The 144,179-nt window shown below is 36.9% G+C and overlaps 6 protein-coding genes and 1 long non-coding RNA gene across 7 annotated transcripts in view; 3 read left to right on the top strand and 4 right to left on the bottom strand.

Moving 5' to 3' along the window:
• The window catches only part of LOC140159123 (maleylacetoacetate isomerase-like), a 35,960-nt gene extending 21,118 nt beyond the window's left edge, over positions 1-14,842 (top strand). The window contains 3 exon segments of the mRNA XM_072182481.1: positions 13,991-14,069; positions 14,072-14,159; positions 14,595-14,842. Of these exon segments, the coding sequence (XP_072038582.1) occupies positions 13,991-14,069; positions 14,072-14,159; positions 14,595-14,745 (318 nt within the window). The 3' untranslated portion in view covers positions 14,746-14,842.
• On the bottom strand, positions 1,512-5,215 carry LOC140159124 (uncharacterized). The gene is made up of 2 exons (XR_011859848.1): positions 4,407-5,215; positions 1,512-3,891 (listed from the first exon to the last, which is right to left on the bottom strand). It is a non-coding gene; the product is annotated as an uncharacterized lncRNA (long non-coding RNA).
• Positions 14,843-23,252: 8,410 nt separating the features above from the next.
• Positions 23,253-24,317, bottom strand: LOC140159582 (rhodopsin, GQ-coupled-like). The gene has a single exon (XM_072183074.1). It carries the CDS (start codon positions 24,315-24,317, stop codon positions 23,253-23,255), a length of 1,065 nt encoding a protein of 354 aa, XP_072039175.1.
• A 55,123-nt stretch (positions 24,318-79,440) lies between these two features.
• On the bottom strand, positions 79,441-91,766 carry LOC140159122 (m7GpppN-mRNA hydrolase-like). Its single transcript, XM_072182479.1, has 9 exons — positions 91,517-91,766; positions 89,274-89,425; positions 86,207-86,334; positions 85,479-85,577; positions 84,416-84,568; positions 83,959-84,071; positions 83,146-83,533; positions 81,890-81,941; positions 79,441-79,864 (listed from the first exon to the last, which is right to left on the bottom strand). Exons 1-9 carry the CDS (start codon positions 91,591-91,593, stop codon positions 79,725-79,727), a joined length of 1,302 nt encoding a protein of 433 aa, XP_072038580.1. The 5' UTR covers positions 91,594-91,766; the 3' UTR covers positions 79,441-79,724.
• A 503-nt stretch (positions 91,767-92,269) lies between these two features.
• LOC140159121 (neugrin-like) lies at positions 92,270-95,796 on the top strand. The gene is made up of 2 exons (XM_072182478.1): positions 92,270-92,712; positions 94,176-95,796. The coding sequence occupies exons 1-2, from the start codon at positions 92,420-92,422 to the stop codon at positions 94,972-94,974; spliced, it is 1,092 nt and encodes a 363-aa protein (XP_072038579.1). The 5' UTR covers positions 92,270-92,419; the 3' UTR covers positions 94,975-95,796.
• Positions 95,797-104,766: 8,970 nt separating this feature from the next.
• On the bottom strand, positions 104,767-124,138 carry LOC140159120 (GPI ethanolamine phosphate transferase 3-like). Its single transcript, XM_072182477.1, is given in 7 exon segments — positions 104,767-106,181; positions 107,130-107,312; positions 108,042-108,238; positions 108,988-109,650; positions 109,653-110,835; positions 113,194-113,345; positions 123,251-124,138. Coding segments are annotated over 7 exon segments (3,390 nt in total). The 5' UTR covers positions 124,068-124,138; the 3' UTR covers positions 104,767-105,986.
• Positions 124,139-124,358: 220 nt separating this feature from the next.
• LOC140159118 (geranylgeranyl transferase type-1 subunit beta-like) lies at positions 124,359-140,286 on the top strand. Its single transcript, XM_072182476.1, has 9 exons — positions 124,359-124,490; positions 131,581-131,711; positions 132,197-132,276; positions 135,570-135,721; positions 136,443-136,575; positions 137,489-137,534; positions 137,920-138,104; positions 138,998-139,106; positions 139,759-140,286. The coding sequence occupies exons 1-9, from the start codon at positions 124,363-124,365 to the stop codon at positions 139,911-139,913; spliced, it is 1,119 nt and encodes a 372-aa protein (XP_072038577.1). The 5' UTR covers positions 124,359-124,362; the 3' UTR covers positions 139,914-140,286.
• Positions 140,287-144,179: the final 3,893 nt, after the last annotated feature.

Below are 144,179 nucleotides of genomic sequence, written 5' to 3'. Positions count from 1 at the left end.
TTTACTTACTTACCATGCTTAGGGATGTCCAGTCTTTGGACTAGTTCCAGCTACGGATGGCTTTACAGGGGAAGCAAAGGGGGCAAGGCAACTTTTAAGGGGCCAAATCTTACAAAAATGGACTAAAAGTACCAAAAAGACCTGAAATACAAAATCAGAGCGGTCAGTATCCCACGGCGGGGGTTGGGTATGAGTTTTCACAGCGACGCAGCTGTCACCTCCTCCTCCCCACACCATGGCTACGGCAATGTTACTATCAGACACATTTGCCCTGATCTATGAACCATGATACCAATTGAAAAGGGAATATTTTATCAGTACAATGGAAATGCAATTCTCTCTTGAAAATAAACGAACTCTCTTTTATTCTCAAACTTTTCAACTGCAAAACTCTCTTTATTTATCTGGAGAATATACCATTATTATTTATTACAATCGCAAATTTCCAATTTGCGAGTGTTCTGTTTTTGGTCAGTTCTTCTTTCTTTCTTCTGTCAAACTTTTAATGAGCCATCGTAGCCATATGCTTTAAGCCAATGTGACCATATTTGGTCACAAGGACCATTGGGTGGGGGCACAAATGTTACATGACCAACTCGGGGTCAAAGGTCATCCAAAGGTCATTATAACCAAAATGTGATTTTCACTAAAAATGCTTCTTCTTCCACAAATTACATAACACATTGTTGTCACTTGCATACCTGCATCGCCTTTAGCCAGTGTCTAAAAGTTGTACAAAGAATTGGGGTCAAAGGTCATTAAGGGGGTAAAATCTTGCAATTGCATTATCTCAACATCCGTAAGGGGTATGGGGCTCAAACTCAGTGACAACAAATCTCATGACCAGGGAACATTTTACAGGGTCAGGTCAAAGGTCATGCAGAGGTAAAATTTAAGAAATGCATTTTCTGTACATCTGTAATGGGTACGGGACTCAAACTCTGTGACAACAAACTTAATGACCAGGGGAATATTTTGGAACACTTTGCAGGGGTCAGGTCAAAGGTTATCTTGGGTCAAATCTTACAATTTCCTTCTCTGGACACCTGTAAGGGATATGGGGCTCAAACTCAGTGACACCAAAGCTCATGACCAGGGGACCATTTTGTAGGGGTCAGGTCAAATTTTAGAAATGCATTTTTGGACATCTGTAAGGGGTGAGGCTCAAACTCGGTGACAACAAACTTAATGACCAGGGAGAATATGTTGGAACACTTTGCAGGGTCAGGTCAAAGGTTATCTGGGGTCAAATCTTATACCGTAATTTCATTGTCTGTAAGGGGTATGGGGGCTTAATTTCGGTGACAACAAATCTCGTGACCCGGGAAACATTAAGGTCAAAGGTCAGGTCAAACGGCCATTAAAGGGTTACATGCCTTGCGATTGTCTGCGCTCTGTGAGCGCAAATTATCTCTAGTTAATCATTTTAATAGGAAACACACTAATCAGCACATGCTACCAGCTTATCACACTTACTAAAAGTTGCATACCAATATTGTGAATACAAATAATTCAACAATCATTTTTTATTTTATTATTTTTGGCAATAACAAAGAGATAAAAAAAAATAGAACAGCAAAAAGGCCAATATACATTGTAAAAATATAAGTACAAAAGTACATTTTTAAATATACAGAAAATAAAAAATATAATGTTATAGACCTTCCAGAATAGAAGTCGTTACTTTGAGTTTCACGCCTAAAGGCGATCGTCAGACGACACGGTGGAGACCATTTGGCTGGACAGATTCTCCACCGTGTCGTCTGACGATCGCCTTAGGCGTAAAACTCAGAGTAACGACTTCTATTCTGTATTAAGGTCTAAACTTTGAATTTTTATACGCTCTCCTTCTTGGGATTGAGCACTCTATTCAAAAGGTATAGTCTAACTATGAATATAATTATTATGTTGATAATAAAAACAATACATACATAATTATCAATTATTAGACAAAATTGATTGAAATATCGCTGCCGCTGCACAGTGAAAATTAAGATTAAATGAAAGAAGCATAAAAAATTAATGAAAGAAGCATAAAAAATTAAATGCTTTAAGCAATACACAAAGAATTCTTTATTCAAACGGCAAGGTATATTATAAATATAGTTCACGCAGAAAAAAAGAAACCGAAACCCTAAATTTTTTTTATAAAAAGCGATTTTCCTGTTGCAGATCGGTATTTTTTATTGGTAACAGGTGAAATTGCAATGAAAATCAGGCCAAAAAAGAAATAGGTCTGTCTCTCAAATATTTGACAAAAAATTACATGTATGTGCTGTGCTTTTGTGTTAGTAAAAAGGCTATGAGAAACGCGGATTTGTTTTTTTATTCATTTATTTTCCTTTCTTCTTTTTTTTTTTGCGTTTTTAGCCCACATCTGACTTTTTTTTACAACTAAAACAAAATAAATCCCCAAATAGGCTCGCAGGTTTTGTAGGGCTACGCGGTAAAACTGATTTCACAATTAGGCCTATATGCGTGCGAGTTTGAGAGAGAGAGAGAGAGAGAGAGACAAACTGTTTTCCTTTTTGGATTTTTTAGTATCTATCACTTAATAAGACCCATAGGCATTAAGAGTCAATTGCCGAAATTCACCTCCAACGTGATTGCATGATATATACTGCGCTCAAAAAGTATCCGAACACTAAAACAAACGCAATATCTTAAAGGCACTAATTTGCCAAGTGAATTAATCAATTGATGGAGAATTTTGTTTCTGCGTATTTTAATACCTCATTCAGCACGATGCGACTTTATGTCCCAAGTTATACCGAATTAAATGGAAAAAGAGAGCATTTCACAAGTGACACATTTGGGCTACTGTCTCCTTCCTACCGGCAATTCTAACGGGCTCATTATAGCGGGACAGATCAACACTCACTCGCCGTGCTCATAATTAGCATGTTTTGAGAGACAATTCTATGTACGTTTTGCCACTTTTGAAATGGTCTCTTTTTTATTCATATTGGTATAACTTGAAAAAATAAAATCGGATTATGTCGAATGAGGTATCAAAATACGTAGAACATAATTCTCAATCTATTGACTACTTTATTTGGTAAATTAGGTTTAGCGTCTTTAAGCTATTTCTTTTGTTTTAAGTGTTATGATACTTTTTGTGCGCAGTATATTATGATCGCACCCTCTGTGTGGGTCTCTACAAATCTCGCCATAAATGTTGGTAGCAATTGGAATGCTCGCGCCATTGACTTGTATAGCATCGAAATTGGGATATCGTGTTGCGTGATACATAGGGAGGGTAAACTGCAAATGGTTCGTAAACTTCGGTCAATTTCACGCCTTCATCTCCTCCCTTGTGTTTGCGATATGAAAATGCGTTGGTTGTCGAGTGGCTGGTAACTCTTTGAAAGAAGACGTGCAAATACGCATGACCCCATTGGTTGTGTCCAGGGCTCCACGATTGGCCAGAAAAGATAGTAAAATGATATGGTGCAGAAGTAGTACCATAGTGATGTCGTCTTGGTGACACCGGATCCTGAACACTGGTATGTTTGTAGTACACCGTCTGGTAACTGCCCACTATCTGATAATACAGTTCATATGGATTGTTTTTTGTTGAAATGAATATATTACCGACCTGCACTGTACCAGCAATAGCTCTCGCCTATTTTAAGTTCAACTGCGCCACTTGAGGATTGACTGCCCCATTGCAATTGGTAGGTGAAAGGTTGGAAAATGGTATTCCCCCAGTATTGAACTATTCGGGAAACTCGGACACGGCCTCCAAGTATTTTCAGCCCGATACTGTGTGTTGACACAATGCAACAAGCAAAGAAAATTCCAAAAGCGACTTGCTTCAACATGACTGGGAACTTAGATTCGAGGATATCTGATCGACTCAAAATTCACTGTACCGCACAGGTTTTATACCTGAAATTATATACAAACAAACAGATACGCAAAAATTAAAATAACATCAAGTATGTAAAATAGTGGAATTCAGTGGCATTTCTGTTTTTATTTGTTTGATACTTGAGTACTTAATTTTTATTATATAGCATTTAAAGGTACATTGCGTGAACCACAGACTTATCCCCCACTTTTCTCTAAAAAAAAGTTGAGATTTATACCACCGGAATCCTCTGGCTGCGTGTGCAAAATATTTCTTGCAGATTGCTTCAAGTTTGGCAAAAGATATCGTCAAATTTGTAAGTTCTGTTAACAGAACGAAACACATTTAATGGTATATTTTTCATAAAATTTCTTAATGCTCCTTTTTTAATTTCAGATATTATTATCAACACATTATAAATATACATATCAAAATACTAAAAATTCGTTCATCATGTTACATCTACTTTAACAACCCAACACAGCCGCCAAAATTTACAAATATACAAGATACCGACTAATGCAAAAGATTTATAATTCAAATGAGAACTTACCAATAAGGCGATTAAACCGAGGAAATTGTCGGAAACTGATATAGCACAGCTATTCCCTTTTGACGATCACAGGAGCAACTGAAGATCTAGAGTGTTCCTTCGTGTGTTTAAAGAACTAACAACCCTGGATTCGTTTCTATTGATGAAAATCCCCATGAGAACTACCTGCCGATTGGCCGAAAAGAAGTTTTCATTATCAATTGGCCCAATCAGCAACATTGTTAGAATAATTTCACCACGCAAAAAAATTGGGGTGAATTATTTGCAAAGCTCCATTCTGATTGGTGATTAAAGTCAAGATATCATGTAATTGACCAATCAGAGGCAATGTTAGATCGGCAGGGGGATACAAAGGACACATTTTGGCTGACATGTTTACCCAACTGTTCATTCATTTCATAAATTCCTATTCCTTTTCATTCATTTCATAAATTCCTATTTCTTTGTTTAAAAGTGCAGGATCCAAGATTTTGTTTTTTGTTGTCATGTATCAAAGTCAAATACAATATGATATTGACGTCAAAGAAAGGCATCCATAAACCATGATAGAACCAGACATGAAAAGCACATTGTTTTCTAGGATCCTGGTTCAAATGAATTGGGTACAACTACAACTATACCCTTCCCAGAATCCTTTGCAACATGACGCATCATCTCACTACATCAACTTACATCAAATGACACCCGTATTACTTTGTACAGGTTCCCTTTGTTTTCATGTTGAGAATAGACTGGCTAAACTTGGATCGATAGTCAAGAAATAAGCATAATGTTAGCAAGATCTGGATGTGTTCTGTTCATTGAGGTACTTTTCGTCACTATTGACCCATGCTGCACTAATCAGTACAGAAAATTGAAATGGAAGATATGCGTTGTGGGAAGTGTAAGATATCTGCAACTACAATAAATATCCATAGCCTCGCCAACATTAGAGCAATTTCATATGTATTTCTTTTTAAACATCATATCAATTTGGATCCAAAACCTGATTTTGGCCTCCCTTATTTCTTCATGGCCGCTTCAGTAGTTTGACCTTATTACGGCCCAGCACCAAAGTGTCATATGTACATTAAATATTATCCACTACTGAACATGTTTGTCAGGACACAGCCGTGGCGTGACCCCTTAATGACCTATGACCCCAAAATATCTGAACACCACATAGACATTGGCTAACAATGCATGTGTGCACGTGGCATCACTCTGCTATCATTTTGAAGGTATTTCGTCTCGATCCTGAAATGATCCCTTAATGAACTTTGACCTCAAACAAAACAATACCATATATATACACTATGTAACAACAATTCATGACATGGGTTGACAAACAGAAGGCCTTAACTCACTTTTGGCCATGTTGAGATTTTGGTACCAAAATAATCTGTAATAACCACAGATTCTTAAAATCATAAGCCTTAACTCAATTCAACTTCCTATTGCATCTATAGCACAATAATACTTGGTCACATCTCAATGCAAAAATATTTTTTTACTCATTTTTCTCAAAAAGGCACTTTTTGAGTTAAGGCCTTCTGTTTGTCAACCCTCGATGTGTGAATATACCATTACTTTGCTATGATTTTCCTGGCTAGTAAAAATTGTTGACGGTATTTGATTCTAGACCGGAAGTGACCTCTCAATGACCTTTGACCCTAAATAAAAAAAAATACCTCATATACAATGGGTAACAATAATTCATGTGTTAACATACCGTCACTGTGCTATGTTTTTCTTGGTTGATACATTTTAAGGGGGAAAATTTTACAAAAATGGACTAACAGTACCAAAAAGGCCTAAAATAAAAATCAGGGCGGTCAGTATCCCACGGAGAGAGCTATTATTGGCAATAACAAAGAGAACAACAAATGGCCAATATTGAACTCTTTTTGTAATTGACTAACTCCAGGAGCCGGATATTTCAAGACTAACAAATAAAATCGTACGCGCGATGTGTTCATTAGATAATTAGCATGAAAACATATCAGAAAAAAAATATCAGAAAGAAAATGATTCACTGCAAAAACTCCGGTGTTGAATATGCAACACCGAGCTGGTGTTGAAGCTTCTGGTGTTAATTTACGGTGTTAGATTGTTAGATTAACACCACGATGGTGTCAGTACAAAATTTTAAATGTGCACTGCATGGACTTTTTTGTAGATCTAAGTGATCTTTTATTTGGGTGGAAACCAACAGAAGCAACATTAACAATTCACGCTCATTGATTAAGATGTTAACAATGATTATAGATGATAATTTCAACACCCGTACCAGTGTCACTTCTACACCAAAGAGTGTGGACCTCTCAGAACACCGCCGCAGTGTTAAATATGTCCATCAACACCCAGTGGTGTTGAATATAGGAAATTCAGACAAAATGATCAAATCAACACCCAGCGGTGTTGAATAGAAAATCAACACCGGAAAAAGGATCAAATTAACTCCAGGATACAGTGTCAAAATAACACTTCGCAGTGTCAAAACTACACTGAGCAGTGTTTCATTAACACCAAAAAGTGTGGACCTCTCAGAACACCACCCCGGTGTTAAAAGCAACACCCTCGGTGTTACTTTTAACACCGACGTTTTTGCAGTGTTGGCGCATAAAATAAATAATTTAATTTATTAATGTCATTGTGCAATACAAAATAATCGTGAAAGATGTTACTGTTGTACGTATAATCATGAACCAGGAACAGATTTAGATTGAGGTGTATTTTAATAAACAAATTAAGTTAAATAACAAACATACAAAATACAAAGAAATATTGAAAAACGGTCAAAAGGCAAAGTAACCGTTACTCCATAAAAATTGAAAAGGGGACTGAGCATTGCGTTTCACATGAGTAAAAAACATTGTGCGACCAACAAGGCAGAGAATTCTTCTTTTTTTTTCGGAACCAAGTTAAACTTTTCGGTATTTAACAGTTTATTTATTGGGCTACAGCCACTATGGAGACATGACCTTAATCTTCCACACAGGGAGTGTGAATTTCAAATGAAGTCACCCATTTAGGTAGTCCCATTTGATATTCATACTCCCTGTGTGTGAGATTAAGGTCATGTCTTCCAATAGGGGGTGTATGGATTTCAACAGGAATAGCCTATTTTAATGGTAATCTTATGTGAAAAAATTAAGTTATTACAATGTTCTTGTGATCGCATTATAATTGAAGACCGAATTAAAAAGACTAGTTTGCGTATGACGTCCTGTCAACCAGACCAAAAATGCCGTACTGCGCATGTCAGCAACCAATCACACGTCGCCTTTGCCCTGACGGCAGACACAAACTAGTCTTCAATTATAAAATGCTCATAAAAATAAAACAATTGATGCAATATGTACTTCTTTTTTATCACACAAGGTTTCATGGCAGATTAATCAAGCCAGTTGGTTTGTTTCTAAAATTGGTAACATTTTGACATGATTCGGTTTACTGATTTTTCAAAATCAATGTAATTCTAGTGGGTTTTTTCGTGTGCATTAGCATTTGACATTTGAACGTTAACAAAACCATTATGTTTCATTCTTATTAATTTTGTCATGAATGTTAAATGGCAAACTTGGAATGGGCCAAATAGCAATATATTGTCTTTGTTTTCCAACCAGTGAACAGAATCCTACGATCATTAAACACAATATAGAATAATAATAATGATAATATTGATGATGATGATGATAATAATAATAATAATAATAATAATAATAATAATAATAATAATAACACTAATAATAGCACTAATAATAACACTAATAACACTAATAATAATGATAATAATAATAATAATAATAATAATAATAATTTTAGTACTAATAATAATTTACATTACATCGAAAGGTCTCAAGCCTCAATGCGCTTTACACTCTAAAAATATAAGTACAAAAGCCAGTGCAAAATTTTGCAATAGATATGACGCTACACGCGTCATATCTATTGCAAAATTTTGAAAATCCCATAGGAATATTCTCAAAAAACGGCTTGTGTCCCCCCCTCATCAGACCCGGTGGCTCCCAATCGTGGTCGGTGCCTCCCCCCCCCCCCAAATATGATGACCCACCCTACGCCACTGACAAAAGCACGTTTTTTAAATATACAGATAATAAAAAATAGATACACAATTTAAAAGATTGGATAAAATATATTGAAATAACGCAATCGGCAAGGTATATTATAGTTGATTTCGTTGAAAATCAGGTCAAAAAAAGTAAAAGAATTCGATTTGTCTCTCAAACATTTGGCAAAAAAATATGTGCCATGCAAAATGCTATGCGAAACGCGGATTTTTATTTATTTACGCGGTAAAACTATTTTTTCAATAATTATATGCACGCGAGTTTGAGAGAGAGAGACAAACTTTCATTTTTTTTAAATATTTATTTATTTTATTCTCTCACTGAAAGACCCTAGGCATAAACATTAATTGCATGATATAGCACTCATTCGTTACTTTATTTATAAGTGAACCCTCTGGTGTGAGGTCTCTATAAATCTCGCCATAAGTGTTGGTAGCAATTGGAATGCTCGCCCCAATCACTTGTATAACATTGAAATTGGGATATCGTATTGCGTGATACATAAGGAGGGTAAACTGCAAATGGAGTGTAAGCTTCCGTCGATGCGACTGCTTCATTCCCTCCCTTGTGTTTGCGAAATGAAAATGCGTTGGTTGTCGATTGGCTGGTAACTTTTTGAAAGAAGAAGTACAAATACGCATGACCCCATGCGTTGTGTCCAGGGCTCCAGGACTTGCCAGAAAAGACAATATGAATGTAAGGTGTCCATGTAGTAGTGCCATACTGATGTCGTATCGGTGATACCGGATCGGGAGTAACGCTACCACCGTCGTACACTTTCTGGTAACTACCCACTATCTGATAATACCATTCAGTTGGATTGTTTTTCGTTGAAATGAATATATAATGCTCGCAATACGCGTCATGGCCACCTGCACCGTACCAGCAATAGCTCTCGCCGATTTTAAGTGCAACTACACCACTTTGAGATTGACTTCCCCATTGAAATTGGTAGGCGATTGGGGTGAAAATTGGCTCACCCCAGAAGGTTGGAATTATTTTGAAAACTTTGACACGTCCTCCTAGTATCTTCAGCCCGATACTGTGTGCTGAGACAATGCAACAGGCAAAGATAATACCAAAAGCGACTTGCTTCATCATGGTTGGAAGATGCAAGGATATCTGATCCACTCAATATGCACTGCACCGCTTAGGTTATACCTGAAATTACAAATAAACAGATACATACAAAATAAAATAACTTATGTTTTTCTTTATTTGGTTACTTTTGTTACATAGCATTTAACCCTAACGTCATACATGCTTTTTTGGAAATGGAAAGTAATGAAGGAAGGAATCAAGAGAGGTGAACAAAGAAGTTGTTTGTTCACAAAAAATTTTGGTTTTGTTTAGAAGAAATCGTATATTTATTTATCTTCAAACCTGATGAATCTATTCAGTGAAAGAAGTTGTTTGTTTTGGTCGGGATTCGAAATTCGAACCCGAGACCATTCGCATGCCAAGCACTAGGTCGGTGACCGGTTTTAATCTACAATATAAACATAAATAGGCATAATGGCAAAAATCTTTGACTAGGATCTGAGTATAGTAAACTTAAATGCAAAATCAAAATGCAGATAAACACCACTATCCAAGATGAACTTTAAGTGCATTAAAATGTCTTAAATCAAGGCTAGGAGTGTTTAGGTTAAGTAAATTAGATATATGCAATTATAACTTTAAAACTATCAATATTATTTGGAACTTGAAAACACCAGGAAAAAGGAAGTTTAATTATCGTCATTTTGATATCTCATTATGTTACAATTGACTATCTAGTATTGTGGATTAACAGTGTCAAGTTTCAAGGCCGGTGTGACAAGTCCCATTTTCATTGTTACGGTAAATTAGAGTGATTTTGAATAAAGGGTTTTACATAGCAAAATTGCGGTAAAGGCCCATTCAGTGATACCAGCGCAAGTGTACCAAAATTAAAATTGTTTATAAATTGTTTAAAAATGAAGTATAAGTCATTCAAATTGCCATTTGGTATTTTTGAACTTAAAAATACGAAGAAAATAACGAAGAAAATAACGAAGAAAACAGCAATATTGATGAAGTTGAATACATGTAGCTTTATAAATGCCTGATTTTGTCTTAAATACACGGCTTTCAGCTGAACCACTAGCAGGCTATACTAACACAGTATAACAATGACAAAGGTACCAAAATCTGAATTTTAATGATTTTTACGATCGTCCGGATGAGCAAATCACTGTATCGGCCTTTAAATAACCATTGATCGCTGTAAATTCAACTTTTTAATTTATGTTGTTTCTGTTTATTTATGCCTTGTCAGGACTTGAATATGAAAATAGTTCATGAAACTCGATTATTTGAGCCCATCCAACAAAGATAACATTTTGTGTTGGCTCGACCTGACACGATTATAGGGCCTAAGTAAAACAAAGTAGGCCTAAATTTTTTCTTTTGTTGACATTACACATCTTTTCAAGTTGGAAATACTTAATTGTTGCAACTCATACAAAATAAGTTAACCTGATCTCCTTTGAATTTCCACACAAAATTCAGCTTAATAACTTTTATTTTTGTATCAGCGGAAAAACATCATAATGGGAACTACACTTTGATGAAGTTTGCTACACATTTGGCTATTCCATCTTAAATCCACACTACCTCTGTGGTGGAAGATTTTGAAAATATGTTCCACAGGGGGAGTATGAATTTCAAATGGAATTAGCACATTAGGCTGCTCCGTTTGAATTCCATACACCCTCTGATCTGATAAAGATTCAACCTGAATCTTCCACAGAGGAGGGTGAGTTTCAATGGAACTGCCTAATATGTTCATTCCATTTAAAATTTACACTCCCCCTGTGGAACATATTTCCAAAATCTTCCACAGGGGTAGTGTGGATTTTAAATGGAACAGCTTATTATACCACACTCACCAAGACTACAAGATATCAAAGAAGCAAAAGATAATTCAAATGAGAACTTACCAATAAGGCGATTGAACCGAGGAAATAATCGAAGACTGATATGGCATGTATCACAACTCTTCCTTTTCGAAGATTATAGCAGCAACTGAAGATCTAGTATTCCTTCGTGTGCTTATATAACTAACAACCCGGATTCGTTTCTATTGTTCTATTAATTGATTAAAATAATAACAAAGGACACCTTTTTTGCTGACGTTATAACTCAACTTGTCATCATTTCATAAATTCCTTAGGTAGTAGTAATAATATAACTACTATAATTTATAGTATTTTCTTTGTTATACAGTGCAGGATCAAGGATTTTGGTTCCATTGTCATGCATCAAAGTCAAATTCTGTCTGATATTGACGTCAAAGATGAGCATCCGCAATACCACAAACCTTAAAATATTAGGGCCAGATTTTCTAGGATTCTTGGTCAAATGAATTGGGTACAACTTCAAGCCTTAAAGTAAATTAAAATTCAGCTCCGTGTTTGTGGTAAAACGAGTCTGAAACAAGTATCAAATCATTGATTTTCTGTACAATTGTGATATTTTTTTATCCAAAAAGTAATTTGAACATCATTTCTTTTCTTATGTTCAAAATGTTCAAAATGAACAAAATTCTCAGTTTAATTTTAGAACATGTATGATAAATCATTTCGCGAGTGTCGAATACTCAAAATCACTGTTCTGAGTAATACCAATATTGATGAACAATAAATTGAGGGAGGCATAATATAACACCAAAATCAAACAAAGAGAATAAATAAAAACACAAAAAGGTACAAAAACATGCCAAACAGACAAAAGATGCTAAAGGAAATGGCATAAAAGATCATAAATGTTCTCTATAATTATTTAGAAGGTACGATGGAATGGTACCAAAATGTTCAAACGTCGTTTATTGCATTGCATTTTGCCGAAGTTATCAATATAAAAATAAAATAAAATAATGATCAATCGTTTGAAATGTATATAGAAGTGAACTGGTGAATATGCAGTATTTATTTACAATATTACATTCATTATTTTCTTAAAGCAATTGATATAGCCATGAAAACGGGTCGATTTACACCTATTCGGCTTTATGACAAATCCAAGCTAATCCAAAAAGTCCCAACCGCTGTGCATAAAGTTGTAAAACGTCCACTGTTTTATTTGACTAGAAATGAGAGTTATCTAAAGTTATATAATAATAAAGAAAAGTAATTTGAAATGAGTATCAACAAAATCGGAGCGTACTGAAACAGTTCCCTATGATGACATTGAACCTTTTAGCCTATCAAATGAAAACTTCTTACTAGTACAACATACACCAAACTGCAGTTGAAAATTGTAGATTTGGCAACCTATACATTTTTATCCTTTGACTGGAGGCATGACAAGAACAAGTTGGTATTACTGCATATGTTTTGCCACAATTGGAGTATTTTTTGTATCCATGTAAAATCCGTACCCTTTTCCTAATTTTACGTGTTCTATTTTCCATGTAATGGTAAACCTTTAATATATTTATTCTATGATATTTATAAGTATAATAACACCAAAATGGTTTGTGTTGCAATTTATTACAGGTTTGTGTTGCAATTTATTACAGGTTAAAATGCCAATTTGACAGGAGTTAAATATCAATTGTTGGACGTTGGTAGTTAATAGAAGTTAGAACTATGGAAAATATACCATTATTATTAAAATGTTGAATTCAGTCCCGGGATTCATGCTTCAGTGGTTTCGGCAACTGTGACTAATTTCTATTCTATAAGGTCATTAAACTTTAATACTGGTGATTGCGGATCTAATAAGCGGGCTTCAGACTCCGAGTATTGTACGTACAATATTGTATGTACAATATGTACGTTATTTAATCTATTGCCATTCCATTTCCAGTAATGATTTAGTTCTAACGAATGTTTGATGACGAAAAATCGATAATATGTTACATGTAATATCTAGTAGAAATATATTATCGATTTTACGTCATCAAACATTCGTTAGAACTTAAACATTACTGGAAATAGAATGGCAATAGATTAAATAACGTAGATATGTTGCATACAATATTGTACGTACAATAAAAAGTCTGAATACTGCTTTAGGTAAACTTCAACAATAGAGCCATGTCAGCGGCGGAATCAGGATTTCATAAACTGGGCATACACATTCTTTCTTTTGGGGGGGGGGGGGGATTAAGCGTCTAAGTCAGATATTGTTTCAAGAAAGGAGTGATAATCGCCCATTTTCAAATATCAGAATATGATGTTGATGCTCGTTGTACTTTTAAAAAAAATTTAATACAGCTAGGGGTCGTAAGAAATTAAAACGAGTATCTGGATATGATCTAGAGAAGTTACTCATAACACTCCCTTCTGTCAGGGGCGTAGCAAGCAGGGGGATGTCTTAGATTATGTCTTCACGCAAGACACATTGCTGTTAATGCCGTGATATAAAAGGCTTTTAAATACTAGACATCTTCCAAAGACACATTTTTATAGTGTATCCTTTCATTCACCAATATACAACCAACCAACTAAATGGCATATATCTTATGACATTACAATTTTGCAGAAACGTAGTGTGATTCAGGCAGATGGCCAAAGGGGACATGATGTAGTAGATAAAGGTTTACGCACTCTAGAAACATTTTTGCAAAAACGGCTGGCAAATATTGTGTTGGTGATGTAGTAACTATGGCAGATATATGTTTGGTGCCACAAGTATACAATGGAATCAGCAGGTATGAAGCTGTATGACAAATACTTTGGTAAAATACTTAAGAAACCCTAATGTGATACAATATGTTCCTATATGGAGAGATTGTAAGCTATAGGTTTACGTGACTGACAAAACATTGTAAATTTACCACTTTGACGGTACTCTCTCAATGTAAAAGAGTGAACTAAAAGACTGGGTACTAAAAAGTGTTTATTCAGTCCAAAAGAGCTTGAATTTCACTCCAAAAGAGTGTATTTCACTCCAAAAGATTGTATTTCACTCCAAAAGAGTGAAATTCATTCTTTTGGGGTAAAGATTTCACACTTTTTGGCGTACATATACTCACTCTGTTACATTTAGGGAGCACTTTGTAGCACGTCATGAGCTATTGCAATAATTATACTGTCTGTATCGAATAATCTGTGTAATGATTATTGTTCTTTACTATTCTTTTAAGGTTTGGGGTGGACCTGTCTCAATTCTCTACAATACAACGTATCTACAAGGCCTTAATGGAGTTAGATGCCTTTCAGATATCACATCCGACCAAACAGCCCGATTGTCCAGAGGATTTTAACCCTTTTGCTGATCCGATAATAAAGAAATAAAACCACGCAGTGATTGATTAAAGAGTTTAACCTCTACACTACACTATTTTTCGCTAACCTAGAACGTTTTCACTAGTTCGACTAGCGTCTTCAGCAGATGGTGATGCTGTGATGATATCATTGTCTACAATCAGGATATCCTTCTCTGATGACGTCATATGATTGACAGAATGACGTCATAGGATGTTACGATGTAATGCCGCCACCCCAGATAGGGTCTATTTCGAGTCCTTTGTCACGATTCAGTCTCGGTTTCTGAGTTCTTATGTGTATAGCTTCCAGAACTCTACGGGAATACTCTTTTTGCTCCCGTTCCAGCTGCTCCCGTTCTAGAACTTTTACATTTTCCCAATCAATCTGGTGTCCTTTTGATCTAACGACGTGCTCACTGACTGCTGATTTGGAACTGCCGGCCGTGGATTTGTGTTCACTAATCCTTTTCTCTAGCTTCCTGGCAGATTCGCCAATATAACTGGCATCACAATCAACGCAGGTGATCTCATACACAATACCAGATTGTTTAATGGGTTCTGTCTTGTCTTTTGGGGCTACTCATACTGCAGTTACTGTCCGTTTTCCTATACACAATACACTGCTCACACTCTCACCATTGACGCGCGACCTTTACAAATAGTGTATGTTAGAAGTATATTGCATTTGCCTAGTTAACATCACTGTGTGAAAAATAACCGGCCAATATTTAAACTATTCTCCAAACTTCTAGCAATTATATTTCTCTAACATGACCTAAAATTACAGCTAGGTTAGATGTTCAGAAATAGTCGCACTTTCGTAGAATATGAGTGAGGGCAAAGCATAGCTAGCTCATAGCTAGCCAACTCCTCGTGTTAATTGAATGGAGATTTGACCGAAAATATTGAGCTATATTGGTAACGGACCGCTCCGTTCTGAAGGATGCCATAAAAAAACGGTACAAGCTACATTTAAACTATTCTATGAAATTCTAGAAAATATAGTTTTGTAACATGTCCTAAATTTTTTTTTTTTTTAGGTGTTTGGAAATAGTCGCACTTTTGTGTTTTAGGAAGGATATGTAAACGACAGATAACACCAAAAATATGAAGAAATTATTTCCAAACCGTGTTAAGTCAACAATCATTATGTTGCTCATTTTCAAGAATGCTGGTTAACAAAAAGCAGGCCATTGTCTCATTTCGTGAACAAAGGTCCACATACCATTATTTCCTTGCGTTTCCTTTATAATCAGTTACCCAACTGAAGCTGTATTATAGCACCTCATAGCGATACCGCACATATAAAACAGACACATGTGCACAACCAGAGAAGAGTCCGACAAGGCCCGCAGAGCTGGCATAGTATTTGTTCGCGGGCAACTCAACCCAAACCTCCACGTGGTGTCGGATGGATAACGCAAACTTGGGCTCTGGGGAACAGGCTTGGATGCGAGGAAGTCAAGCTAGCGGAGGATCATGCAAAGTAATTTGACCACGTTTTAGCCCTTCCTCGGCTGACTCAGCCTGGTGTGGCTCTGAAGAGACACCGTTTGGTCAGAGAGTTGATATTCTTGAGAGGGCACTCTATTCACGTGGTTTCTTTTCCAACGCTAAAAGATCACGAATTTTGGTGGTTTGCAAATAAAAAGTGTCCGCACTATCGATTGATTACGTAACTGTTATGAATAATTTATTAGGTTTTTCAATGCAATCGCCTCGACCCATTAATACATATTATCTGTATTATCAAAGTACTTGGAACAGCAATCCGGTGAGTTCACTGAACTACGCCCTAATACTGATGGAGTTTTAATGGCGTTAATCCTCTCCATACACAGATGAACAAATACAATAGATGAAGGTCAACACGTATGACCTCCTATGTGACATGTTATATGTGATGTACAAAAACCTGAATATCATAAAGATCAGTATTCGTTTGTGCATATGAACTGCACATTTACGTTGCTAAATATTACTCATCATATATAATGACAAATATTGGTATTATGACAATACGGTATGCACATTGTATATAAAACGACTAATAGATCCTACTATCATGGCGTCATGTCAATGTTCATCATATCCCGTATGTTTCTTAAAATTCATTCATATTTGAGACAAATTGCTGTGCCCATTTTATAGGTGCACAGGTAGATCCTTGTTTTTTAATTTTCATTTCCTTTTAATGAAAGAATTGAGGTTTTCCACTGCACGGGGGCCACAAGGGTGATACAAATTTTAATGCTATATTTTCAAAACGAATACGTGTTCCCGATTGGCTCTATAGCGATTTCACAAAAAAGGTATTTCTAGTACAATGCAGCGTCGGACTCTAGCTGAGAGCGTAGCCTAAGTCATTATAGACTCCAAAAAGGGCTCTCCATACACAAATGAACAAACACAAAGGAGGGTAGTCTCCTCCGTGACCAGCTTGATTTCGATGGAGCGAAACCAAATTGGCTGCAGAGGAGACGGGTAATTTTGCCATGCAAATGAGGTGAGTGTCATAGCCCTGGTTTGGTTTTTACCACGCAGACAGAGGAAACAATCTTATTGTACGAGCATATACAGCAGGAGATATACAACGAGCTAGGCATGAAGAGGATAGAAATAACTAAGATGCAGTGAAGCAGAAAATTACGTATTGTGACTGAATGGAGTTATACAGGTGCAACTTGACAAAGGAGTGAGTACTGGCGCAAATAACCTCAGTAGTTGAAAGCGCCATACAAATCAACCAAAAACAAAAAACAAAAACCAGAGAAGATCCGATTTAATCAGTTGAGCTGTTTCAATGAGTGTTATCTTGGTTTAATAGCTTTTAATGGGGTTTAAGTCCTGCAAATGTCGAGATGAATTCTACTGTAGACAGGGGGGCCGGCCAAGATTGGCTCAATTTTGACGTTGTCATTGGTTTTACACGTAAACACAAAAATGTCTCAAATTATTCCAAAACTGTACGTATGTTATTAAGCACTATTTTATCAGTCAAAATCCGTTGAGGTTCGCCAGTGAACCTCATTGTAAGTACTGTTTTTTTAATTTTTTTTGTATGAATAACGCACGATATGTTACGATATATACTGAAAATTTCCCCTACGTGTATCAATGAGTTTACGTGGTGTAGTGGTTACGGGTCTCGCCGCCCACGCCAAGGGTCCCGAGATCGATTCACATCCCCGGCGATGATTAAAAAATTTTCTTCTTCTTTTTTCTTTGAATTTAAAATTATTTATTTTCATGTGAAAATGTATATATTGCACTGGGAAATATATTTTGTGCATTTTTTTTCTGTGATGGGGCCACCCGGCCAATAGAGCTAAGAACGGATCTTGGCTCCGGGAAAAAATAATTGCGTCCATCGTGCAGGCAGTGTTGCCGTCATATTGTCTGTTTTGTTTACGCTTTTGGCTGTTGCCACATTGAATAATGTAGTCCACCATCGTCTGCTGTAGACATGACTGCATCATGTAAAGCACTCCTAAGCGTTTTTTTAATTTGTAGAAACTCCCGCAGTCATAAACACTCTGTGCAACTTCTCAGAAAGGCCTATCTAAGACAAGGTGACAAAACCTTTATTGTCAATCATATGACGTCATCAGTGAAGGATTTCCCGATTGTAGACAATGATATCATTACAGCATCACCATCTAGCTACTGAAGACGCTAGTCGCACTAGTGAAAACGTTCCAGGTGAGCGAAAAATAGTGAAGTGTAGAAGTTAAACTCTTTTATCATTTATCTACCACTACATATGAATATCCACTCGTACATGCAGTGATTGATATTATTTGTTGCATAAAATCGCAGGGTTAAAATAAATTTTCTATCAAATTGACAACGATGCCCCAAAATTAAAAACAAACATGAACCTTCCAAAATTAATGCACATTTGCACTTGTGATTTGGGATTCGTCGTCGCTTTCTCTCTCTCTAGTTACTAGTACTTTAAATTTATACCCTTTACCCAGCCCTTAAATAGCATGACAACTTTTTTAAAGCTGTCTCCACCCCGTAGTCCACTTGCCCATCATGCATAGTTGCATACGCCTGCTTATAAATCCATTAACCCTGATTAGTCCGATCTTTTCAGTGACCGTACGCCCTCTGTCTAACCAGTTTTGCCAGCTCCCCAGGTGATTTTTTTTTACTCGGGGACATACAATGACTGAAAGTCGTACCACTTCTGTTTATATATGCCAAGATTTGTAGTGACTGTTTATTTGCATCTTAAAGGAGGATTTCGTGATCCTAGCATCCACTTTTTATGATATTTTTCAGTAAATATCCACGAAAAAAGCTTATTTCCAAAATTTCAGTTGATTCCGATTTTGCGTTTGCGAGTTATGCATGATTATGTGTATTACACTGCTCCATAGACAATACGTTGTAATTTCGTTCTGGTGCACCAGAACAAAATTCAAATTTGCCGATATTTTTGCTAAACGAATTAATCTGCAAGAAATATTTGGTACATAAACATTATGTAGCCAGAGGTATCCAGCGGTGTAAAAATCTCAACTTTGTTTGGGAAAAGTAGGGGGATGAGGCTGTGGATCACGAAATGCCCCTTTAATATCGAGTAAAGCTGAAGACGTTCATCAGACAATGTCAGAATGAAGAAATCAAATATCGACTATTTTTTAGCATATAGTCTAATATCGAGTAAAGCTGAAGACGTTCATCAGACAATGTCAGAATGAAGAAATCAAATATCGACTATTTTTTAGCATATAGTCTAATGGAAATGCAAAACTATATATAGTTAATAAACGTTTATATTAACGATTGTGCAATGATTGAAAGCTTATTTCTACGCTCATGCCTGTTAACAGTCACGTAGATGGTAACTCTGGCGTACGAAATCGAAATATCTCAATATTTCAGTCTGATAGCTTGTGATCACTGCCTGTAAAACAAGGCCGATTAGCTGGGTATAGAGATGATGCGATGTTCCTTACGGCCGGTCGGATCTTCTTCTTCTTCTTCCTCCTTCTTCTTCTCCTTCTTCTTCTTCTCCGCCTGTGGCGTTCTTTAACGTACACACTGCATTATAATGTGAGGAAATACATGTACACGGGACCGACGGCGTAAAGTGCCCTCCGAAGAACTAAGCAAGTAGAATAAAGTGCCTTGCTCAAGGACACAAAGAGACAGCCGAGCTCAAGTGGACCCACTCAGATTCGAACCCGGGACCCTTGGATTCGCAGTCCAACGCCTTAATCGTATGAATATCCCGGCTTGCCATCGTATGACTCACACATTCATGTTCATAACTTACCTCTGTTATTCAATAAGGACCGGACAACAGCCATCATTATTCAAGCACAGCAGATGTAAGCTTGTTCTTTTTGCCATAATATAAGCTTCGTGTACGTAAAGGCGCATATTAACTCATTAAATAATTATACAACCTTTGGAATTTCTAGAGTCAGTTTGTTTTTTGTTTGTTTGTTTTCTGATCTACCAAGACTGTACCAAGAATTCGAAATATTTCTCTTGATCACTTTCTTGGTTAATACCTTAGAAAGCAAAATATCTCGGCTAAAATTAGTTTTAATAACTTCCTTGTTTTTGTTTATTCGTTATTGTGCGGACGATGCGGGAGGTTTATTTCAATCAATTAAACTGAAATAATTGCTGTTTTTACGCAAACGCTAACTTCTACGCGTACGATATTCAATCAATTCATAACCATTCTGATTTTTTCTATTGACACTAAAATCTTTGATATTTAAATATATTATTTAGCAGATTTTCGAAATATATTCAAATTGGGTTACACAATTTGAGAAAGTTACAGGTTTTCAGGTGAAAACATTAATTACGAACATCAAATGAAATTTGTAACCATATTTATACACAATGTGTCCAGGTGTATGCTACTGATGTGTAATTATATAATTATCTTAATCTAAAATGTGATGTGATCAAGCAAAAGCAGTCGGATTGATTTTGAGATACAGCCTTCCTTTCGTTAACTCTTGTTTTGGTCATTCTTTAATTGCTCTTTTGATCTGGTTGTTCAATTTCAATGGGGTCTTCTGCAAAATGGAGCTTTGCAAATGCTATTTACAATCCTTTAAGAAACTGACAATTAAATATGACCGACATCAGACTGATTTTGCTTGATCACACCACAAATGTCATGCTGTACTTGCAAATAATAATGAGAAATTAATTTGCAAATGTCAATTGTAACAGTTTGCATGCACGCACTCTCGGTGAATTGTAAGCCAAGATAATCCAAATACTGCATTCCATGATATAGATATTGGTGACACAAAACCAATTCTCGCGTTTCACAATACGATGCGCCGCCAGCGGTTGCTCTTGGCAGTCAAATTGTTGACTCCCCGAGTCGACATCGCCGTTCTAGCTACTATTGAACTATCACGCGAGTGTGATAATAAATATGTTAAAAACAGCTCCACGAAGGATTCCATGTGATCAATGGATAGAAAATGGATCTACTATAATTGTAAATTGTTGTTTTAGTGTGCATTCGCATGCAGCAATACATCATTATAATGACATTTAAACCCACAATGATGTATATTTCGTATGTTCCTGTATTTTATTCGTATTACGCGGGCTTTGGATGTCGACATTTTCCGATGATGCACTTCGTATTTTGGCGTCGACTCAGAGGCTGGAGGCGCATCGTATTGTGAAACGCGAGAATTAAGCAGCATCCATACAGAGTGAATCCATTGAAAATGGAGTACATGTATCTCAAGAAAGGGATTCAATATAATTATGTAAGACAATGATATAATTGAACCAAATGTCAGTGAATGGAATTCACCTTGTTCCCAAGCCAGATTATGAGATCTGCAAATTTGCATTCAAAGACGGACTTGTACCCTATTCCAAGAATTGATGATTGCATTTAAATGCATTGACAAAATCGGGAATGCAAAATTTACGAGTTTGATCTTTTGAAAGGGTACTGGCAGGTTCGAGTCACAGACCGTGCCAAAGAGATTTCCGCATTCTTTACACCATTTGGTCTTTACCAGTACAAGGTTATGCCTTTTGGTTTGAAAAATGCGCCAGCAACCTTTCAAAGGATGGTAAACCAAATCGGAGATGACATGGTTACGAGGCGTATGTTGATGATTTGATTGTTTACAGCCAAACATGGGAACAGCACATGGGGCAACTCCATCAGTTGTTTCAGAAACTGTATGAAGCAGTGAATTTGGTTAAAATTGAGTTTTGCCATGCCAGTCATATACCTGGGTAGGTCCAGGCCAGGTCAAAGCCATCAAAGCCAAAGTTGGGGCTCTTTAGCAATACCCCATGCCTAAATCAAAAGAGAACTCATGAGATTTCTCGGTATGGTTGGATATTTTCTGTCCAAACTTTTCGGACATAGCATCGCCTCTGACTGATTTGTTGAAAAATAATTCATATGGACAGAGTAATGTGAGAATACATTTCCCAAGATCAAGTCAATTCTGATGAGTTCATTAGTGCTATCAACACCTGATTTTCAGAAGCAGTTCCAGCTGGTGGTTGATGCTAGTGATGTAGGCTGTGGTGGCGTTCTCGTGAAAGAGGGTGAAGATCAAATTGATCACCCTATATGTTACTATTCAAAGAAGTTTATCCAGAAGTGGGGGTTACAAGAAATGGTATTAACCATACAATGAAAACCCAAAGTCCCATCCTAAATGTATAGTTGATGTTGCACCTTTTAGTTGGACGAGTTACCCCGTCTAAACGATTGATAGCAAGATGCTAGAGTGTAGAGTGGACACTGCAACCGAAAGTTGTTGAAACAACAGCCGAAGCTGCAGCGCAAAGCCAATCTGGTATTGGATACGCTATGGTTACTGGTCGACACGTCTAGTTAGTTACCATGCACGCACTGTGGGTAGTAGGTAATAAGTTGTGACAACAACAACAAAAATGTACAACCTTCCGGATTTTCAGCGGTCAAAAATCTTTTCTTTGTCTTTACCAACACTGTACCAAGAAATCAAAATATTTTACTTTCACTTTCTTGGTCTGTACCAAGAAAACGAAATATTTCTGCTGAAACTAGTTTCCTCTGTTCGCTTCTTTTTTACTGTTTTACACCAACGTTAACTTTCACGCGCCAATTGAAAAACCACTCTACCGTGACAGATTTCAATTGACCCCATTTTTATGAACATATTTTCACAATATACAAATTGGGCTACAAAATTTTAACAAGTTACAGGTTACCAGGTGAAAACATTGACTACGAACATCAAATTAAATACTATAACCATATTTATACACAATGTGTTCAATGTTACCGATAAGTAATTATTTTTATCTAAAATGTCATGCTCTACTTGAATTGCAAATGTCATTTGTTACCGTTTTTCAAGCTTGTGCAATCATTCTAGCGCTCGTATCATCGCACAAATAGTGCATTTGTGGAATGGAACAAAAGGACAGCGTGATTAATACCGACGATAGAACAGTACAAGGCTACATTGGTGTTTTTTTTAAAATAAGTACGCGTGTAAAAGAAGTTTAGCATTATCTTCAAGAATTTACGAATAAGTCTGTCACCGACAGTAATCTCTTGAAACCTTCAGAAGGTTCTGGGACATGTTTCCATCGGCATAACAGTATATACTTGAAAATCTCTTTAAATGTTGGGTGCTTGAGTCCATACAACAGAGGGTTAACGCACGAGTTGAACACAACCAGTGTGCTAACATACAAAATAGCACTCTCGAAATGTAAGCCCAAAAAGACCCATATACCGTAAGGACTAAGGAACAGTATGAATATCGCAACTACGTAAAACATGTTTTTTGCCACCGTTACTTCTCGTTTCCTCATGCTAGTAGCCAAGGCTATGGCCTGAGCACTTTCACCACCAGCAACCGTCTTCACCATCAATTTAGTGTGACGACGAATGTAGATGAAGATGGTCACATAGCAAATGCAGATGACTGGCAATGGTATGGGGTAAAATGTCAACACTTGAATGTGTCCTTGTAGTTCTTGTCTTGGATGGTATGCTTTGACCGAACAGGTGCGTAGATATGAATTTGTACCAAGAGTACCAATATCAAGAAGTGGGGGTAATACAGTTGCAAGAAACGGTATTAACCATACGATGAAAACCCAAAGTCCCATCCAAAATGTATAGTTGACGTTGTACCTTTTAGTTGGACGAGTTACGCCGTCTAAACGATTGATGGCAATGGATGCTAGAGTGTAGACACTGCAACCGAAGGTTGTTGAAACAACAGCCGAAGCTGCCGCGCAAAGCCAATCTGGGATTGGATACTCTACGGTTACTGGACTCAGTGTCACGACAACGCTCCCTAAAATTGACACCGATGTAAGGAAATCAGCTACGCTCAGGTTTACCACGAAAACGTTGTTGGTTGACCAAAGTTTTTTGGAAGCAAAAACTGAGAATATGACCAAACTGTTGCCACTGATTCCCAGGATTGAAGCAATCAGATAACAGACTCCTGTAATCACTCTTTGAAGATCATCTATGCGAGGTATTGCTGCAGTTTCTATACCGTTGAAGAGATCATTCTCCAGAGTGCTACTATTCTCCATGTCCATTGCAGTTGGCTCTTCCATTATGTCTATGTATTTTTGGCTTTAGCGTAAATCGTGTACTACAAAAACAGCAACTTCTCGTCGACACGTATCGGCAGTAACCATGCAGGCACTGCAGAGGTTTAAAGTTGTGGCAACAACGACAAAACGTTTGGAATTTTTAGCGGTCAAAAATCTTTTCTTGGTCCGATATTCTTCCAAGAAATCGAAATATTTCGCTTTCACTTTCTTGGTCGGTACTAAGAAAACGAAATATTTCTGCTGAAACTGTAGTTCCCGCTATGGTATAACTTTCTTTAGTAAGCTCAAATAATTATTCAAAGGTACTTTAAGTAGGCTAAATCAGATCTGGCAGGCTTGTTGGAACAGATGACATTTGAGCAGCTTCTTGAAATTGCCAACAGTCTGAGCAATCCTAATATCAACAAGTAGTTTGGTCCATTCCTTTAGTACCAAGCATGAGAAAGAGCTATCTGCGAATTACACACTATGGGTTCTGCGTTCCAGAATGATGTTAATGAGTAATGACCACAGGTGTCTACGAACTGGCTATTGCTGAATGCTGAAGCAAGTCAGAGATGAAACAAGGAGATAAGTTTGTGATGAGCTTTGTACACCAAAAGGACTTTGAATTATTATGATACGCTGTTGTAAGGAGAGCCAATGGAGCACTTATACGAGTTCAGATGTTATTGAATCAGTTTTTCCTACCCTTGGCAATAACCCTAAAACTTAACAATGGTGCTTTAGTGCGTTGAACAGTTTTGAGTCTGGTGATGAGAGATTTGTCATATCAGTCAAAAGGCTGTTGCAATAGTCCAATCTGCTGGTGACAAGTGTCTGCACAGCTAATTAAACCGCTTCTGTCGTAATCATTTTGCGAGCCCTATTATATATTATGTTGTGAGCCCTACTAGCTCCTACTACATGGCGTTAAACATGGATTTGTTTTTGTCCGTCTTTAGTATTGCGCACGCTCTGAATCATTAACAATCTATTAAATTTAATTAGTCAAAGAGTCACCTGTCAAATATCTCACATATATTTCCCAGATCCCAGATCACGTGAAGGCAATTCAATTATTTTTCTTTAATTTTGCTATTATCAATTCTGTTTCTTTTTCTATCAAAACATGTTCCTACAATTGCGCTGCTCAGTTTGCATCCGAGTTAGTTGCAAGATCATTTTACATGTTTTACAATCTGTGTATATCAAAGTTAAAATTAATTTGTATGTGCAGCGGCTTATCCAGCTTTCTTGGTGGGGGTGGGGGAAAAAAAATTTCTTCCCTGTTCAAAGAAAACCTCGGTTACATCATTTTGACCCGCTATTATCGGTGGGATAAATATATATACCGGGGTGTTTTTTTCGGTAGAAAGACTGTACAAAACCTTCAAGCTTCCAAAAAGGTGTTTTATGTTTTTAAGACAATGTGCTCGCGCAAAAATTTGGTATTTTACACTACTATGATTTTGGCCCATGGTCGGTGTGAATTTTGGTGTGAAACGGGCTCCACATTGCGTGAATCCAAATTTATTCTCATAAACTCATCTTGCAAGAATAAAGGGAAAATAATATAACTTACTGGTTTTTGGAATAAGGATGAATTGAGGAGAAATAAATAGGAGAATAGTTGCGAGAATCGATTATCTGTCTTGTTAATGTGCAGCCTTCTATGATTGTGGTAATTACTAACAATATTGCGAATACTAATCATTTTAATATTCCTATATTTGTCAGGGCTGGCTTGAAGCGCTGATTTCGGGATCGGTGGTTACAAAAATGGGGGGGATGCCTGGGGGTGCGTGCCAAAGAAACATGGTTAAAGGTTGTGTTAATAGCGTAGGAAAAATACAGTTCGGCGGCATTGGATCTCTGAGCGAGGCTTTAAAACGTGTTAAAAATCAATCTGAAGAAAGCTTTTATTATGACAGCGTCTGTCAACACGCCTAACACGATCTAATCTATAACATGGCATGCTATTAATTACCCTAATTGTTACACGTTCATCCCCGGTCATTTAGAATACAAATAATATAAAAAATATTACACTTATTCCAAGTTCTTAAAAATCATTAAAAAAATATCACACACGTTTACACGAATACACATCCCGTGTGTCCACCCCGTCCCCACACACCCTCCACATACGGCATCGCACACACCACCGCATGATTTGTCAAAAAGTGGGCCTTTTTCCTATGTAGATTCGCTATGATGTATTAAAAAGTAGACTTAACTCCCCCGCCCTAAAAATTCACTTCGCTAGGCTATTAAATGTCGAGCATATCTGGGCATATAACCACGTTAAGGGGGTACTACACCCTGGCCAATTTTGTGCCTATTTTTGCATTTTTCTCAAAGATTATAGCGCATTGATGAGAAGTAAGATATGTATATTATAGGGGCAAGGACTACAACCACTGCACTGAAAATTCAGCAACTCAAAGCAAGTAGTTATTGATTTATTGATCAAAAACAGTAGTTGTAGTCCTTGCCCCTATAATATACATATCTTACTTGTCACCAATGCGCTATGATTTTTTTTTTTTTTTCAAAAATAGGCACAAAATTGGACAGGGTTGTAGTACCCCCTTAACAGTTGAAATCTACTAACGCTGACAAAACTTCTGTCAGGCACAAGTGACCAGGTATTACGACCCGTAATGACTCAAGGCCAAAATCACCTTTTACCCAAATTCACACGAATGTACAACAATAATACACTGTTTGATTAAGTTAACAAAATCTAAATATGATTGATACATGAACAATAAATGAACATACAATATAATCACACAATCACAATAACTAATCAGTACTTAACCAATAGTCTTCTTCTTGTTGATTATATTATCCTGTTACAATGTTCTTGCTGGCTGATATGTATTATATCCTTGTTCGCTTATCCTGCGAAAATCACTAAGTCCATTGTACACTGGAATTTATATCCTTTGCGTATAAAATCCTAGTACAGAAACGGTGCTGCTTTCAAATCCTCGCACAGCATATGGAAATGTTTCTATACAAAAACGATTATAGCAAGGCGAATGTGGAAAATCTGTTGAAAACTACCTATCCAAACACATTTTATGACCAAAATGTAGGTTTTCAAAGTCAAAACCTCAAGTTTTCCTTACAATATTTTTCAAATATTAAATTAAATGAAAAAACACACTTATATTGTCCATATACTAGCGTCACTAGAATGAGCAATGGCCAATTCTCTTTAAATTGCAAATCTTGCGCAAAAAGTTACAATTTTCGCCTGTTTTGTCATACGGTTGTAAATTCAATGTACTATGACTTTGCTAAAGAGCGATTACAAATTGATATGATGACACTCTCTCCCAGGGGTGCAAATTGTGATTTCTTCCTCAGGAGCAAGGTTTTTAGGCTCACAAGTTCATCAATTATACCAGAGTACCAGACATAAAATACCTTCATTCTGCAGTTCTGGTAAAATAGCATTGTTTTTAGAGACGCTACATATAAAGTCTTCGAGCTTCCAAAAAAGGGGTTTTATTGGGACAATGAGCAGCGCGTAGCACGCAAAAATGTATTTTACACTAGCTTAAGGTGAATTTTGGTGCATGGGACCCAGGCTTGTTTACCCTTTTCTTTTCCTCCCCCGATCTTCTCTTTCTTTTATGTCAGAGGGAGCAATTTTATCTTTCTGATTTGTCAGAGGGAGCATTTTGCTCTTTCTTTTTGTCAGGGGGCACTCTGCCTCATGCAGAGCATTGCTCCATTGCTTCAAGCACCCTTTCAAACTTCTTCCCAAATCTAATTGTCAGAAAGCACATCTGATATTAGTTTGATAAACTTGTTGACAAAGTCATGATAGTATTGTATTTTGTCACCATTCTTCAGTCCATCATCTCGGAAATCTCTCTCAGCCAGTTGCATGTGGGGAGCAAAATCATGTGTAAAGACCTTTGTGTAGATTGAGCGAATCAGAGAGATGCTTCTGAAATACTGCTCATCAATGCCTCCTGGGTTCGTTCTGCAACTACATTTTTCTTTGTCAATAATTTCACCATTTCAACTTTCTTCTTCTGAATGTTCTTTAACAGTATCATTTGAAAGGTATATTGATATGCTTGTGAAATACCGATATCCCACCTGCATGCAGTATGCCCTTCTTCAATTTTTGCATCAACAGTTGCATCAAATTTGCATATGAAGTTCAAATATTCTTATTAATTTGGCCTTCTTCATTTGTTTCCGATTTTAATATCCTCAAATCATGGTGGTCAGTTAGTCCGACGAGTAGGACCTGTTTTTTTCTTAGTTACCAACTATACTCGAACTCTGATCACTCAAGATAGATTAACAACAAAAATACACTAACCGCCCCTACCGAATTTTTTTTTTTGGGGCGGCGCGGTCACTGGACTTTCGCGATTCGTCTTTCTTGCACCATGTCAGATAGTGATCATAGTGTGAAATGAGTATAGTCTGGTAACTTAGAAAAAATGGTCCTACTCGTCGGACTATGGTCAGTTGGTGTCACTCAGCTACTCGCTACTCTCCATTTCTGTTACCATCGTTGGTTATTGCCTTTTATATGATTCTCTCTTAATGTTAATGGGTCCATTTCCTTATATCCTATACAACTTGTTCGCTGCTTTATGGTTATTTTTATATTTCCTCTAAATTTTGTAGGTCAACCTCTCCTCACTGGCATTAGCATTGATACACTGAATTGACTTTAATGTTAATTTGACCTCTCCTCACTGGCATTAGCATTGATACACTGAATTAACTTGTAAATTTCATAGTTATCCATTTCCATATTCTAATACCATCACCTTCCTCTTTTAACACTCATATTTCTTGAACAATCTTGTCATATTTTTGACCAATCTTGTGAATTCCTCAAATTTTGCACAAACGGCTTAAGATTTCCTCTCTTCCATTTAGTTGCTTCACTGCCTCACGGCCCTCACCTGTTAACTTGTTATATTTTGCTGAAATCCCTCTAGGTTTTCTTATACCTCACTACTACTCCTCATATTCTTCTTCTTTCCTCTTTCCCTTTTCCCTCTTCCTCTCCTCTTTTCTTTTTCTTCTCCCTCCCTCTTTTTTCCTCTCTTTCTTCTTCTTCTTAAGGCATTATTTCCTCAATTTGTACTGTCACTTCCTAGGAGCGGTGCTCCCCGCTCCCGCACAATTTGCATCCCTGCTCCAACTAAGATGCTTCTTTTTTCAACCACTCTCTTTTTCCACTGGAAACAATGCTTCTTTCTGCACTGATCCACCTTATTGACAGATGTGGTTTTTTATAAACCAGACTCCAGCAAGTCGATAGAAGAATTTTAACCCTTTGTAGTTTGGGGCCTCACGTCATTTAGTGAGAAGTTGGTTTCTTGGTTGAACAGGTGAAACTGACCAATAATGCCTGAACCAGGTAAAAGAGGAATAGAAGAACACTGCACAGCTAGACGTGGACCAAAAAAAAAAGGACCAAAATTGGTCCATTACCGTTTACTTACGGTTTCATAATGGGAATATATTGGCAATATTATATTGGCCCAGTACAGTACTGAATAAATTGGACCTGTACTGGGCCAAGTTCAACCCATTTTGGCCCAGTGCTGGCAATATCTATTGGGCCAGTCGAATGCCCGTGTGCACGACCGTACCGGACCAACAGGCTGCCATTCTTGGTCCATTATAGCAGCTTTTATAGAGCCAGTATCGGGCCGATTGTATAATGTTTGCTGGGAAGTTAAATATTTAAAAATCAACATGGCCCTATCAAGTTGAATAATACCTCAAATTCTTCTTCTAATCATAGTGAACAATAAAGTCAATGGTCGCATACCTCTAAGGATAATTAGTTAACGGATAAGAATATAAAAGGTCAACAACCTTTTGAACAGTATTTAAGCTTTCAATATGCTCTGATTGAAACGAATAATGGTCTCAAATTATTCAGTAAAAAAAGTGATAGTTTAGCATATCTTAATTGTGTATATGGTAATAAAACTGCAGGCCAAAGGTCAACCAGTATAAAGCACCGTATCGGTCAAACTCGATACGGTAGTTACTAGTAGCATATATGTGCTTACTATCGAGCGCTTTTAAAACATGCAGACATGAAGTGCCCCATCCCCGGGCCCCATCCACAAAGATGTAGGCCTAAAGGGTTTTGAGCAAATCATCGATACACATAGTTATATACAACAGTAAATCTGCATGTGTGTCTCAACCCAATTAGCTCAAATAATTCGTGCACATTCACTCGAGTGCTCAAGAATGTTCTCAATTTTTATGCTGGTTTCATACTACCCTGCCGCTTGCCGCTGAGAAGGGCCAATGGAATTGTGCGTATTCGGCACTCTGCCGTGTTCTTAACCCCGGGGGGGCACTCAACTTAAATTTTGGTAGGGGGGGGCGGGGCGGAGCGCCGCCAACTTTGGGAACTAAGAACTGATTTTCGGGCAAAATAGGGGCTTGAAGAACTGAAATTAGGGCCAAATTATAGGCTGTTGAGCTAAAAATTTCTAAATTATTTCCAAATTTGAGCTTAAAGAGCTACAATTGTCAGAGTTTGAGGCTCAAAGAACTGGAGCCGATCCAAATGTGGGGCTTAAGGAACTGCCGGAGAGCCTGAAAAAGGGACCCTTGAGCGCCGCACATACCCGTACCACCTTAACATGTGAGTGCCCCCCCCCCCGGGTTCTTAAATCTGGGACAAATCACAAAATGGTATATCGTCATTCGTCCCAGATCTTAATAATGTCGACTTTCCGCACATTGGATCTTCTCACAAAAATATTTTGAACACCTGATCAAGGATGTCAACACATAGTCAATACGTCTTACAATATGTCAACCTTGTGCATTATTAACGCGCCCAAATACACCGATATCGGATAACGGGCCCAAACGACGGAGATCTTTATTGCACTTCTACGTGCAGGCAATGCAGAATGTGGGCGTACTCAATGACCGAGTTATGTAAGCTATCCACCAGTGGAGCTTCTGCGACCCCTACGCAGAACTTCCGTTAGTGGATTATCTGCGCACGGTGGACGCAAGGAATCCACAGTCGGATTTTCTGCGCACGTGCACTGAAAATCCCCTCCGTATATAGTTCCGGTGGAGTAATTCTGCGCACGGTCGCAGGGAATCCACTGACGGATTTTCGGCGCACGTGCTCAGAAACTCCCCTCCGTATATAGTTCCGGTGGAGTAATTCTGCGCACGGTCGCAGGGAATCCACGGATGGACTTTCGGCGCACGTGCGCAGAAACTCCCCTCCGTATATAGCTCCGGTGGAGTAATTCTGCGCACGGTCGCAGGGAATCCACGGACGGATTTTCGGCGCACGTTTTAATTATCTCATGAATCGTTATGATTTAATATTATTAAATGGTAGAAAGTATGAAATATTATTTATATATATAACTCCGGTGGAGTAATTCTGCGCACGGTCGCAGGGAATCCACGGACGGATTTTCGGCGCACGTTTTAATTATCTCATGAATCGTTATGATTTAATATTATTAAATGGTAGAAAGTATGAAATATTATTTATATACGGAAAGCGAGAGCGGACCCCCGACCCGACGAAGTTTCACCCGACTGCGCCAAATAATATGCCGACCCGACAAAAAAAAAGCCGACCATTTGAAGAGTGCTTTTACTTTTTGTTTCTAGCACCGACCCGCTTAAATTTGTGCCGCCTGTGCCCAAATTATGCCGACCCCGACAAAATTATTTAATAAATATGCCGACCCCGACAACTAAAACACCCGCCCGCCTAGTGTATGCAGCCGTCTGCAAGTTTAAATACCCGCCCGCCTAAATATCCGCCCGCCTAGATATCCGCCCGCCTAAATACCCGCCCCGCCTAAATATAAATCCCGCAATGCTGAAATCCCGCTATCCCGAAATCCCGCAAAAGCGGCCGCTATCTGGCAATGCCTGAAAAGCGGCCGACATCCAACAATTGCGCAAAAGCGGCCGCTATCCATCAAGTAATCCCTGAAAAGCGGCCCGGGAAAGCGGCCGACATCCAACAACTGCTCAAAAGCGGCCGCTATCCAGCAATGCCGACTGCGCCGAGATAAACATGAGAAGATACTGTATGCAACCTGAACCTTCTTGATATAAAACTGCATGCACTATGGACCACAATAGCCTCATCCCAAATAACATAGTTCAATAAGCTCAATTAAACATCCATAGTGCAAAATTTAACCTCAAGTTGCAGCGTATGAGTTTTTGTACCCCAATTTTTAAAGGTCATTCAATGAGTGTACAGATGTATTGGGATTAAAGAACTGTGCCCCTGATAGATGAGCATGTCGTGGATCCTAGCATGCTAGTGATGGTGTTTACTCACAAAATTATCGTAATAGATTGGATATTAACCCACCATATTCTGAACCGGATTCTGAATATCGAAGCCAGGGATCGAAGCTCTCGAACATCTATAAATATTTATTTTCTTTATTACTAATTCCAGTTCTTCGTTAATGGTTTGGTATTCATGTTCTTGTCGTGTGTTCGTCATGGTCATTATCATTATCATGCATTTTATACTTATAATTGTTATTAATTATATTTATTTATTTATTTATTTGTGTATTACTGTTCTTAGCGTCCTGCTACCGTATGGCTGTCGTGATTGCATGGGTTAATACATTTGCATATAACGGAACATGTTCTACAGTCCATGGTTTAAGGTGATCATCCGTGTGCCCTGCGATGATTTTCTCTGTCAATGTTTATTGTAGTTCTTATGAAAAATAACTATCTGCGAAAGCTAGCTTGAAAGAGACAAGGGTTCTGACCGGTTGAATGTCCCCCACCCATGCCCCCCTCCCCAGAGGGGGTGCTCCCTAGTTGAAGGTATACGGGGATGTGCCACGGTAAGAGAATAAAAAAAAAACCAGCAAAAAGTAAGTAGGCCTATAGAGAAATTCAGCATCAAAAAGTCTGCGTGGCACATCTCAGTAAAAATTCATCCTCTGTGTCTATTGAGCATGTGAAAAATAGCATGTATGAAAGAACCACCCAAGTCCAGGATTTGAGAACTGGAGTTGTTCTTTCATACATATAACAGGCCTATGTATAGCAACAATTTCCCATGCTTAACTCAATTTGGCCAAACTGTGGACTTGGGTGGGTTTTGTATTCATATATTCAATTGCTTTTCCCTCCTCCCTGCCTGCCATCAAACCCTTCCCCCTCCCCCTTTTGAACTGGCCCCAAAAGGTGGAGGGCAAACATATTTATTGACTCCTCCAATTTTATTAGGGCTTATAATAATTGGACAGGCTCTTTCCTCAGCCTAAATATCCTCTAAAGATTCCTGGTCCCGGGGGCCGGGGGCATTCGAATATGAAAATGACATATCTGTGCCTACCGGATCCGGAGTACGGACACTTGGTCATTTTAAACAAAAATTGCTACAAAAATGTAAAAAATGTCCTATTTCTGAAACAAAGAGGGGGTCATTGGGTGTATTCTGCTGAAAAAAGGGGGTCATCGGTTGGCAGATTTGCCTCAAAAATGGGGATCTATTGACAGGCACATGATGCGTACCAATATATGGGAGTCCCCCCCCCCCCTCCCCCGGCTTACTGGTTTATGTTTATCCGTGTAGCACGATGATTTTATCCCAATGATCTAATTATATATTCTCTTGCATATCTGTATCACCTTAACCTATGCGTTTTTGAAATAATTGTTTTTGCCCAAAGACCGGTCAAGGTCTTTTGTTTAGTGCGTAAAAGCCAATGGACAAATTTCTGTGGAAATTCCGCCGTTCAATGAATGATACGGGTCGATTTCCGGCTTGGCCAACCAGTCAAGAGGTGCCGATGCGCCAGAACAATTATAACGTATTTCTAATGTAAATTGCGGTAGCAATTTTCTCGTTAATCGGGGAATTTGCGCCAACCAGGGGAACCACGGGTTTCATTTATTCGATGCGAAGAGACACAATATACCACGTCCGTCTAACCATGTATCAGTAGGCCTATCGTTAATATGGGCAAATAAAATTTAGAATCATTAGGCCTACAATTCAAACAATTGTAAAATTAGTGTGTATTGTATCACCAAAAATAATGATGTACCTGAGGATGATGACCCTGATGTTGCCGATGTTTCGGATGAGGAGGATTACTCAAATGATGATGATGATGATGATGATAATGATAACGATTCAGATAATGATGATGACTCAGATGATGAAGATTTCTCAGATGACTCATATGGTGACTCATATAATGACTCAGTGATGACTCAGATGATGATGATGATGGTGGTGATGATGTACTAGATAAGAATGATGATGATGCCTAGGATAATGAGGACTTAGATGATCATGGTGACAATGAGGATGACAAGATCCCGGGGGGGTCCCCATTGTGGCCTGTACACCATCCGCGATAATGAAAACACGTAAAAAGGGTCGTTTTTCGTGGGTAAGCACGATACGCGCGTATCTCGTTTAGGGTGTCAAAAACATGAAAAAAAAAAAAAAGGGTAGCAAAATTGCAATTTCTAAATACGCGGAAATGAAATTTAGGGTATACAATTTGATGTTAGGAATGAAATCCCTGTTTAGGGTGTCGTTTTAGCCAAGGGTTAAATCCTTGTTTAGGGTGCTTTTCAAAAGTTGATTATCGCGGATGGTGTACAGGCCACAATGGGAGTGACCCCCGGGGACAAGATGCCGATGCATCAGATTCAGTCACTGACTCGGATGATGACTTGGATATAATGATGATGCTTCGGATGATTTGATGAGGATGATGATCACCCTGATCATGATGACCCTTTTTTTAGGCGCGGCTACCCAAAGACCTTTTTTGGACTGGGCCAGGATGAGCTGGCCCGGTACTTATTAGTCGGAAATAAAAATTGCTGTTTCTAGAATGAATAAGATAGAATTCGTAAAGAAAACAGGTGGGCCTGGAACAAGTTGTTTTGATAAAGTTTAAACGTGTAAACATTAAAGTTGTACAGGGTGTCCCAGAAAAAATTACCGGGCAAACTAATTTGGCCGTAAGTTGAAAAAAATTAAGCCACCAAATCAAAAAATTTAAAAAGCAGCGTATAGCCCATCTTATTTTGCATCTTATATGTCAATTTTACTTGAATCAATTGACCAATTGCGAAGAAATGAGCGTTTAAATAATGCATGCGTCAATGCAGTTCATTCCAAGTTTGATCAACAGGCCCTTTTCATATTCGCTCACCTCTTCCTAATCGATTTTCATTATCTAGATCAATATATTATTGAAACTTAATACCTTGATGTTTTGCAAAAGTTCATTCTACAAATCGTATACTTTGCAAACTTGCTTAATTTATTGTTGTTAATAAGTTATGTACGTTTTACAAAAGTGTTGTTGTTTCAGCCCTCTTTACAATGTAACTCAAGAACCGCAGTACCTATTAATTTGTTTTATTTCAATTCTTCTACACGCTCGCTATGAATTGAGCAATGCAGTTTTGCCAAAACTCACTACCATTCGTAAGATGCTGTGAACTACCAAATCACAACAGTTTAAAATAATTGATAACCTTAAGGGGGTACTACACCCCTGTCCGAATTTGTGCCTATTTTTGCATTTTTCTTAAAAAAATTTAGCGCATTGGGGACAAGTAAGATATGTATATTATATGTTTTTACCTAAACCAAAAGCCAAAATATAACTTATTTAAAACGTTTTTAAAACGTTTATGTGTTTGCTGGGCCGAGATGTGCAGCAGATTTGCATTTCAGCTATTTTAACTTTGCGTATGTTTCAGTAGATATTCACAAAAAATAATTCCCCAAATTCTAGTTGATTCCAATTTTTCGTTAGTGATATGCATGATTTATATTTATTATAGGCTCAGTTTTGTAAACAAATACAAATTTGACATGTCATATGAGGGAAAATGTTGACACATTTTGACAAAATTTGTAAAATTATTTTTGAAATTTAACAGTCCTGTATGTAAATGGTATAAATTTAATGATATGTACTCAAAGTGTATGTAGCTGTGATGAAACGCCGTCCATCATATGAAAATTTTGCCCTTTCATACTAAAATAATAGATTTTTTCCCAAAAGCACCTAAATAAATATTGGCAAAAAAACAATCACAGGCAAAAATTTAAAAGCACATGAAAAATATGAAATCACAAGAAAAAATATATAATCGCAGGATATAATGTGAAATAATAGGAAAAATCATTGTAAAAATTAGCCAAAATTTCTAAATCACTGAAAAGTATAATTATAAAAATGAAAAATAATGTAAAATCGCATGAAAAAAAAAATGTAAAATTTTTTTAAACGCCTTTAATAATATCGTTTTCCTTGGGACAATGACATGTGGTTCAAAATTTAAAAAACCCAAAATATAATAGACTTATTTGGTCAATTTTAGTGACCATTTTATGTAGACCTACATGTATTCACCTGAATGTAATCACCCTATCTTGAATTAAATTTGACTGGAAATAAATGATTACATTTCGTAATTTTGAGAAAGGCCCACAAATTAGTTCACCATATAGGCCCTTGTGTGGAATTTTTACATGTTCATTTTTTTTCATATTTCAACAATTGGTTTACATTTGAGTCTTTTAGATTGAGGCTTTTGCTTAAGGTAGAACTCAATTCAAAAGTATAATTATTTTAATATTCAGCCCGGATCTTCAATTTGTCCATCAAGTGTTCTTGACATTTCACCTATAGGGCCTATATCTGATATAGCCAAACCATCTCCATAAAATGTTGGTTGATTAAGGTCTAAATTTAGTAACGTATGGAAACCCCGGGGGTACTCAGTACAAATGACCATACGGGGACGTGCCGCAAACATGGGTAGCATTTTCAGCCTTCTGGTATATCAGCCCAATCTGGAAAACAGCCCACTTTTTCCTTAATCTAGCCAAAATTTTGGGAAAATTTGTAAAATCTAAGACAATTTTGGGTAAATTCGGCCGAAAATTTTGACTTTTGGTATATCAATGGGTCCAAATTTCTTGACAAATTGGTATATTTATGGGTCTACTTCCAAAATCTCAGCGGCACGTCCCTACCAAAACCAAACTTGAGTACCCCCCCGATGGAAACGCATGGAAATGGATGGAAAAGGATGGAAATGGATGGAGAAAGGATAGGAACGGATCGAAAAGGATGAAAATGGGTCGTAATGAATCAAAATATGACTCAAATATCTCGAAAGTAGTACAATAAGAGCTAAAATTCGTCAAAATGTGTTTCACCCGTCGGTCAAACTTATGCTCAAATCACAGGACAGTGTGGCCAGTAAAAGCCGCCACAGCAGCATGAAACCACAGATAGTATTATATTCCAATATCTGTGATGAAACATTGGCAGATCTCAATAGGTCAAGGCCATGATGTAATATTACTACATAATACAAATTTTCAACATAATTTGTGTAATTAAATGTTCATGGCATCATACATACACCAGTTGCAAACTTTTCAAGATAATTATTGAAATATAAATCTTTTAAAATCCTTTTTTGAAGTAGTTCATCAGCTATTAAAAAGTACTATAAATAGAAAGTAACAATCCTGGAGAAGAACTGCATCATAAGAAAGTTTGGTGAAAATTGTCTTGAGTAAAAATTGTGTATTTTTCCACAATTCATTCACCAAATTGGTCTATAGATATGATATCTAAATCATATTAAATCAAATTTTAGAATTTTATGCTCAGATTAAATTTAAACACATTTTAAGGTCTATTTGATAGGGGAATTGGAAACTCATACCAGCGATATCCTCCTACATGCAGGAATAGGCCTATAAAATGTATATAAATCAAAAGTTAAAGCCATGTACGATCTTTTAAATTGAGTTTGGTCAATTTTTTTTTCAAACCTGTTTTTTGGCATATTAATTTTTGTAATGCATGTCAAGTCATATGTCCCAACTTACACCTAATTGGGATCATGGAGTTTTTATTTAATGCTAATAAATAATGTCATTGAGAAAAATAAAGTACAACTATTTATTTAATTAATTAATATCTTTTAATATTAATCTAAAATTAAAGAAGAATTGTGCTTTCTTTTTTCCTTCTTGTGTTAATTGATTAATTAAAAGAAAATCAAGGCCTAATTGTTCTTTCTTCCTTCCATTACCATGATAACTAGTATTTGAATTTTATTTGCATGAAAAGAAAAAGCAAGAAAGAAAGAAATGCAAAAATAGGGAAGACAGGAAAACAAATGAAGACACAGGATAAGAAAACACATTTTGATGAATTTGAGCTCTTATTGTATAAACTCATTTCGAGATGTTCGAGTCATATTTTGATTCATTCCGACCCATTTACATCCTTTTCGATCTGTTCCTTATATCCTTTTCCCATCCATTTCCCGGGCCATTTCCATCCATTTCCATCCTTTTCCATCCATTTCCATACGTTTCGATACGTTACTAAATTTACAAATACCCATAGGTTTATAATGACAAATTTACCAAGTAGACTAACACTTCAATTAATTATCAATATGAAGAGAAATAAAACCAGCAAACCACCCGTGACTATTTTTCAAATTCAAATACTCATGAAAGTATCCATGCATGCAAAGCTGCACTGAATGTTTTGGTTTTATCAAACTTAGTCTTATAGCTGCAGGTCAAGGCCATATTATGTAATAGTTTCTAGCAAGAGTTTCTGGTTTCTACAGTCTCGCACAGTGTTTTGAACATGTTGACTGCTATTATCAGAATACCAGTACTTATATGGTTAAATTTATGTAGCATTTATATTTTTGCAAAAGTCTGTTTTTGCAGACAAATATAATGTCCTTGTCCCTTGAAGTCTTTTTAAATGTTGGGCAATGGACGCAAAGTCATACTTGATATTTTAATATCACAAAATAAAGAGTTGAAGTTTCAGGAACTATAAAACTAAACATTTATATTTTGGTGAAAAAATTTAAGTTGCTGAAAAAAGAATCTAAAAATACATTTTGTTTTGTTCTGTGTGTCTTCTATGGGGTAAATTTGTAGTGATTGAGTTTACACAACAAGTTTATATTAAAGAGCAGGCAATAATTGAAACTGCCCCCAAAATTAAACAATTGTAAGATTTTTTAATCCAAAAAAGGTGTGGTTAAATCGCATGAGGTATTTATAAAAATGGTAAAATACCAAGGAATATTTTAAAACTTCCCAAATAGCTATACAATATAAAGAAATTTACAAAAAAAAAGCCAAAAAAGTTGTTAAATCGCATGAAATATTAAAAAAATTGCAAACAATTGCAAAATCACAGGAAATAATATAATAACATCCCCTAATATTTGTAGAATTTTTAAAATGTCCCAAAAATTGTGAAAACACAAAGTTAGTAAAATCACAGGAAATCTTCAAAAATCGCTTCAACATTTTTTTTTTAAAAGAGTGACATCGCAGGAAATATTCAAAAATCGCCTTAACAATATTTACAGTAAAATCACTGGAAAAATCTAAAATCAACACATTTAGAAAAATAAAAGTGGAAATATGTCAAATATGTGACACGATCTGGTCCATGGGGCCCAAAGGAAGCATTTTTGAAAATAGAGTTACTGTAATTAATATTATTACATTACACATACATTAATACGCTATCAAAACACCAAAGCTCTAGCATACTTGGTTATAAAGTTATTAAGTTTTTTGATGTCTATTTCTTATGTAGGTATTCTCTTGTTTTTTTACTCCATATTTTTGCCGTTATCTCAGTTTCAAATTTGCCGCCTTTGGCCCCTATGGACCAGATCATGTCACATATGTTAACAAAATGAAACACTGCCCGGTCGTTACATCTCTGAACAAATTTTTTGTCTAAATTTTTAGACTTGGGAATTCCCAAAAATATTGGCAAAAATGTGCCTGTCTTCTTTAGGGACACTAGGAATCCTCAATTATTTTTAAGCATTTTTTTCTGGCTGTGGGAATTCCCCCAAAAAAGGGCAGCATATTGACGAAACCCTAAAGAAGACATGGGAATTCCCAAGAAAAATACCCTTTTTTTTAGGCTTGGGAATTCCCAAAAATTTGGACAAAAATTTGCATGTCTTCTTTAGGGTCACTGGGAATTCCCAAGTTTTTTAAGCATTTTTTTATCAAAATGGGAATTCCCAATTTTTTTGCATAAAATTTTGGTATGGGAATTCCCAAACATTTTGGCAAAAATGTGCATGTCTTCTTTAGGGTCACTGGGAATTCCCAATATTTTTAAGCATTTTTTTATCAAAATGGGAATTCCCAATTTTTTTGGATAAAATTTTGGTCTGGGAATTCCCAAAAATTTATGGTACAAATTCACTTGTCTTCTTTAGGGGGGGTGCCATTAATTTCTGGAATAGCCCATTTTTTTTTTTTACCCAAGATAAGAAAACATAAAGAAATAACAAGATTTTTGGCTAAGTACAAGCAGGGACAGATTTCCAACAGTAAACCATTATACGTCAAGGGGGCGCAGCACTAATTCAGCGTCCCATAGGATAACGTGTGAATTCGGCCTACTTCAAGCGCCATTTCTGACGTCCCTGCAATACTTGGCAAAATAAATTTGGTATCAAATTAAAGCTCTGTTTCTCTAGATTCCAAAACTTTTGTCGGCATATATCGATGACCATTGACTTTTTTCGCTATTTTGCGGTGCAAAAAAAATAGCTAAAAATATACTAAACTCACCACTCACATTTCAAAATCGGGTTTTCTCTTAATCCGCCACAGAGAATTGCTTTTGAGATCAATTGTCCAGTTTTTTTCTGCATGTTATCATTAAAGACACTTGTCGAATTCATATGAGCCAATATTGAGTGATTTAAAGTGAACATGTCGGTAGATATGGTCGCTACAATCTCATATTCACTATGGACTATATTAGCCGAATTTCGTTGTTACATAAAATGCGGAGTGATTTAGTGTTGCGCCCTCTTATAAGGTGTTAAAAGTTTTTTAAATCCACATTTATTACTCATTTTGTAAACTAGAGCAAATTTGAAGCTCAACACCGAAGATTTCATGTCTCTGCGACATTCCGTTCAAGAGAAATGATGTTTTAAAAATCAGTGCCGAAATGCCGAAAATCGAATATTTCGACTTTTCCTCCAATATGCGAAAGTTTTTACAAAACTCACTCAATTAGTGACAGACGACAATTTGAGCACGTCTTTGATAATGTTAATTCGATGCATTGAAATCGAATTGAATTGAAATGAATTTTGGGCAATTTTCATTTCAATGCATTGGAATTGAATTGGAATCGAAATGAGTGGGCTTGAGCATGAATTGAATTGGATTGGAATTGAAATCATTGTGAGCAATGAAGAATTGAATTGGATTGGAATTGAAATCATGTTGAGTGATGAAGAATGAAGTGAAATTGAAATGAAATTCAGCTTTGATTTCAATACAGCATTTCAATTCACAAGCAGATGTCTGTGATTCCAGATCATTCCACCTGTAAAAAGTGTCCTTCCTCCATTCTGAATTCTGATACACTTCCACATCTATTCACACAAGAGAGACACATTAAAAATTTAGCATCAATAGATGGCACCATATATTAATGAGATCCAACGTGACTTTTGGCACTAATCATAAAGCCAGGGGCTATTTTAACGTGTCTCACTGTCACGATCGTGCAATGAGATAAAAGTGTTGATGAAGTAGAGTGCGTTTCAAAAATAAAAAAATTGACATTTTTACCTGAATGTTACCGTAAGAAAGGCTGAGTGTTACTTTTTATCGACTTTCGAGTTTCGAGTTTCGAGTATCGAGTTTCGAGTTTCGAGTTACAATTTTCGAGTTTCGAGTTTCGAGTTCGAGTTTCGAGTTACAATTTTCGAGTTTCGAGTTTCGAGTTCGAGTTTCGAGTTACAATTTTCGAGTTTCGAGTTCGAGTTTCGAGTTTCAAGTTCGAGTTTCGAGTTCGAGTTTCGAGTTTCGAGTTCGAGTTTCGAGTTCGAGTTTCGAGTTCGAGTTTCGAGTTCGAGTTTCGAGTTCGAGTTTCGAGTTTCGAGTTACAATTTTCGAGTTTCGAGTTTCGAGTTCGAGTTTCGAATTTCAAGTTCGAGTTTCGAGTTTCGAGTTCGAGTTTCGAGTTCGAGTTTCGAGTTCGAGTTTCGAGTTCGAGTTTCGAGTTCGAGTTTCGAGTTGCAACCTCAGTATCAACATTGGATCATAAATATTATCATTATCATCATTCTCATTATCATCATTCTCATTACAAGAAACCATAGATACTAATCTATGAAGAAACAAACCTTCTTTTCTAAGCCTTATTGCTTCATAATAACGTTAATGTTTCATAATAATGGTTCATAAAAAGTACCGTACGTCTTATGATAGCTTGATTGTTATAATACAATTTTATTTACTGTGTTTATTTGCATTTCAATGTGCCCAGTCCCGCTTTTGTGACGTTCTTTCTTCCTTTCTTGCTTCTTTTCTCTTTGTTTCTTTCTTTCGCCCCTCCTTTTTTCTTTCTTTCTTTCTTTCTTTCTTTCTTTCTTTCTTTCTTTCTTTCTTTTTTTCTTTCTTTATTTATTTATTTATTTCATTCTTTCTCTATTTATTCATTTAATTCTTTCATTCTGTTTCCTTCCTACAGTTTCTTTCTTTGATGATTCAATCTTTCTTTTTTTCTTTCATCCTTTCTTTGATGATCATTTCACACACTTTCTTTCACAATGTTCAAGAAAGAAGGAAAGAATTTCGAGTTTGACATTGTGAAAGAACGAAAGAGAAAGAAAGAAAGAACAAAAGAACGAAAAAAATGGCATTAATGGCGACTCACTAATGGCTTTAGGGAGTTTATTCCATTCCCTTGGGTCAGAGACAGAGAAGGTATACCAGCTGCTCTACATGCCCTAGGCTGACTAAGCAGAGTCTTATCGGAAGAAGATCTCAATCCTTCTCTTCCGGGAGCACAGGCTGAAAGAAGCTCACAATTAGGGGCACGGCCCTGAGAGCACTTGAAAACATAAAGCAGAAGTTTAAAAAGAATAATTCGGTTCTGGATTGGAAACCAATGCAATTGAATGAGAAGGTTGGAGGTACCAGTTGAGCGAGGGACAGAGAATATCAAACGCACCTTGAGTGATACCATAGAGGATTGCATTACCATAAGATGTTTACAAGGCGAGATGTTAATAAATAAACATTTGTACATAAATTAACACGGAATAAAGCTAAATTAACTTTGAAATATGATTTTCTCAAAATCAATTGATTTTACAAATGATCTACCACAAACGAAAAAATGTCGAATGATACCAGCCTCTTTCGTCACGCCTAATAATGAAACTGCTGTTGAAATATTAATTTAACCATTTTACACTCAAACGGTACTCATCGTAGGCCTACGCATGGTTATAAATAAAATATGTAGGTCTAGGCCTAGGTATAATCATTTTCAAATAAACGCAATCTACAGCTGCTATAATAAGTTCTCAAGAAAGTTTTTATATTTTTTGCTTACGTTACTTGAATTCAATGTTGTTTATTACTAATTACCCACAAATTTATTTTAACATACGTCAAGTATATTCAAATAATTTACCTTTTTTATTTTGATAATTTCATAATAGTTTAAATCATAACAAACTGACAAAAACAGTTATGTTTTATCTTTTCAAACCTATACGCCGCGCCACTTGACATGTACATACGGAAGTAAATAAGGGCCATGTGGCTTCGCTTTGTAGCGTAAGAAGTCAGGATCTTGTGATCACAAATCCCGACTTCTTGTGTTCCTGACTTAGCCAGTTTGAAATAAAGAGATAGTAAAGATATAAAAATAAAGAAATAGTTAAGACAACTCAGGATCTCAAGAACTCATGTAATCTGTTCAACTTTCACGGCGTTAGAATTTTAATTGTAAGGCCATCCACTTTAGTTATCTCGAGATCCTATTTTCATGACTTAAAGTCAGGAACTCGTGAACTCAAGCCGCGCTTGAGTTCCTGACTTGACTTCAAGTCAGACTTCATGACTTTAAAGAACATGCTGTTCGAAGAAAATCGAAACTTATTTAGGCCTATATATTTGTTGTTGTTTTTATATAAATATTGAGAACATCCAAAAGTACAAAAAGTTACTACAAATATACTACAAATTTGGGCAATTTCGACCGTAGCCCTCACCCAGTGTTGCGATTCTCTCATTTCTTCTTCCCCTCAAAAAAGGCGTACGTGTAACATCTACACAAACAGGCCTGTAGGCAGGATTTTGGATATTTTGAACAGCTAAAATTAACACGAAAAGCAGTCCTTTCTGAAATCTTCTTTTTACTTGGGATCTTCTTTGATATTTTACCCCCCCCCCCCATCACCCCTTTTTGGTGGATTTTCTCCCAGTGTAAAATTAAAGATAGTTTGTTGAGTACAAATTTCACTGTGCATGTGTTTGAATTTAGTTGGGTTTTTTGAAAATTTTACCCATACATATTTTGACAACTAACCATGCAATGCACAGTGTAAATTGAATCTGTCATCACTGCTCAGCAGGTAGGCCTTATTCCTAATTATTTTGAACATGGAGTTTTAACTCGAAATTTGAACAAACTGAATAGCGAGTTTAAACTCGAAATTTGAACAAATTGAATATCGAGTTCGAGTTTCGAGTTCGAGTTTCGAGTTCGAGTTTCGAGTTCGAGTTTCGAGTTCGAGTTTCGAGTTCGAGTTTCAAGTTCGAGTTTCGAGTTCGAGTTTCGAGTTTCGAGTGCTTAAAGTCATGACTAACCACAAGATATGTGCACATGTGACTTGCACAAAGACGCTAAATTAAGACATGTCTTCTGAAGACATGTCTCCATGTTAGACACAATTTTGCAGTGCACTTAAAATAAAGAAATTGTATAAAGTCGTCCAATTGGGCGAAAAATGTGTAAATAGTGAAACGGGGCCCATAATATGCTACATATGGGGCTCTTGTCTGTAGATTTGTCTGTGACTGCTAATGTGTGGCCGTCGTAGGTCGTACGGGGCTCTAACTCGGTGGGGTGTAGTTCTGTCATGGCAAGAAGAAGCTTATGTTCGTTAAGTCATCCGACCCGGGGCCCTCCCAGGGGGTCGTCTCTTACTCTCCATAGGTTGCTGTTGTCAGTCTCTCTTATTCACAGTGAAGCTATGCAATTTGATAGATTGAAATTCACAATATGCAATTTGATTACGGGAAAGCTATTCGAGAGGGAGTATGTAAATTAAATGGAACAGCCATTTCAGAGGGAGTATGTAAATTAAGTATAATTCTCAAGTGCTATCAGTAGACTAAAGCTGGGCACTGTATCTGCTTTATTGACTGAGTAACGGCCGGCCCCTTGTTTAGCGTTTAGAGTCCTGGGGCCATATTATGCGGCATATGGGGCCTATACAATATAATGCTGAAGACCTGTTAGTGTACCAAATCTGAATCCCGTAGCTACCTTACTTGCTGAGAAACGGTCGGCTCTTTGTTTTTACATTTGGGCCTCTGGGGCCCCTAGCCTTGAACATCTGGGGCCAAAATGGGCAAAAGTTATATCTACAACTTAGGGCTCATACATGTGCCACATATGAGCCCTAGTGCCCTTGTAATTTTAGAGCTAGCCTTGTCAATCTGTTGCCCCTTATTTTAACATTTGGGGCCCTGGGGCCCATAATATATGACATATGTGGCTCATGTATACTTGTAGCTTTTGAGTATCCCTGGGGCTATCAGTCTACCAACTCAGGGCCTTGAGGCTGCTTTATTTGATGAGAAATGGCATGCTTTGTATTTTTACATTTTGGACCCTGGGCCCATGACCTTTGACCTCTGGGGCCAAAATGGGCAAAAGGTACTTCTACGGGGTAAGGGCAATAAGTGTACCACGTGGACCCTGGGGCTTTTGTAGCATTAGCGCTAGCCTTGACAGAATGATGTGTATGATGGAGGAACTGGAGAAGAAACAACCCAGCAAACACAAAAACGTTTTTAAAACGTTTTAAATAAGTTACATTTTGGGTTTTGGTTTAGGTAAAAACGTTTTAATAACATTAAATATCGGGTTATATAAAGGTCATGAACTCGTTTTAAACACACTACAACAATATTTTAAAAATGTTCTCGAAATGCCATTGTAAACTATTTTTGCAAACATTTTTGGCCAAATATTTTGTCAACACTTAAATAACATTATGTTAAAATATTTGCACCCAGCAAACACAGAAATGGTCTTGAAATGTTTTTACAAAACGTTTTAATAACATTTAAATGTCGGGTTATATAAAGGTCGTGAAAACATTTTAAAAACGTTATTGTAAATATTTTGGTCAAACATTTTTTGCAAAACATTTTTTCAACCCCAAAATAACATTCTGTTTAGAATGGTTTGTACTAAGTTTTCAAAAATGTTTTTGGAATGTTAAAACGTTTTTATACCCTTTATATAACCCGACATTTAAATGTTTCTGTAAAACATTTGTGTTTGCTGTGCAGTAAATTACCAACAAATGTTTTTAAATGTTATGAAAACGTTTTATACCATTAATGTACCCTTTATATAACCCGACATTTAAACGTTTTCTGACAAACTTTTATAATCTTTTGCGAATGATGTCGAATACGTTTTGTGTTTGCTGGAAATATACCCTGCATGCTCTGTATTCGGGTATAATCATTTGAAAGAACGAATGAAAAAGAAAGAAAAGAAAGAAAGAAAGAAAGAAAGAAAGAAAGAAAGAAAAAGAAAGAAAGAAAGAAAGAAAGAAAGAAAGAAAGAAAGAAAGAAAGAAAGAAAGAAAGAAAGAAAGAAAGAAAGAAAGAGGGAGGGAGGGAGGAGGAGAAAAATAAAAAAGAAAGAATTAAATGAAGAAAGGAAGGAAAGAAGGAAAAAAGAAAGAAAGGAATGAATTGAAGAAGAACGAATATCACACAAGCGAGCTGAGCACATTGAAACTCAAATAAAACACATCACATAAATCAAATTTCGAGTTTAAACTCGATATTCAAACTTCGAGTTTAAACTCGATATTCAATTTGTTCAAATTTCGAGTTTAAACTCGATATTCAATTTGTTCAAATTTCGAGTTTAAACTCAATATTCAATTTGTTCAAATTTCGAGTTTAAACTCGATATTCAATTTGTTCAAATTTCGAGTTAAAACTCCATGTTCAAAATAATTAGGAATAAGGCTAGTGCTGAGCAGTGATGACAGATTCAATTTACACTGTGCATTGCATGGTTAGTTGTCAAAATATGTATGGGTAAAATTGTCAAATACCCCAACTAAATTCAAACACATGCACAGTGAAATTTGCACTCAACAAACCATCTTCTTTAATTTTATACTGGGAGAAAATCCACCAAAAAGGGGTGATGGGGGGGGGGGTAAACTATCAAAGAAGATCCCAAGTAAAAAGAAGATTTCACAAAGGACTGCTTTTCATGCTAATTTGAGCTGTTCAAAATATCCAAAATCCTGCCTACAGGCCTGTTTGTGTAGATGTTACACGTACGCCTTTTTTGAGGGGAAGAAGAAATGAGAGAATCGTAACACTGGGTGAGGGCTAGGGTCGAAATTGCCCAAATTTGTAGTATATTTGTAGTAACTTTTTCTACTTTTGGATGTTCTCAATATTTATATAAAAACAACAACAAATATATAGGCCTAAATAAGTTTCGATTTTCTTCGAACAGCATGTTCTTTAAAGTCATGAAGTCAGGATCTCGTGATCCAGTGTTCCTGACTTGAAGTCAGGAACTCAAGCGCGGCTTGAGTTCACGAGTTCCTGACTTTAAGTCATGAAAATACACTGTAAAAAAATCTTGTAAATTTTACAGTAAAAGTGTGTGCAGCCAATCTGCCAACAAAATCCTGTAAAAAATGAACACACTCAAAATGCTGTAAAATAGGTATATTTGGCGAGTTATTTTAGAGCTTGAGAATGTGTTTAGGATAAAAAATGCTGACTGACTTCAAAAAGTCCACCCTTCCCATAGAACAGTTTTTTAGATCGCCTAACTGTAAAATTTACAGTTTCCTGTCAAGAAAATACAGTTGAAACATGTAAAATTCATCTTTTTTACAGGATACTGTAAATTTTACAGGTTTTGGTTGGCATATTGGCTGCACTCATTTTTACTGTAAAATTTAGTCACGTGATATTTAGTACTTAATCGTATAAGTGACCATTATTACAGTGTAGTGATGATATTGATATTGCCTAAACGTTGAATTATAACTCCAATTTTAATTTCAGCTTTGATAGGCCTAGATAATTTTAACTAAAAAATACAGTATTTGCCTGTTTTTATCAATTACAGCCAAATACTGTAAATAATTAGCCTTTTTTTACAGTATTTTACTGTAAATTTCACTGTTATTTTTTACAGTGTAGGATCTCGATGGGCTTGCAATTACAATACTAACGCCGTGAAAGTTGAACAGATTTCATGAGTTCTTGAGATTCTGAGTTGTCTTAACTATTTCTTTATTTTTATATCTTTACTATCTTTTTATTTCAAACTGGCTAAGAAAGCTAAGAACTTCTTGCGTTACAAAGCGAACCCATATGGCCCTTAGTTACTTCCGTATAATTTATGTACATGTCAAGTGGCGCGCGGCGTGTAGGTTTGATAAGGATAATGAACTGAGTGCAATGCATTCGTCAAGATAATCGCACGCGCCGTGGAGTTATTGCATTTAGCTCAAGAGCCGATAGGCTCAAGAGCTAAATGCAATAACTCCATGGCAAGTGCAAATCTTGACGAATGTATTTGTACGAGTACATTATCCGTCATACACTTTGAGTGTAGGCCTATTAAAACAATAGGCAATATTAATTGGTGCATTCATTATATTAGTTTTAATATTAGGGAAAATATCTTACATTTTAAAAACACCGTCAGGACATTGACCAGCTACGTAGCATTTAACTGGTAAAGAAAATCAATCCCGTATAAGTTAGCTATCAATGGTATCGATTGCGCCATACGTCATACTTTAGTAACTTATTCACGCATGGTTTGTAACCAATTGACTTTATGTTGTGATCATTTAATATCGTGGTTTCGAACACAGAGAGCACTGAACCAGTTGGAAACGATCGATTTAGATGTCCGACTAGTACTACGGTGAATATCAACTGGACTTTATAGCTCTATAATTTGAACTTTAAAATCTACTTATATTAAAACACACGACATTGGGATTTAACAATTTGTTCAGTATTATCATAGGCCTTCAAACACATGTGTTTGAAGGCCTATGGTATTATAAAGCATGATCATGATATTATGCGCTAGTGTGTGTTTCCAGGCCCGGCTATGTTATTTTAGATATAGGCCTACATGTATTTCATTTGTAAAATGCTGAATATTTTGCAATGGTGTCATCTTGTATAATTATGATCCACCTGTTTTTGGCCCTTTTTAATTAATAGAAGCTCGATTATTCTCATTTGATGTTTGATTTATTTGAGGTCATTAATCATAATTTATGACAATGATCTGCCCTTTGCACGAGCGATTGCCGAATAGGGTGCAACTCTACTAGTCTTATTACAAGACTGCCCTACCCCAACCCTAAACCCTAACCCTAAACTCCGTAAACGAGGACTGGACTCAAGTCTAACGAGTTGCACCCTATTCGGTAATTGTACCCTATTATAGAACACCGTTTGTAACTATACCATTTTAACACCACAGAATGTATATTCGTACTTTTTTGATGGTATATATATCGAACAGACAATTATATAGTTATGTGACCTCTGTGTCGAAAGCGTCACCTAACTCTACTATATGGTTATGTGAAAGTAGTATTTCTAGTATTTGAGCGTGCACGTATTATCTAGAATCTATTGTTTAGCGTGCAGGTTTTAGATAATGCATTGTTTAGCGTGCAGGTTTATATAATTTGGGCTGTGAAGGGTAGTTCGCGAAAATAATGCACGGGAGAAGAATACATAACGATGAATAGAAACGGGCACTAGAAGTGTATGAAAAGATAAAACATAACTGTTTTTGTCAGTTTGTTATGATTTAAACTACTATGAAATTATCAAAATAAAAAAGGTTAATTATTCGAATATACTTGACGTATGTTAAAATAAATTTGTGGGTAAATTAATATTAAACAACATTGAATTCAAGTAACGTAAGCAAAAAATATAAAAACTTTCTTGAGAACTTATTATAGCAGCTGTAGATTGCGTTTATTTGAAAATGATTATACCTAGGCCTAGGCCTACATATTTTTATTTATAACCATGAGTAGGCCTACCGTTTGAGTGTAAATAATGGTTAAATTAATATTTCAACAGCAGTTTCATTATTAGGCATGACGAAAGAGGCTGGTATCATTCGACATTTTTTTCGTTTGCCGTAGATCATTTGCAATATCAATTGATTTTGAGAAAATCATATTTCAAAGTTAATTTAGCTTTATTCCGCGTTAATTTATGTACAAATGTTTATGTTTATTTATTAACATCTCGCCTTGCTACATCTTATGGTAATGCAATCCTCTATGGTATCACTCAAGGTGCGTTTGATATTCTCTGTCCCTCGCTCAACTGGTACCTCCAACCTTCTCATTGAATTGCATTGACTTCCAATCCAGGACCGAATTCTTTTTAAACTTCTGCTTTATGTTTTCAAGTGCTCTCAGGGCCTCCGGGGGGTGGGGATACTTCAATATGAAATGGATATAGGTGTAGGGCTGGCACTTTCGCACTAATGGGCATTCGGTGAGAGCAAAATGTAAAAAATATGAGGTCATTGGGTGAGAGCAAGATTTTTGGCATTCGGTGAGAGCAAATATAAAAAATATGGGGTCATTGGGTGAGAACATGACCTTTTTTAAAATGGAATCTTTGGGTGAGAGCCGAAATAGCGCAACAGAAACCTTGAAAATCGAATTTCTAGTTCTAAATGGCTTCATATTTCTTTGTTTTTTCAAAATAAGTAACAAAATCAGTGATAAATGAAAGTTGCTGTTCAAATTGAACTATAGTAAGAATCTTTGGGTGACAGATCAAATGGAAAAATATGAGGTCTTCGGGTGACAGAGCATGTAATCGTACAAAAATATGGGGTCTTTGGGTGACAGCGACGCTGAAAAAGGGGTCTTAACAGCCCTACATACGCGTCACCTCCAAATTTGGACCCCAGGTCAGGGCCGTGCCCCTAATTGTGAGCTTCTTTCAGCCTGTGCTCCCGGAAGAGAAGGATCGAGATCTTCTTCCGATAAGACTTTGCTTAGTCAGCCTAGGGCACGTAGAGCAGCTGGTATACCTTCTCTGTCCCTGGCCCGAGGGAATGGAATGAACTCCCTAAAGCCATTAGTGAGTCACCATCAATGCCAGTTTTCAGAAAGAAACTGAAAACTCACCTTTTCAGATAGCTTCTTCTGTGTTTCTTTTTCACATCTTTTCTCTCGTTGTTCAGCGCTTTGATAAATATTAAAGACGCTTTATAAATATCTTTATGTATGAATGTATTTTTTATTCTTTTGTTGTACCCAATATAACCCCTTTTTTAAAAACATAATTTAATACCGATAGGTCCCTACTTCTCGACGCCGGTAGGCACACACCCGTCCATTTAAAGTTGATTTAGATGATAAAGTTGTTTATCATCTAAAGTTGATATTTGTATTTTTGTTTAAAACTCGAAACTCGAACTCGAAACTCGAACTCGAAACTCGAACTCGAAACTCGAACTCGAAACTCGAACTCGAAACTCGAACTCGAAACTCGAACTCGAAACTCGATATTCAATTTGTTCAAATTTCGAGTTTAAACTCGATATTCAGTTTGTTCAAATTTCGAGTTAAAACTCCATGTTCAAAATAATTAGGAATAAGGCGTACCTGCTGAGCAGTGATGACAGATTCAATTTACACTGTGCATTGCATGGTTAGTTGTCAAAATATGAATGGGTAAAATTTTCAAAAACCCCAACTATATTCAAACACATGCACAGTGAAATTTGTACTCAACAAACTATCTTTAATTTTATACTGGGCGAAAATCCACCAAAAAGGGGTGATGGAGGGGGGGGGGGGGTAATATCAAAGAAGATCCCAAGTAAAAAAGATTTCACAAAGGACTGCTCTTCGTGCTAATTTGAGCTGTTCAAAATATCCAAAATCCTGCCTACAGGCCTGTTTGTGTAGATGTTACACGTACGCCTTTTTGAGGGGAAGAAGAAATGAGAGAATCGCAACACTGGGGTGAGGGCTACGGTCGAAATTGCCCAAATTTGTAGTAGTAACTTTTTGTACTTTTGGATGTTCTCAATATTTATATAAAAACAACAACAAATATATAGGCCTAAATAAGTTTCGATTTTCTTCGAACAGCATGTTCTTTAAAGTCATGAAGTCTGACTTGAAGTCAAGTCAGGAACTCAAGCGCGGCTTGAGTTCACGAGTTCCTGACTTTAAGTCATGAAAATAGGATCTCGAGATAACTAAAGTGGATGGCCTTACAATTAAAATTCTAACGCCGTGAAAGTTGAACAGATTTCATGAGTTCTTGAGATCCTGAGTTGTCTTAACTATTTCTTTATTTTTATATCTTTACTATCTCTTTATTTCAAACTGGCTAAGTCAGGAACACAAGAAGTCGGGATTTGTGATCACAAGATCCTGACTTCTTGCGCTACAAAGCGAACCCACATGGCCCTTATTTACTTCCGTATGTACATGTCAAGTCACGATGAGTACCGTTTGAGTGTAAAAATTGTTAAATTAATATTTCAACAGCAGTTTCATTATTAGGCGTGACGAAAGAGGCTGGTATCATTCGACATTTTTTCGTTTGTGGTAGATCATTTGTAAAATCAATTGATTTTGAGAAAATCATATTTCAAAGTTAATTTAGCTTTATTCCGTGTTAATTTATGTACAAATGTTTATTTATTAACATCTCGCCTTGCTACATCTTATGGTAATGCAATCCTCTATGGTATCACTCAAGGTGCGTTTGATATTCTCTGTCCCTCGCTCAACTGGTACCTCCAACCTTCTCATTCAATTGTATTGGTTTCCAATCCAGAACCGAATTATTCTTTTTAAACTTCTGCTTTATGTTTTCAAGTGCTCTCAGGGCCGTGCCCCTAATTGTGAGCTTCTTTCAGCCTGTGCTCCCGGAAGAGAAGGATTGAGATCTTCTTCCGATAAGACTCTGCTTAGTCAGCCTAGGGCATGTAGAGCAGCTGGTATACATTCTCTGTCTCTGGCCCAAAGGGAATGGAATAAACTCCCTAAAGCCATTAGTGAGTCGCCATCAATGCCATTTTTTTCGTTCTTTGTTCTTTCTTTCTTTCTTTCTTTCTTTCTTTTTCTTTCGTTCTTTCACAATGTCAAACTCGAAATTCTTTCCTTCTTTCTTGAACATTGTGAAAGAAAGTGTGTGAAATGATCATCAAAGAAAGGATGAAAGAAAAAAAGAAAGATTGAATCATCAAAGAAAGAAACAGTAGGAAGGAAACAGAATGAAAGAATTAAATGAATAAATAGAGAAAGAATGAAATTAAGAAAGAAAGAAAGAAAGAAAGAAAGAAAGAAAGAAAGAAAGAAAGAAAGAAAGAAAGAAAGAAAGAAAGAAAGAAAGAAAGAAAGAAAGAAAGAAAGAAAGAAAGAAAGAAAGAAAAAGGAGGGGCGAAAGAAAGAAACAAAGAGAAAAGAAGCAAGAAAGAACGTCACAAAAGCGGGACTGGGCACATTGAAATGCAAATAAATACAGTAAATAAAATTGTATTATAACAATCAAGCTATCATAAGACGTACTTTTTATGAACCATTATTATGAAACATTAACGTTATTATGAAGCAATAAGGCTTAGAAAAGAAGGTTTGTTTCTTGTAATGAGAATGATGATAATGAGAATGATGATAATGATAATATTTATGATCCAATGTTGATACTGAGGTTGCAACTCGAAACTCGAAACTCGAACTCGAAACTCGAACTCGAAACTCGAACTCGAACTCGAAACTCGAACTCGAAACTCGAAACTCGAACTCGAAACTCGAACTTGAAACTCGAAACTCGAACTCGAAACTCGAACTTGAAACTCGAAACTCGAACTCGAAACTCGAAACTCGAAAATTGTAACTCGAAACTCGAAACTCGATACTCGAAACTCGAAACTCGATAAAAAGTAACACTCGTAAAAGAAAGGAGTTACCATTGTTTACTATTAAAGCATATCTACTCGGATTGTTAATTGTCACTGCACAAATATTTGATCTCGTCACGTACGTGACAGTGAGGCACGTTAAAATAGCCCCTGCATAAAGCCCCTATTTTTCTCAAGCTCCTAATTTTTATGCTCAAAAGTCATTGTACATTTGAACAAATTGTGAGAAAACCATTAAAGAAAGTGCTTATATCTTTGATAGCTTTTTTCACACTTTTTCAAATGTACAAGGATTTTGGGTGTAAAATCTTAGGAGGAGCAGGAGACAAGCATGGGGTCAGTGTTGGGACAGGGTCCCATTATCCATCAGACCACACACCTTACATGTTATGATGTAAGTTTAGAAAATAATGTGCATGGTGGACAAGAAGTTGAGACAAATATTAGGAAGTCAGTCAACTAAGAACTAAGAAGTTGCAAAGTTTCATAAAATAGGACCCAGAGGTCAAGGATCACTCGAATTGTTTGAATGTGAAAAGTGAGTTAACATAACAATTTATAAAGTATCTTCTGTTGAAATGCTTTTGTGACAAGTAGTGTACTTGATTTTGACTTTGTGTTGCTGACTCAAGTGTTACAAAATTGGGAGTGAAATTTAAAACATGCACTACAAAAACAGTGTCTAGATATTAAACACCATTCTGTAGACACCTTGTCCTCAATTTGTAAACATGTCTTAATGCTAAACATGTTTAGTAATTTGATGCCTTGTATCAAATTACTAAACATGTTTAGCATTTAGTAATTTGATGTTTAATATTAAACACTTGATGTTTTGAAGTTTGACATTTGTGTTTAGATTTTACTTGTGTTTACAAATCAAGGACAAAAAAGTGTTCAATCTCACAGTTTTTGCAGTGTGCCTTTGGTCAATTTTACACAAACTGCAACTGTATTGGAATTGGAATTGAATTGGAATTGAAATGAATGCTCAGAATTGAATTGAAATTGATTAGCTGTTAATTTCACTGCATTGGATTGGAATTGGAATGAAATGATTTTAAAATTTAAAAATTGAATTGGAATCAAATTGAATTCATTCTAAAGCAAAGTGGATTGAATTGGAATTGAATAGCAAGACTCCAGGTGTTGAAAGAATTGAATTTGAATAGAATTGAAATCAATTTGCTGGAGTGAAATAACAATAGTCTTTGAACCAAGTTTAATTTCTTTTCTAGATTATCAGTGTTGCTATTTTGTTTTGTAAATCATTTATTACTGAGTCTGAAGTATAAATACCCCCCCCCCGTTCCAGTGGTAACAATTACGATCTTTTTGCGTAGGCCTACTGAATATTCAGCAAAACGGCTTCGTGCAGATTAACAATGTCTATTAACCTTAAAATCCATTTTTGAGCCTTTTTGATGATTTTTGGACGCATATCTAGACTTTGCAGGCGCCTACTCGGCCAATAAAGTGTTTTTCCAAAAAAATTCATGAGGATGACTTTTTGTAATCTTTGTTTATCATAATGATTGAAATAGAACACATTTTGTGAAGCGCATCTCTTATTTTGCGCGAAGAATGTAAAAGGAACGCGTTCATAACGACGGCCGTTACAAGGGGCGCAGCACTAATTCAGCGTCCCATAGGATAACGTGTGAATTCGGCCTACTTCAAGCGCCATTTCTGACGTCCCTGCAATACTTGGCAAAATAAATTTGGTATCAAATTAAAGCTCTGTTTCTCTAGATTCCAAAACTTTTGTCGGCATATATCGATGACCATTGACTTTTTTTCGCTATTTTGCGGTGCAAAAAAATAGCTAAAAATATACTAAACTCACCACTCACATTTCAAAATCGGGTTTCTCTTAATCCGCCACAGAGAATTGCTTTTGAGATCAATTGTCCAGTTTTTTTCTGCATGTTATCATTAAAGACACTTGTCGAATTCATATGAGCCAATATTGAGTGATTTAAAGTGAACATGTCGGTAGATATGGTCGCTACAATCTCATATTCACTATGGACTATATTAGCCGAATTTCGTTGTTACATAAAATGCGGAGTGATTTAGTGTTGCGCCCTCTCAAGGATCAACAGCCAATCAGACAAAAGCCCGCCCATGGATCCTAAAAACGGACCAATCAGAGCAAAGCTAAAGATGTCCAATCAGGCAAAAGCCCGCCGAAGGATCCTAAAAACTAACCAATCACAGCGCAGCCCGACAAAATGTTAGAGGCACCGGCCAGAGCAGCGCTATACATGTCCAGTTGCCTACACGCTTCCAATCACGCATCATCCATGGTTAACGATATCCATACATGATATGCTTAACCACAACGTCGTATACCACACACAACTCTTCAATCGAATCTTGGTATATCATACGAAAGGGTTTTTATGTTAGTTTGCAACCTTATAGGTTTGCACCTCTACTCACGAGTAGTCATCAAGAGCTAAAACATGCTCTAAATAAACAGCTAAACTCAGTTATTCAACATTGGGACCTACAAGGTTTGTACCCATTTTTGAACGGCTCTTTTCAGAGCCACCACTTGTCTCTTCATCTTATGAAAGAGTCCAAGATACACATGGAGTTTTAACCGGATGTTTGAACACTCCCTTCCAAAAGTATATACCTCACAGTGTGGTAAAGAAAGAAACTACATAAGGGTCCACGGACTTTTAAAGAAATCTAGAACGGAGGTTTCTAACGGAAGCGTACATATCACCATCACCCTTCCCTCACTATATTAAATTACTAGAGCAACAAGACACGTAAGAAAGATTGATTTTGTAGTCCACGGACTCAAAAGTTAATCAATTAACTAATTTGTTTTAAAAATAAGTTTAAAAACTTTTTTTCTTTAACAAATTAATCAATTATCAGGATCAGGGCCTATGCTATACAGAAAGATAGCGGCTTTTCGCACATGGCGAGGAACAACAGAGTCAAACGCACCCTCCACCAAAGGAAAATTAAGAAAACATCACGGTGCTCAAGACTAAACCACAAGAACACGCAGAAATTAAAGAAAAAACATCAAGAAATAGAGAGAGCCTCGGCTTTCATTACTAACCTATCGGACTATGAGCTTTCGGACGACCAAATCCTAGCTCTATCCAAAGGTCTTGGGTTCATCCCTACTCCCGACAAACCGAGCAAAAACGCCATCATGCGTGATTGTAATGACCTCATAAGAATTATGCGAATAAGGTACCACGCCTCACTCAGTAAATGGCCTAAAAGACACAAGTTCAGACTTCCATCGCAATGGCAACCAGGTCCCACCATGTGCAATGACCTGGAAGATTTTTTCGAGAATCTTAAAGTGGAACTGTCCGAAATCCCAACCAAGAAAGTCAAACCCAACTATAACCCAAATGAGAAAAGGGCATGGGAAACTCTGAAGAAAAACACTCAGATAATACTCAAACCCTACGACAAAGGTAGAGGTATAGCAGTAATATCTAAGCAACACTACCTAGAAGAGGGATACCGACAACTAAGTAGAAATGACCAGTACCTAAAACTAGATTATAACCCAACAAAGGCTACAGCAGACATGCTACACAGTCTAGCCTGCGAAATGTATGTTGAAAAACAAATCGACATAGCTTTGACAGACTACCTGGACCCATTTAATGGGCAAATGAGAACCCCGGTTTTCTTCATGCTACCTAAAGTCCACAAAACCCCTCCACCAGGAGTACGATTTGTAGGAAGACCAGTTGTCTCCAACTGCTCCTCTCCACTGGAGAGGGCCTCAGAACTCATAGACTTCTACCTTCTACCAGTGGTGAGATCCCAACCCACTTACCTGAAGGATACAGGGGACACCATCAGGAAGATCGAAAACTTGACTCTACCTTAGCCAGTCTGGATGTGGTTTCGATGTTCACATCGGTCCCACAAGATCAAGCTTTTCGAGTTACTTTGGAGACACTCGCAAATCTGGACCCTTTTGATTACGACCCAATCATTCCAGATATGAAATACATGGCAGAACTCCTACGCCTGGTGTTATACAGGAATTCTTTTGAATTCAATGACGAATACTTCCTACAAACCTCAGGGGTACCTATGGGCCAAAGATCATCAGGTAGCATATGTAACCTTGTAGTCCATGAATTGGAAAACAAGATCTTACAATCGACTACACACATCCACACCTTATACAGGTATATGGATGACACGTTAGTTTTCTGGACGGGAAGTTTAGAAGACCTACAAACTTTCGTCCAGCAGGTGAACACCTTCCACGACACTCTGAAGTTTACATATGAAGCTTCCGAGGACACCATCCAATTCCTAGACCTGGTCATATACAAAGGCAAACGCTTTAAAGAGAAAGGTATCCTGGACATCAAATGTCATACAAAGAAAACAGAGACAGGACAATTCTTACATAGATCATCATGCCACCCACAGCCAGTTTTCGATGGTTTCGTACGCGCTGAAGACATGCGATACGCAAGAAATAATAACAACTATGAAACATTCTTGGAAAAGAAAGATTTCTTCATGGAGAAACTTTCCACCAGAGGCTACAGCGAAGATGAACTTCTCAAGGCGGGTTCCTCAATCAACTTTGAAGACCGCCATTTATTCCTCGAGGAGAAACCAAAATCTCTAGAAATACCTTTGGTTTTCAAAACCAAATATGCCCCGCATTTCGCGGGCAAGCGCATAAAACAGGCTATACAGAAACATTGGAATATTATCAGCAACAATCAGAAGCTGAAAATAACATTCCCCAAACCACCAATGATAGGCTACAGCAGAGCTGAGAACCTGCGGTACTCACTAGTCAAGGCCAAACTTCCATCTCCAGAAGAAGATGATCACACTTATGAGGACTTCATGGGGTACGAGGCACCCCTCCGCCTCACCCACTTTACAACAACTTCAAGAACTGGAAACAGAGAGTAGGGGTTTCAACAAATTTGTAGCCATCGAGGATTCAGATACTGAATCCACCAACATACAATAGATCTCTCAATCTGAAGATTTGAAGAGACGAGGTATCCAGCAACTCTTCTTAATTGTAAACATTAAGAAAATATGCACGAAGACATATAGGCCTACGCAACGCCTTGTTAGGTGACAACATGACTCCACCACCAACAAAATAGATAGCCTATAACTTCACGAAGATCTTTCGAATATACACAGGAAGAGGCAACAGATATAGGCCTACGGACCTATACCAAACACAAGGTCACCCAAGCATCCACCTAAACCAGGAATAGACAAGCTCTCCAAAGAGGTTCCAAAGAAATAGGGCCTCCAACAAGCTACTGATGAATGACCATCGTATTCCGTTTACATGGTCCAGAAACACGTGTCTAGCAAGCTGCTATATAGCCTGGACCCTGTTAAATGTTACAAGGTAACAACCCCTAGTGAATCACATATAATTCATGCTTCACTGAGTAACAGTTTTCAGACTCCAAAACGGAGCCTGAGAGTCGTAGTATCCAGCTATACTCCGGTCACATGTCTCAGGACATGCGACCCACCTTGTCTTAATCATCAAGTGGACACAGAAACCGAAGATCTCCCCATAACATGAAGTCTCTTATAAAAAAACTCAAATGACGGGGATTTCTAACCCTATGCGTCTCTTCTATTTCGGAGCTAACTATCATAGTTATAATTACTACGTGTTATCTCCGTCTCCGACACTAGCGTGCATGCACGCTGGATTGCGTCTATACGCACCATACGCGAAATACGTGCACATACCTCTCACAAAATGGTCAGAGATGCAGCATCATAACCAAAACCCAACAAGGATGACAACTACACTTTTTTCTTTAATTTCTATGAAATTAACATTTGAAATTTCTGCATGTATACGACACAAAAAGGAGAACAATATGACCGAATCTTCAAGCACATCCATCTATATTACTGCTTTGACTAATAAACCGGAATATAGAGTTTTTAATGTATATAACCTACGGGTAGGCCTACGTTACACTCTTTTTATGGGATAGAGAGGCAAAATACCGATTTGGACTTTCATCAGTTTGGCTGGACGTTCTGCTACCCCCCTTCAACCCCCTTCCACAAGAATTTGTCTTTAAAAAGGTGTATAGTTCTTTACTTTGGTCTAACTTTCAATATTATTATACTAACCCACAGATACTAACCTACTCTGCACTGATTTAACAATAAATAAGTGATTTGAGGCATACATGATACTTGCATCTTGACTCTGGAAAATAATTTTCAAAAACCTCATTTTGTATATAGGTTTTTATGCCACCTATAGGAAACAAACTTACATCAAAATGTCCACTGTATCAGCCCATCAGATGCTATTTCCCATTCGACACCCCATTCCTTTTTAAAAGAAGTTTCGTTTGGAAGCAAAACGCCTAATGTGTTTCATGAACACTGCACATGCTGCATGTTTGTTGAATACTGAGTTTTCTATACAGATGCTAGTTGCCAATATCACTAAAGTAAACACATTACACTGCATGGTCTTGCTAGTTTTTGTCAGCATATCCCAGCTTTTTATATGCAAACCAATCATTATTTCGTGCCAGAAAATATAACATTGGATATGTTTTTTGCTTGGTTATTACAAAAGTCAATAAACAACCAATTTAACAACAGTGTTTAATCAGGGAAGTGGTTCAATTAACTATATAGAATGGGCTTAATTTTGTGCGCTGTGGTTATACACTGAAAAATTAAACTAGTCAGGCAGTTGCTTGACTAACTTTAAGCTAGTCAAGCAGGTTAGTCCAGACCGCCTGACCAACCTAACGTTAATCAAGCCCGTATCTCAAGCTAGTCAAGCTTGCTGGACTAACTTGCAATTTTGATAAGCTAGTCTAGCTTGCTTGACTAACGTGTAATGCGGTGCTTGACAAGCTTACAATATCGATGGCTTGACTAACTTGAAGATACAAACCGGCTTGACTAGCTTTAGGTTAGTATGTGCCTCCGTGGTCTAGTGGTGAGTGTAGAGGGTTCTTAATCTCCAGGTCCGAGTTCAATTCCCAAAGAAGGTAAGTGGTCATAAATTTGCTGTAATTATGATAACCAGGTAAGAGGATTTTCTTCAAGTAACATATCAGTTTCAAAATTATGAGAATAAATCCCACCAGACAAGATAAAATTCCACATTTGTCTCTTTTTTTTACCAGTAACGTGGTTTGCAGCACGCTAGTCAAGAAAGTTAGTCAAGCAGCTGCCTGACTAGCTTAGGACCGCTTGACTAACGTTAGGTTAGTCAAAATGGACACAATCTGGACTAACGTAAAGTTAGTCATAAACTAGTCGAGCGACTAACCTAAGCTAGTCAAGCAGGCTTGACTAACGTCCAAGCTAGTCAGGCAAGTTAGTCAAGCCTGCTCGACTAACGTCAAAGTTAGTCAAGCAGGCTTGACTAGCCTTACGTTAGTCAAGATGGGTACCATCTGGACTAACTTTACGTTAGTCAAGCTGACCAATATAAGTTTTCAGTGTATTCTGAAGTCAATCGCCTATTGCAGGTTTCTAAATAAAACATGAAGGCCTATGATTATACTGACCATGGTGACCTGCTCAACCAATCAGTTATGTGTATTGTCAGCATGTGATAGAAGTTGAGGAGGGGAATTAAGTTGAGGAAGTACGAGACTGAGCCAGTAAATAATTTTGAAATGTCCTTCTAATTAAGGGACGCACTGGAAAGTTCGAGCCTTTTTAATGTCAATTTGGTGATAAACACACATATAGGCGTCAACATTGGGGGATGATTGTATGGATCATCCCCAGACAAAATATAGGGGATTTACCCCCCCTCTTCGGGATCTACGCCTATGTTGTACCCTAAGAATACAAATATTTCTATCAGATAGACTGCCATTGTCATAGATGTTTCTAAAATTATCAAGCAATCTTATAAATCTTTGTAAAAAGAAGACTTCATAAAGTGAAACTCATCATCATAAAAATGACGACCCTTTTCTATTTCAAAGAATTAGTACCCGGTATATAAAAAATAAACATATGTTTCACGTCCCCTCCCGTTTCCTTCTTTGAGGTTTCTTCAATTTTATTTTTATTTTTGAAATTCAATTATAACTTTTAAAAAAATATGTCTAGGAAGTAGCACTTTTATAGGGTTTTGTGATAATTAGAGGGCCTATCTCTCAGAACAACAAATAAAAAGAGGCCTCCCCCTTTTTCAGTTATTATTTTATACGCTAAAGCAGCTCTAATTATGGGTATTTACACCGATTTTGCGATAAAAATAAAAAGCCCCTATTCCTCCTTTTTTTCAAAAACCTGGACGTGAAACATGTTTTTTATTTTACTTGGCCTAATGATTTATTTACAAAATGAGACACTATAGGAGTGGTTCATCATCATACCGTAATTTTCTAACGAAATGTTTTCTTTAAAAGTCTTAAGTTTAGCCTGATAACAGGTGAGTTGTTTTACCCATATATCAATATGTATCTTTAATACAACTATGCACAATATCATCAAAATTCGATAAAGTAATTACATATATATCCAGCCTATTTATCATTTTAAGAAATTCGATAAATTACATTTAAAAAATTCGATATATGGGATAAACCCAATGGCCGGTATTCACAAAAGGAGACTAACTTTAGTCCTGGAATTGGGTTTATCCCATACCGTATATCCAGCCTATTTATCATTTTAAAACTATTAAAGATACCAGATGACCAACCATGATCTGATGAGTGAAGCCTTCTATTCAACTATGCATCTGTCACAAGGTCATCACTACATTTATGGCATAACATTTAATCTGACTAACTATATGATCGCGATTACTATTACTAACGGCACCATATTATTTCTGCCTAACTTTCCAAGGTTCAGGTTGCTTCCAGCACATGCACAGTATCAGTATCTTCTCGTGTTTCATTGCTGGATGTCGGCGGCCTTTTGCGCGACTGCTGGATGTCGGCCGCTTTTGCGAGATTGCTGGATGTCGGCCGCTTTTGCGAGATTGCTGGATGTCGGCCGCTTTTGCGGGATTTCGGGATAGCGGGATTTCAGCATCGCTGAATTTCGGGATAGGATAGCGACATTGCCATTGGCGCGCTAATTTATCAGTTTAAGCAGGTGGTGCATTTTAGGCGGGTGGATAAAGTTAGGCGGTGGCGCGATTTAGGCGGGGCGCATTTTAGGCGGTTGGCGCATGCAGTGCAGCGCAGCGGCCGCAAAGCGGTGTTTTTTAGCGGGGTCGGCATTTCAGATGCGGGAGCGGTTAAGAGTTTGTCGGGTGGAAAGAAACCCGCTTTTTGAGACACTGTTTACTTTTCTCGGGTATAAAATCAGCGGAGGCGGCCGCAATAAGTGATATATCGGCTTATTTTCTGCATGTCGCTAAGTTACCGATATTGGTAACCGAAAGCCGCAATTTGCATTGAAATTACACGTTAATTTTTTGGCGGGTCGGGGGTCCGCTCTCGCTTTCCGTATTTATATATATAACTCCGGTGGAGTAATTCTGCGCACGGCCGCAGGGAATCCACGGACGGATTTTCGGCGCACGTTTTTAATCATCTCATGATTGTTATGACTTAATATTATTAAATGGTATAAAGTAAGAAATATTATTTTAGGGCCTATATGTTTAGAGTCAGTTCTGCGCATCAAGTTTCATGAAATCATGTTTAATAAAATAACTTAGAAAGTAAGAAATATTATATATATTTTTAAAGTCAGAACGGTGGAGTTTTTCTGCGCACGGTCGCAGGAATCCACTAACGGATTTTCGGCGCACGTTTTAATCATCTCATGAATTGTTATGATTTAATATTATTAAATGGTAGAAAGTAAGAAATATTATTTTAGTGCCTATATGTTTAGAGTCAGTTCTGCGCATCAAGTTTCATGTTTAAAAAAATAACTTAGAAAGTAAGAAATATCAGGAGGTACAGTTTTTTACACAAAACATAATATTATTTGCTCCACAGGCGAGAGATCGCATTGGGGTAAAAATTATTAAAATTGTATTTGAAAATAGGAAATAAAGAATATAATATTATTTGCTCCACAGGCGAGAGATCGCATTGGGGTAGAAATTATTATATAAAGTGTATTCGTAAATAGAAAATAAAGGATATAATATTATTTGCTCCTGAGGCAAGAGATTGCGTAGGGGTGATACTCTGAAATATTATAGACTTCTTTTGGAGATTCATTGAGAATATATTGGGAATTATGGGTCGGAGTTTTAACCGCAACAAAGTGGCTAACTCTAGACACCAAAGAAATTCAAATAGTATATTAACCAAACAAAGTAAAACAAAAATTAAAAACATCGAGAAGAAAGTTCTAGTCAACAAAGCAAAACAATTTGTCAAGAATCTGTCAAATTATAATTTGTCGGATAGTGAAATCTTGGCGCTTGGTAAAGGTTTGAATTTTATTGCAAATCCAGTTAAGCCTAAGAAAAGTGTTTTTATGGAAGCCGCTGATGTGTTTACTAGAAGTATGCGGATAAGGATACCTACCTTCCAATAAGAGAAATGACTTTGTTCCCAATTGTCCTGTGTCGCTTTTATTTAATATAATAAAATAATCGTGTGTATTTCTTTCTTTCGAATCTTCATTACTCTAAAGGCAAGAAATTGCACCAGAGTTCTTTAACCATAAATTTATTCAATGAAATTTTCAGACTCTTTAGGCAAGAAATTGCATTAGAGTTTTATACTAGTTAAACATGTTGAAATGACTCCATCGGCAAGAAATTGCATTGGAGATTTTCAGCTAATTAATTTAATCTTTTATATTTGACTCTTAAGGCAAGAAATTGCATTAGAGTTTTCTAGTTCATTTTATTTGTAATTTTAATCGGACTCTTGAGGCAAGAAATTGCATTAGAGTTTGGAATTTAGTTACACATTTTCTCAGAAGTTTAGTTTAATTTATTATATCAGCATAGCATATAAGTTAGAGATTTCAGATACAGCCTAGAAAGTCATGGTATTTTCGCCACGTTAATTAAAAATGCAATTACATATTAAAAGCCAACATGACATGAACCGACAATCTTTTCACAGTTGATCAATCAATATAATCCGCGGCTCCGCGGGTACCGTGAATTAGATCAAAGCACAAAGGATGATTGACAGGTTATTGATTGACATGTCAATTAGTATACAAGTTATACTTATAATAAAATAAGGTATTACAAGTTAGTAATTACCAAGGATTTTCCAAGTTGGAAATTATATTTATATAATTAATATATTAAAAATATCCCATAGTTTGGGATTTTATTTTATTTAATTTTTAATTTTAACTATCATCGCCTATGACATTTTCCGACTGGAGGCAGGTTCTGTCCGGGACCTATTTCATATTTAATTTTAATTAGTACTGTTATTTAAGCTAACATGCTTAAGTGACCCATTTTTTGAGGTATAACAATTGGATTCTAGATATACCATGCCTACAATCATATAGGCCTACTACTATCATTATAACATTAGTCAGTATGATGTATGCTAACATGGCGTGTCCCCATGTCGTTTTGGGCCATCCCCCCCTATTCACGCAGACGGTTTTTGAATTTTTATATATAAAAAACAGAAAGAAGTAAAAATGGTTGAGTAATAGATTAATTTGGATATTTGTAAGATTTTTTATAGTTTGGAAAGATTTCGAAACAAAATACTTTCTGAAGCTTGAAATATATGATGGTTATTTTAAGAAAGACAATTTTATATGCATGCCTGAAGTTATACTGCTAAGTTTCGAGAGATATAAGTGGTATTAGGTCACTTCAACATGTCCATATAAAGTTATACTACTCTTCTAATTCAGAAGATATAAGTGGTATATTTTGAGAAACACATATACTTTCCTTAGACATGTTTAAGAAAGTAGTGTTTGTTTTGCGTATATATTATGCATTTCAATTCGTTTTATTTAGTTTCACAGAGTGAAACAAACTTTTGGATATTTTCTTTTATATATATTTTGTTTACCCCTTGATGGTTTGATTTGAAACTGGATTCAGGTTCCGACCATGGGCCCGCTCACTTTCTTAATTAACCTGGTTCGTTTGTTGCTGTATGTTACGCGGTTTCTATCATTATTTCTATCAATTAGATTTTAGTTCAGTTTGTCTTTATTTCTTTTGATTTAGCTTTTTTTTTTTCTTTCTTTTCTCTTAAAATTGGACTAATTATATATGTTGAAGGGCTTTTATCTTTTGAATTAGAATATTAGGCCTATAGCTTTATTTGGTCAAAGAAACCTAATAGGTCTACATGTACGTATATCTTTCGAAACTTTTAAATAGTTTTTGATATAATGAACAAATAATATAGCAACAATATTAATACAACATACATAGTAATGGATTTTTGGGTCGTAAACTTGTAAGTAGAATATTTTTTAATTAGACATACATAAATTATCATTGATATAATGAATATATATTTCTAAGTTATTCTCTACAAATTGTAATACTGTAATAAGTAAATTTGATTAAATGAAGGTATTATTCATTCATTCATTCATTCATTCATTCATTCACTTGTTTTGTTATAATATTGAGTAGCATACGCAAAAAATCCGAAATTGGAGTAGTAAACATTATTAACAATATTTAACCATATGATTTAACATACATTTATAAATGGCGATTTTTTTTTTACAAATAACTAAGAAGTATACACAACATGGGCAATCGAATAAATTTAAATCTAGGAACTTTCCTGATCCAGGCATTCGATGTTTTTAATATAGTCCATATTCTGAATTTCGGAACGAAATCAAACTTTATCGCGGTAGGAAATATAATGAAAATAGTTAGAATATAGCTGAGACAATAAGTAAAAAAAAGACTTGGTAAATAGTAAAAGTACAAAAACAAGAATTATCAATACATATTTTATGCCTATGAAAATGAAATTATGATTCTGGCGGAATCGGATTATTCTTGGTATCATCATTATACCTCTTAAAATAATTTTCAATGCTGCAAAACAGCGGGGTTTCTCATCCCGGCATCATTGATCTATTGATTCAATGGCTAATTAACAATTTTCGCGGAATCTTCTCATCACGACACCTTTGATCTTTTGGTTCAATGACTAATTAACAATTACCGCGGAATCGGATTATTCCTGATATTATTTAGATACTTAGCAGTTGGCCTAATCTCATCTCATCTATATCCCACCTACTGTGTCATAAGCCGTCTTATCTTTACCGCCTCTGGTGGAATAGGCCGTATCATTAGCGCCTACTGGGAAATTCGTCAATCCATTAATAACCTTTAAAATCCTTAGAAAAATAATATTACTATAATTTTAAACTCCGAATGTGGAGTATGAACATTATTAACAATATTTACAACGGACGCAAACTCTCCGCAGAATTACTCCACCGGAGTTATATATATAAATAATATTTCATACTTTCTACCATTTAATAATATTAAATCATAACAATTCATGAGATAATTAAAACGTGCGCCGAAAATCCGTCCGTGGATTCCCTGCGACCGTGCGCAGAATTACTCCACCGGAGTTATATATATAAATAATATTTCATACTTTCTACCATTTAATAATATTAAATCATAACGATTCATGAGATAATTAAAACGTGCGCCGAAAATCCGTCCGTGGATTCCCTGCGACCGTGCGCAGAATTACTCCACCGGAGTTATATATATAAATAATATTTCATACTTTCTACCATTTAATAATATTAAATCATAACGATTCATGAGATAATTAAAACGTGCGCCGAAAATCCGTCCGTGGATTCCCTGCGACCGTGCGCAGAATTACTCCACCGGAGCTATATACGGAGGGGAGTTTCTGCGCACGTGCGCCGAAAGTCCATCCGTGGATTCCCTGCGACCGTGCGCAGAATTACTCCACCGGAACTATATACGGAGGGGATTTTCTGAGCACGTGCGCCGAAAATCCGTCAGTGGATTCCCTGCGACCGTGCGCAGAATTACTCCACCGGAACACGGAGGGGATTTTCAGTGCACGTGCGCAGAAAATCCGACTGTGGATTCCTTGCGTCCACCGTGCGCAGATAATCCACTAACGGAAGTTCTGCGTAGGGGTCGCAGAAGCTCCACTGGTGGATCATGTACATACATGAATGACAAGGCGGTAGACGAAGCACATTCTCCCACTGTTCTCGCTGACTATAATAAGAGGGATTATTATATTATGACATCAATCACCCCGGGCAATCACCCTATTGAGTTATCGATGTAGTAACATGGACTTATACTACAGTGACACTGCCGTCCTGCTATTTTATATTATTTTAATAATACTTTATTAAAACATTTTATCAAATTATAACAGATTGAGTCTCGAGTTATTTTAATAAAAGTAATAAAAGTCCGTTTGTTTGTTTATTTATTTATTTTTATTTGGTTTTTTTTCTTGGCTTTCTTTTTAATAAAAGTTATTAAAAGTCCGTTTGTTTATTTATTTATTTTTATTTGGGTTTTTTTTCTTGGCTTTCTTTCTTTCTTTTAATAAAAGTTATTAGAGAGAGCAAATATCACTGTGTGCAAAGTATCCTTTAGATGGTTTCTGTTTTAACATTGATACATAGCACATGCTCCGTTGGACCAGAAGATGAGTCTCATCTTCTCTGGTTGGACACAGAGCACATGCTCCGTGCAGCGACACTACTACGATTATTGATCAACAACCGCAGGATCGATTGGGAGATTATAATCCAACGAGAACAGTGGGAGAATGTGCTTCGTCTACCGCCTTGTCATGAATGATGCAATTGATGGCAACACTGACGTCAATTATTGAAAAGGAAACAACATTTGGTGTAGGAATTGTACTGCACGTTTACTGTAACTTAGTGTAAGCTTACTGATAAAGTTGCCAAAAGGAATCCTCAGAACTGACGCAGATTTTACCAGATTGAAATAATGACCGACGGGAACAATATGGAATCCCCAAATTCACATCGACAACCAGGGAACGGAGAAACAAATGGACTTCCGGATACTTCCACAGCCGGTGACAATGCAGCAGGTGCCACAGCACAAGTCAACACAGATCACCCACAGCCTCCAGCAGATGATGAAGAAACGCCAGAACCAGAAGCCAAGCCTAGTTTGACAGATCACTTGAATAAGTCTTTGTTGACATCATTTTTAGATAGACTGAATAATCCAAACATGGCAAATTCATTCCCACAAGTGCAGCGAATTGACACTGATTCAGATCCTGAGGAAGCATTGGAAATAGTTGATTCCACTGATACAAACTGACTTACTGAGTTTCATCTTTCTCATCATGAAATCTTTTTTACTGTAAAACATGGCATACATATGATATCATTCAGGGCCGTAGGTTGAAAAATGTGGGGCGGCCATCACAAATGTGGGGCGGCCAAATTACAAATGATATGCCCAAATTGAAATAAAGATATAAAGAAAAACATAACAAATTTCTCAAAAAGTGGGGCGGCCATGGCATCCCCGGCCGCCCCGCTTGCTACGGCCCTGATATCATTGACCTTGTGCAAATAGGATTGACTGATGGCAGTGATTTTCATGCAACGCATCTACTACACGGAGCGCCCGTTCAAATTAAACAAACAAACAATTATACAATATCATAAAAAGTCATTATGAACATGGTGGAAATGTGAAAACGCAGTCAGATCGATTGGGGATCACCGAGTCTGATTAAAGGGCACCGGCTGCTTTTCGGCAGTTTTCAATGGATGTTCAAATATCATGTGCCTCGTTGACCATGTTACATTGTACGTCACTGCTGGGACATGATCAGTGCGGATGATGATGGAGAACGTTCATCGATGAAGACCTGGAAGACCATCTGCGGCCATCAGTACATAGGCCTACAGTTTATTTACACTGGTGGACTATTAAACTGGCACATTATGGATATATTGCATTATTGGGATTTTAGAATGTATATCCCATGATGATGGAATTTAAAAAACCTTTATTTACGGACAAGTATAGTTGGCTTTTGCTACAAAAAAGGGGATTAATCCAGGCCCAATTACTGATATGATAATTACACCCTTTGGTCAATCACACTTCCAGCTGGACAAGCCCACCCCAATGATAAACCACAGCAGACAATCCAAAAGATAGAAAATTGTTAAATGTAATTATGTTATTACATTGTATGGAACCTGTTGGCACACTTTTTGATACGGTATAGTTCTATAATGGGAAATCAGCAGGAGCTACATGTAATTGGAGGGATTAGTGATTTTGATTTTGATACCTTTTTCGTAGAGCAACCAGAGTATAAAATAAATAACATGTCGTCCCCGCCCTCACTGACTTTTTAAAGAGATTTCTAATATTTTTCTTATTAGCTCCCTTATTTGGTTTATAACATACACATGTTCTTGGTTATCATTTATAAATTATATACGGAACATTGTAAACACTTTCTTCTCGCTCCTTGTACAAAAAATGTAAACCCATTGCAATTTTATGCAGAATTGAATGGTAACAAATTTAATAAGGGCCTCCCTTACCAAATTTTGAGAAAGTTCCAAGTGATACAGTACCGTATTATGATATAAAATTGGATGGTTTGAACCTTACACAAATTTATTGAATTGAGCTATGAGTTTTAAAATATTGGACGAGGCGAAGTCGAGTCCAATATTCAAAACTCATAGCGAGACCAATAAATTTTGTATTGGGTTAAAAAACCATCCAATTTTATCATTATTATGTTTTCAGAATCTTTTCTTGGTCAAAACATGACTTTCGGTAAAAAACATTATTTTTTGGTAAAAAAATGTGATTTTGGGTCAAAAATGTGATTCTTTTGGTCAAAAATGTGATTTTTGGTCAAAAATGAGCAAGTCAAAAATGAGTTTTGGTCAAAAAATTGTAGAAAATTTTGCCATCAATCATTTTCATCAGTGTACTGTAAAAGTCAATATTTTCGCGAGAAGATATTTTGAAGATTTTGTCAATTGCGCGAGAATTAAATTTCGCGGTTTTGATATTGATACAACAGAATCCTAATGCAAAAGGTTATTTTCACAAGTTTTTATTTTCGCGATTTTATGTCCACTCACGAAATTCGCGAAAATAAAAACCTCGCGAAAATGTCTACTTTTACAGTACCGGTACTTTATAAACATACATGACTGTACAAACTGTCAGTCACTCATTAGGGGAGACGGGAGAGTGGGGTAAGTTGACCCCAGATTTTTTGGAATATTGAGATTTTCGTTCTGCATTAAATATTATGGTAGGCCTACATGAAAAAGGTAAGGGAGCTATTACCTACCCTACATGTACATGTAGGTGACAGTATTTCATTTTTTTAAATACCGTACAATATACAAATACAGTAAATGTGTAGCTATGTGAGAAAATCTAAATGTTCCAATGAACCGGCTGAGCCCACTAAACCTTCTCTCCCCTACATCAGTGGCGGATTTAGAGGGGGGCGCACGCGGCGCGCGCCCCCTCTATTTTGTGCAGATCGGCGCCTGACTCTGTGTATTTTTGCAGAGTGGCGCCTGACTTTTTGTGTGGGCGCCGAGCATGGCGGCGGTGGCTCGGCGCCCCTCTATTGAAAATTCCTGGATCCGCCCCTGTACATGTACCACAGACCCGGGCCACAGACAGGCATGATCTGATGATCATCAAAATCAATGGAATGTCTGTTGTGTTGTTTCTTGAAATAAAATGATGGTTTTGAACATGCATGGCCATGAATTATTCCAATTTGAACAACAAAACGGCCCTAATTTGCATTTTATATGAAATCAAGCTGTTGGAACCAAAATGATCCTGAAAAGACTGGGAACACTTGAAGGTCACATTACATTTTGAATAGAAATTGTAAGAACTTCAAAATCAGATATCCTCTTTTTGTTTTTAAATATAAAATGAAGTGGCAGTCCACCTTTCACTGCCTGCTAATTGTGTTGTATAGCCTGTAGCCGAGTTGTTTGCATGGGTCCTTCTTTTTAACAGCCATATGTGTTAACCATGCATGTTAACAAGGTTTTATAGCCAATTCTGTATATGCAGCCCTCTTTTGCTTACTTTAATAACGCTGATAACCGAACGTTAAAATATTATACAATTATATATGAAATCTCTTCATTTAATTATACATGCTATGTTATGTTATTATCAAAATAATTTGTGTGTAACATGAATTTAACCAGAAAGAAGTCAGATTTGGCAGTCTCTCAAACGATATAATCGAATATGCCAACTTTGCAAATAGGGCCTACATGTATAAAATATTGCTCTTGGTCCAATAATATTGCCCGGTAATATTGCCCTCATTACATGCAGTAAACATACCATGTACTATGTAAATTTAAGGTACAATGCATGACTGCATGTCAAACAGATGAAAAATCATAATGTGTACCGGTACTGTATCAAAAGATGAGATTTTTTTAGAGACTGAACCAAGAGAGCAAAGGAATGGATCATGTTATGAATAAATACAGGGGGGACCGGCCAAGATTTGCTGAATTTTGACGCCGTCATTGGTTTTACACGTAAACACAAAAATGTCTCAAATTATTCCAAAACTGTACGTATGTTATTAAGCACTATTTTATCAGTCTAAATCCGTTGAGGTTCGCCAGTGAACCTCATTGTAAGTACTGTTTTTTGAATGTTTTGTATGAATAACGCACGGTATGTTTATGATATACATTGTATACCTAAAATTTTCCCCCATTGTGTATCACGGTTAGCGTGGTGTAACGGTAAACGTTGTCGCCTGCGGTGCATAGGGTCCCGAGATCGAGTCCCGCTCACTCCCGGCTATAATTTTTTTTTTCTTCACATTCATTTTGAATCCCAAAATATTTATTTTTATGTGAAAATTTATACATTCACTGAGAAATATATTTTGTGCATTTTTTTTCTGTATCGGGGCCAATAGAGCTAAAAACACAACTCGGCACGGGGCGTCCAATGTCCAGGCAGTGTTGCCGTCATATTGTCTGTTTTGTTTACGATATTGGCTGTTGCCACAGTGAATAATGTAGTCCACCGTCGTCTGAATAAATATATGATTATGATGTCCAATAATAAATTTCATACAATTTTCCTATACATTATTTCAAGTCGACTTTCTCTTTATTTAGAGTGTACATTTGTATGAGTTGATTGTTATGCTATCATACATGTCCAACAGTAGCCATCCATGGTTTGCAATACATGTAGGTGAATAAATGTACCAAATGCTATTGCAAAGCCTTGTTTAGTGCGATGTGTGCAAAAAAATAATTACATATATGATATATTTGTCAGGAAATAAATCTTTTGCAAATTCTCAGGGCCCATTTTAACCATCAGTTCTAATCAAAATCACACACTACATGTTATATTTATTGTACAATGTATGATTAAGTAAATCAATGTTCCTTGAATACAAAACAATCTGATTGGTCTGTTGCTTTCTCTGTTTTAATCAGCATTTTATAATAACAAATAACAATGCAAATAAAAATGGGACTGATCAATTTTAGGCCTACAGCTGTATACAGAGCTACCACCTTTTTTAGGGTTAAAAAAATTGTTTCCTTCATCTGAGGAACCAATGAAAATACATGTACAGCTTACATCTCTTATGAATTTTAGTAAGCTATAAATCCCCTTCAGCCCTAGGCCATTCTTACCATATCTCTGATTGGATCAACAAATGACAACTCGGCCTCTTTGTAACCATTCCCAATCAAAGAAGTTTCTAGATATGGATAATTTGGTTTGTAGTACTCATGATGTTAATGTTGGTCCAACAATTTCCCAGAAATTATGGAAACTTTTAGACCTCGACATGTAACTCATTCCCCTTGATCATGTCACATATCTGTTCTTTGTGTATATTAACCTCAACTGCCTTTGTGTTATAACAGACCAGGGGTTCCCTGAACAGACTGCGAAATAAGTGGGGGACAGAGGCCATTTAACTCCTGGTTCATTGAAAATAGCCCCTGGTTCCTACGAGTAAAACCTATGAACCAGGGGCTATTTTTTTTACAAAGTAGCCCCTTGTCCAGCAGTGACCGGCACTATCAAAATGTGCACAACATATTTTCCCATCCATTGAACTTATAGCCCCTGGTTCATTGAAAATAGCCCCTGGTTCCCTGTAAAACCCTGTGAACCAAGGGCTATTTTTTTACAAAGTACATGTAGCCCCTGGTCCGGTGCTTCTTATTTCCCAGCCCGACTACCTACAATGTACATTAGTACCCAGTTTCACACCACCGTTTATCCTAGTGGAGTTGGTGGACTAATGGTGAGGGTGTCCATCTAGTGATTGGAAGGTTGTGGGTTCAAATCCTGCGCTGGCACATTCCTTGCTTTATTTCCCCAAGTTGGATTGTGTTTATTTATTGTTATTTTGAATTTCAAGGAACTTGAGAAATATGAGGAACACCCTGTTTTGGGGAAAATATGGCAGGGATTCTCCGTCGGGAAACATGGAAGTTTTCATCCAAATAATATTGTGAATTCTTTTGATGTTTTAATAAATGATTATAGAATATTTAGAAGTTAACATTTTTTATTTCACAAATCTAACAATTCTATGACAGTTTACTACAAATCACGTACAAAACTACAATGTATCAGTATTTTCTGCACATAAACACAGAAATTAGAAAAAGTACACACAGCTCTGCAATCCTTTTTCATTGATGCTGAGATTAAGATATGTGATGTGATCAAGCAAAATCAGTTGAAAGTCAGAAATAATGAGTTTGAGATAGAGCCAAACAAAGGAAGTATTTCATTTTGTTTCCTATTGTTTTTGAAATGCTTCAACTGCTCATATCTTATGAATTGGTTGTAATTCAATGGGGTTTTCTGCAAAATGTAGCTTTGCAGATGCACTTTACAATCCTATAAGAAACTGAAAATTGAATATGACAGACTTCAGACTGATTTTGCTTAATCACACAATATAAAATTACATGTAGGCTATACTGCACACAAAATGTATCTTGACACAAAAAACTAAAGTGTTTTCTCACAGTGTTGATAAATGGAGATTTTTTGTTCTGCACATTTTGATACTTCATTCAGCATGATAGTGTTTTAAAATTGGGGAAAAAAATGAATCTCCCAGTTTGGTTGGGGTATTGACTTTAAAGTACACAAAAATACTCTAAAGACGAAAACAAACTGAACCACTCCAAAATAGCTCAAAGTAAGACCAGGAAAGTTATTTATCCTATTGTCAGTTCATTTTGGTCCTATTTGGAGCTTGTTTTGGGGCCTTCTTTGTAGTGTTTTTTTTTGTCAGCCAAACCCTATTCTCAATTCAACCTGGGTTACCTCCTTCACGCTACCTTTTGTAATGGGCTCATTACAGTGTGGGTAAATCAATGCTTGCTGCACTCTTTTCATAATCTGTATGATTTGTGGGGAAATTATATGTGAAAGTCATTTTTGAAAATTTGAGGGAAATAATTATGCCGAATGAAATCAAAATATGTAGAGGAAAATTCTATCAACCACTTAATTCAGAATTTTGTTTTAGTGTCTAAAAAATCGCTTTTGTCTGTACATTTAATGTGCTTCATTATCATAAACTTTTGTTCAAAATTATCCAATATATACAAATGGTTCTTTTCATATGACAAGTTATGATCAAATACATTGTTCAAAATGATGCAAAAGAAAGGATAACTACAAAATTGTGCAACAAATGGAGGGGGAATTTCAGCAAATACAATGTATCTAAAATAAACTAGGCATCATGTGTTCATGGACACTAATGCATACAAGTGTACATGTACAATACATATATATCTAATACTGTTCATAACCTTTGTTTGCTACAAAAAATACTGCACTAAAATATTTTCAGCCTTTGAATACACTAACAGATACGGAAAACTATATAACTAAATGCCTTTAAATAAAAACATACTAATGATCTATTCCAAATCAAGTGACACCTCATTAATTTCCCTGGACCTTTGGTATTAGCCACTTGCAGTTCGCCATTATGCACTATGTGCGGGGAGAGCCTCGAACTGGCAGCATACATGAATGGGAATTGAACCAGTCATATAACATTCTGTGTAAGGTTACGTAATTCTTCCTTTCATGTATGCTGCCAGTTCGAGGCTCTCCCCATATAGTGCATAATGGAATAATGAACTGCAGTAAGTGGCTTAATTGGCATTTTTACTTTGAAAAATCAATATAAAAAGGCTGTGGAGCTACTTTCCATGCCCCTCCCGTGATCTGATCATTTGTCTAATTTTACCCAGGACAACAATAAGGCCAATAAAAAAAATTGTTTGCTTACCCTCAAATGAATTTTAAAAATTGGGTCGGTCGGTCGGTATTTCTTTGTATTTTCTTTTCTTTTTTTTTAATTACCAGCAAACTCTACACTGTTTGTATTAATTGAGGCTCAAAATATGAAATATCAGACAATTTAGTGTCAAAATGAATCAACTAACATTACAAAACAACTAACATGTTGAACACAAGCTCTAAAATACTTTTTTTTTTACATCTTTAGAATGCAAAGAATTTCCAAAATTAGAGTCGGTATTCTTTTGTACAGTAAATAGAAAAAAACAACCTTTTTTCTGATTTCCAAAATTAGGGTCAGTCGGTTGAGGGTAAGCAAACATCTTTTTTTTTTTTTGGCCTAAGCATGAAGTGTCACTGGAGTTGGAACAAATAATACATAGAAGTGGAAAAAGCACAATGTTTTAGAAGGGCATCTTACAAAACTGTACGAATGAAAGGGAAATGATGAAGTTTCCAAGAAAATAAAAACCCTAAATTTACCATAAGCCGATGCAGCCCTGCCCCTGAAGTCACTTTTTTGTAAACCTGGATTTAAATGTGCCAAAAAAGGTTCCAATTTGAAAGAAAAATTTACACAACATCCACTTTCTTGAGGGAAAGCTATTTTAAAAGTCCACTTTAGTGGGATTAGAGCCTAAGTTTCTATGTGCCAATCACATTTTTTCCTTAAAAAATTTCATAATTCCCCACCCACCCCATTATCATGGCTACAGGTCTGGATGACGCTTATCTAAAGACCTCTTGAATACAAAAAAAAATGGTTGTCAGGTTAGAAACTTGGTACAAGTGTAAATTGCCAATTTTGATATGTTTCACTTGTTTTTAAATTCTTGATTATAAGCTTCCTTAAATTATCCTATACATATTCCTGCATTTTATTACATCAGTGGCAGTGATTTATCAGTTGTCTAGCATATCTACTTTCTTTTACACAATCATATCATTACAAATCTGCTTTAAAAATTCAAAATAAAAAATACCTGTACTTTGGCCTCTGTTACTGAAAGTATAATGCTTGTAAATGTACATCTCGCTTCTTAATTACATATATAACATTTCCAGGTACCGGTACAAAGTGTGACCCAACTAATCAATATGGCTGCTGCAGATTTAGAAATTTGCATTGAAAATCCAAAATGAAAATCAAATAAGAATTGGGCAAATTTTCACAAACACTATTCCTGTTTTGGTTTTTTTACTTGTGTTTTAAAGGATTTCAACAAATTGGAGGAAACAAATTGACCTTTCAAGTTTAATTTTGAAGGAAAAACAAACTACTATGACTATTCATTACCATCCTGGATGTTCACATTTCCAAACTTTTCGATTATGGTATCATCAAAATGAAAAAGGTGGTTTTCCATCCAATATCCCTGGTATATAGTCTTTAACATTTTTGGCATGTACTTTTTCGATTCAACAAAAGCTGCATTTGCTGTTCTCGGCTGTGATTTTTCGGTTCTTCACAGCGGCAGAAAAAAAACCAAGTGGCACAATTGAGGATGCTAGATCTAAAGGGGGTTAAGTCACATTGAGTTGCATTTTGAGAAGAAAGTTGATATATCCATGTATATAAACTGAGCTCAAAAAGAAACTTATAATTTTTTACAACTTGTGAATCACAAGGTCATATCTTAAAATAGTGTCAATCAAAATGAACCAAAATTACACACAGGATTACTTTAATACTCTACTCAAGACACATGCCTGTAACCAAGCAGTTGCTCAACTGACGCAACAGCAAAATGCACTGTCATGGGACAGCTTCCTGGACTTCCTCCACTTTCACAGCCCAACATTTGGCACCCAGCACAAAAAATCTGTGAGAATGCACACAAGATCCTTGCACAGATGATAAAATGGTGCTGCTTTCTGCTTTTCATACACTTTTTTCATGAAACAGGGCTGGGCTGTGAATGTGGTCCAGGAAGCTGTTCCATGTTGTCAGTGCATTTTGCTGTTGTGTCAGTTGGATAACTGCTTGGTTATTGACATGTGTTAAGAGTAGAGTATTGAAGTAAACCTGTGTGTAATTTTGGTTCAATTTTATGGACAGGATTTCAAGATATGACCTTGGGAAAAATTATAAGTTTCTTTTTGAGCTCAGTTTATATATGTTATTTAATATAGTTTCAATGCAAGGTGGTGCATGGTTATGTCCCTGCCGTTTTTATGATCTACCACATTACTTCTCTTTTAAACACTTTACATACTGAGGGTGTAGATATAAACCCCTTGTAGCAGAAACTGATTTTGCAACTTAAGGGATCTGGAATGAGCGTTTTGACAGTATTTTTTGTGGGACATGAGAGCACATCAGACATATCGAATTGCATTCTGAATACGAAGAATGTCCTTCATTTCAAATAATTTTCATTTTTGAAATTCACGATATAATACAAATTTTATGACAAATTATTAAAATTTGATATTTTTCACATTTTGATATATAACAGTCCTCAAGTAAATTTTATAAATCTAATGATATATTCTTAAAGTGTATGTAGCTGGGAGGAAAAGCTGACGATCAATTGAAAATTTTGACCTTTCATATTGAAGATATGGATTTTTTCCCCAAAAGACCTCATTTTTTTTGGTGTTTTGGGGGAAAAAAATCCATATCTTCAATATGAAAGGTCAAAATTTTCAATTGATAGTCAGCTTTTCATCCCACCTAAATACATCAGATTTATAAAGTTTAATTTGAGTACTGTTAAATATCAAAAATATAAATTTTTAACCATTTGCCATAAAATGTGTATTACATTGCGAATTTCAAAAAATCAAAATTATTTGATATCAGAAGGACATTCTTCGTATTGAGAATGCAATTCGATATGTCTGATGTGCTCAAATGTCCCACAATAAATACTGTCCAAATGTTCATACCCCATCCCTTAACCCCCTTGTTACCTGTACATCTAGGATCCTCAATTGTCGCTACGGCAAAAAGCATGCAAACTATATGCTGGCAATCGTTTAAAAGCCTTCGCAAGCTTTCATGATATCGGCCATGTTAAATCTGAAGTTCATGAGTGTCTTTGAATACAAGATACTGTTGTTCATTACTTGAGGTTGACTGCCCTTAGAGATGTTTGGTGGTTGCACGGGAACTGAATCTGTTAAGGAGTATACATGAAAAAAAGAAATCAATTGATGTAAGGATTATAGGACAAGAAAAAAGTGCACAACTTATTAGAAAATTGAACATGTATATAAATTTATCATGTTATACACGAATCCAACGAGCCAAGTCATGGTCAGGATTTGGTCGGCCATCTTTGGGTAGCCGCTAGCACCAACCTGGTGTTTTGAGTGCCCAATTGTGCAAATAAAAGCCGCCTAACACCTAGAGAAGATGCAAGGACGAGGAGGGTTAATAGAATAATATATACAATAGAGGTAATCCCGTCGCATCTATTCATACAAACTGTAGTCCTTTTGTTCACAAGTACATCCATTTGTGGCGTTTGATAGGATGTTTATGCATATACCGCTGCGTAGTTAATCCGATTATTATATGGCACTTCAACAGCGAATAGACCATGTAGAAGCTGTGTGTTTTCACTTTTGCCGAAGGGAACTGTATTGTGTTGTAAACTTTAATCATTCTTTTGTCTACCTGTGTTTTCGGGGAAGGTGTAACACGGGTGATGGAATGCAGTTTAAAATTTCCGCCAAGGCGAATCATTTCACATTTTGGGTGCATTGTAGCCGACGGGGACCCAACTAAAGGCTGCTAGTCAGGTGTAGGAATGCGTGGATTTGGATTCGTCTATAAGCATATGCCTACGGACAAGAACACATTTTGTTAAACCTTTTCATTTTTTTTCTTATAATTTAAAAATATTTGTAACACAGATAGTTATGAATTCAAAGAAAAAAATGAAAAAGTTTAACAAACTACACTAAAAATTTGTTCTTGCCTGTGCAACTTGTTTTTATGGTATATGCTTAAAATTTGAAAACCTTATGCCACAGATCTGTAACACTATACCATTCCTGAATTCTTATGGTCAGAGGGATAACACACTGGAGTGTGCAATTTTAAATTTTCACCCTGTATTGGGTTATACGTCTTATTCAGTGGCGTACCGTGGCCGCTGCTACCCCGGGGGGCTGAAGATAATTCAATTTTCCCGCCCCTTCCTCAACAGCCCGAAAAGGTTGACCCAATTTTTTTTCGGTGGTTTGAAAAAGTGAAGAGCAAAAAAAAAAAAAAAAAGGATTATAAGCGCTAGCGCCCTAAAAGCAACACATTTTGATGTATAGTACAATTTTTAAAAATTTATTTATACTTTTCAAATTTTTTCCGCCCTTTCTTCTTTACTAATTCTTTTTGCCGCCCCTTTTTCTTCTTCTGCCACCCCTTCTTCTTCCGCCACCCCTTCGTTTTGGCCGCCCCCTGCTTTGACCCCGGGGGGCTGGCGCCCCCAAAGCCCCCCCAAAATATGCGCATGTTATTTATATGTCACTACGTGCTCCACTCAATAACAGGGACGTAATGATAGTGAAAACTAATATTCTGTGGAAAAGAAATACAAATCTGCTCTTTGGAAATTATTGCTTTAATGCAAAGATTACAAATAATATCCAAGCCCGTAACTACGGGGACTGGGGGCGGACGCCCCGTCAAATCGCCAAAGGCCCAAAAAGTCCTCTTTTTGACCCAAAAAGTCCCATATATGAGCGTAGCAGGCTAAAAAGTAGAGGTTTTTCATGTCTTTTTAGCCAAAAAAGGTCCAAATTTGAAAACAAAATCCACTTTTTCAAAATCCAGCCCAAGTCCAAAAAGGTTCAAATTTTGAAAAAAAAGTCGGTGAAAGTCCCCCCCAAATCCTGGTTACGGGCCTTATAATATCTTATTAGTCTATACTCAATATTCTGCAACTGTATGAAAAAACAGGCATAATTACAGGTTCTTGTCCCTTTTCACCCAAAAGTTGCCAAAACTTTACTTTATTGCAAATAATATGTCCAACAAATGATTAGGAATGGGGTCTATTTCATTTTTTTTTTAAACCCAGAATATTTTATTTCAATAGAACAAAATCAGTGTTGTATTTTTCTGAAATTGGGGGTAGTTTTGCACAATCCCATGCAAGAACCCTCTCTCACTGAGGTAAATCAGCTGACTTTCTTACCTGTTTCTAGACTTGTGAATGCAGACTTGCCAGCTATCCTTCCATCCCTTGTCTAATGACAAAAAATACAGACACAGAACCATTAATGCTATGCGTGCTAGCCATAGGCCTCAACATAAAAAGTCCAAGTTTTGATATTTTTTGTCAAAATATCAAGAGCTATCATAAGAACCACTGACCCAATACTAGGCTTGTTTGTACTCATTTTAATGCATTTTTCAAGCTGATTCCAAATATGGTCATGAAAACTTACAATTCTGAAATTTTTTGAATTTTGAATTTTTTTTAACTTGTCGTCTGCAGTCGACACCAGCGTGGAGAGAGTTAAGATATATGCAGTTATACAATGTAGCTGATTGATGATGGTTGTACTAGACCTTTTCAGGACTTAAAGGAAAAACACCGACATAATGCAGTTTGGTCACTTTGGTTGTAACATTTTTTAATTTGAAAAGAAAATCACTATTTAATTTTCATTTCATATTTGATATTTTTGCATTATTTATAATACTAATTATTCTTCATCTACATAATTATTAATCTACTTATTTTTCTATTTATTCACAATTATTTACTTATTTTTTTTTTTTTTTTGAGGCCTCTTATAAGGCAAAAAAAACAATATTGTTGTGTTGCCTTCAAGTGGGAAAAAGGGAAAGTTGGGTTGGACGGTCGGATTTTTTTTCTTTTTTTTTTTTTTTCAAACCTTCAGTTTTTTAAAAATTCCCTCAAATATTAAATAATGCTTCTTCAATTAGGAAACATTTGTCAATTTTGACTTCTGGATACCTGTTAGACATCAATTAAAGACTAGTCTTTCAATAAAATATAAATTTGAAGTGAAAAACATTGATTTTTTGAACAAATCTGTAAAAATCATCATTAAAAAAAAAAATGCCGACCCTGATTTTTCAGGATTTAGGGTCGGGCGGTTGAGGGCAACACAACAATTTATTTTTTTTGGCCTAATAATAACAGTAGCAAGCTAGCTCTCTTTTTATTTGCAGGTAGAAGTTTAAAAGAAGCTAAATGTATATGTTTTATCCCCAACTATAATCCTATTGTAACAGATTCCAACTTGAATTAGAAGTTGGGGATTTTGATCTCAGCATAATCTTTATCAATAGCAAATCCCAGCTTTAAATAGGTCAAGGTCATTATGGTATAGTGAAGTGGTCACAAAGAGGATATGGTTACGGAAAAATAATGAATGAAGGGAAGAAAATGCAGAATGAAGACTGTTCGGTTTTCCTTACCAAAATTTGGAACGTCTTCTGTGGTGTATTTGGATTGCTATTCCTTCCTCTTCCTTTCTGTTGGTACTGATTCTGTCCCCCTCCTATATACTGTGGTCTTCCATTAGCATTCCCAACATTAGGATCTTTCATCGAAGGGTCTTTATATTTCAGATATTGACTCAGTTCACTCTGGTTTTGTTGAGCAAAAGCTCTCTGTTGTCTCTGTTTATGTGTAGGATCTAAATTGTTTGTGCTGGGTTTGGAAGGCTGCTGCGGCGATTGATGCACTTGTTGCTGATATTGTTGTTGATTACCGGCCAATGAATTTTTAAGTGCCGCCAGAGGAGAATCTCTATCTTCTTGATTGGATTTCCCTTTCCTTTTGTTTATTCTCTTCTTTAATGGTCTAGAAGAAAAACAAACAACAAACAAACAAAAAACAGTAAAGAAATGTGAATTAAATCCTACAAGTTGAACATCAATTAGCATGTTTCTATTGAGACCCATTTTCCAGAATTACCGGCTGAGAGATTAATTTTGCCCGATAGAAACATTATCCGCCATTAGCCAGCTAATAGCCATAGTAATGAGGGTACTAATTAGGAAAAGGGAACTATTAAATTGACCTTTTCAGTAAATCCCATAAGCCTTTGCGAGTACACCTGTGATGTCATCACTTGACGTCACATGGACTTGCAATGAGCAGTTATGATGTTCGACAAACGATGTGTGCACCGGCGCAGATCGGCGTGATGTCAAATGGCGACATCTTGGGTGTAATCGCAAAGGCTTATGGGATTTACCGAAAAGGTCAATTATGATAACACTTACTTGATGAATGGTATAGCCATGAAGAAATTGTTTGGGTTTAGACCCAAATTCTGTTTTGGTGCCATATCCTTCTTATGGCTTGGTAAATCATCAATATGAAACCATTTTACACCCTGAAACATGAAGTATTAACATACATCATATAAATGACCTTAACATTAATGGAAATGGATCATAAGTTTGTAATTGGGCATCTAGCAGAGATGGAAACAAGTCATTTTCTGCAAGTCAAGTCACAAGTAAGTCAAGTCATTTTGAAAAAGTTGCAAGTCCAGTCAAGTCACAAGTCATCAAATAGCGAGAAGTCTTGCCCCTGTAGGATGCTGACCACAGATTTTTAGGCCTTTTGTGTACTTTTTAAAATTTTAGCCCACTTTTGACAATTTTCACCCCCGGAAAGTTGCATTTGCCCCTCTGAAAATGTCCAGGTTATGCCACTAATGACCACAATACCTACCCGTATTTCTCCTCTAGTTTGAGGCTCAAATTTAGCCTCCATAGGCACTTTTGGTACTATGTACAGTCTTGCTAATTGTTCATTAAATGTTGTTTCTATGTAATCGTTTTCTACTATCAAATCTGAGATGTCATAGCCAGTTTCTTCTCGGACCTGAAAAACACAAAGTCAAAATAAAATAATTAAATGTATATTCCAGGCAAGTTATGGGTATTGTTTCCATTCATCTGGGCTCTGCTCTGTATTCATCTTTTTAAATTCATGTTATGCATGATTTTTTTTTTAATTAGTGAACAAGGGATCAACGCTTTAGCTCTAGAGGGCTGGCGGCAGAAATGACAATGATCACCATTAAAAAATTGATATGCTGCCCTCTGGAGCTAAAGCAATAATCCCTTGTTCGCTAATTCTGCCAAACTAGTAATGATATGGATCACATTGATGCATCCACATGCGCACCAGTACACGTTTTCACCGACAACCGTGGACCCGTATTGTGTGTGTGGTTGTTAACAGAGAAACGGTGGACCCAAACACACAGACATATCATAATCCAAACATGGACCTCTGTGATATTTCACCACTAACTGTGGACCTGGTATTACACCTACGATAGAGGACCCTACCCCATATGCAAAGTTATCCTGTATAGCACCCTCTGTTGCTGTCTTACGACCGTGGACGTCCACTGGACATCCACGGTTCGCAATGTGTGTTTTTTCACTACATAAGTGTGGACTCAAAGTCCATGTTTGTAGGTGAAAACAAACCCTTGTATGCATGCTTTTGTAAACACATTACCGGCAAACAAGGACACACACATGACTCTGTGTTCTTGCAGATACACAGGAACTGCAGAACGGCATGTTAAGAACATAATATATATAGGTAGCCATTGAGAACTTTTACCAGTGTAGGCGTTAAGCCCGCACTTGGATAGTAAAAACTACAATAGGGTGACGTGGGTCGATGTCCACAGTTGCCCATGTATAGGAATTCAACAGATAGCTGCACTTGCCAAAGACCCCTATGCTAAATCAGTTGATACTTAGGATTATCTTACCTCTCTAACAGCACATTGATGAGGTTCTTCTCCTTCATTAACTTTGCCTTTAGGAAATCCCCAACTGGTTTTAGAAAAGAAGCTCTGAACCATAACAATCTGTAAAAAAAATGCACACAAATATTTTTACTGATATAGGATCATTGTTGATGAAACTGCTTTCACTGTATGAGAATATATTTTTAAAATCTTGCCATTTTATATTCCCCCATATAATAAATCAATTTATGCTAATAGTCACAATATGGATTCAATATCGCAAGTCGACTTGATTGAGAAGATCATTGTTGATGAAACTGCTTTCACTGAATGAGAATATATTTTTAAAATCTTGCCAAAGATGTTCCCCCATAAATCAATTTATGCTAATCCTTAGTCACAATATGGATTCAATATCACATGTAAGTCAACTTCTCTCTGTGTAAACAGGGATTTAGTCTGTCCTGAGTTTGGAATTTAAGTAAGAATCCTAATGTACACGATTACTCAAAAATAAATTAAGGATCTAACTTGCATCCTTTCTTTTCTGATCTCATGATGCTGACCAAAGTGTTTTTCAGTGTCATAGGACTTCACCTTCAGTACTGGGTAGTGAAAGTGTTCTGTTAATGTCAGAACATTACTGAATGGATGAAATGACACTCCCATGATTTACAATGTTAATGCTGTTTTTGAAAAAAGAAGTAAGTCCAATTCTATTATTTTTATATAGTGTAATTACCACTTACATATTGCATAGTTTCATCCAGCATGATGGCTCCATAGGTTGGTACACTCATCTTATATTCCCTCCATTCAGAATAAATCTTCTCTACATTTGGCAGATGCTCATTGAGAAATGGACAATGATTGAAAAGTGAGGCTCAGTTAAGGTTAACAATGTCAAGCATATCGAGGCATTAACAGCTAAAATCGGGGAGATAACGCTTATGAAACTTCAACTAAACCAAGTGACATGGTAAAGGGTGTCAACGTAGATAGCGGGTCAGGGCATTTTCACAGGCAAGGACAGGCAACTGTAACCAAACCTGACTGGAACCCATGTGTCATCTCATCTGCCCCACCTTTTCCAGATGTGCTACAGGAAGATTTGGCCCTGCAGAGATTTTGAACCTGGGACCTCTCGTACCAAAAGCAACTTGACCTTAAAGCAGTGTGCCACACACTGCTCCTGTTTTATTGAAAATTAGGAACATTTAAGGCTACATGATCTATTGTTGGTCGAAGCAGCCAAAAATTCAATTTTAATTATCTAAATCAATATATATTATTGAAAAATTACACTTTGATTGATGTTTTTAAAAAGTTCATTCTACAAATCATATACCGGTACTTTGAAAACTTGATTTATTGTTGTAAATATGTTATGTATGTTTTACAATTTAGTGTTGTTGTTTCAGCCCTCTTTACAACATAACTCAAGAACCGCAGGACCTACAAGAGTATATGATATTTGAATTTGTTTACACACTCGCTATGAAATGATCAATGCAATTTTTGCCAAAGCTCACTACCATTCGCAAGATGCTGTGAACTACCAAATCGCAATATCAGTTTAAAATAGTTGCTAACCTTAAGGTTACACGAAGAAACGTATAAAAAACGTATAAAAGACGTATAAAGTTGTTCTCTAAAACCGCGTTTTCTCAGCAATCAAATATCGCAGTGAGTCAAATGTTGGTGCATGGATAGTATCTTTACATTATTTTTGTGTGTTTATACAAATTTTTAGAATCCAATTGAAAATCCTTCGTTTAAATACTTTTTACGCACCATGTTCACAAGATCAAAAATGCGTTCCATGCAATTTTTTTTCAAATTTTCCCCGTATAAAACCACGCCGAGTGATTGTTTTCTCCTTTTTTGTATTGTACTACAACTCGACCAAAGAAATAATGTTGCCATGGGGAAGAACCAAATACAGTACCGATTAAATTTTATTAGCCCGTTTTTGGGAACAATTTGGGAACAAATCGAGAATCTTGAACCATAAAACACTGTTTTGTTAAATTCACTTACATTATCGATATCTGGATTGTGGAACGTTAATTTTGATATATCTAACTGCCTACATTATTTCTCAAATATCTGTCGCTTACTTTACCATTTGAATTTCACTCCAAATGTAAGCTATTTGATTTCAATCACTTTCATATGTCCCTCCGTGGCTCAATCGGTTAGCGCGCTGGACTCACACTGGACTATATAATACTATAGTTTTGAGCTGGAAAACTTTGGTATGTGTTCAAGTCCCTATGTGGTCCATTCCATTTAGTTTAGTTTATTTTTCTCTCACTTTTTTTTTTTCTTTTTTCTTGTTCGTTTCTTTCTTTCTGACTGCAGTGATTGATTGTTTTTGCCCGTTTATATAATTCAGGAATTTTTAGGCCTATACTAGTCTAATAGGCACGGCCTATGAATGATATATTTTTACAGTTTTGTTATTGTTGTAGTTATTGTTGTATAGGCCTATACGGTATTGCATAAACAGGGTATAAATAGGCCTACTAGGCCTATTATAGCCTGAGAAGCATTGATTTATTTCACGACGGATAGGCCTTTCATCCAGGATAATTTTAAAAATTGAAAATTTAGAAAATCCATAGGAAAATTGCCGAAAACGGCTGCCCACAATCACCCCCCCCCATCAGCCCATATGGTCCTATCATGGTCGCCCCTTCCCTATCCCTGCAACATATAGGATGACTAACGAGCCACGGTTTGTCAGTGGCCCTAGTTCAGATTGATACACTAAGTACGCTTGAGTTCATTCTTTTCTGCATGGCTGTTTCCGTTATTAACTTACGCCCCTCTGGAATCAAGCCTTGAAAAATCAATTGTATTTAACCAGGTGGTGGTCGCATTGCATTCTCTAAATTCAGTAAATTTTCATAAATCAACCGTGTAATTGAATGGGATTATTTTGAAATTTTAAAGCGCTTGAAATATCACAAACAAATAGGCCTATGTTAATAAATAATATAAATACAAGCTAAAACCATTGGGGTTCAATAATGAACCCGGGAATGAACCCCACAAAACTCACTGAGCATATGGAAAATGTCATACGGCCGGGCGGTTTCACAAACTTGTTGCCGGCTCGATCATGCCATTCGCCGCCTGTATTTAACCTTAACTGCACTAATTGTCTGTCAACAATCACTCAATAAAAGCTGGTCATGTGGACTGGGACAACTCTTGACAGAATCTGATCGATTCACGAGGTCACCCAAATAGAACCTGGGACGACAACTACATACACACTCACAAGCCTACAACCTTAGATTATTAATACACAGATTGGAATTTGCCATGCCTGTGCCCTCTAAGCGTACTCGAATTCAGCTGACGCCGGTACAGTGTACAGACTTGGCAACATCGCTTATCTTCTGTGAAGTTTCTTTTTGTGTACGGCTATGCGCTTTCGCCGCTGTTTGGCGCTATTTTTGAGTTTGCTCACGCGGTACCTGACTTAGCGTCTATCCCCTGAGGCAACATGCCATGTTTCCCCGGTATGCCTACAACTCTCTCAGGACTGTGACAGAGCTCACGGTATGATGACCTCTGACACTTGAATGAACAATCACCAATCCATTCAAAGTGACTTTCTCATCAGATGTTTTTTGAATCGGCGTTTAAATTTCACTAAACATTTAACTAAATTAGGTAACTCTTCAAAACTGGAATATTTAGTACGGTACACTTGCAGCTCCGCAATAAATACACATTAAAATATAAATACACTTTATATATAAATGGAATTCTATGCTATATTGCTATGTAACAAAAGGATATTAATTTTGGCGAATTCTTTGATGCCACATCCAGGAAGCCCAGGCATTTCAACTCTGTAGAAATCAATGTAGAACCAATGTGCTAACTCTATCTGGAACATCACTCTTATGTTGTCATTTCTTTCCTGAGGAGGTAGATTCAACAGGAAACGACTGAAAGAAATATTCAATACCAAGTCATATTATTCAAAGGGGGAGTCATTCCGAATTAAGCAAGAGGGTGTTATTCCGAACTTTTGAAAAACCCTTCGTCGCTCGAACCCCCATTATCGGGACTGAAAAATGCGCCATTTTCGATATTTTGTTTGTACCGGAGATTTTCAGACACAGAGATTTTAAATTACAAATTTGTCCAAAGCGGTAACCAAAGGGTTGAGGCCAACTAAAAAGTAGACCATTTCGGGGACTGTAAATTGATGTACATTGTACATGTCACATTTTGAATAGTGAGTGACCAAATTGGCTGTCAGCACAAGTGTTGGGTCAATACTCAGAATAACTTAGCCAGTAGGCCTAAAAAAAATTGTTTGATTGCATGATTGGCGTAACCCGACCAACCTAAAAATAGGCCCGACCCTAGACTTTTTTCTAACTTTTTTTGCAAAAAAAGAGAAAAAGAATGTTAAAAAATTAAAATTAAAATTAATTTTTAAGGAAAAAAAAGTTCCAAAGTTCGCGATTTACAGCTAGTCTTAAAATGTGTGTAAATTTTTTTTTTTTTAATTGCCAACTTGCTCGAGAAGTCTAGCCAAGAATTTGCTCACGGATAGCTTCACATTCTAGGCTAGAGATCCGCTGAAGAGCATAACACCGTGTAAAGCAATGGAAGTTCAGAAGTAAACACAGTCGATCACGACAGGCGACTGCATCAAAAATGTTGCTAAAATTGACAGCAAAATTTTAGACTGTCCAAAATAGGCAAATATTGCTCAAAAGATACAGTTGACTCATCGAAATAACTTTCATCCACATTTCAACATTAACAGAATCTCCGGTGCAAAAAATTGCAACGCTGTCCGACCGAAAAACAATAGCAACGCACTCTAGCATCGAATGCGTAACTATCGTGTGCAAATTCGAAGCTAGAGTTCTCGAGCAATTGCCAACCGACCTACCCCTATTCTTTTGTTATGTTACGCCAATCAAACAATTTTTTTTAGGCTTGTCATAAAATGAAATATCATTATAGGTCGCATGTCATGAGGTGGTCCATTTTGTGTTACATGGTCAAAATGGTCAAAAAAATTATTTTTTAATATGTTATAGATATTGTAAAACTACAACATCTCATAACATTTTTACCTCACAAATGTTTATCGTTTTGGCGTAATTGCCTAATTAATAACTAATTAGCCCATAGGCCGCAATGTAAATCAAAATGTTCAAATGCGTTTTTCTCAAATTGGACCTTATTCACATAAAATACCCCACAACAAATGTCTTAAGTTGGATTTTGTCCAATGTGCTAGGATATGTTCACAACATAGTGATGCATCAATCTCACCCTTCAAAAAAATTTATGTAATCGTGTTCATGATATACAGGGTGCACCAAAAAAAGTTGATATTTTTTAATTAAAATTTAATTAAACATTCATATTTTCCCAACACTACTTCCTACCATTTTCAAAATGCAAAAATTTGTTTCCTTGTGCAATTTCCTTTTAGAAAATGCATACATTTATCATGATACAGTGAATATTAAAGGAGATATGGCCCTTTGCAGTTTTTGCACGTGATTGCATTGACCTGTGCATTTAGAGGCAACCCGTGGTACAAAATGTAATGAGAAACTAATATGGAATATGAAATTGATCAATTTTGAAGTGTTTCTTTGAGTAATTGGTTCTAAAATGAAGCATTGAAAAGCTCAATATGACAAGGGGTTATGAAGATACAATAATTTATTCAAACCAACACTATGGAAATCTTACATTTTCCTATGTTAATAGTACCTCCTGATCCACGTGCTCCTGATCCACGTGCTCCTCCACCCCATCAATTTTCAATTCAGCTGATGCCATTGATTTAGGTTGACTCACTTTTCAGTACTAGTTTACACAGTTTTAGCCCTATTCTTTAGCTTTAAAATGAGACCCAAAGTAGCTCAATAGGACAAGGGGTTGGTTCAATATGACATTTTTCATTTGCCTACATTCGGAAAATTGTAACACCTCCACCTTTTTTGGGGTACCAACTTGTGACATGCGACCAATAACCAAAATTAAAAGGTATTTAAACTTACCTGCATAATGAATCTAAAACTTTAATAGGAATTGCTATTGCTGAAACTGTGGCTGTGTTCATGCTTTGGTTGTCCATTGCTAAATTCTGGTAAGCTTAAAATTCAATTTGATGAAATAAAATTAGAAATTGAAATCTTGACTTATTATTTCAGGCACTGAACAAGTTACTTTACAAAGCTCGCCAAAGAATGCATTAATTACATAATTGTAAAACTGAAAGTATTTTCTATTGTGCTCTGTAAACAAAATCGTTATATCAAAACTATATCAAAACTATCAACAACATTTCAGGGGAATTCCCTGATTGGAAATAATCAGAAGTCCAAGGTTCACAATATAGAAACGCAGATTTTCCCAATTTTGAATAAAAAAGCTTTAATATATAGTTTTTACTAATTTCTGACCTATATAATAAAAACAAAAAATAAAAGATAATATCTGTATTCAAAATTAGGATTTTAAATGACAAACATTCAATGTAAACGCTTTTATATGATTAATTTAATTTACTCATCTTATTATTTAGTATTTTAGCAACAAAGCTACAGGTCATCCTCTTTCAAACATGTGAAAAAAATGTGAAACTAAAACCACTAAAATCACAAAGTAAAAACTATTTTATGCACATAATTATTCATTTAAAATTTAAATATATATTTAAAGTTATTATATTGAATATGTGAAACATTATTTGACGTATAATATGCCGGTAAAAATTTATAACAAATTTTCATATCAGTACAAGGATAAAATGGCAGCGCCCATGGACAGAAAAATAATGTGTGAGAAACATGAAAACTAACTTGTCACCGCACTATCATGGTTAATTTGTTTACTTCATTTGACATCTACCCAACAATCAAGTTCTAAATCAGTCATTCTATATCAAAATTCGTCAAAATATGTGGCCATTCCCGAGCTTGGCGAGGTTAAGCTTAAGCTTAACTGCCAGACATGCCAGAAGTCTCAGTGCTAGTCCTCGAGCCTCTACTTTCCAATATCACGTGTGTAAAATGTATAAGGATATTAATCATAGTTTTGCAAGATCCATAAGTGTCACAGCAGCTGTCTCACGGAGAAGAAATATCGATAAGGTTGACGACACTTTCATCGATAGAGAATATGAGAAAGCAAAAGTGCAGTTGGAGGACCCTGAGGATGATGACCCAAGACATATAATACAAAAAATGGAAAGGTAATTACATTTTCTTGGGCTATGCCTTATATACTGTCCATGATGTCGGAATTAATAAAGCTGCGTCTGAAGCAAGTATGGTAACTGAATTGTTTATAAATATTGCCATGTACACTACACATACACTGATCATGTTTGATCTAAATTTCAGGATGCAGTGTAATATACTAATAATATTGTGGTGATCTACCCCGGTATATGATTAGTTTTGCATTCAAACATACAACCATCTCAAATATTAGGTTTTTAATAACAACAGGCGTTGTGAGTTCGAACCCCCACCTCTGTCGCTGCATTCACTTTAATCAATTGATAGGTCCAAGAGTAAATTCTGTCGTCTACATGGTCAGCCAGCATGACTGATTACCTAGACGTAAAACGTTTCTCATCTAATGTAATTGGTCTAACCAGCTTAGTGTAGGTGCAGCTTTGTCTGAAAAACTGAGTTTCCCAAGGGAAGTTACGTAAACAGAAACAGAACAGAAACAGAAACAGGAAACTTCCTTTGCTGAAGGCATGTCAGCGAGGTTACACTAAATCTGGGGGTACTCGCATGAATACTGGGATGTGCCGCTCCAATGGGTCAGTTTGTCATGAGAGGGCCTTTAAATAGACATGTGTCATGCTTTTCAGATAAAAACTCCTTAGATATGGGTCAGGTTTATCAAAATGGCATCAAAATCTGGTTGAAATTGCTGAAATTTAGAAAATGGGATGTCAAAAATCTGGTTGAAATTGCTGAAATTTAGAAGAATGGGTCATTTTTTGAATGAAAATCCTTCATAATGGGTAGCCTTTTCTGCAAAAATAACCCTTAGAAATTGGGTAGGGGTATGCAGGCTCAGAAATTCGCAACCAAGTGCGAGAATCCTTTTGGATTCTCCCAGTGGAATTTTGCAAGAATCCATGGAGTCTCGCCATATAAACTTTGCATGATATTAAAACTGAAATATTTACGAGAATCGGAGAATCCACTATTCCATAGATTCTTGCAATTTTGTTGAGGAGAATCTTTGCGATAATGGATTCTCGCCAAATTTCTGACCCGGTATGGGGGCTTCAGCGGCACACACCTGTCCAAACAAATCTTGAGTACCACCCCTTTACTTTGTTTCTAAAATTGTTGTGATGAAAAGACAAGTTAAGTTCTTGGTTATCATTTATAAACACATTGCAAACACTTTCTTCAAGCTACATGTAGGGCAGGACATTTGGGAAAAACAGAAATATTAGGGCAGCTGTTTTTTATGTGTTGTAAAAGCCTTTGCAAAAATTTGGTAATTTTACACAGAAATGAATAGTAAATTTGTAACAAATTACTGTAATAAATAAGGGCCTCCCTCACCAAATTTTGAGAAAGTCCAGATGATATACATTATTTATTTTACTTCGCCTAACACAATGATAGTCAGTTTTAATATGTAACTGAATATTTAAACATGTTTGCTTTATTTTACCTACAGTGATCATGATAGGAGAGTGAGAGCCATAAAAAGGGCAAAAACTGCAAGACTTTTTCCTCAACTAAAAGAAAAGCGAACGCTCACCACTGACACCATGGAACAAATACGCTTTCTGAAGCAAGAGCAACCAGATGAATGGACAATCCCACGACTGGCTAACAGCTTCAATGTTAGTAACACAGTCATAATCAAAGTACTGAAGAGTAAATTTGTTCCTTCAGAGAAAATGAAACAGAAACAGGACTTGCAAGCAAAAATAAACTTGGGTCTTCTGCCACCTGGATCTACCATCAAAGCTTTGGAAAATACAGAGAAGGTCATTGGCGCACCTTCAACTAAATTACTTGGGGACGGCCATCCAACTTCACAAAATTTATTATCATCAGGACAGGCATCAGACAATTCTAAAATTGTGATGGATGCTAGACAAGAAAGTAATCAAATTCGGAAGCAAAGAGTTGTTGCTAGAAATTCACAAAGTATTGATAATGTTCAAATCCAGGAACTGAATAAAACCTTAGTACATGGTAAACAGCAGAGTGTGATTAAATCATCTGAAAAACCAGAACAAAATTGGGAGAAAAAAATGCATTCTACCAAAACTAGGAAACACCATAAGCAACGTCCAAACAAGGATGATGATGCAGTTGCAGATGAGTTTGGCAACTATGCAGAGGACTTTGATATTGAAGAGAATGATGATAACCCACCTGAATATGAAGATACCGAGCCTTTGAAGGTTGTACAAAAAGGAAGAGAATTCTATGATGAAAATGGTGAATTGCTTTATCGTGTGTAACATTCAAAGCTATTCAAACTTCAATGTCAGAATCATAATCTCAATCTCAATGTGGGGGGGGGTACTTGACGTTGACAAAGGGTATCATCCCTGATGAACATAATTTGCTTTCAAAAAACACTTCCAATTTTATTATAATCATTGATTTAAAAATGCACCCCTGAAAATACATGTACACCCTTTTTTATATAATTTGTATGGTAAGTTTCTTTTCTATGTACCCTAAACAAGTATTGGGCTATTCCAGTTGAAATCCACACGACCCCTGTGGAAGACTTCCACAGGGGGGGAGTATGTTTTTCAAATGTAACTGATCAGGGTTATCATTTTGAAACCCATACTCTCTCTGTATGGCTTTACATATCTTCCACAACTGGAGTGAGTATTTTAAATGGAAGTTACCCATGTTGTAGATTCTATTCAAAACTCATACATGTACTCACTCTGTGGAACACTTTAGCTAAATCTTCCACAGGGGGTGTGTGGATTTTAAATGGAATAGCCCTTTGGCATTATTTTTTATAAGTATATTAAAACATTTCCCACTTTAACCAAGTTATTTGAGACACAAATTCCTGATTTACAACTGGAAATAAACTTATTTCTCAAAGGATCCTTAAAGGCTTAATGTACGATTTCCTTCAAATTTGAAATTTGTCATTATATACTCAAAATGCTGAAATAATACTAGTAATAATGATCGGGAATGGTTTCTGTCCATTTTGAGCTGAAATAACGAGGTAACATGAAAGAAACACTGCTTGTTGTTTTGGCCGTTTAACATGCAGTTCTATGGCGGACATAAAGTCATAATTTCTTGAATTATGACTTTATGTCGAACTTTGCTCTGTTTACCTAGAAACACAAGAAATGTGGCTGATTCCATTTAGGTGCAAGTTGTGACATGTGTAAACATTACAAATATGCCAAAAAATCAGGTTTGAAAAAAAATAACCAAATTCATATTATAAGATCGTACATTATGACTTTAATATGTATGATTGAGCAAGGAGTGGTACCCTTTTTCTTTAAAAAAATTTTGCTTATTTTTGATACGTACATGGATGATAGCCACTGCTCATCAGTGACCAGTGCCTCCCATGGATTGATGACTTATGTTGAATAAAATATATCAAGACTGCAAAGAAGTCTTAATGTTACCGAAATAAACAAAAAGTCAAATGATACATTCATATCAATATCACTTTCATTTAATATTAATCTTTTAATATTTTTCACACTCATATACATCTGTTTTCTCATCTCTAGTACATTAAACAATTTATTATAATACAACAAGTTGTGTATCGGATTGTTAAATATACATTGTAATTCAGTTTTCCAAGTATCGTACACATGTAAAATGAATTTCTAAACAAAACTAATTTGTTTTTGGTATTAAAATGTCTATACAATTTTCAGTTGCTTTTAAAGATGACATTGTTTTTGAGTTGATATTTAACATTTTGTGCTAATTGTTTTTGACTCAATTTTGCTCAACTTTTGAATAATGGTGCAACTGACATCCAATGGCATAGCCTCCGTCCCAGTGGCCAAAATCCATGATATGCTTACATTTTAGCCCATTTCGGGGGAAATTAAATTTGCATTGCTGGTGGGATGTTTTGAAAAGTTTTTTAAAAATTGCCTCCATCCTCCCTTTTTCTTAGATTCTTGCATGCCCAGGTGAAAAACATTTGGATCAGAAATTCGGCAAATATATTTGTCTGAATTTTTTTTTAGCTATCAGGGGAATCGAGACCTGTGATCCACATGTTTTGTTGTTACATTCACAAATTTGAGTCCCCCTATTCTGAAAACCTGGCAGGGCTCGAAATAAGGGGAGCCCAAGGGCCCTCGGCCCCCGAAAATCAGTGAGGGCCCACAAAAGACACATCCGGCGGGCCCAAATGGCCGGCAAAATTTGTGACAATTTGCTCACTTTTTTGTGGGGTTCATAGGTTTTAAAACCAATGGCCCAAATTCCGGCCCACAAAAATTTGTGAGGGCCCTCAAACATTTAAGATCAAGGGCCCAAATGGCCCTCAGAAATTCTGGCTTATTTCGAGGCCTGAAACCTGGCTACGTCACTGCCAACATCATAGCCCTAATCTTATCTCTTATTCCAAATCCAAATCCTACCCTAATCCTTACCCTTATCCTAATACTTCCATCTTAAATGAAAGATAATTAAACTTCATCTGAAAAAGTTAATATTTCATTATTTTATCTTCAAAGATAAATATTTCATCTTAAAAGATCAAATATAAAAGATAAATATTTCATCTTCAAAGATAAATATTTCATCTTAAAAAGAAATGTTTCATCTTAGAAGGTGAATATTTCATCTTACATTATACATGTAAAAAATGAATGTTTCATCATTGGAGATGAATGTTTCATCATCGGAGATGAATGTTTCATCATCGGAGATGAATATTTTGTCTTCGGAGATGAATATTTCGTCTTCGGAGATGAATATTTCGTCTTCGGAGATGAATATTTCGTCTTCACAGTTGAATATTTCATCTTCAGAGATGAATATTGCATCTTCAAAGATGATTATTTCATCTTAATTGGTAACCTGAAGTTGCCTGGGCCAATGATTTTAGTTTGTGTTGCATGTATATTAAGTAGTTTATGTTGAACTTGTCAGGTCAAGGGACATAAATGATGCCCAGTGACATCTACTTCCAAGTGGTTTTCCACAGTTCGCAACACTTAATATCAGCATTATAGGCTTTGAGGTAACTCGTATACTACAATTGCTATAAGAAATATTGCTGTGGTTCTTCATACAGGCATTGAGTTTTGCAAAGTGACAGGTGTGCTGTAAATCGCACGCCTGGATAACCCGAGGTGTGCTCTTAGGTGTGCTGCAAATCGCACACCTAAATAAATCAAGGTGTGCTTTTTTCAAAACTGGTGTATGACTATGATTTCATTTTCAGTTAAAACTTAGCAATATTGTGACTACATGTACTTTTATTAATTGGCCACGGTTAAGCTCTGGGGTAATGAACGGTGCATTCTGCAAAGATGTCTTTTAGCTGTAAATTTGCTTTGGTGATAACTTTGCTTGTATCATTCGTGGTTAATTGAAAAAATACAATAACAAGATAAAATTATTTTACAAGTTGGTATGCACAAAGGGCAAAGTTGTATATTGTGTTCATATCACAATCTACCGTAATTTTTTAATTTTGTTTTTTACATTTTATATTCCCCTGGATTTAGAATGTCCCTGGACCTTGGACTAATTGCTAGTGTCATTTGTAATTAATTTAATAAAAAATACAAAAGAATTACAAAATGGTTTAAAAAAATTATAAATTCTTGTTTAAAATAGGCAAATTAAGTAACTTATGTTCACATAATAATCTATGAATGATTTTCAAATGCATTTGTTTTGTATGCTTCTTTACATCATAAATAGGTTGCAATGTGAACATCAATTATAAATTTGCCTATTTTGAACATGAATTAATAATTTTTTTAATCTTTTTTGTAATTTTTTTTTTTATTTCTAAAAATTTTTTCAGGGACATTCTTAAGTTCCAGGGACATTCTAAATCCAAAAAAGAAAAAAAAAAAAAAAAAAAAAAAAATTTTTTTTTTTTTTTTTTTTTTTTTTTAGGCGTCATGAAAAATCGCACCCTCGGCGCATTTTCAGGCGTGCGGCGCGTGCGAATCGCACGCCTTAAAACTCAATGCCTGATTCATACAAGTTGCTTGTCAATTACACTACACAATAGTTAATACATTTTCTTTCACAAAACACAGTACAGACACATTGAAAATTTGACGGAAATACTTTTCAATTATTTATATACAAAATATGTAACATTTTATACAATGTACAAGGCATACAATGTTGCAATCAATGGTGTTTTCTGTTTGTTTTCCCATCATCAATTTTGGTTAATATGTAAATTGTGCCATTTCAAGTATTTGTTTTAGTTTTATTAAAGGTGCTTGCATATGTGATGGCAGCTTACGCAAGACCCGATCAGTCCTGTTGTATCTTCTATTCAGATTTACAAAGCATGAAAGACAACTCTATAAATCATTTTAACAGCCATCCTTCTTAATGTGGATTTACTATTTGGGAATTTGTAAAAGACCCACTCCAAACAACCTGGAGTTTCAGTACAGGATGAAAACATTATCTTCAAAACAAAAAAATTCAAATTATAACAATTTTTTGTAATTGTGTTGAAAATATGCATCCATTTACAATTTCCTGAGTACCAAAACAAGTACCCATTCATGACACTGTGACACATGCACATTTAAAATTTTAACAGGACCCCTTCCAAAATAATAGTACATGTAGTACCCTGGGTGTAGTACCTGAAAGGTTGCGTTGTTGCGACGGTATGATTGACGCATCAATAGCTAACCGTGAATGGCATTTACAATGGAATGCAAAAACTTTGTGAAAAGGCCTGATTTTGCTTTATCTTGGAGTTACGACAATTTGTGTATCAAAGACTAGAAACAACCCATTGTGCACTACATGTGTTCATGAGCTACACAATTTACTTGAAACCAAACACCAACACCCCTTCTTGTATGACATATACTATTGCACTATATACACAATAATATACAAAGACATTACAGTAACCAACAATTAATGAACAAACATACAATTACATGCATATATCTTTCTACTTTTCTAAAAGTCATATTGTAACATTTCCATAAGAAATACTTTTAATGTAAAGCCAAGAATTCTCCGTGTTGCGGAAATTCCGCGAAAATCGCGGAATTCGGAGGTAAAGCGGAAAACGCATTTCTGAGAAAAAATATAAAAAATAAGCAAAAATGACCTAGAAAAAGAAAAAAATACAATTGAAAAGAAATAAATAAAATACTAAATGAAATGGGTCTTCACAAGTCATAAAAATAAAGTAAAATCCGTCATAGATTTACCGTACAACGCCTGTCCTACCTCACATTGCAGCCATGATATACCCAAGTAAAGGTAAGATTCTTGCGAAATTTTATTATGTCAGAAATGTGCTAAAATTACAAAGCGGAGAAAAGCGGAATTTAGCATTTGTAAAGCAAAAAATTCTTGGCTTTATTTTAATGTTAGTTTTCACTGCCATAATGATGACGCCTTTCAATTAATTTTGACCTAAACAGATGAGGCAAAAAAAAACCTTGCTAATTAAAGCGCATATGTCACCGCTGCATGTCAATCCATTAATCATTACCGAGGTTGGTCTTTTTGATGTGAATGTGCAGTGTTATGAACATCGTCAGTAATTTTTCAATCGTAATGAAACAACATACATTTACTCTATCGTTTTATTCAAAATCACACATTTTGTCACAACTACAGTGCCTAAAGCACATTACATTTACAATCGTGTGTAAAATTCATGAATTGGATAACCATTGAGGGCGCTGCTCCGCAAATGTTACAATATGGCTTTAACTTGCCATTGGGCTAGCCCACCTATAGGGCACTTTAAAGACACTATACCCGGAGAACCGCTAAAACTCTTGACCTCTCAATTTTATCGTGATCTACAAAATTCCTCTAATCTCAATCATTTTTAGACTAGACTGCATAAATGATGAAAGTTTTTGGTAAATATTTCATGTTTTCAAATTATATATAGGTAGGGTTTTTTACAAGTGTTTATGATATAATGATTGTCTTCACCAGGGGTGTCAACGTTTACATGTTTAACTGACCGCAGATGCACTATATCCGTTTAGGAAAATCACTATCCGTTTAAGCATAAAAAATTCCTAACATTTTTAATCTATTAAAGTAGGACAGTGCTGTGAAAATATGGTGGGCACTTTTCAAATTCCTCGTGCATATTTCTTAAATAATTTCAAATTGTTTTATATTGGTCCAGCATTTGTTATCAACCATTGTTGACTTGTTTTGGAACTCCAATAATTTGGGGGTTTTTACCCCCAAAAAATGTTTAAAAAAACCTTTTTTTTTACATAGTTAACTGACCGGATTGTGGTCCGTTTAAATGGATAGACAAGTAACAGTTAATTTACACCTCTAGTCTTCACACAAGTTAATCATGCATGGCAATAAGGGTCTGTGCAAAATTTATGTGTACCCGCGGTGGTGAATTCTCAAAATGGTCTGCTAAAAATCACTCCTTGCCTGTGCCAAAAAACCTTGGCCTCCTGTAATTCACAACCCGGGTACACATAATTATTGCACCACTCTAAATTACAGAAAATCTCATGCCCAATCATACTATACAATGATCAGCTCGTAATAGGCGAGGATTATTCGGTTTTTGTTACTGCACGAGTCAACAAAGTCCCAACTTACGTACACGTAGACTCGCAAAAGCGTGCGTCAGTCACGCAATACGCAGTTCACGTAGGTGCTGCGCCCAGCTGCGTGTACACCATTCTATACTAATCCACAATGTTATGAGGCCTGCCTGTTACGAGCTGATCAGAGTATAAGCAATCGCAAGGAGACTGCAGATATATATGGATCAGAAGTCGCTATAGCATGCCTAGCATCAAGTTGTAACCGGTCAACATCAAGGCAACTTTCTTTGCATTTTTAAAATTGCGACTGGCATTTGATCACTAGACTAGCAATAGCTGCTCCGATTGCTGGTATGATACATGTATGCACATTAAAGATTTGGAGTAAGTACAGAATACCCTCTACACTGTACATTTTATGACATAAAGTGCATTTAATACAACACATAGATTGTAAAGGGTATTCCGGAGTTATGAGCAATGTTCAAATGCAAGTACTGTCCAAATGCATAATCCAAATTATATCAATGACAATTGAGAAAGGTATACATTTTATGGCCATTATAATATAATATAAAAAGTTATATGTACTGATTTTTTTTCTGCAAGATATGTATCAAAGGTCATGGCTCTGTTATATCTCTGGACATTTAATATTTTACAACAAGAGCACTTACTTTCAAAATATACATTTTAAGTGCAATGATACAACTTCCTGAAAATGGCAGTTCAGGGATTTAGCTGGTTTTAATACTGATGGGGAAAGGTCATTGGTAGGTTTGAGGCAATATTTCAATACATTGTACATCATTCCATGCATAGCATGAGATGCGTACTATTCCAGTTGAAAAATCTTCATGTATGCACCCCTACGGAAGACTTGGCCTTAATCTTTCACACCAGGGGTATATATTTCAAATGGAGTCACCCATTAAGGTAACCCTGTTTGAAATTCACACTCCCTGTGTTTAAAATTAAGGTCATGTTTTCATCGGAGGTGTATTGATTTCAACTAGAATAGTCCAATATATTATCATTATGACTAAAAAATTGTGGCAAAACTGCATTAAATGCAGAACAGTAACACTGCTTGGCATAGGTTCAATGTACATACAATGGGCTAAGTAAATTGGGAGATATAATCAAATTATAATTCAATTCAACGTACGTACACACAAATGAAATAGCACCCAATTTCATTCATTATTATGTTTTAATGGATCCAAGTGTGTGAAAATATTGAACCAGACACATATAAATAATGATAAAATTGGATGCTTTACGCCCAATATTTATGGGTCTCGCTATGAGTTTTAAAATATTGGAATCGACTACGTCTCGTCCAATATTTTAGAACTCATAGCTCAACCAACAAATATGGGCTCAATCGATCCAATTTTATATCAAATTGTGTGCATTTTGATAGCAAAATAGACAAAATGCGTCCAATATATTTTAAATGAGGACAAGCAGCTTCCTCCTTAGATAGGCAAAAGTGACCACAGACAAATGTTAATTTATAATTATACCTGTTGAAAAGATTTTTTGAGCTTCAAGTAATAATAATAATATAATAATGGACATTTATAAAGCGCACAAAACAAAGGGTCTCTAGGCGCTGGACCGTAGACCATATGATATTAGGCAATGGCGTAGCATCATAGGGGCACGGGGAGCATGTGCCCCCCGTATGATGACCCACACTACGCCACTGAAATTAGGCCAAAAAAATTACTATACATTGTATTGCCCTTATAAAGCTACATAGTCAGGGTCCGTTAGTCGGTTTACTTTTTTTTAAGTGTATAATTTGCCAAATACAATAATTATTACGAAAATGCAAGTTTACCATAAAATACGATGGTAAACAATGATTTATAAGATTTGATAGACTTAGTTTTTTTCAATATATCAGAGTTGTGCGGTACAAATTACAAACAAGCAATACCAAATATATGAAAATTCACAGGGCAACACAAAGGGAAATACACACTGTTTTATGCCTGAAAGTGAAGGCCATTTTTAGTATGGGAAATTGCACAAAATAATGGGTACATCTCAATTTCTAGTTAAGACATGTTTTAGGATGCGAAAGCACATTCTACTACCATGCAATAAATAACACCTAAATTTGCCCCTTGTTTTTCTTTTTTTCACACAAATACAATGCACCATTTGAGTAAAGGATGTACCGGTATCACTAGTACTGTCATCCACATGAAATTATGTCGACATCGACATCAGTCTCAGAAAAAGTGCTGATGTCGACATAAAATTTGGATTACAACATTTATTGACATTGTTTATGACACATGGTACTTAGTACCAAACAGTGGTAAAATTAACTAAAAATCTTTAAAATAACCATGATGTCTTGCGTTTAGTAAGTAGCTTCCCTAACTTGTATAATAAGCGCATGCATTAAAGATAATGTGGAGAATAAGCATTTACCGTGGTATTTACTGTGGTATATACAACTATTATTCAACCTCATTGACTTTCTCGACTGATGTCGACCATGTTGTCGACAAATTTTTTCAACATGTCGACAAGGAAAAAAATCATTTCAATGACAGCACTATGTATCACATATCAGGCCAAAAAAAAAAAAAATTTTCATGGGCTCTTCCTTCATTTTTCCTCCATTTTGAAAAGGCAAGTATTGACAAATACTTTATCATTTTATGGTACAAAATTGTGCATTTTTGAAGTGAATTTAAATGGAAACAATGCCTGTTTTTAAATCAAATATGCATTTAATAAATAAAATAAGCGAATAACAAATATGAAATGTCCTTGATACTATCCAAATTTAAAGTTTTTCGGAAAAAAGTGATTGGTTGATTTGTGGACTCTAAATCAGTATTTGACCATTTTTAAAGTTTTGAACTTCGGACTCCTTAAAATGCTCATTAGACCCCATAAATTTGGGTTGTGCAGTTTTGGGTGGGTCGCTGAGAGCAACCAAAGATATTTTTTTGGCCTCATAATATTGATGAATTGTACTATTGACTGGCTTTCTGTTCATAGATACATAGCACCATAAGCTACTGTTGTACAAATTCTTAACAAAATAACAATTTACATTCAATCATTTTCCTGCTACAGTGGAACCTCGTTAACACAAAATTGTCAGGCCTTGGATTTGAGTCACCAGGTCTTTATATAATGTATTAAATATATAGTAGATCCTGTGCCATATACTGGGGTACACAAAAAGGTGGCTTTGTTACATTTTGATGTGCAGTTTGGATTTCAAAACACTGTCTCTTGAGTATTCCTTCACTTAGAAGATTCAATTAGCTCTTAAATTGAGGCTAATTTATTCTATATTGCTCATGTTTTTATCCGGTTTTAAAATATTTTTCAATTATTTTCTTATGACGTTTGGCATGAAATGTGCCAAGGGTGGCTGAGGATTAGGGGGAGGAGGATTAGGGGGAGGGATTCATATTGTAAATTTGATTTAAAACCCTTTTAAAAATTTGAATCTAGTAAAAAATGTCTAAATGAACTCCCAGACATCTAAACCAAGTGAATAAATACAAAAGTTCATTTAAAAGACCAATACTTGCTCAGAATGATTGTAAATGTGGAAAAAAGTGGTGGGGTTACATCCTCCCTACTTTGTGATTGTTTTTGCACGCACTCTCTCATTTTTTAACCGATTTCCATAAAAAAGGTGTCAAAATGCTCAGAAGGATGAACCACTTCAAATGAGATGTGTAGGTAAAATGTTTGAACCATTTCATTTTTTTACTATGTAACACAAAGGTACCCCAGGTTGTGACACAGGACCAGTAACGAGTTTGGCATCCATATTCATCTTTTGGTGATAAGTAAGCAAAAGAGGGCAGCATACAGGGTTAGCTAATGGTGCAGCGCAGTATGGTCGACGATGCATGATCACCATTACAAAGTTGATATGCTGCCCTCTGAAGCTAAAGCGCTAATCCCTTTCTCGCTATAATTCAAAAATAATTCATGCGCAACATGAATTTAACAAAAGACGAATGACAGATTCGGCTGTTTACCAGACTCATAACACAATATATCACAGCTTTGGACCTGACAAGAATTTGGGTTATCAGGTATTTTGTGTTATTTACAGATTTTGTATAAACGAGTTTGCACTGTATAACTAAATTAAAAACGTATATACGCTGGCTAAGAAATGCCACCCAGATCCATTATTGCAAAGATTCCTGCTAAAAAAGATGCGAGCAAGTCACAAGTTAATGATTCTCACATTATATTATGTTCAATGTCTACACAGTAGAAACAATGGGCTATTCCAGTTGAAATCCAGACACAACTTTAATCTCCCACACAAGGACTGTGAATTTCAAATGGGGCTACCTCAATGGGTGATCCCATTTGAATCCTACACCCCCTGTGTGGGAGATTAAGGTCATGTCGATCTTTTAGGGGATGTATGGATTTCAACTGGAAAAGCCCAATTTGAAAATGAAACGATCCTCACAAGATCAAAATTGATTCTTTCACAACATTGGCTAACCTGGGCAGGGTATCAGTGAGGCCATGGGCTCCCCTCAAATCGGCAAATTCAGCGCATTTTCAGCCTATATATTAGCTAATTTTAGCCTCTTTACTTCCCCTTGAGCCACTTTTAAATTCTGCATTCACCTATGCACAGTGCAACAAAAGTACTATTATCCTGTGACATCTTTGAAACAGCAGAGTTGAAATGCATGCATAGCAGTACTCGAAACACGACTGGGCTATACTTCATCAAATAATCGTTGCAGCCATTTGGACAGGGCCATGTCAATTCTGATGAATATGGGGTACATCACGACAAGAACAATAGACACCACTAAGAATGAAGCACCTTGAAAGACAAAGCGTGGGGCGAAGATCTTCCACGTCATGAGGTGACGACGATGAATGGTTGCTGACAACATGGTGCCAAACACCTGCAAAGGTAAACAACAAAAGAGAACAATAGATATCAATCAATTGTTGTTTTTAAATTAATATTGAGAAGGCTTGATTTTCTGCTGTATTTTGCACCCAATTTTATGCTCAAAGTGCAGTAGTAGGGGATGGATGCTACTACAATCATACAGTTATCGATGGAACTAAGGTGTATCTTGGAGTTTTGCACCCAATTTTATGCTCGAAGTGCTGTACCGTATTAGGGGAGGGATGCTACTTTGATTAAACAGTTATATCAATGAAATTGAAAATATTATTTTCAGAATTCTTCAGTCAGAATTGAGACTTGGCATGTTAAACTTAGAAAGAAAGATTTTGCAGTTTGCTACTCTGGTTTAGTTGAAGATGAGTTTCATTTTGTACTCGAATGTAACTTTTTTGTTATTGAGCAACAACGTTTTATTCCACAATATTTTCACAAACATCTTTAAATGTAAGCTACTAATAAACATATTTTAAATAATCTAGGAAAATTTTTGTTACTCACCTGCAAGAAAAGAGAGAAATATTGAAGGAGTTGTAATAAATCATTTACTTTTATTATAAATGGATTCTTGGGCCAGAGGCCTGTATGTGTAATCATGTATACTGTAATAAAATCCTCTTTTGAGGAACAAAATCTTTGAGTTTTGCACCCAAATTTTATGCTCAAAGTGTAATACAGTGTAGACTTAAGTGGTGACAGACTTTGCATACACTTTCTTGCACTGACACTGTGTGACCTTTTGACTGAGTTTGTTGTTTTTAGAACTTCAGAGAGTGATCTTGTCACTACGGCTTGGTACACAGGCTCCGCTAGTCAGTCGCGCTATGGTGCATAAGGGAATATACGAGTGATGGATTACGGATTTAGTCTATTGTATGTGTCGTAGAGGGATGCGACTACGATCATACAGTAATCAATGAAACTATTACAAACAGCCTACCTGTATTGCGTGGAAAACCATGTACTGGACAAAAAGTTGAAACATGGCAATTCTGAGTTCATCTGGGTTGAGATGCATATTCATCTCTCCTTTCCTATCCTCTTCTGTTTTTTTCTTCTCAAACAGTCTCCCTCTTGTATACGGCCATACCACCAGGAGTGGTAAAACAACAGCAAATAGTATCTGAAATTCAATCATGCACAAAACATTAATAAAGAAGAACAAATTCATGTAAAATTTGGCAAAACCTTTATTACTAGGCCTCAAAATTAATTTTTCATGGGTACTCCTTTTCAAGGCCAGTGAGCAAATGTTACAAAGGCAACTGTACTGAAAATGCTTGGACTTGGGGAGGGGAGGGGCACTTCAATATGAAATGGAGATAGGTATATGGCTGGTAATTTCACAGTAAGGGGCATTCAGTAAGAGCAAAATATAAAATATATGGGGTCATTGGGTGAGAGCTTAATTTTTGGCATTAGGTGAGAGCAAAATGTATAAAATATGGGGTCATTGGGTGACAGACGGACCGTTTTGATCTAAATTGGGGGGGGGGGCATTGGGTAAGAATATGACCTTTTTTAAAATTGGGTCTTTGGGTAAGAGCTTGGAGAATTGAATTTCTAGTTCGAAATGGCTTCAAAAGGTTTTGTTATTTCAAAAGTAACAAAATCAGTGATATATGACTTGTTGCTGTTCAAATTGATATAAGGGTCTTTGGGTGACAGATCGAAAGGAAAAATAAGGGGTCTTCAGGTGAAAGCATGTGATCATAAAAATATCAGGTCTTTGGGTGACAGCGGTGCTAAAAAAGTGGGTCTTAACAGCCCTACAAATAAGCATCACCCCCAAAGTGGGAGTGCCCCCCGTGCCACCCCCCTTGGGCCCTGAATTTGACAGCCTGAACCTTACCTGTGAAGCAAATGTGTTGAGAGTAATCAGCAGAGCAGGAACAAAGTACAAATATTTGGGGAAGTCGCCGTAGAAACCCACAAACGCTGACTCAAATCGGATGGATGGTACTGTAGCATGGTGACCCGTAGCGAAGAAGTACTGATTGGCCATGAAACCCCAGCCGGCTATGGCGTACCAGGGAACTTGTAATAAACCTGCACAATAAAGAATATAATGATTAGTTTTCAGCAATACTTCAACTCTGGGAGAATTCTTGTTTGCTTGGGCATGTGCAGCTGAAAGAGATACCATTTTTCACCCTGTTGTAGCAGTGACATCAGTGCGCATTTCATTTAGCCCAGCCTCAAATCGCTAGCATTCACTCAAAGTACTGGTGTACGCAAGCACATGCTTAAAGACGCTGCATAAGCACAAGCGAAACAGCTGCATCAACATGTTGGTATAGTACTACTGTCCTGAATTTTTACACAATTTCTGCTCAAAATAAAGATAAATTGCTAATATTTCAGATTATTTGGGGGTACATTTGCTTCACTTAACTAGAATTAGAACATACTTGTAATCATGAAATTGAGGGATTTGTGCCAGCTCCCTTCTGCAATAATGTAGCCAGGTTTCTATGTGTATAAAATGCAGAAATTGTCAAATGTATGTGATAGGGCAACTACATGTATTGCTGATAGTGGCTTCTTGCACTACCAAATGTATGATGACTTCTTCAAACTGTTAGAATTTTGTTAAGGATCAGTAAAATTATCCTCACAAACTCCTTGTGGTACGACCATGATTGGGGGGGTCACCAGGCCTGATGAGGGGAGCACAAGCCATTTTTGGCAATTTTCTTTGGGATTTTCTTCAGTTTCAAATCGACTGGGGGTACATGCCCTCCCCCCACCCGCCCATTCACTGATCAGATTTTGGACTAAGAATGACTAATTCTTACCTAATTGCATGAGCCCGGGAAACATCTCTAGCACCTTCAGATGAGCTCTCCTAATGACAGCATACAGTTCTAAGAACATCATTGCTTGACATATCAGTAGCAGTACCGCAGGAGCAAACCCATCTCCCAGTAGCATCGCTAATAGCAGACATACAGTCACACCACCTTGTAAGAACCCTGACGAAAACACCGTCCCCAGCCCATACACAATAGGTGGAATGAATCCAGGTGGGTCGGCACCGTCACTTGAGGGCGCCTCTTCCAGCGGCTGCCTTGGGTTTCTTTTGCGCATCCCTTTTGGACGCTCCACCACTTTCGGTGCTGCTGCATCGTCGGATACAGACGAATCGCCTGAATTCGCTAGTTTTAATCTATCTTTTTTAGGTACAAGATAAACGCACATGGGATCGAATAAGAGCGACCCCAATGAGATGCCAAGCAGACCATAGGCAACTCTTGCTAGAATGACCTGTTCCCACCCAGGAATGTTGTCCAAGATTTTCTCTGGCAGTGACTGAAGACCCCAGTGAAGACATACGCAAACTGTGGCTGCCGGGAGGGCGTATGTGATGCTCAACGACGACGCCGAGGTGCCATTCAGATTGCCCTGTTTATTCAGCCAGTAGCTGAGCGACGCCGGGAGCATCGCTAAACAAGCGACGAAACAAAGTACCTGTAATGTCTGTACTCGCTCTTCTCGTCGGTAAAGCTAGCCAGAGGCCGGAGAAAAGTGGATTCCTCGCAGTCTGGATATTGCTCTTCTCGACACGCAAAAAAGTACGTACTGAATCTGACACACACTAAAAATACTACAAGAAACAGTATGAGAAAAGTTCTAGGGTGAGTAATGAGATGTCCAATATCTCTCGATTTCTCAATCTTTGTTTTTTTAGTAAGAGCCTCTTTGGTAGTCCTACTTTGGCTCAATCCTGTACAAACAAACCAAAATATGATAATAGACTGTACAATGTACGTGCTCACATAGCTTTCTTGCACTATGTAACTGTTTGACGTATATAAAGCTGCGTTGGCAACCGTCAGAGTTCCACAAAAGATGGACTCCTTACTGTTTCTAAAAATATGTGTTCTTAGGATATATCCCAACTGTCCGTCGAGAAAATGCAGAAATATCATAGCGATAGTGACAAGCGCTGATGGAATGGCTGGGAGCAAGACTATCGTGGATACCGACGCCTCCTCCAGTTCATCGGTAAATAGAATAAGCACGATGCTAAGAGTTAAAAACGATGCGTAGACGCAGAATGAGGTGAGCAACAAAGTTTCAAGGGTTGAACTCAGAGTGCTGCGATCGCCCGCCGACTGGGTACGAGCAATCAGCATCCAGCAAAATAAAATTACAGCACCTGTGCAAATTAGTCCCAATATCATGGACATCATATCAAACTGTGCCCATATTCGGATGCACATATCCTTAACCCCCGATAAGTAGACTTTATACAAGTCCTCAGCATCTTGTAGATTGTCCAACACTTTTTGATGTGAATCTTTTGTCAATGAAGACATGTTTTGCAAAATAGATTCCGCTTTGTTGAAGACTTCCAACAGTTTAGAAGATTCTGTGTGAGGGAACTCATTGGACATCTTGGAGTATGTCTCTATGTACGTATTCACTTGGTGAGCGTTGCTTCGCAGTGCCGCTACTTTGCTGAAAAGGACTCGCATTTCTTTCGGCAGTCTTTCCATATCCTTGGTAATGGAATCGTGTTTGGGTAGGGTGGTAAATAGTTCTGGTATAATGCTGCCAAGATTGGAGAATGGAATGGGTAGACCCAGTAGCAATGACAGGGTTGGTACAAAGTCCACCTGAGAAACTGTTTTTGTTTCATCCTGAAATTGATAAAAAATAAATCATGTCAACTGTGATAATGTTATTTAATTCAACTGTGATTTCATAAAATGTTCAACTGTGATGATGTCATAATTCAACTGTGATGATGTCATAATTCAACTGATAATGTCATAATTCAACTGTGATAATGTCATAATTCAATTGTGATGTCAGAATTCAACTGTGATAATGTCACAATTCAACTGTGATAATGTCAGAATTCAACTGTGATAATTGTCATATTCAACTGTGATAATGTCATAAGTACCGGTAAGTGAAATTTCAAGATCAGTTATATACTAAGAACTGTGTCTACTGAGTTGAAAAATATGGCTCCTGTCATTCCAGTCACCATTTTGCCGTCTCCACATGAGTATTGACTGCAGACGACAAGTTCCATATTTTACATTTCCATGACCATATTTGGTCATTAACTAAACACTTAGAAACTAAACTACAATCCGCTCAAAGAGCAATGGAACGGCAAATGTTAAACTTAAGTAAGGTGCTCAACCATCAGACAGCTGACCGGTGTTGCAGACATTTTGAGAAAAATCAAACAATCAAAATGGAGATGGGCTGGACATGTTGCCAGAAGAAATGATAACAGATGGACAAAGAGATTGTTAGAATGGCAACCAAGAATGGGAAAAAGAAGAAGAGGTAGACAGAAGAGGAGGTGGAGAGATGATATAACATCATATATTGGTACAACATGGGCGTAGAGTAGCATTAGATAGAAAGGTATGGAGTGATCATGAGGAGGGCTACATCCAACAGTGGATTGACATAGCCTAGATAGATAGATAGATAGATCTATAGACCATATTTGGAAGTAGCATGAAAAATGCATTAAAATGGGTACAAACAAGCCCAGGATTGGTTCAGTGATTCTTGAGAAAGCGCTTGCCATTTTGAGAAAATATGTCTAACAACTTTTTATGTTAAAGTCTATGGCCAGCTTGTTATGCAAAGGGTTTTTTTAAAGGAGGGGTAACCTGATTGACAGCCTCATCCCCAACTTAACCCTATCAAAATGCAGATTTTGGTATCAGGTGAAAGCTCATATTTTTCTCATTAACATATTAAAATTTGGTGTTCCAAATTGGTATATTTCGAGGAAATCGTCAAAACTGTCGAATTAATCACAAAAATTTGGCTCTAAATGTTGACTGTACCCACCAAGTTTCATGCCCATATAGTAATTATATTAATTTGACCTCAGATGACCCCTGGTGACCCCAAAATGACCTTCCAAAAATTTGGCTTTAAATGTTAGCTGTACCCACCAAGTTTCATGCCCATACAATAGTTTTTACTAATTTGACCTCAGATGACCCCTGGTGACCCCAAAATGACCTTCCAAAAATTGGTTCTAAATGTTGACTGTACCCACCAAGTTTCATGCCCATACGACAGTTTTTACTAATTTGACTCCAGGATGACCTCAGATGACCCCGAAATGACCTTCCAAAAATTTGGCTCTAAATGTTGACAGTTTTTACTAATTTGACCTTAGATGACCCCTGGGTGACCCTGAATGACCTTCAAAAAATTAGGCTCTGAATGTTGACTGTACCCTCCAAGTTTCATGCCAATACGACAATTTTACTAATTTGACCTCAGATGACCCCTGGGTGACCCCAGATGACCCCAAAATGACCTTCCAAAAATTTGGCTCTAAATGTTGATTGTACCTACCAAGTTTCATGGCCATATGACTATTTTTGCTAATTTGACCTCAGATGACCCCTGCATGACCTCAGGAGACCTTGACCCACTAACCAATATAAACTTGTTCTGTCTGGGGTCAAGATGCACCCACCCACCAAGTTTGAGGAACGTATGCGACCCCAGTCTCCGAGAAAAGAGGTAAATAAAAAAAATGGGCCCTCTGACCTCAAATGACCTTTTACCTCAGTATATGACCTTGAACCTCAACCAAAAAAAAGTAGCCAGAGTTTTTGACCATGACCCACCTATCCTGAAAATCTGAAGTCAATCCGCCCATCCATGCCCGAGATTATCGCATCCGGACGGAAGGACGGAAGGACGGAAGCACGGACATTGCAAAAACAGTATGCCTCGCGGTGGAGGCATAAAAATAGGATCTTCCATTTGATATCAATTTATTACATGATCATAATGACTATCATTAATAAAAACACTGTAGACTACCAGTTTTACGCTGACTTAAATGTCAGTAATTCCATAAAGAATTAGTCGCATTTACAAGGAACATTTACATGATCATTTTGCATGAATGCTTGAGAGTGGCAACATTTTATGTTATATAAGTTTGAAAGAATTTGATTTTCCAAATATATCAGGTCACCTTCCTTTAATCACCAACTTACTCTTATCTTTTCATCCTCTTCAAACAACTGATTTGGACTGTATACAAAAAGAGCAGCACCAACTTCATCAGCACTGTCCCCACCATGGTCACCTGTGGGCGTCATACCATGGTCACCAAATACAAACAGTATAGTGTCTTTGTCCATGTCTTCTATAACACAACAAAAAAAAAAAAAAAAAACAGAAGGTAAAAAACAATAGACAAACTATGAGCAAATTATATTTTACACAACTGAGAGAGAATTGGATGGTTTTGTGCATTGATTTTGTCATCTGTGTGAAAAAGTGTTACATACCGTACTGTATTTCATCAAATAGTCGCCCCCCCCTCAAATAAACGCCCCCACCACTTTTTTCAACCAAGATGTTTCAAAAATTTCGATATTTCCATGCTATCTTGTGTAGTAAGCTTACCAAGTTGCTCACATGGTTGATAATAGCAGCAATAAATGGCGAAAATCTGCATCGGCAACCGGCAGTGAACCAAAAGTCAGTGTCAAAAGTTCATAGTTCGTCATTTTAGCGTGACTTTTAAGCTTACCTAATGATTTTAACGGGAATTGTCGTGCTAAAAATGACCTCTAATAAACGCCCCCCCCCCCCTTGGGAAAATGTAACGCCCCCGGGGGCGTTTATTTGACAAAATACGGTACTTGAAGTGACAATAATATACTATTTTGATTACATGTATGATCTTTCTTTTCACCCACCTTAAAAGTGTTACACCAGTATTACATTTTTTTGTATGGACCTCCTTGCCATTGGACATTAGAAACTCACAAAATGTATACATGTACATGTATGGCCGTGTTTTGAGGGGGTCATAATTTTTGTTTCATCACTAAATTTAGATACTTGCATATCCATTTTTGGTTATTAAAAGGTATCTTTAAAAACTAAAGACCCAATTACCGTACTGACTCGAGTCCCACCTCGTTTTTAGGTGAACAGTTTTCAAAATTGGGGGTGGGACTACTGTATTTAAGTGGTAATTTTTGCATACAGTTATTTTCACGAACTAGAGTGAGCAGTGTTCGAAATTTAAGCACTTATCCTCTTGTCCTCTTGAGTGAGAGAAACATTTTTGCGATCTTGTTATTAATATTTTCATGATTGCCTAGTCTTGCCCTATACTTGCAATACATTATACGCGAGGTGTTAATTTCGCGGATGACACTCCAATTGCGAAATCCGCAAAAATAAAACCCTCGCGAAAATTACCACTTATACAGTATACTCAAATTTCCTTGGACCTACAGCTGTATGCTACATGTAGGAGAATTCATGGTTGACTTACTAAAAAAAATTTTTTTTAATTTGCATGATTGTTTTTTTTTTTTATGAAAAGTGATAATTTGTATTCATGTCATACAATGTACACTATTTTTGATTATCATTTCTAATTAGAGTATGACACGAATACAAATGATCACTTTTCATATAAAAAACATAAACAATCATGCAAGTACATGTACGTAAGTCAACCATGAATGATCCTAGCATATATAGCTCTAGGTCCAGGGACACTACAAAACCGAAAAAATAAATAACTTAACACACAAAAAAACTTGACAAATAATATGTCTTGATGAACTTTGGATTTCTTAGACATACAGTGCATCCCTACTTCAGGTCCATACAATGTATGTCAATACATGATAAAAGACTATAAAGTCTTCCTTGCAGGACTAAGTTTTGCTACATGTTATGATTGACCGAAGTGATGGGTGTAAAACAAATGAAGTAAGTTTATGTATGTACACTGAATGACATTTTTAAACATACCGTACATATTACATGTATGAAGAGCTTATTTCCAAACCGTGTTTTAGTCCACAACCACATGTGTCTCATAATTTTATACTTGTGTCACACTGTTGTGCAGAACTATCTCATTTTGGAAAATGGATCTCATCTTGAAAATCATCTCAAATTGGATAGAATTGAGACCCAATTTGAGAATGAATTTGAGTACCAATATGAGATCCATAATCACCCAATTGGTGCTTAATACATTGGTGCTACCAAATGTTTGTCATTTCATGGTCAAAGAAGTTGGGTATCATCAAAATTGTATTTTTGACAGAGCAAGGCCTAATTACTCCAATTTAATAGCTGAAGTAGTATGGTAATTTTGTGCTTGCAGATCAGGTTTCTCTGCCAAGAAGACAAGGTCAATACTATGAAACGTATCTTATTTAATATTGATACATACTTCAAATGTATGTATCCCACTTTAAATATCAGGGTTTTGCTTCAGTTTTCACTGCATGAATTATTTCCACATTACTTATAGAGCTGTTATTCTTTTAATTTTTTGTAGTACTTTGTTTATAATACTGATTGAGTTTGCAATTTTCCAAGCGATTTTATGAGTATTCAGATTTTAAGTTTGTGAGATATTCTGATGTTTAAAATAATTTGAAAAACATTTTCTTGATTTTTTTTTGCTTTGGAAAGGAAGAAGAAAAACATTTTTAGATCAACTTTACCATATGGTCACCTTGTGTATACTCAAAAGACCATGAACAGCAATTAAACCCATACTTGACCATGAGAAGTCTAGACACTGGTTCTATACAGTACCATACTTCATCAACTATAATAATTAGCAACTTAGCACCCAATAAAACCTAACTGGGTGGATTATATCTCAATTTGTCACTCAAATTGGATCTCATATATAATTGGATCTCAAATTTCTTCTCAAATCTATTCAATTTGAGATGATTACAAATATGAGATCCATTTTCCAAAATGAGATACTTTTGAATATCAGTGTCATACAATCACAGTTACCGATACTTTGACAAGTTTGACAATAGCAACAATGAGTTGTACCATGCTGCATAACAAGAATGCAAACTGTTGTTCTCATGGGAAACAAAGGCCTCACACAGTATTGTTACTGTGCATGGTGCATCCAACTGAAATCATAATACATGTACCTAGATAGATAGCATTGACAACCATGGACGTATTATAGAGCACGAAGTGCGATGGACTTGCAACTCCGTTCATCGATGTGAGGTCAGCGATCGTCACGCTTGCAACATGTGGACGTAGATGGCAGCAGCATTTTTCTTTAATTAGCATATATTCGTGACGTCATGTTAACGTAAGTCTCCACAGCACTACGCATATTTTTTTAGGTAGCTTTTAGTACTGTCGTGGTGGCAGCAGCATTTTTCTTTACTTTTCTAAAATGGCGACGCCCAGGGTTTAATTACAAATTCTTCAATTTATCAATATTTCATGAAAATTTACCAAACAAACGGATACAGTCATGACAGTTAATATTTAAAGTGTATTAATGGTCATAGTTATAAAAGAAAGAACATAAGACACATAAACAAATGAATTGTACCAAAATTCAATATATGGCAGCGGCCGTGACTTATCAATGGCGCTGGTGGGTAATACACGGGGGAAGCCGACGGTGTCGCCACCTTTTTGCATTGCGCTGGTATATGAGTTTCAACGGCCTGTGACAACCCATTGCAATATCACACAGTTAAATCAGAAACATGGGTTTGTGGACTTAAAACGGTTTGGAAATAAGCTCTTCATTAAGTTCATACATTGTACATGTAGCACATGTACAAAACTGAATCAAACTTGTTTTACAATTGCATAGCGCCAATAAAAGGATTAGGGATTAATCTAATGTGATAATCACAACCAGGCACATGTAGCTTCCACGAGTGCAGAGACAGAGAGAGAGAGCCCATCCAGGCTCAGTGCACCTTAAGGGCACACAACTATGAATCAACTGGCGTAACTACCTCTTTCTCTCTTTTTGTCTTTTAAAGAAAAAACAAAATCACTTTCCTCACAAGGAAGTGAGGATAACACTACTAAACAACTACTACTAACAACTGACTTGCAGAAACCAATCTAACAGCTTATGTGAATGAAGACACTGTTGGTTTAGAACACTCAAAATAGGCAATGTGCCAACAGTCAATAACATCAACAGTTCAAGAGTCTTTTTGTCTGCAATGACAAACTGACATTCAACATGAATGTAAAATGGTTCAAAGTTCAAAGAAGTAAACGTCAGTTCCAGAGTTTTCTTTTAGAATTCCAAATGACATACGTAAATCAGTTCAAAGTTCAATGAAGTGACCATATAGGAGGACACCGATGATGGATTAATGTCATAGTCAGAGTGACCTGTCCATTTAGTTTAACACATAGTCTTTCAGGTGCTCAGGAAGTTTGTGAGGGCGCGCGGAACGCCTTTGTGTGAGCAATGGTGGCATGATCTCAGGGCCAACCATACTAGCTTGGGGGATACTTTCACTAACCTCACTGCTGTTACCGGTACATGGATTAGACTGTGCAACCAAACCGTTGGTATTGCTGGAGCTATGACCGCTATCGCGCAAGGGATCGCGAGGATCTGACTCAGAACTGGGGTGCGAGTGATTAGCATTCCTGGGCAGGGGGTCACAAGTAGCAGGTGTGGACAACTCGCCAGGTATGAAAGGAGGCTCTGGAGGAGTACATTCAGGGACCACTTCAACAAACTCGGAATCCTCGGTGGGTGGAGACGACTTGGGAAAGGGACGAGAATCCAGGTCAGGATAATACTGGACCTTAAAGCACTCAGATTTCTTGATACGATAAGAAGTATTCAAGCTGCGAACCCACAAATTTGCGGATGTTGCACCATGGGCCTTCGATAGTAGTGACTAAGTAGCGATCTCTAGCATGAGATTTCTTGCGATCTGAGTAGAGGTAGACAAGATCACCAACCTCCAACTCTGCTGCTGGGGAGGCAGAGGCTAATGGGGCCTTTGAATGAGCACTGTGTGGGTGGTTGGCTTTTCGCAAGGCATGCTGGGCCTGAATCATTTGACAATCAGTGAAAGGAACCTGCTCATTGGTAAACTGGTCTCGCTGAAACCACATCTCACGGGCTGAAAGACCTCGGGATCTGATCACGAGTATTAAGGGCTGCAGTAGCAATGGCAAGTGATAATGCTGTAGCCGGACCACCTGTAGAATCTTGTCTGAGCAACTCATCTTCAAGCTCACTTAATGGCTTTCTCAGCAACAGGATTCTTGTTATTATTTTTAATACGACCGATCTCAACCGATAGATGGTAACGTGTGAGAAGTTTGTCATTGGCGAGTCGAACAAACCCTGGTGCTGGGTCAGTACGAATGACTGCAGGGGGGGCCATCAAGTGGACGAAGTTCAATGCACAATTGAATCAGGGCATCACGCAAAGTGCCATGTTGTTCATTCTCGACAATGCAAGAAGCTGTGTAGGACGTTGAGGTTTCGCGCAGCACAAGGACTAGCTGGCGGCTACGCTTCAGGATATCAGCTGCAAAAGAAATGCCAACTGCATCGGGAGGGTCACTTGAGGACTGCTCGATCAATGTCTTAGGGGCATTGGACAGAGAAGCACACTGGTGACAAGTTGATGTCACTTGATCAATAGCCTTGTCCATATCAAGAGCATAAAAGTAACGCTGGGTCACCAAACTGAGCTGATGTTTGGAGGATGGTCAAGTTGGATGTGCAGGGCAGTGAGAAGACCATTTAAGACCTGTCTGGGAACAACAATACAATCGCGAGTTGGGGACAATGGTTGATCACGACGAACAACAAGTAGGCCATCTCTAGCGATAGATGCAACCTGCAAATAGCGCTTCACATCTTTGACAGAAGTAGCTTTCTTTGAAGGGCGAGTGCCCTGAACTAGATGCGCATGTGTTCGTCGCAGATCCGGGCATTCCTGCTGAATAGCATGCCAGGCTGCTTTGCTGGCAAAGGGGAGCTTAGCTTTCCCGGACAGAATGTCATGTGCGGAAACACGAAGGACAGTTGCTTCCTCTTCACGGTTGATAAAGGAGCATATTTGACAAGTGGGCTCAGTGCAGTCAGGGGCATTACGACTAGCAAAGTCTGAGGGGGTGTTAGCTGATCCTGCAAGATGACGAACAGATGCTTGGAAACGACTGACAGTGGAGAGGAATGTGGACACGCGAGGACTGGCTGAAAACTCACCCCGCAGAGCTTTTCATATGCCTGAACACAAGGTTTGCTGTCAGTGAGGATACATGTCTTGTGTTTGGACTGAATAACATAGGGACTGAAGTGCTTGGTGGAGGCAGAAATAGACAGCGCCTCAATTTCTTGAGGGTAACCATGTTGGCTGTCGATCACGCAATTTAGCACTGAAGAACCCGGCGAGGAAGAGTTTGTCATTGCGGGAAATATACAATGTCGACCCAATGCTATGTTTCTTCACGGATCCATCAGTAATGATCCAAAGCTGATCATTGGGATGGGGAAGTGTGACTGCCCTAGCGGAAGACAGTGCTGCTTGAGCCTTGTGAAAAGCAGTATGCAGACTATCAGACCATGTAAGCTCTTCAGTTGATTGGTGCCCTGCAATAGCATCATCTAATGGGGCTACCAGACTGGCACAATTCTGAATGACACGGGCCAGAACCTTGTATGCACCGATGAAGGACCGCATGCCACCAACTTTGCTTGGAGGCGAGCAGCTGGAAAGTGTGGCGATGCTATGGGGGCTAGCACAAAGGGTTCCATTTGACCAAATCCAACCCAGAATTACTGTCTTTTGGGGACAAATGACTGTTTTGGAAGCAGAAAGACGTAACCCAGACTTAGACAAAGCTTGCAAAACTTGACGCCAATTCTCAACAAGTTCATCCACAGTATTACCACCACAGTACAAGTCATCAGCGAGTTTTGCTACGACACCTTTCTCTAAGAGGTCACCAAGGACACGACACATCAGTTCCTCAAGGGCTGTTTCAGAACCTGGCATACCCATGGCACACCGTGTATACACACGCACCCACGAAAGGGGTTGCAACACCACAGTATTTCATGGACTCATGGGATAAAGGATTTGGTAGAAAGCACTAGTCAAGTCAGTGGCAATCAAATACTTCCATTTGGCAATTGAACGCAATGTTGAGTCCACATTGGGCATTAGAGAGGGTTGTGGCTTGCTATATCTACCGACATCAGCAAATGCAGTAACCAGACGAAAGCCTCCATTAGGCTTCTTGACAAGAAAGGACGGGTTAAGGTATTCGACACACACACCGACATCTTCAGGTCTAGCAAAGACGCCTGCTTTTTCAAGCTGATCAAACTTTGATTGCAACTCTTGGAGTTTATCCTGTGCATACAATGGGAGGCGACCTTTGCGTTGGGGGGTTGGACCGGTCCCATATTAACCACAGATTTGAAAGGGCCGACAGCACCATTGTAACCTGGGAAACTAGGGTCAAAAACCTCATCGTACTCATCGAGAAGACTGCGGAAGTTGGATTGCTCACAAGTGCCAAGTATACCATCTGGGTCAAGGGCAACAGCAGCTGAGTAGTTAACCGTGAACTGGGCTTTGGGACATTGACTGATGCTGCTGCAGCAGTGTGTGATGGCTTAGAAGTTAGTGATGGTGAAAAAACAGTGTGTATCTGGCCAAGATGTTCATGCTTTCTGATGACAAGTGGCACACCAGTATTGTTGGGAATGCGAACCCTGCCTGCAATACTTGTGATTACATCAGGCTTGGGCCAGGCTTGTTTGGGCGGTAGGAACCTACCGAGCGGGGTATCAACACGGGCTCAATGGCAAAAGTAGCATCTGATTCAACGGTGTCTGCAGGGAGATTTACCTCAACGTATGAGCCTGGCCATATGGTAGTGTTTTGAGAAGGTCCACGAAGTATATGGGCACGACGAACAGGGTGCTGGGATTTGGGGCTCTTGTTGGCGCCATAAGTGATAATTGTACCATCTGTCACGATGATTTGGTTCTTAGCAGGGCGAATTGCGACATCATTGCATTTCATGAAGGGAATACCTGCAAGGATTTCTTCGTCAAGGTCTCTAACAACTAGACCTTTAAAGACAAAGGAGTGTCTGTCACGAGTAAAGGTGAGGGTTGTTTCCCCAACTACCTTAAGAGGGGATGACCCATCAGCTTGACGGGCAGACTGCGAACTCTGATGAATGGGGCATCCTAATCGTTGGACAGTGTTTTCGCATGAATGAGATTACCAGTGGATCCACTGTCAATGGTGATGCGGACCGCATGGTGCTTGTGGAATGCATCTACATAAGGAGACTGATCAACATGAATTGCAGCGCTGTCTGAACATTGGGCTGCGCACTAAGGTCAGATTGGTCAACAAAGGCGCATGCTAAATCTGAGTCGCTGTCACAATCATCAAGGATGTTAAGCTGACGAGCGGGCCAGGTATTTTCTGTCCTTTTCAGGGAGGTACGAGCACTCGCTTAAGAAATGCGCATGGTCATGCCGACCAGCTTGCTCACACAGAGGGCAGGATTTACCAAATGATTTCTTAGCTTTCAATTTAGGCATCGGTCTACGCTGGCTACTAGTGCGCATGCTGCGAGCAGCATCGTTTGAGCTCAGCTCATCCAGGAGCGAATCCAGAGCTTGAGAAATTTCGGCTTTGATAGAAGCCAAGGTGCGCGGATCTTAGCTCTGTACCGTGCATCGCTGCTTTACTAATCGGGGCAGATCAGGGTTTATAAGACGCAACCACGTTAACACTACAAAGTTTTCGAGTGTAGGCGTAATCTCCTCATCTTCATCGATGACTTGGTCATGGTGACTGATGCCGCCTCCTTCACGCATGAGGTTGTCTTCGGTGAATGCTACTAGACGCTGGTACAAGTCCTCTGGCCGTTCATCAGGGCCAAGGGTAATATTGTTGAACTCTAGGAAGTGACCACCTGTTGTTTGGAAGCCAAAATGGAGACGGATGGCTTGCCATATCTTTTTCAGGCTGGTGCAGTTTTTGAGTATTGTATTTCGTGAGATAATTGGACAATAGTTGGCTATTTGTCCAAGCATAAGCTCCAATGCAGCATTTTTCTGGACTGCTGTTTTCCTTTGGGCTTCCTGTATGTCCTCACCGTCGTTAGTGAGACCTCGAAGAGGGCAAGTTTTTGACTTTTTGCCCCATACCGCTCCTTCAACCAAGTAGGGAGAAAAGCTTGGGTCTAATGACAGTGTATACTGGAGGTTATGTTTCCAGCTTTCAAATGAGTTTATTGTTTCGTTCTTTGTTAGAGGCCATTGCCTCGGCGCACGATGTGTTGTGGCCATTGCTGATTGTTTTTACACTCGTGTATGTGAACCAGAATAAAAGCTAATATGCAGCCTTGCAGGCTTAAGCTTACTGTTTTAAGCTTACTGGTCGCTCACAGTCTTGTGAAAGATCACACAATTAGGGTTCAAGATGACCACCAATTTCGTCAGGAAGGTCAGCTGAGAGACTTCAGAGATGACTGGTTTGAATCCCACCGCTGCCACCACGCCAATAAAAGGATTAGGGATTAATCTAATGTGATAATCACAACCAGGCACATGTAGCTTCCACGAGTGCAGAGACAGAGAGAGAGAGCCCATCCAGGCTCAGTGCACCTTAAGGGCACACAACTATGAATCAACTGGCGTAGCCTATTGTGTGCATAACATCTTATTATACTATTTTTTGGTGAAATACATACAAAAATGCTTCAAATAATAATAATGACATGGCAAAACAATATACACGTACGGTATCTCTTAAATGCTGGTTTCATACTTTCCTTGACCAGTGACAAGCCAAATCACCCTACCGATTTGCCCAAAGCAGCAAATTGCTAGGAATTGAATTCAAGTCAACTCAAAAGTGGCGCCGCTCTGATGCATGAGAACTCAGAAAGTATGAAACCAGCATTGCTTTCGTATTGTTTCCTGCCAAAATAGCAGTTTGAAAAATCATCAGCTGTCAATACATGCAGGGTCAGAATTTTGTTTCACAGTGCAAGAATCAATCTTGATTCTTGCAGAATAAATTTGCGGGAATCATTTGATTCTTGCAAATCAACTTCTGTATTTAAACTACAAAAGTTTGCGAGAAATCAACTTTGATTCGCCCAAATCTGTTAACGAGACTCTTTGCAAGAATCGATTCTTGGATTCTCGCGCAAATTCTGACCCTGAAATGCCAGGTATAGCCTGCCTTTTTAGCTCGAGACTGAATTCATACCTGATTACGTCATCCATTTGTGTTAGCTTATTTGCCATCGCCGAATGGTATGGCCCAAATCTATGACCACAGTGATCTACTCCCAAAAAGTGACCAATTAACACCGTCCAATCATTTCGACTAATTTCTGGCATGAGGTGCGAGATGACGCCATTGTCTACGGTGTGCAGATCTTTCACATTGAATGAAGGGTATGGAAAAGATCTGATAAATTTATCTTTAAAAAGCGTCTCCCAAGTATCATCACCCATAAAAGTTATTCTTTTTCCTAATTTGTACAGCTGACTTATTACATTGTCCTCAACAATTTCTGAACCGGCAAAATTACTACTTGCATCAACGAATGTTGGTAAACTACCCGTTGTAAGGCCTTTTAGTCTTTGCAGAGTTGTTGTTGGTGGGTCTGCGATGAATTTGTACAACAGAGAATGATGCGGTTTTTCTCGTAACAGTTTACGAATAGTGACAAGTTTGTTTTGAAATGGCAGCGATTTACTAGCACGCAGCGACTCGTTGAACACTGCAAAATCATGCCGTAGTGCATCGATGACTAAAATTATAGCTTTACTAAATCTTTGATGTTGAACACAATGATTTTGATTGTCAGTAAGCCCTTCAGATTTGTGTGCTGATCCTGAAGACAAAAACCGAACAGATGGAAATGGAACGGAATCTGTTTCACAGTCACTGGAACGAGAAATTTCAAGACGGTTCAGTAAGAAACCCCGAGTGAAAAGAGCTATACCAATTGCATATAGAATAGCTAGCCATGTTAGAAAAGCAAACAGCTTGATTCCAATCCCCATTATGCCCGTAAAAGGGTAGAATTTTGGCAAAAACAACACACTATTTCTGCAGACTCCACGCTCGCTCAGGAAGCTGCCATTTTAGGTTATAGGTCATCCTCGGAATTTTCAGCATTTACTAGCCTCTTCATTCGCCTTTATAAATTCCAAAAAGTGCTTAATATAATGTAATAAAATTCATAATAAAATTATTATGTTTTATAATTGTGATTTATTATTTATGATATCTAATTTTAGATAAAACACTGAACAAAAATGTGTGTAATTTGAGAACCACTTCAAGATGGCCGCGCCCATGATCACGGACGCAGCTCCGGAAAATGAAAAAGAAGATCGATCACTTTGTCGGTCTAAGCACATTAAATTCTTTTGTAGATGTTTGCAGGTTCTTCCAAGTGGCTATACATCCCTTGACACTAGTCGGTAAGCAAATAAATTATATCAAATGTGTGTTTTTTAGCAAAAGTATCGATCGATGTTTTTCACTTCCGGTTGAATTCTTCCGAATTTGGCACACATGAGTAAGCTTATTGAATGAAAAATTAAAGGGAAAAATTGTGCCTTTTCCAGCTTCATTTTGTTTCACAGTATACTGAAGTAATTTTTTTTTGTAAAGTAAATGAACAGACGAATCCATTCACACTGTAGGTATCCCAGGCAAACCTTTTTTTTAGTTAACACATTTGCTGGTCAGCGAATTCGCCGAGACAGGGGCCTAGACTGCGGAACTCAGTCCTCAATGATAGTCAGTCATTTATCTTTTGGTCGTTATATGACTATCATTTGAGGGACTGAGTTGTTATAATATATCTTCCGAGGTGCAATTTCAGACAATAGCTGGGGATTAGTGGGGCAGAGGTTATCTATTGAATCCTTTCATGACCACTGAAGCATAGTCAAGTCTCCCAAGGACACTCGGCACAAATTGAAAGACCATCACAAAAGAATGCATGCATGTCAGGTCATCGACACCAATTTGGTGTTTGTTATGACACAAATTTTGTGTCTGTTATGCACCTCGAAATATGTACCTTAAAGTCTGTATCTAACAGGGGCCCAAACACAATGTAGGTATCCCAGGTGAATTCAAATTTGCCATCAAACTGCATCATTTTATATATCCAATTAAAGCCCTTGAGTAAAGAAAGCCAACAGACAACACTGAAAACCTTTTTGTCATAGCACTTTCCGTAGCAAAGTTACATCTTGTCAAAGATTGACCAGAGAAAATAAAGGTAGAGAAGCGACACTCCGTACAATTAACGTGCAGACGGCCTATACCGATGTGAGGACAGAAAATGTGACTCTCCTGCTAGTCTCGGGCGCGGGCCAGACTGTATGCGGTATGAACAAAAACATAATTAACTGGTTGTGTAGGAGACTAGCAGGAGAGTCACATTTTTCTGTCCTCTGCTGTCCTCCGGAGTGTCGCGGTCCTGGATTGACTTTCATCAAAAAGATTCTGCTAGCAAAATTTCCCAAAACAGCATTACGGGGGTGTTTCTAGATCTTAGTCTCATGACGATAGCACCTTTTTTTAATGGAACTGCTATCAAAATCTCTCTGAAATTCCATGTGCGAGTAACTAATAACAAAAAAAAATCATATATTTGGGTCAAGTGAAGTATAGACAACATATTTAATTTATGAAGGTTTCCTTCTTAAAAAGCTTCTTTTTAATTTCAATGTAAATTTGTATTGCCGGTTTAGGCCATTTTGACTGACTAACAAATGTGTTAACTGAGGTTTCCCTGTGATACCTACACAATGCATATTTACATCGACATTTGAATTTTTTTCGAGAATAGGTCGGTGAAGGAAACCTACATAAATATGTTTTCTATACTTCACTTGACCCAAATATATGGTTTTTATGGTGATAATCAAGTCGCACATGGAATTTTAGAGGATTTTGATAGCAGTTCCATTAAAAAAAGCTGCTATCGCCATGAGACTAAGATCTAGAAACACCCCTAATTGCCGTTTTGGGGAATTTTGCCAGCAGAATCTTTTTGATGAAAGTCAATCTTTGACAAGATATAACTTTGTTACGGAAAGTGCTATGACAAAAATGTTTTCAGTTTTGGCTTTCTTTACTCAAGGGCTTTAATTTGATATGTAAAATGATGCAGTTTGATGGCAAATTTGAATTCACCTAGCATACCTACACACTGCATGAGTGTGGTGAGGTCAGGTTTGTGAAAAAACCTAGGCTAAAATAAATAAAATTATACAATAAAATTAAAAAATGAATAAAAATAAATAGGTATGAGAGAGAAACGTCAGTTAGCACATTTGCTAGTCAGTCAAAATGGCCTTCCTTCCTCCCTTCCTTCCTTAAAAGTGCAAGCTCACATAAGTGAGAATAGACGCACTATGTGGTGTGCATGAGTCGGAGCAACAGCATGAAAATGATGGCAAGTGCAAAATACATACAGTTGTGCGAGTAAAAAATAGGCTGGTGGTGAGACTACTTCAGTGGACAGTCCCTCAACATGATCTTGAAGCTGTTGAGAGATTGGTACTCCGCTGGATCCACTGGATCCACTGGAAGATTATTCCAGTCCCGGATGGTACGTGGGAAGTAGGAGTTTGCAAACACTGAAGAGTTGGTGTGAGGCTGCATGAATCTAGATGAATGGCCTCTGGTGGATGAAGAGTGAAGGGTGAGGTAGTGATTCCATGGGATGTCAACCAGGTCGAAACGGATCTTGAACATCATGAGAAGGCGACTAACGAGGCGTCGATCCTGGAGAGAAGTCCAATTGAGCCGTAAACCGGCAATACAAATTTACATTGAAATTTAAAACTAAGAACCACTTGCTCAAGGAAACCTACATGTGTACATAAATATATGTTGTCGAATTGTCTATATACTTCACTTGACCCAAATATATGATTTTTTGAATGCGAGACGTCTCACCCCGAAACACATTCGCCCCAAAAAGGTTCGCCCAATACACAATACATACCACGACCAGTTCGCCCCAATTGACTCACTGTGTAACGTTACCGGGACTCGCTAACACCCTTATTTGTGTGTCAATATTTCTGAACTTGACTAATTTTGGGAAAAAACAAACACATTGCTGGATAGCCCTAGTTACTCACTACCCATTTTCATCAAAATCTCAATTTTGAAGGTGGGTGGACTTAACACGGTTTGGAAATAAGCTCTTCATATTATTTACCGTAGTGTGCATGCGACCCATGCCAATCAATACGATCAATCATAACAGTTCCGTCAAGGAGATCATTGTAGGCTCAGCCTCAAATACATGTAGAATACGCAATTTCTCGTCATGAAACTCACTTTTTAGTGCTTTTCTCGCTAATTTTCTACCACAGAAAACTAATGCTGTGCCGGGAAACCGGCCTCTTCGTATCTCTTCACTTCCGCCCATTCAATTACCCACACATGCAATTAGCCTACCGCGGGTATTGGTGGTAATGTGCTGCTGTTGTTGACTGTGTTTCCTGATCGATTGCTTGAAGCCCGGCGTGTATTACTATATACAAATATTGACTGCTATGAGGGGCACAGTTAAAATTATAGGCCGGAGGTGATGTCAAAACCATGACTATGCCCGAAGCGAAGCTGAGGGCATAGTCATGGTTTTGACATCACCGAGGGCCTATAATTTTAAACTGTGCCCCGAATATTAAGCAGTCAATATTTGTTTTATATCTGAATAATATAGATTCTTCTCATTTGATTGGTTAAAAGATTTCCTGACTGACAAGGCCTACAAGCTTTTAACTGCACAGGCCTTTAGGCTTAAATGCACACAGCATGACAGTGCATGCAAGAGCAAGGGTGCAGAATTTGGACCGATATCTACCGATGTCATAATCTAAAACAACCCTACCGTTTCTGTGCTAACATCACACACTGCCGAGTCTCCAGGTCGTAGTAATTTGTCTAAAAAGTGACATTTGGCAGGTATAAATCCTTGACATGTAACATTTTGTAAACAATCACTGCACTCACTACGGCGGCGGTTAAAGATCGTCATTCAAGCAAGGAGAGGTCAAATTCATTGCGAACTGTGACCGCTGATAGTCTCAACACTCGTAATCAACGCCGGCCGTATAGTGGGTGCGCAATGTATACTGAGCGATCTGTGTATTCGGGTTGCGAGTATCCAATTATATCCAATTATTTTCCCGGCATAGAATCAACTGTGCCCGGGGCACAGTTGTTTTATGACGTCATCTTGATAGAAAAAGGGGGCACAGCTATTTTAATGACTCCACTTTTAACCAATCAGATGAGAGGAATCTATATATGAGGTATATAATATTTAATATTAAAGCAAGTGGTATGCTGACGGATTGAAGATTGGTACTCATAACAAAACCATAATGCATGATGATACATTCTCACCTCTTCTACAACAACTTGATCTTGATTAACTAGTTACCCGGCGAAACTAGTGGCAACCTAGCAATGGTCTCTAGCATTGAATGCGTAAAGAGTTCTCGAGAATATTGTACACTTCTACAGTTGAAAAGGAAAAGAAGAATATTTAACACATAAGCCTCAAAAGTATTGTGTTTATTCCTTGTTTACATTTAATATCCATTGTACATATAAATAGCACGAACGTCTAGAGAATGACATCAAACAAATAGACATGATGACGACATTGCACACATTGTACAATGTATATGACAGGCAATCTATGCGTCGTATGTTTTTGAAGTGCAAGTTGACCTGAAAATTATGCATGAATCCATAATATTTTTAGAATCAACAAAAGGAAAAATAATATGAAGAGCTTATTTCCAAACCGTGTTAAGTCCACCCACCTTCAAAATTGAGATTTTGATGAAAATGGGTAGTGAGTAACTAGGGCTATCCAGCAATGTGTTTGTTTTTTCCCAAAAATAGTCAAGTTCCGAAATATTGACACACAAATAAGGGTGTTAGCGAGTCCCGGGAATTCGAGTCCCGCCCGATAATCCTATTACGCTGGTAGGAAATTCCCTGCCCGGTACCGAAATTTAAAAAACAAAAACAACAAAAAAAAAAAAAACATTTTTTTTTTTTTTTTTTTTTTTTATAATTTTTCAAAGTTTTTTTTCGGTTTTGTAGTGTCTCTGGACCTAGACCTAAATGCTAGGATCATGGTTGACCTAAAAAAAATTAAAAAAATGAATTTTGCACATTGTTTTGTAATTTTAATATGAAAATTGATACATAGTTTTCATGTCATACTCTATTAATGATATCAAAATGCATTCAAATTCAATGCATTTTAATATCATTAATAGAGTATGACATGAAAACTATGTATCAATTTTCATATTAAAATTACAAAACAATGTGCAAAATTCAATTTTTTTTTTTTTTTTTAGGTCAACCATGATCCTAGCATTTAGGTCTAGGTCCAGAGACACTACAAAACCTAAAAAAACTTTGAAAAAAAATTTAAATTTTTTTTTTCAATTTGGTACACGGTTACCCTTCAAAAAATGCGCTTGGCATGCTGGGCACAAAATTACCGAAAATCACACCCCTACACACAAAGTATCGATTTTTTTCCAAAACGTGTTAAGTCTAATCCAGTTTTGTAGCAAACTGTGTTAAGTCCACGAACACTGCCCTTGTGGGCAGCTTGTAGGCAAATAGCACGGCATAGGGCTTCCAATAGTTAATCGCCAAAGTTCTTGTTTGGTCCTAAGACTAGTATACATGAATTTGCATAAAAAGTTGTTGTTGTTGTTTTTGTTTTATATTAGTAGGCTTAGTTTGTATGGGATTTCTGAAATATTTGATAGATAACTCCAGAAAGACATGAATAGGGTGGGAAGGGGGAGAGGGAGAGGCTGTGATGGTAGAATTAATGTTAGAGGATGGTGGTAGAGTTAGTTTTTGATATTATTATTTTGTATGATTATCAAAATGTGCTACTAAATTCAAGGTATAATTTTAAAGTTAAAGGTATAAAAAAACTTAGGACTTAAAAACTTACGACTGTCAATATGAGATTAGGGTGGCAGCATGGGGGAGGGGGAAATATTTGTGATAATGTGATAAAACAAGTGGATATTTCAGGTCATCATTTATTGTCAGTGAAATGATGTTTATTCAATTCTGAGAAATGCAATTCAACTAAGTTTTGAATTTTGAACTATTTTAAACGTCGAATTTTGGTAAAAAATGGGCAACAGGAGGGGGTTCGAGATGCAAGGTGTTTTGTGACAAAATTGTGTTTTATAGTAGAGAGAATCACATTTTGTATGTTTTTAATAAATTTGTTATCTTTTAAGACTAGTTTGAGAAAAATATGGTTAGTTCTGTGTTACAGATACTATGTTTTGTGTCAAAATGTGTTAAGTCCATGCCAGAAATTGCGTTTTGTGTCAAAACGTGTTAAGTCCATGCTATTTTAAAAACAAATTAATTCATTAAAAAAAATAAAAAGTCTCTAGATTTTAACTTAACATGTTTTTATGGTCCTATATATGTCACCTTCACTTCACTGTAATTTTATAGAAATCGAACTTTTTTTCATTGCCATAAAGAAAATTCCTGATTTTCTTCAAAGTGAATCTTGTGGACTTAACACGGTTTGGAAATAAGCTCTTCATATATACAAATGTATGGAGCTACATTCTTTCTTTGGAGTGTTTGAAACATGTATGTAATAGTAATACTCAGAAATAGCATCTCACAATTTGGTTAGCTGGTCAAGAGCATGGAAGGGTTTTTGAACTGTTTTTTGATGTTTAAAATTGATATGGTTTTTTGATCGATTACATTTTTTTTTCCATTGGTTCAAATTACAGTGCATCATTAGTTACAAGTTACACTACAACAACTCTTCCTATACTTTTGTACAGGAGCCAACTGTTGTTAATCCGTGATTGCAGTAAGCGTATGTACGCCAACGCCAGCGCACATCTGTGTTACACGTGAGGGCATAAAATTCATCATGTCTAGAATTTGTGTGCGTATCACGCTTACAACAAGTTGAATTCAGTATTTTGGAAGTATCGGATAAAGATTGCCGTTTTATTCAGTTTTATTACTGATATCAACAGAAATCACCGATCTTTTTGTAAGGCTGACTGTCAATGATTAACTGACATTCCTCATTAAATAATCAGGGAAATAATCATGTGAATTATACAATCTTTAGCTTGTTTTCATTGTTGAAAGGGATTCAATCATGTTTCACCGTTGTTAATCACCGATTAACAACTTGCGTCTTGACTTCGTCTGCGTGGTTTACTTACTCGGGCAGCTACATTGTAAAGCTGCGTGGTTTACTTCGCTCGGGCAGCTAAAGCTGCCCTCACGAAGTAAACCACGCAGACGACGCGGACGCATCGTTGTTAATCGGTGATGAACAACGGTGAAACATGATTGAATCCCTAAACATAGTCTTTTATTATTATGAATTATGTAAATATGAATCCTCCAAATGTATGCAAAAAAAGGTGTGTAACCTTAATGAAGTGTTATTCATTGATATCTTATTAATTTTTCATCTTCCTTTTGCAGTCTAACCATCTCGTTCTTTGCGCTCTCTGGTCTTGATGTACTCAATGCACTAGACAGTGTGGAAAAAGAAAGAAATGAGATCATAGATTGGATATACTCTCTACAAGTTCTACCAGATTTAGAGAAAACAGGTAAGGCTGTTCATGTAATTACCGTACTAGTTTATAACCATGGGTTGAAATAAGGAGCTGTGGACCGGGGCAAGTGAGAGCAATCACTCCTCTACAGCTCTTCTTAAGTTGCATTTGCAAGAGCAATTTATAGCTCCTCTAGATGGGATTCTGAACTGAAATTTCAACATTCCAAATTGTTTTCAAATTTGTGTGAGTTTACCGAACTTTGCACATACACAGGATACTGTAAAGCCATATCATACTCCTAAGAAATTTGTTACTTAACTTCTGTCACGTATCGGAAAAATGATTGCCGATATCTGATCGATAAGTTGCTAGCTTGCCCTATAGCGTCAAGTCACAAGTAGTTGACTTGAAGGCAACTTTGTTGGTCGTTGGTAGCCATGAAGTGGTTTTGATTACCATAGCAATTTCATGCTGTGACTGCTAATATGATATGCTAGTTATTCATCCTCCCTCTCTATTGTTTTCTTCTTTTTCAGATAAAAGAAATAGATGTTGTGGATTTAGGGGTTCAGCTGCAATCGGATCCAAGTATAATCCTACCGGAGTACCAAAAACAGTTAAGTTTTGAATCAAATTCTAGTACCTTTTTCATATTTACATGTCAGGGGGTTTAGAGCAAGAAGGCCCTACATGTATATGCAATAGCTGCCATGTGTTTTATTTGTTAGATTGTGTACAATATAGAATGCAGAAATTGTCAAAATGTCTATAAGGGCAGCTATTGCAGATAGGACCTCCTGGATCCAATCCCTTGATGCAGGCCTCCAGAAAATTTTCTGCTGTCTGGGAACTTAATGACAAGTGCTGGAAATTTTCTGTGAAAAACAGAAATAGGCCTATGTGCGCGTAGCGGACGTCCTAACGGCCAGGCCTCCAGAAAATTTTCTGCTGTCTGGGAACTTAGTGACAAGTGCTGGAAATTTTCGGTGAAATAACAGAAATAGGCCTATGTGCGCGTAGCAGACATCACAAGCGCGCAGCGTGAAGTCCTAACGGCCGGGGTGCAGGGCCTGCTTAAGGGCCCTGGAAGCTCTCAGGGTTTAGATGCTCTCTCGTGCAATCTGAGCCTTATTTTGGAACAGTTTTCTATAAAAATTTACATCCTTTTTCACAAAAAAACACAACTTAAAATTTCAAAGTATTACTGTCAAAACACAAATTTCCAACAATGTCATTTTTTTGTCGTAAGTCATAGTACATATACAGGGTGGGCCATTAAAAAGTTTACACTTTTTTGATGGCTTATTTCTCAAAAGTGCAAACACATATTGAAATAAGTTGAACATATTTGTAAACCTCTATGTCTGGACTGTCATTGCTGAAAAGAAGGGCATTAACATCCATGGTCTAATTACCAAATGGCGGCCATTTGAAGCAAGGGGGTCAAAAACCACTTTGCACACACGTAAGTCAAATGGAGCGGATGATCACGCGATATATGGTGGTCGCTGGTTCACACCACAATGGATTAGGAACAAAGGAAGAAAAATAACAGTACGCATGAAAGTTCTGTCAATATTTCTCTTGTAAATTAACCATATTTAAATAAATATTTCTTTTTCAAACAGAATATGTAGCCTTCCAGTTGAACAGAATATGTAACAGTAGCTTTAAGGGATCTGGAATGAGCGTTTATGGCGTTTCGACAGTATTTTTTATGGGACATAAAAGCACCTCAGACGTGTCGAATTGCATTCTAAATACTGAAGCATGTCTTTCTGATATCAAATAATTTTCATTTTTGACAAATTATAAAAATTTGATATTTTCAATTTTTTTATATATAACAGTCCTCAAGTAAATTTTATAAATTTTATGATATATTCTTAAAGTGTATGTAGCTGGGAGGAAAAGCCGACGATCAATTGAAAATTTTGACCTTTCATATTGAAGATATGGATTTTTTTCCAAAAAGACCTATTTTTGTTGGTGTTTTGGGAAAAAAATCCATAACTTCAATACGCAAGGTCCAAATTTTCAATTGATCGTCGGCTTTTCATCCCACCTACATAATAATAATAATAATAATAATACATGGGATTTATAAAGCGCCCTACGATGTAAAAACAGCCTCAAGGCGCTGCACAGAATCTTAAAACTACATACACTAATACAAAATCAACTAGGGCCTACATGTTGAACAAAATAGAATACATGAAAAATAATCATGATAAAGCTCATTAAACACACCTTAATATACTAAAACATAAAATAATGTACAAGTTACACAATCAATAAAATACCGTAAGCTTGACCAGCAAACTACCTCCTTTGTAAACTGCCGCATTTTGAACAGCAAGAATCACCTCAAAGTACTTACACGGGTATCTCTAACATGAATGACAAGAACGCACGCAAGGCATTTTAAATTTGAAGTTCCTCCAAAACTAGTGTGTTTGTTATGTAAGTGGGCATGTCCAATCAGCCTTTTGTGTCAATTTCACAGGTGAATGATTTTCAAACAGTAAACAACTCATATACGCATGAGTCCGATGACCCCGGCAATGACACTCAAGTAAATGCATATAGAGTCATCAAACTTTTTTAAAACTTGCTTAAGCCTAAAAACTTAATATGCATGATCATTGTCTATAGTCTTACGTGTGTGTAAAGTGGTTTTGGACTTCTCTGCTTTAAATGGTTGCCATTTTGTAATTAGACCATGGATGTTAATGCCCTTTTCAGCAATGACAGTCCAGACATAGAGGTTTACAAATATGTTCAACTTATTTCAATATGTGTTTTCATTTCTGAGAAATAAGCCATCGAAAAAGTGTGAACTTTTTAATGGCCCACCCTGTAGTATATGATTGATATAATCACATATAGGGCTCAACCGATTATCGGATGTCGGTAAAAAAATTCAAAAAACAATTTTTTATTTATTATTTAACATTTTTTAGAAGTATTCTACAACTTTGAAGAACCACTGGACCTATTCTGAAGGGCTAGGATTATTCACAGATAATTTGAAGAAAAAAAATGGAAAAAAATTACAGTTTGTTATCCTTAATATGCAAACCATGAACTTGTGTTTACCTCTTCATCTATCACATATTATAAATGCATGGAAAACCAATGCATCTATAATATGTGATAGATGAAGAAATAAACATTAGTTAATGGTTTGCATATACAGGATAACAAACTAATTTTTTCTGATTTTTTTTTTTTTTTTAAAATTAACTGTGAAAGATCCTGAAATTTCATAATAGGTCCAGTGGTTCTCCAAGGTCGCCGAAAACTTTGGAAAACAAATTTAAATTTTTTTTTTTTTTTTTTTTTTGCATTTTTTTTTCTGTGACCTCTGTGACCTTTCTGGGAACGCCGTTCCCGCGGTTTTTGGAGGCCTGCCTTGATGTATGTAGAAAGTTTTTATTTTTAGTACGGTAGCTGAACAATTCTCACAAAGATTCTTACATGAAAATTAAAAGTTCATAATTTCCATCAATTGATGGAACGATCACTTGATTTAACAATCAAACTGCAGTTAGTGCACCCAAGGTTGTGATGCAGAGAAGTTATTGTGTAATTCCCACAATGCAGTGTTACAATTTCAATGTTCTGTACTGATTTGCAACCCAGGTTAACATGGGTTGATATTGAAAAAAGGTACCTCAATGAACAGAGCACATCCAGATCTTGCAATTGATGTTTATTTCATGACTATCGACCCATGTTTAGCCAGTCTATTGTTTACTTGAAAAGTAATGGAACATCTAGAAAGTGATAAGAGTGTCATTTGATGAAATGAGATGATGGATCAGTGTTGGAAAGAATTCTGAGAAGGGTACCATATCTTCTCTGGTTTTGATGATTACTATCTTCACAATTTGTTTATTCTTTCAGGAAAATAACATATCACATCCATATGACTGGAGTCACATAGCGATGACCTATACAGGTCTAGCATCATTGCTTATCCTTGGGGATGACCTGTCTAGGGTTCAAAGGTCAGCAATAATACAAGGGATCAAAGCTCTGCAACTACCAGATGGAAGGTAGGTCATGTTTCATCTGAATCACTATAAAAGTGTAATTTTTACAGATAAAGTTTTATGTGTCTTACACAATGTACACATAATTTCTGGACACATAATTGTTTATGCCAAGACTAAATCTAGGTATTTCAAACAGTTTTGTAGATAATTATATTTTGGAATTTTCATGTTAAAAACCAAATTTTGAACACTGACAGTTTCGTATACGATGGGCGACACCCGGGAGCAACATACTTCTTTAGAGTGATAGGTTTCCCATCCTCTTCTCTGCTGGTGGTATTAATCACAGCTCCATCCTGTGGTGACATGTAGGAGAGGGTCATAGATGTGACTTTAATGGTAGGCTCCCTCGTCTCTATTCATGACGGCAGTACCACTTTTTTTGGATTCTAAAAAGATGTCCAGCCAGCAATCATGCCATAAAATCTATATTAATGCTCTGCATGCTAGCCATAGGTTTCAACATAAAAAGTCCAAGTTTTCAGGTATTTTCTCAAAATATCAAAAGCTATCTTAAGAACCACTGAACCAATAGTAGGCTTGTTTGTACTCATTTTGATGCATTTTTCATGCTTTTTTTTCATTCACATTTCTGAAATTTTTGACTTTTTAAAAAAAATTTGAAACTTGTCGTCTGCAGTCGGCACCCGCGTGAAGAGAGTTAATGATGAACCTCGAATTCATAAACACCTGAACATTATTTGTTTTGTGTTTGATCTAGTTTTGCTGCAACAATTGACGGTAGCGAGAACGACATGAGATTCGTGTACTGTGCATGCTGCATCAGTTATATCCTACAAGATTGGTCAGGTATAGATCAAGAAAAAGCCATCAAATTTATCCAAGATAGTCTTGTGAGTATCCATGATTTTCATGCTAAAGTTCGGTTTATATAAGGCGGAAATTATTCGGCTTTTGTTACTGCGCATGTCAATAAAGTCCCAACTCAAACTTGCGGAAATTTACATAAGCATGTGCTAGTCACGCATTACGCAATGCACACCTAGCATAAGCACTGCGCCCAACAGCGTGCACGCCATTCTATACCATTTTTACAGTGTTATGAGTCTTATTTTTTGCGCCTTATATAAGCCGAACTTTAGGTGGGGCACTGACAGGGGAATGAGATATTTGTATACTAGGGGGTACTCAAGTTTGATTTGGGTACAGGGATGTGCCACTGAGAATTTTTTGAAAGTGGACCTATCCATGTACTAATTTTCCAAGAAATTTTGACCCATCGATATACCAAAAATCAAAATTTTCAGGCCAAATTTAATGTAAATTGCCAAGTTTTTACAATTATTATTCCCATAAACTTTGAACATTTTGGCTACATTTTGACAAAATGTGGCTATTTTGGAGGGAAAATTGTGAAAAGTTTGAAAAAATTACCTGTCTATATGCCAAAATTGGCCCAGAAATTGAAAGGGGTCATTGATATTCAAAAATTTTGAAAAAAATTACCCATCTATATACCAAAATTGGCCAAGAAAGGGGTAATTGATATACCAAATGGCCAAAATGCGAACCATGCTAGTGGCACATCCCTGTGTCATGGTCATTTGTACTAAAATGACTTGGGGGGGGGCTAAGGCAGGAGGCTGAATTCAGCAAGTTATTCTTTACCTCTCTGTGGTGGTTTTTGTTTGTTTGTTTGTTTGTTTGTTTGTTTGTTTTTTACTATTGATTCACTATTCAAAATAATTACATAATAATGACATTGACATGTAATTAATTTTCACTTTGCCTGTTTTATTATTATAGAGTTATGAATATGGAATTGGACAAGGACCTGGACTAGAAGGTCATGGTAAGTTATGAAAAGAAAACTGGAATATGTATATGTAGACAAAATTTTGAGAGGAAAATAAAGTAATAAAAAATTTGTTTGAAAGGAAGAGGAAGTTGGAATAAGAAACATGCTCTTTCTTTTGTGCTGCTTGTGCCCATTTATCCTGGTAAAATCATTTGAAGATACTCAAGCAACTTGAAGCAATACTTAAAAAAAAAAAAAAAATTGTGGTGGGGTGGGGTGTAACGCTTCGATCAGAAGAGCCAGTGGGGCCAATCATGTTACCATCCCTAGGGGCCAGCAAATGGTAAATCCGGCTCTGAGAGCTGCAAGACTAAACGTTAACTATTAGTATCCCATAATGCACTACAAATCTAATTTCATCCTAATTCCTTATATACAGGGGGAACCACTTTCTGTGCAATAGCATCCCTAGTGTTGATGGGAAGATTACATACGGCATTTTCCAAGAAACAGATACAAGGGATAATTAAATGGTGCATCTTTAGACAACAAACAGGCTTCCAAGGGAGACCCAATAAACCAGTGGATACCTGCTATTCATTCTGGGTTGGAGCAACTCTAAAGGTAAATTCAAATGGTTGTTGTTGTTGTTGTTGTTGTTGTTGTTGTTGTTGCGGTCGTTGTCATCATCTTCGTTGTTTAGTCACAGTAAATGAGTCATAGCTTATAAAGGAGACAACATTTAGTTGTACTTTACCCATAAAGTCAAAAAATCACTAATTTAGTATGTATTTGCATATTGCAAAGCAATTCAGGTCATAAACATATTGTTAAATGGTGTGACCCCATCAACAACGCCTATAAAAGCTGCTTTTTTGCCTGGTTAAAGTACTGACATCGGCAGCTATTTTCTATCTGTTTCTCTGATGAAAGCACCAGATGAATCAACTTCCCTTTAATGCACTACTGACCAATCACGGGCTGTGGGGAGTTTGATTGACAGGATGGTGCAACACAAACTAGTATCGTTGTTATAAATTTGCAGTTCTGCATATGTATTTGTTATAAATATGCAGTTCTGCGAAGAACATCATTCGAACCTAACACCTTTAGATAATCTTCCGCTCTTCTCCAACATGCCTCTTTACCTCAGTTAGAGTGTCGTGCTGGTATTACGAAGGTCGCCGGTTCGAATCCCACCAGATGCACTGTTTGTTTTTTGGGGGTTTTTTTTCAACGTTTATGTGCCTACTTTGGGGAAAGATTGAAATTTGTTCATCCTATTAACCCAGAGAACTAAGTATAATAATTTTCATAGCATCTTTATTACTGGCTTTTATTAGAGGTAAACAAGTTTATAGAGAATTAAAGCATGGCGCTTTAATTTAAAAATATATTTAATTCTTCAGATAGCGGCATCACAGAATCAAATTAGGCAGCAAATGACCTATTCTTCCAGATCTCAATATGGAATCAATGTAATAAATCACTTGATTTATACCTTTCATTTCTTGTAGCTGCTTGAGTGTTTCGAGATGATTGACTATGCAAGTAATCGCAGCTTTGTTCTATCAACTCAAGATGAATCTGTCGGAGGATTTGCGAAATGGGCAGATTATCACCCAGGTAAGTCAAGTAGAAAGAATTTCTGGTGTTTTTGTTGATGAAAATAAGATTAGTTTGAAACTAGACATTTCTGGAATTCCGGAAATGGGACTTTACTCGGATAATGGTATTTCAGCATTAAAAGAGTAACAAAAAGTTGTTTCGGGGTTGTGATACCCCCATCAACTCCTGCTCCAGCGTATTTCCCGGACGAGCCCCCATAAATGTTCAATGCCCCATACAAATGCTTGGCAAATTGGCCAAGGGCCAAGTTGATTTTCAGGAAATTGACCTGTTGCCCATTTACATCCCTGCTACACTGGCTTTCAGAAAAGACCAGCACTCTTGCTTTGATCAACACGAGGGCACTGTTAGTGGTGGACATACGTGGGGCTTTGTGTTCCCTTCATGAGCGCATTCCTGCGCCGACCAATCGGCTAATCAGATTACTGGTGTGTTGTTATGATTGTGGGACAATTGAATTAGCCATTCAGAACCCCACTTCTGTGTTTACGCCGTGTACGCTCTCAAAATGTAAACAAGGCCGTTCTTGTCTGCCAGTAATTATAATTGAAACATACTCACAGAATTGTGGTAGGCACAGCTATCATTGAGATTGAAACCTTCAAAGGTTGAAACTTCAAAATCTCACTTTTTTTTTCAATTTATGTAGATGCTCTTCATGCTTATTTCGGCATCTGTGGTCTTTCATTAATGGGAGAATCCGGTCTACTACCAATCCATCCAGCATTAAACATCTCCCAAAGGGCTGCTGACCACCTCAAGACCATCCACCTCAAATGGGCAACAGAGAATCTGACCACATGATGACGGCTGTGCATGGATTGGAGGGATCGGTCAAGCGAAATCCATGGGGACACCATTTTGGTATGCATTCCTTTTCCCACCTATCATGGTGAGCCAGATGTCATACATCAAGGGTCATTGAGTAACAAAATACATACAATGTAATTAATTAATAATATTTATTTAAAAAGTAAAATATCTGATATAGTGCCACACTATTTGTAAAGTGAATATTTATGAGTTGGTACTAATGAACTGAATATTCATATCTGATAATATATAATGCTGTGTGGCTCAGTAAATGAAACAGATTTCTTAAAGTGGAATTATATTCCACTTGCTGGCAAAGAGTGATTGAGTCACAACCAAAGTTGTACTAAAACCAGTCGCCTGTCTACTCCGTCATTGTTTACAGAGAGTGTACTCCAGTACACGTGACCATACGGGGACATGTCTCAAATGTGATGCGATCAAGGATGTCGGGAGTATTGATTTTGAGATATAGTCAATAATAGTATTCAACTTCCTTCATATTTTATTGTTCTGAGCAACACTAAAATGACCATATCTCTGGAACTGTAAATCAAATTATGATGGGATTTTCAATAAATAAAGTTCTGAGAATGGCTCAAGTAATAAAATTAAAAACTGAATTTTATTTTGATCGACATCAGACTCATTTTGCGTGATCGCATCACAAATACATGGGTCTTATTTTCAGAGCTATGAAATAACAATGTCTTCTAGGTTAATCTGGTATAAAAATGGCTGCAAATGTTGTTTTCAGGCTGGGAAATTGCTAAATTAAATGCTATATAGGCTGGTTGGTGGCAATGTAGCCTATAACACTCCACATATTCATGTCAGGCTGGTAACTTTTATTGGTTTACCTACCTAACTAGTTCCAAAAAGTATATTTATGTACCGTCATATGATTATTATACATGTAGTGGAAGCATTATAAAAAGTGTCAACCCTGTACATGTGACATGGAATAAAATTAATACAAGTTATAACTGGCTTAGAATTATCAAATGAAAAAACAGAAAATGAAAATAATTTACTGTTAAATTTAAATGTGAAATTGAAAATGATTTAACGAAAAATTGGCTCAATAAAAAGTATTAACGTCTATAATACGGGTGGTGGAAATAATAGTGAAAGCTGTTTCAGCAGTAAATAAGCTGCAAGTAAAGCACAAAAGGCAAGATATGTCCTTCGTGAACAATCCAAGTTACCAAGTTTTCCCTTGCATGATCTGTGGCCTGCCGCTGACAATGGGCCATTCTGGTTGAAATCCACACTACCCCTGTGGAAGATTAAACACCTTCCACAGATGGAGCAAGTTTTTCAGATGTAATTGGTCAGAGTTAATCATTTTGAAACCCATACTCCCCCTGTTCTGTGGTTTTACCTATATCTTCCACAACAGGAGTGAGTATTTCAAACGGAAGTTACCCAATTGTCTATTCTATTTGTAACTTATACTCCCTCTGTGGAAGACTTTAGCTAAATCTTCCACAGGGGTAGTGTGGATTTTAAATGGAATAGCCCAAACGTGTTACATGTGTACACACCTGTTGTTGTAAGCTCCCTGTGGCAGTAAAAACTGGTATAAAAAAAGTGTTGTAGACTTGAGTAATATTGACCAAACTGGCTGATAAAAATAAAAACCATTATGGCTTTCTGAAATTGTGACCCCAGTGATTGAGTATAATCGATATCAGGAATGGTGCATGGAAAACTAATAGCAATAAAATAAATGAAGAATATATGATAATGCAGATGTTCTGTTAGTACTTAGCTAGTTTAGATGATTGTTTAGATGAATTTTAGGAAAATGATAAACTGACGATTGAAGCTAACCTACCGATAGATAGAAATGAACGTTAGCCTAGTAAATGTATCACTACTGCATGCGTAGCAAGTAGTTATGTATGTTACATTTTAGTTTAACAGAGTAGACTTAGGCTTGTGTTTTGTCAGCACAACGACCAAAAAGCTTGCCTCTTTTGTCTAAAAATTTAAATCGCAAGTACTTAATAACTACCGATTCTTACTATCACTGCTAGGAAGTGATTTTTGGAGGAATGCAAATGCTTCTTTTAAATTTGTTATTTCAATTATTTTGTACTTTGTTGCCAAATTTGATTTTGACCTTGATCCTGTCTTGTAGCTGGCTCACCCCCAAAGATGAATCTAAGAATTTAACTGGCATTCCTTGTGATATTCAACTCAGTTTCTTTCATTTGTATTGATTCTTTAACACTTGAGAAAATTCCTGCAATTTTATTGGTCTGTTTGATAAGACGCTATACTCTTATGCGCTATCAGGGGCGCATAGTAATAACATTTCTGATCGATTTTAAGCCCTCTAGAGGTACTATTTCTTTCCCCCATAAGCATCACATAAGCGCAGGGGAGTCCACGCTCCCTTATTCTAATTTCTCTGGTTAAAATTAATAGAGTTTCTTTGGGAGTCAATGCTCCCTGATCTAACCTCATTCATTAAAATGCATATTTATTTGAATAATCTGCTGTATAATGATTCTTATTTGTGACCGTACACCACGAATGAGGTAAAGTTCCTCATCATTTTTGCTTTTTTACATATTTGCAAGGAGCATGTTTCAAGGATTAAAATGACACGTCAATGAACTTCATATGACAATCAGTAGCGAAGTTATGGCTTGTCATGAATCAAAATGTGAAACCGAGAAAAACGTGTTCAATTTTATCTATTATTCATCAGATGGGCCTCAGAAAATGTAGATCATTTCATATTTCTGCTTATTTCTTTAAAATAAAACTTTCTAGCTGTTTAGAAAAAAGCTTAAACATTTCAAATCTGCAAAAATCTCAATTTCGCCAAAATACGACCTTTGCATGTATTTTCACCTCAAGCTCAAAACGAAGTTTGTCGACTTTACGGCTCATTCATGGTGTACGGTCACATTTTGTTTCCCATAAACATTGCATTTTGAAATGTTAATTTGTGTTCTTGCATGGATAGTATAGACCAAACAGTTCATTATATTTTTTACTATGAATGTAGTGTATTTACCTATTTTTGTATATTTATGTTTATAATATGATATTTTATAGTAGCTTCTGTTATGTTATGTTTCACACAAATTGTACTATCAAATATAATTGTATCACTTTATACCAGCTTCATTATGCAAATGTTGGTCTTAAACCAATCGATGGAACTTTTGTTGAAAAAAAAAAAATAAAAGTTGGTACATTTTGTATATTACAAACTGGGCTCTGATTAGCTACCAACTTCTTGCGCACAACCCATAAATGGGAATATCCCCTCCCTGCGTATCCAAGATGGCCGCCATGGCATTAGCGACAATCTTGGACGTGCAGTAAAGGTGAATTTAAGAAATATTTATAAGGAAAAATCATCTTAAAATGTTGAAAAGAACCTTCATCAGATTTTTTTACTTGAACCAAGATTTTTTAATCTCCTAACCCCCCCCCCCCCCACAAAGTTCCTTTACAGTATGTCATTGGTCTTTTTGGTTGTTCCCTTGTGTCTCCAAACATTTACTGATTAGCAGAAACAGTCAATTTTCCTCGTTCTTGCTACATTGGGTTATTCCGGTTGAAATCCATACACCCCCTATAGAAGACATGACCTTAATCTCCCACACAGGGGGCGTAGATTTCAAATGGCGTCACCCATTCAAGTAACCCCATTTGAAATTTGCACTCCCTGCGTGAAAGATTGAGGTCATGTGGAGGGTGGAAGGATTTCAAGGATAGCCTATTATGCTTAGTGTATCTTGACGGTGAGGAAAATTTATTGAAATTTTGTGAGTGCCCCAAATATTTTGTATTTTAGAAAGATGTTCCCATTTCTCTGTTATAAATCATTGTATAAGATAAACATAATGTGCAAGTATAGCATTGAATGTGTTTGCAGAAATGATTTTTTTTTTTCATTTTCACTGGAAATTGAAGTTACAACTTTCAAAGGCGTCTCATTATATTTTAAAAGCTGCATTTTTGCATCTTCAAATAACCCCTTGTTTTCCCTCAAGAGAAATGTGTGTCATTCAGGCCTTCGATCTCATAACCTTACGATTTGTGCAGTATACCTGCTAACTTTACAGCTCATAGATAGTAGTCATTAGAAATAACATGTGTGCTGTTCTTATAGCTTGTGATACATCAATACGATTACCGCATACCGCCAAATAGAGACATCACAAATAGTAAGTCAGCCATTATAAATATGCGTATAGCTTCAAAAATGTTAATCTTTTTCAAAATATT

Source organism: Amphiura filiformis, chromosome 8 (genome assembly GCF_039555335.1).
Source record: "Amphiura filiformis chromosome 8, Afil_fr2py, whole genome shotgun sequence".
NCBI lineage: Eukaryota > Metazoa > Echinodermata > Ophiuroidea > Amphilepidida > Amphiuridae > Amphiura > Amphiura filiformis.
Note: the sequence above shows the minus strand (reverse complement) of the source record. Positions and strands in the feature narration are given on the sequence as shown.

What these genes read in the sequence shown, in the direction of transcription:
- LOC140159582 (XM_072183074.1), bottom strand. Translation starts at nt 24,317, where the DNA reads ATGGAAGAGCCAACTGCAATGGACATGGAGAATAGTAGCACTCTGGAG.
- LOC140159122 (XM_072182479.1), bottom strand. Translation starts at nt 91,593, where the DNA reads ATGGACAACCAAAGCATGAACACAGCCACAGTTTCAGCAATAGCAATT. An exon ending in ATGGCTATACCATTCATCAA is followed by an intron (nt 83,534 to 83,958) that starts GTAAGTGTTATC and finishes TTTTTCTTCTAG; the next exon opens with ACCATTAAAGAAGAGAATAA. An exon ending in ATTCACAAGTCTAGAAACAG is followed by an intron (nt 79,865 to 81,889) that starts GTAAGAAAGTCA and finishes ACTCCTTAACAG; the next exon opens with ATTCAGTTCCCGTGCAACCA.
- LOC140159121 (XM_072182478.1), top strand. Translation starts at nt 92,420, where the DNA reads ATGTGGCCATTCCCGAGCTTGGCGAGGTTAAGCTTAAGCTTAACTGCC. An exon ending in ATAATACAAAAAATGGAAAG is followed by an intron (nt 92,713 to 94,175) that starts GTAATTACATTT and finishes TTTTACCTACAG; the next exon opens with TGATCATGATAGGAGAGTGA.
- LOC140159118 (XM_072182476.1), top strand. Translation starts at nt 124,363, where the DNA reads ATGATCACGGACGCAGCTCCGGAAAATGAAAAAGAAGATCGATCACTT. An exon ending in ACATCCCTTGACACTAGTCG is followed by an intron (nt 124,491 to 131,580) that starts GTAAGCAAATAA and finishes TTCCTTTTGCAG; the next exon opens with TCTAACCATCTCGTTCTTTG. An exon ending in AATTTATCCAAGATAGTCTT is followed by an intron (nt 136,576 to 137,488) that starts GTGAGTATCCAT and finishes TTATTATTATAG; the next exon opens with AGTTATGAATATGGAATTGG.